The sequence below is a fragment of the Dama dama genome, chromosome 4 (genome assembly GCF_033118175.1).
Source record: "Dama dama isolate Ldn47 chromosome 4, ASM3311817v1, whole genome shotgun sequence".
NCBI lineage: Eukaryota > Metazoa > Chordata > Mammalia > Artiodactyla > Cervidae > Dama > Dama dama.
This window is the reverse complement of record NC_083684.1, coordinates 48,176,818-48,319,572: the sequence shown is the minus strand read 5'-3', so window position 1 is coordinate 48,319,572 and position 142,755 is coordinate 48,176,818. Positions and strand designations below refer to the sequence as shown.

Here is a 142,755-nt window from a genome sequence, read left to right as displayed (position 1 = left end):
CACATGCTCTAGAATGCAGGCTTGGTAATTGTGGTACACCAGCTTAGTTGCTCTGTGGCATGTGGAATCTTCCCAGGTCAGGGATCAAACCCATGTCTTCTGCATTGTCAGGTGGCTTCTTTACCACTGAGCCACCAGGAAAGCCCTCAATTTTTAAAAAATGACGTAGGCAAGAAAGGGAATGCATTTGACTCCTGGAGCTAAGAAGTCCTGAGGAATGGCTTCAGGCCTGGCTTGATCTAGGGCTCCAATGCCGCCCAAGACTCAGTTTCTCAGTCTGCTCCCCCGAGGTTAGCTCTGTTTTGGGGAAGACACTCCCCCACCCGGGTAACGTGGCTGCAGCTGCCCAGTCTCACATCTTCCTAGGTTCAGGGCTGATGGGGGGAAATGAAGGCCCCTCCCTGATGGGCTCTGGTTATCCTATGTCAGGTGCTCGCCTTGAATCAGACTCGAGGTGAGTTTGGTTTTCCAGCTGGCCAGGCATGAGTCAGATGTCCTTCCCCTTGGAAAGGAGGTGCGGGAACATGAATTTACCAGCCTGATTGTTACAGGCTACGAGGTGGGAGAGTGGGAATTGGGTCACTGTGGCCAAAGGGTGTGTGTGTGCGTGATGTCAGGCAGCCCTCAGCCATGAGAGGGATGTCTGGGAATTGGTAGGTGAGCTGTCCCCATATCCCCACACATTCCTGCTGCTCAGGCTTAACTTAAGAGTGGCAGAAAGGACGTGGACTTGAAGTCCCTCTCCCACCCTTACTGTGTCCAGCATGTTTGTTTGTTTGTTTGTTTTAATATTTATTTCATGCAAACTCTTGGTTGGGGCAGGTGGGATCTAGTTCCCTGATCAGGGATCAAACCCACGTCCTCTGCATTGGGAGCATGAAGTCTTAACTAACCCCTGGACCACCAGGGAAGTCCTCTGCCTTTACCATCTTGAGTAGCTCACTCACCCTCCACGCTTCAGAATTGTGGGGTCCAAGATGCTGTACCAGAGCCCACATGGGCTGTTCAACATATGGGAGACCCCACTAAGCTAGTGAGAAAGCTGAACTTTCACTTAGTACTTGCTTTTCTCGTGTGTTGGCAGTTGGACCATCCTTCCGTGTATTGAGACGAATGCGCTTGCCCAAGCCTGAGTCTGGTCAGGAAACTGTATAGTGGACAGACTCAGGTTCACTGTAAGACTTATGGACAGTGATCCGAGAGGCCAGGGCAGTTCATTCGCTTCCCCCACCCCGTCCTCAGTTCCCAGGCCAGGCCAGTCTGACGGGTGCTGCCTAGGTCCTGGGCACAAGCCCTCAGTCCAGTTTGGAGCAGTTCTTCCTCCTGTTGGGATCCAATGAAGAACTAAGGTGTGGCTGAGGGCTGTGGGTCCCCACTAGCAGAGAGCCCCTGTGGCAGGGGCCAGTAGACAGCAAGCAGCCTCTGTGATTCCAAGGTGTCTTTCTGACAGTCTCAACCCAGATTCATCTCTCAGGGCTCTGAGTAGTTTTCAAATAGCCCTGTGGGCGTGTCTGGTGTTTCCAGCAGGCCCAGCATTCCTACCTGTCACTAAGAAGTAATGTGATTTGGGGTCCAGTCACTCAATCAGATCTAATCCTAAGCATTCCTACGTCTTATCTGGAAACTTGACCCCACATCTGTGCGCTGGTTAGGGTGCAGCCATTCCAGGCCTGCCAGACGCTGGGTGAGGTTTGGGAGCAGGAAAAAGTTCTTATCCTTGAGCTGGAAAGGTTGCTTATCAGCCCTGGGAATGTCCATAAAGGAATTAGTTATTAAGGCTTCTCGGTAAAATAGAACACAGCTTTGGTGAACCATGTAATTTTAAGTCAGATCAAGCCACCCCTTCATAGTAATTTTAGGAAGTAGAAACGAAAGAGGCCTGCAATTATTTTAGCCCTTTAATATTGTTAGCTTAATATTAAAGGCATTTTAATCTTAGATCTGATTTTCTGATTTTTATTTTCAATCAAGGATCATTTAATGGTGTGAAAGATGTTAATTTTAAGACTATTCCAAGTCAGATTGTGAATATCTGTGTAATTTGGATTTGGGAAGCTGCATGGGGGACAGGTGGGGGTGGCTACCTGCTGCGTTGTTATTGTTTAGTTGTTAAGTTGTGTCCAACTCTTTGCGACCCCATGGACTGTAGCTCACTAGGCTCTTCTGTCAGTGGGATTTCCCAAGCAAGAATACTGAAGTGAGTTGCCATTTCCTTCTCCAGGGGATCTTCCCAACCCAGGAATTGAACCGGCATCTCTTGCATTGGCAGGCAGATTCTTTACCACTGTGCCACCTGCCACGATGGGAGGAAAGAGAAATCTTTGTGGAAGGAGACATGTAACAACTCCTTTCTGATTCAGTAGTCCAAAGGCGGCTAATATGGGAATCCCTGAGAAGCCTGGGGCTGCAGATAACCCATTTCTTCCTCCTTGTGGTCAAGGCCATGGGTGTGGCTTGGGCAGAGGTGTGGGAGGCTAGGTATGTGCAGAGCTGCTATGACAGTGACCCAGGCAGTGACGCAGAGAGAAAGGGCAGTCGCCTCACCAAATACTGCCCACCAGCCACTCCCAGGGTGTGAGTATGAGCCCAGTCAGTGGGCAGAACTCAAAGATATGCTTTAGAAAGGAAGGGAACCTTCAGGTAGATCCCTGGGCTTCTAGTAATACCTGCTGGAGTGGGAAGAACACTATTAGATTAAAAGGAAACTTTTTGAATCACTTTGGTGTACACCTGAAACTAACACTATATAGTAAATCAACTATAATTTACCAAAAAAAGGGGGGAATTCCTTGGCAGTTCAGTGTTTAGGATGGAGCTTCTCACTGTGGTGGCCCAGGTTTGATCCCTGATGGGGAACTATGAGCCTGAAACCTGCTCAGACAAAAAAAAAAAGGAAACTTTTTTTTTCTGATATTAAACTTTTCACAGTGAAACATTGATTATAACCTACGGACTTTCCTGTTGGTCCAAAGGTTCAGACTCTGTGCTCCCAATACAGGGGGCCTGGGTTGGATCCCTGGTCAGGGAACTAAGATCCTGCATGCTACACAGTGAGGCCAAGAAAGAAAGAAAGAGCAACTGGAGGCTGGATTTGGCACATAGATCTTAAAAAAAAGGGGGAAACTTTTTTCCTGATCTTGAACTTTTCGCAGTGAAACATTGATTGTAAACTAAATACCCCAGGAAATAATGGATAGAGAACACAGACAATTCTCAAAAAAAAAAAGAAAAAAATTTAACTGGTCAATAATATAAGAAAAGTCATTGTTTACCTTCACTAATAACAAATGCAAATTGGGAGGGTAGGATACCTATTTTTCACATATCAATTTGGCAAAGATTAAAAATATGTATCAACTCAACAATAAAAGACAACCTGGTTTAAAAATAGGCAAGGAACCTGAATTGATCTTTCTCCAAAGATATACAAATGGCAAGTAAGCACATGAAAAGATGTTCAACATCATTACCCATTAGGGAAGTGCAAAGCAAAACCACAGGGAGATATCACACATCCTAGGTTGGCTATAGTAAAAAAGGCAATAACAAGTATTGAGGAGGATATGGCTAAATTGGAGTCCTCATCTACTGCTGGTGGGAATGTAAGATATTGTAGCCACTTTGGAAAATAGTTTGACCTCAAATGGTTAAATGTAGAATCAACCATATGATGTATGACTATGACATAGGAGAATTAACCATATAACATAAGAGAAGGGAGTGACAGAGGCTGAAATTGTTTCATAGCATCACCGACTCAATGGACATGACTTTGAGCAAACTCTAGGAGATAGTGAAGGGCAGGGAAGCCTGGTGTGCCGCAGTCCGTGGAGTCACAAAGAGTCGGGCATGACTTAGAGACTGAAGGGCAACAACCACCATATGACACAATAGTTCCACTCTTATAGCCAAGAGCAAGGAAGACATTCATTCACAGAGAAACTTACACGGAAGTAAGCAGCCCTATTCAGAGGAGCCAACAGTGAAAAACATCCCCCAATGTTCTTTAACTGATGAATGGATGATGAATGTGCATATCGACTGGAGTGTTAGGGACAAAAAGAAGTGAAGTACTGATACATGCTGCACTGTGGAGAAACCTTAAACTAAGTGGAAAAAGCCCATTCCAACAGACATTCCATTATATGGAATGTCCAGATTAAGCAAGTCTGTACAGATACAAAGTAGGTTCATGGTTGCCTAAGGCTAGTGGGGAACCTTTAGTTGTGGCATGTGACATCTAGTTCCTCAACCAGGGACTGAACCCATGCTCCTTACAGGAGAAGCCTGGAGTCCCAAATGCTGGACTACCAGGGAAGTCCTGAGTCTTAGTTTTCTGATAGACCAAGGGAGGCCATGGCATTGCATACATGCTGTTCCTGGGGAGAGGAGTGTGCTTTGTATGATCCTTCATAGAAGAGAAAACATAAGGAGGCCTGCCCATGGATTCCTTTCAACTCTGTCTCTTTTTCCCAATGATCTGGCTATGTGTCCTTATTGAACCACTATCATAAATGTCAGCGGTGAGTGCAACTGTATGTTGAGTCCTGTGAAATTCCAGTCGTGTGGCTGCTCTGGAGAACTGACACAGCCACTAATGTGGGAAATAACAATATATATATAAAATAGGTGTGCAGGGGCTTTCCTGGTGGTCCAGTGGTTAAGATTCCATGCTCCTCATGCAGGGGGCCAGGGTTTGATCCCTGGTCAGGGAACTTGATCCTGCATGCCGCAACTAAGAGTTCGCATGCTGCAACTAAAGGTCCCACATGGTGCAATGAAGGTCAAAGGTCCTACATGCCACAACTAAGACTTGGTACAGCCAAATAAACAAATAAATATTAGAAAAAAAATCTTAACTTCTTAAAAAAAAATTGAGTAGGAAAGAAACCAATTCACAGTGACTGTTTTGGTGTTATGTTATGGTGAATGACTTTTATTTTCTTTTTTACACTTTTTGGCATTTTCATATATTTTACATGTTAATGTTACTTTTATTTTCAGAGAAGATGAGTATTTAAAAAAGTTGTTTTCTGTTGTGTTAGACATTTGTCATCAGTTTTAGAATGGCTGACCTTTAAAGGGGCTTCTCTTGTTTTCTTTCCCTTAGGGTTGCAATCCCCTTGCGCAGACTGGCCGGAGCAAACTACAGAATCAGAGGGCTGCCTTGAACCAGCAGATCTTGAAAGCCATGCGGATGAGAACGGGAGCTGAGAACCTTCTGAAGTAAGTGTCTGCTGGCTCCACCACCTCAACTGGGAGCCCAGTCTCTCCTAAGGCCTAACCATCTATTTCCTAAACTCCCCGACCTGCCAGATTTCCCCTCAGCTCTTGTTTTAGCTTTGAGCCTCCTCCTTATTTCTGGCACCTGGAACAGGCCCTGTCTCACCTAGAGGTTGGTTGTGTTAAAGACATGTATTTTATGCAGCCTGTTTGTGTGGTGGGGGTGGGAGGATGATGGGGGAGGTCCAGTTATCCTATTCTTGTTTGTTTTCCCCACTTTCTTGGGACCCATCTGTTTTCTTATGCCTGATCTACTATCACTTCTTGCTGAATATTTGTTGAGTGTATAAAGAAAAGGCAGAGAGAAAGGAAGGAATAGGAACCTTTCTGTTGCCAGCATTCATCTCTCTAATGAGAGGGGCCTCCTAGGCCCGGGGCTCTTGGGACACTCATTATTATGCTCTGGTGGTAACATAGTTAACTTCTCAAGCATAGAACTCAGTGAAGCTTTACCTGTAGGCAGCACTATGGCCTCCCCACCTACTTCAATGCAATACTAGAGGACCTAGCAGCTTCCTCTTGTTTACAGAGTGCAGACTTTCTTCTGCAGAGTTCTGGGGTAGCTCTTGCCAGCCCCATGCCACCTTCTGCACTGTGTACGGGAGGCAGGCACTGTGTATACTACCAGCTTAGTGAGACAGATGCCTCCTAGAGCCCCAGGAAGGGATGGGGAGTGTTTGCTGGGACCTAGAACCTGGAAAGCTGGCAGGATATGGCTAATGGCTGTTTTCAGTGGGTCAAGTTCACTCTTGGAGGCCTTAGGGAGCCCAGGATGCTTGGAGACTGCTGGGCAAAGCCAGATACATTAAACCAGGTTTTGGTAAAAGAGCTACGAGGCGTGTGGTCACAAATATGTTTGAGGAGTATGGTCTGCTCTTCCTTATGGGCCGCTTACCTGAGCACTCAGTGAAGAGAGGAGGAGGGTTTCTTACCATGAACTTAAAAAAAAATTGTTTTTCAATTTTATTGCAATTGAATTGCTATACAATGTTGTGTTAATTTCTGCTGTACGGCAAAGTGAATCAATCATACATATACACATATCCCCTCTTTTTGGAGTTTCCTTCCCATTTGGGTCACTGCAGAACATTGTGTAGCATTCTCCGTGTTATATAACCTATAAAATAGGTTGTTATTATCTCTTTTATATATAGTATCAGTAGTGTATATAGGTCAATCCCAATATCCCATTTCATCCCACTCTCCTCCTTAAATGCATTTCTGAATCAATCTGTTCCTTAGGAAAGATCTCTGAGGTATGAAGTAGGAGAAAAGAAAAGTGCAGGACAGCATGCCCTGCGTATACATTTTAAGGGATGAAGAAAATGCTGTTAGGGGCTCTTGGGAGCCAGGCAGGGTAGAGGTGACTCCTACTTGTCACATTATACTTTCAATGTTTGAAAGTCCTTTTCCAAAGTGTATGGATTATGTTTATGCATTTTTATTGTGAGATATCCAGAAGAATTGTGAGAGGCCCAGAAGAATAGCGTAAGTGACCCACTGCCCCTGGGTCGGAACGACAGCGTGTGCCTATGCTGGTTTCGTGACTCATTGTTCCTGGAGGAGACTGGGGAAAATGCTGTAACACGTCACCTTTTGAAATGTCTGACTGTGTCCTTGTCCCCAGAGAAGTCTGGACCTGGGAGTTGTCAGGTCCATTGTGCAGTGGACCTCATCGGCCAGGGCAGCTCAAGAGAGCCCCCCGATTTTAGGGGGACCTGCTGTGCACTGAGCTTGACATGCTGAGGGCCCCGCTGGTGTGTTTTGTAGCCTTGGGTTTTGGTTGACACCTTGCCAGGCCAGCAGTGCAGTTGAGAGGGGTGGGTGGGGAGCCCTGACCCTGTGCCTGTCTGTTCACCCAACAAATGGATTTGTTGAGCACCTGCTAAGTGGCAGGCAGTGCCTGAAATGCGAGGGGATAAGGCTGTGAGCAATTCAGACGAGGCCCTGCTTTCCTGATGCTTAATCTCTCTTGGGGGAAGCTTAATACCCAAGCAAACAAATCCGATCACGTCAGGAGGTGATGTTTTCCAGGGCACCAATGAAAGAGAAATGTGACAGAGGCTGACACAGCGTGGCGTGGCCTTGGAGACCGAAGGTGGTCAGGGAGGCCCTTTTTGGCCAGGGCACTTGGCGTTGCTAAGGCAGGGACTAGGGCGGTTTTGTCTGTCTTGCTCTGTGAATGGCACCAGCAAACAGCCTCTCTGAGGCTCGTTGTCAAGTCCGGTGTTGAGCTGGCAGGGATGGGGGTGGGGTGCGGGTGGTTAATGATTCTTGCAGTGACCTAAAAGTTCAAAGTGCCCCTCTCTGGAGAATGTTGTCGGAGGAAACCCTAAAGGTATTTATTAATCTGACTTAACCGGCACCAACCGTTTCCCAAAAACAAATAGGGCATTTAGCCAAGTGCAGCTCTGGCCCGTGGGTGTCCCTGGGTGGCCAATTAGGGGGCTGTCCCTGCCAGCAAAGGGTAGTCAGAAAGTGGGCCCTGCTGTCCTGGCTGGCTGTCTATTTTCAGGTTCCCAAATGCCCTGCTACAGTCTCCCGATGAAGGTAGAGCAGATGGAACGTTTGGGGGAGTTTGTGTTTGGGAAACTGACCCCCAAATGCAGAAATGGTAGGGTCCCAGTCCTTATGGGCATCAGTAAGGGAGCTTTGAGGCTGGGTGGGTGCCGTGAGGAGCCAGGTTTTATAGGCTGCAAGCAATTCAGGCGAGACCCTGCTTTCCTGATGCTTAATCTCCGTGGGGAAGACCGACTCTGATCCGTATCGGCCAAGAGTCTGTGAGCTTCCTGGAATTTGATTCGAAAGATATCAGGTATTTTAAATGTGCCTTTTCAGGCTAAGCAAGGACAATATCCTCTCTTTTCCTAGCTACCTTCCCTCCCTTGAGAAAAAGCTGGGGTAGCCATGTGATGATGTTTCTCAATAACAGATGGTCTTTGTGAAATTCAAAGCCAAGTTGTCACACAGCTCAATTTTAACTAACTGGTTCTTTGAACAAGGGCAGACATTTAACATCTTGGGCTTTAGATTCCCTTCTTGGGGCCAGGGGCGCCTGGAAAAGAGTGAAGGGACCAGTGCTGTGAGGCATTAGGGAGTGGCAGGGACTGTGGTGACGAGCAGAGCATATGCTTTCTGGGTGGAAGGGGTGGGGCATCTCCAGTGCGGCCCATATGGAGGGCAAGTGCTAGAGTAGATCTTCAGTTTTGCCTTTTTTTTTTTTTTCCCACGAAAAGCCAGAGATCTGACTCCCCTCCCCCCCACACCCCCTGACTTTTTAAAATCTTCTGATAATTGAATTTTAAAATATTGGCAGCTAGTTCAAGGGGGAGGAAAATACCCTGAGAGTCAAATAAGCAAGTCCCATGGATCTCGAATGTGTGACTTCTGAACCAGAGGGTGATGAAGTCCTGGGACACGGGTGCCCTGGGGTACGTTGGTGTATGAGCGTGATGTGAGGTTCAAGACTGCTCACACTACCAGTTCTGAGGGGGACTGATGTCTGGGCAGGGGGATGTATGAGCCAAGGCCTTGGGGGCACCTGCCTTCCCGCCCTGAGAGGTAGGCTGGTAGCAGATGTCCTCCCAGACCTGCTGATCTGCTGCCTTGGCTGGGTGGCCACACGGGAGCACCGGGCAGTGCTCACTCCAGTCTCCCTGAGTCGCTGGTAGAGCAGGACTTGGGGTCAGATGGATTAAGGCCACACAGCTCCAATAAAGTCTCTGAAGCTGGTACAAGCCTGTATTGCCTGTCAACAAGCCTGTTCCTAGAGGGACATTTTACTAAAAGACTTGGGAGAAAAATATCACACTAAAATAAATGGACATATGTGGGTCAGAATGCAAATTCACGTACACCTTTAAGAGAAAACATGGGGATGTTAGAGAAATTCTGGACTTGGGGCAAAGAAGCCATATATCCCATGGCTCATCTTAATGGTGGAAAAGGTCTCATGGTGGAAAAGGGGCATGTGTGGATGTGGTCAGTAGCCACAGGAAATCATTGAATGTGGCTCTCCTTTCCCCGTTCACACATGGTGGGTTGATCACTCAGAGAGAGTAAGTGGGATACCTTTTAATCCTTCTGCAGTGTGTGTAGGCTCTTTATGAAAAGCCCAAGGGAGTAGGGGCTTCCCTGGTGGCTCAGACGGTAAAGAATCCACCTGCAGTGTGGGAGACCCAGGTTCGATCCCTGGACCAGGAAGATCCCCTGGAGAAGGGAATGATTACCTACTCCAGTTTTCTTGCCTGGAGAATTCCATGGACAGAGGAGCCTGGTGAGCTACAGTCTATGGGGTTGCAAAGAGTCAGACATGACTGAATAACTAACACTTTCACTGTCAAAGGAGTAGGCTTCTCCTTGGTGGTCCAGACCAGAAGGTAGACCCAGGGCAAGAAAGGGCTAAAACATCCTGGTGGGTCTCAGAAACTCTTTTGGCTGTAACTTCAGTTATTAGATAACAGGCATCCCCAGAGGAGGAGTACACACAGGTGAAAGCTGAGAAACCCCATGTTCTTCCAAGAAGATCCCTGGAAAGGATTCATTTTCACCCAGAAAGGCAGCCCCGGTGCAGAATATCAGTGTTGAAGGGACCAAGGTTCTGGTCTTCATTCCTGATTTGGGCCAGCTCCTCCCCCAGCTGGTGCACAAGGGAGCTGGCACACACACCATATTAAACTGGTGGCATCTTATGGAAGAAGCCCCCCCTCCACCAGTGAATTCATGAAAAATCATGATCTGTATTCAGAACCGTACACACTATAGAGTTGATTTCTGAGTCAGCATAGTACCCTGAGGTCAGCATTGTGGAAACGCACCCTGAGGGCCCCTCCTGGCCACCAGCTTTTTCCCAAGTGACCCTTGATCTACGTGAAGAGGCCTGCATCCAAAGAGCAGCTCACCGATTTGCTGTAAATCCTAAATCTCAAGTTGTTGCCAAGTTGAAAAGAAGTGGCAGATCAATATACAGAGGTGGGAAAAGCAAAGCGTCAGCATGTTTGGAGGTTCTTCAGGTATTTGGTTGGGGGTCTTAGGGCCTATATTGTCATATTTAAGTTGGACCCATTCTGTTGCTAAGAACCAGTCTCTCCCCCGCACACACACACACACACCATTGACTCTGAAGAGTAATCTTGACTCTGCCCTTTGTTCTTTCATAACCTGAAATTTGTGAAGCCTCTACCATGTGAAAAAAGGTTGCAGGAGAAAAACAGGGAGATAGTAGGCAAAGAGGTCTTATCCCTCCAGGAATCATAACTGTTTGTCTTGCCTCACTCTAAAATGTATTTGAGGGACTTCCCTGGTGGTCCAGTGGTTAAGAATCCCCCCTCCAACACAGGGGATGTGAGTTTGATTTCTAGTTGGGGAACTAAGATCCCATATGCCTCGGAGCGACAAAGCCCAAGCAAGTTGCAACTAGAGAGCCCATGAGCTCTAGAGCCCATGCGCTGCAACTAGAGAAAGCCTGCATGCTACAATAAAGAGCCTGTACAACCAAATAAAATAAAGATAATAAAAAATTTTAAAAAGATAATAAAAAATGAAATCAAATAAAATGTATTTGAGGCACCCTAACACACTTGATCCCCTAGAGAAGGAAATGGCAACCCACTCCAGTGTTCTTGCCTGGATAATTCCATGTATAGAGGAGCCTGGTGGGCTGTAGTCCATCGGGTTACAAAGAGTTGGACACAACTTTTTGTTGTGTAGTGCGTGACTAACACGCACACACACATACACACAACACACTTGTATAGTGTGTAAGATTAACAGGAACGATGAGGATGTGGGGGCAGGCAGAAGAAGAATAGAAGAGATTTAGTTGGAAGTAAGACTAGTACCCACTACAAGGTCTTATATCCTCTGTTAGACATGGGCCATGTTTTTCTCTGAGTTTTCCAGCAGGCAGTAAGAAAGGAATGTGATCTGGAACACATTTCATACCCATTATTCAAAATCAGACAATTTACTAAGAAGAAGCTGTTCCCAACACCAAGGACTGGGAGAATTTCCTCCTTTGCACCCTCGTGGATGTTATCAGCTAGTGAATCAGTCATGTTCTCAGTAACGTCTCTCTAGTGCAGGTTTTACAAGGGGCAAGTTGTGACCCATGGTGTGTAATGAAATCAATTCAGTGGGTTGCTGTGGTATAATAAAAAAAAAAAGTGTTTGGTTTTTGTGCCTGGTTCCTGGCCCAGAACTCCTAAAACCCTTGGAATTACTTGTGTGTCTTGTATGCTAATGAGATGACGCCCAATGGGGGTTGGGGGCCTTTGGGAGCTAGGGAGGGTGCTGTTTATCAGAAAGAGCAAGCCCGTTGAGCGGGTTGGAACTTTCAGCCTCTCCCCTGGACTTCTGGGAAAGAGAGGCTGGAGACTGAGTTTAATCACCAGTAGCCAATGATTTAGTCAATTATGCCCACGTAATGAAGTAATGAAACCTCCATTAAACTGCTAAGTGATGGGGAACTTGCAGGTTGGAGAACACACCAAGGGTCAGGGAGGGAGGCCTGCCTGGAGAGGGCGTGGAGGCTCCGCACCCTCCTCGGCCTGTGGATCTCTTCCACCTGGCTTCCCTGAGCACTGTTCTTTACCGTAAACCCCAGTAGGGGCTTCCCTGGTGCTCCGGTGGTTAGGGTGCTCACTGCACGCCCTGAGGGGTTCGATCCCTGGTTGAGGAACTAAGATCCCATAGGCCTTGCATTGTGGCCAAACAAGCAAACAAAAAAACCCACAGTAAATGTCAGTAAAAGGTTTTCCTGAATTTTGTGCACCATTCTAGTGAATTGTTGAAGCTGAGAAAGGGGTTGTGGGAACCTCTGATCTGTAGCTGGTTGGTCAGAAATACAGGTATCCTCCCCACCCCCCACCAACTTGCAACTGGTGTCTCAAGTGGGCCAGCCTTGTGGTACTGAGCCCAGAATCTGTGGGATCTCTGCTAACTCTGGGAGTTGGTGACAGAATTGAATTGAATCGTTGGGCACCCAGTTGCTGTCAGAGAATCAGAATTGTAGAGTTTCAAACTTTATTGTTTTTTGAAAAGTTATGAGAATTGCTGTGATGGCACGGCAAGCCTTCAGGATGGCGCTGAAGAAAGATAAGAAGCCTAAGAAGTCAACCTGGAAGTTTAATTTGGATCTTACTCATCCAGTAGAAGATGGAATTTTTGATTCTGGATATTTTGAACAGTTATTGTGGGAGAAAGTTGAAGTGAATGGCAAGACTGGAAATGCTGGGAATGTCATTCACATTGAATGCTTCAAGAATAAAATCATAGTCGTTTTTGAGAAACAGTTCTCTAAAAGATATTTGAAGTGCCTTACCAAGGAATACCTTAAAAAGAACAATCTTCGTGATTGGCTTTGTGTGGTTGCATCAGACAAGGAGACTTATGAGCTTCATTACTTCCAGATTAGTCAAGATGAAGATGAATCTTGAGTCTGAAGGCTAGAGGAAACCATCCTTTATAGAGGTTTGCTTGCTAATAAAACAAATTAAGCATACAAAAGAAACATCTTGAAATGGACCTTTAGCTTGTCAGTGAATAAAAAACAGACTTTTTAACAAATAACAGAACAGAAAATAAATAACAAAACAGAAAATTTATGAGAGTTGAATAAACTATATTGGAGAATATCACATGTATGGCAGAGTCATGGCATATGGGATCTTAGTTTCCCAACCAGGGATGGAACCTCCACCCCTATAGTGGAAGTACAGAGTCTTTACTTCCAGCTTCCCCTGTGGCTCAGACAGTAGAAAGTCTGCCTGCAATGCAGGAGACCCTGGTTCAATTCCTGGGTCAGGAAGATCCCCTGGAGAAGGAAATGGCAACCCACTCCAGTATTCTTGCCTGAAAAAATCCCATGGACAGAGGAGCCTGGCAGGCTACAGTCCATGGGATCCCAAAGAGTCAGATACAACTGAGCCACTTAACCACTGGAGTGCCGTTCTGAGACTCGTTTTTTGGGGCAGGAGGTATATGTGTATGTGTGTAGTGTACTGTGATACAAAACTCATTTCTTACTGGGTGATCATGTCCTTCTCCAAAAAAATTCCCAAACCAGTGATATTCACCAATTGAGCTTCCAATATCTCATTGCCTGGCTGTGGAGTCCAGACTATGCATGAACGAAAACTTACTGGGCAGTGAAACGGCAAGTGCCATCCTATTTGCAGCCAGGTCATGACTGCTCTTTCTTTTCTTTTTTAAAAAATACGTATTTATTTGCCTGTGCTGGGTTTTAGTTGCAGCACACTGGATCTTTGATCTTTGTTGTGGCATGCAGGTTCTTTTGTGGGATCTAGTTCCCCGACCAGGGATCAACCTGGGTCTCCTGTATTGGGAGCGCAGTCTTAACCACTGGACCACTGGGGAATTCCCTACGACTGCTCTTTCTGAGTGGGCGTAAGCTTGTTGGTTGGTCATGGAGAACAAGCTGAGGGAAGGGAGGTAGAGAGAGGGAGAGAGAAAGAGAAGGGAGTATAAAGACACCATGAAGAGAAACTGATGCACCCAAATATGTGCAGGGTGTGGAGAGTCCCCGGGGGAGGTCTGACTCCAGGGGAAGTGGTTTAGTGCTTTGCTGTCTGGAGGAAAGGTGGACAGGTGGTGAACAAAGCAGGTCAGTGACAGGTAGACAGGTTTTCGTCAGCTGAGGATGGGGAGGTGGTCAGTTACTGTTTCTGGCTGGCTGGGCTCTTGCTGGTGACCCTCAGGTGTCCTCATGTGTGACAGGAGGACACTTCTAGTACTTGGCCTGAACCATGACTGAGGACTTGCCAGGATGGTTCAAGGAAATGTATTCAGGAAGACCTGGCTTAGAACTTGGTGGTTACTGTCACGGTTGTTTTTGCAGTGGTTCTGAATCTGTAGAATGAGCTAGCACCTGAAAGATCTTTGAGTAGGTAGCAAAAGCCCTCCTTTGGGGACTTGGGTAAAGTCTGTTCCTCCATCCAGCTTCACACTGTTCTGCTAAATGGATATAGTACATTTTGCTTATCCACTTGCTTGGTGCATATCTGGATTGTTTTCTACTTTTTGGCTGAGGAATAATGCTATTATAAACAGTCACATTCATGTCTTGGTTTGGACATGTGTTTTCATTTCTCTTGTATAGACTCCTAGGACTGCAATTACTTGGTTATACAGTAAGTTATGTTTTAACATTTTCTGAAGCTACCTCGCTGTTTTCCCCAGTGGCTGTGTCATTAACGTTCGGGAATGAGTGAGGTATCTAGTTTCTCTGTACAGCCTCACTAATACTTGTTATTGTCTTTTTTTTAATTACAGCCAGTCTGATAGTTTTGTATTGGTATCTTATTATGTCTTTAACATGCATTTTCCTATTGACTAAAGACACTGAGCATCTTTTCGTGTGCTTTTTAGTCATTTATAGAACTTCTTTAGTAAAATGTCTATTCAAATCTTTTGCCTATTTTATGAATTCAGTAAAGTTACAGGATACAAAATCAATATACAGAAATCAATTGCATTTCTATACACTAATAATGAACTATCAGCAAGATAAATTAAGAAAATATTCCCAACACTTATACACCATTGGTGGCTCTGTATGTTGTATAGCCACCATGGAAAACAGTATTGAGATTCTTCAAAAACTTAAGACTAGAACTGCTATGTGACCTACCTACTCCATTTCTGGGTATTTATGAAGAACACAAAAGCTACTTTGAAAAGATACAAGCACCCCATGTTCATTGCAGCAATATTTATAATAACCAAGATATGGAAGCAACCTAAGTGTCTGTCAGTGGATGACTGGATAAAGAAAATGTGATGAACAGGCGCGCGCATCTGCATGCATGCACACACACACACACACACACACACACACACACTCACACGGAATATTATTTAGTCATAAAAAGGAATAAAATCTTGCCATTTGCAACAACATGGATGGAAATTGAGGGCATTATGCTAAGTGAAACAAGTCAGAGAAAGACAAATACTATGTGATCTCACTTATATGTGGAATCAAAACAAAACAAAATAAACAAAAAACCCCAGATCCTGTATATTGCAACTGAGAGTTCACATGTTGCAACTGAGAGTTCACATGTCGAAACTGAAGATTCCTCATGCTGCAAGAAAGAAACAAAGATTGAAGAGCCTGAGGGCCACAACTAAGACCCAGCACAGTCAAATAAATATATAAATATATATTTTTTAAAACCCAAGCTCACAGATACAGAGAACAGATGGTGGTTGCCAGAGGTAGGGGTTGCAGGATAGATGAAATGAGTACAAATTTCCAGTTACAAAATAAGTCATGGGAATGTGATGTACAGCATGGTGACAACAGTTATTAATACTGTATTGTATGTTTGAAAGTTGCTAAAAGAGAAAAAAAAAAGAAAGTTGCTAAAAGAGTAAATCTTAAAAGTCCTCATCTTAGGAAAATATTCTATAACCATGTATAATGACAGATGGCAAGTAGATTTATTATGGTGATCATTTTGAAGATATTCAGATATTGAATCATTATATTGTACATTTGAAACTAATAGAATATTGTATGTCAGTTATAACTCAATTAAAAAAAATCTTTTGCCCATTAAAAAAATTGAGTGATCTTTTTATTATTTAATTAACAGAACTCTTTATGTTTTCTAGATACAGATTCTTTATCAGATACACAATTTGCAAATATTTTCTCCCAGTCTGTGGCTTTTTTCTTCTTCTTCTTTTTTAGTATTATCTTCTGAAACACTGAAGTTTAAAATTTGACAACTCAAATTAATGTTTCTTCTTTTATGGATTTTTGTGCTTTTGTTGTGTAACTAAGACTACTTTGCTATCACTTCATGGCAGATAGATGAGGAAGCAATGGAAACAGTGACAGACTTTATTTTCTCGGGCTTCAAAGTCACTGCAGATGGTGACTGCAGTCATGAAATTAAAAGATGCTTGCTGCTTGGAAGAAAAGCTATGACCAACCTAGACAGTATATTAAAAAGCAGAGATATTACTTTGCTGACACAGGTCTGTCTAGTCAAAGCTATGGTTTTTCCAGTAGTCATGTGTGGATGTGAGTGTTGGACCATAAAGAAGGCTGAGCACTGAAAAATTGATGCTTTTGAACTGTGGGGTTGGAGAAGACTCTTGAGAGTCCTTTGGACTGCAAGGAGATCAAACCAGTCAATCCTAAAGGAAATTAGTCCTGAATATTCATTGGAAGGACTGAAGCTGAAGACTCCAATATTTTGACCACCTGATGCAAAGAACTGACTCATTAGAAAAAACCCTGATGCTGGGAAAAATTGAAGGCAGGAGAAGGGGATGGCAGAGGATAAAATAGTTGGATGGCATCACCGACTCAATGGATATGAGTTTGAGCAAGCTCTGGGAGATGGTAAAGGATAGGGAAGCCTGGTGTGCTGCAGTCCATGGGGTAGCAAAGAGTTAGACACAACTGAGCTACTGAATAATAACAACAAGAATACTTTGTCCAATTAGAGGTCACGAAGATTTCATTCTAGGAGTTTTGGAGTTTTTGCTCTTTTACTGAGGTCTCTGATCCATTTTTTAAAACTTTACTTTTAATTGGAGGATAATTGCTTTACAATGTTGGTTTCTGTTGTACAACAACCTGAATCAGCTGTAAGTTTTTATATATCCCCTCCTTCTTGGAGTCTCCCTCCCACCCCCAACCCCCATCTGATCCATTTTGACTTGATACTTGGTTTGGTGTAATGCTTAGACTGAGATTTATTTTTTGCATATTGTGCAGAAAAGAGTTATTGTCGCAGGCCTGAGAAGTCTATCTTTAGAAAGCCCTGCTTGCAAAGTTGGCACTTGGCTGGTGTGTGGAAATATAGATTTCGGGAGAGTTCCCCTTATTCCTAGGACTGATAAGAGGAGCTCACTATACTTAAACTATTTGCACAAACCACGTGAAGTGAAGTGAAAGTCGCTCAGTCGTGTCTGACTCTTTGCGACCCCATGGGCTATACAGTCCGTGGAATTCTCTAGGCCAGAATACAGGAGTGGGTAGCCTTTCCCTTTTCCAGGGGATCTTCCCCACCCAGGGATCGAACCCAGGTCTCCCACATTGCAGGCGGACAAACCATGTGATTAATAGCAAATACCTGCTTTCCTTCTTGGAGTCTTAAATTTTGGAACATGCTAGGCAGGGATGTCTACCTGACCAACCCCCAGTAAAAACCCTGGTGATCTTCCTTGGATGACAGCATTTACACACGTGTTGTCACAACCCTTTGCTGGAGGAATTAAGCATGTCCTGTGTGACCCCTCTGGGAAAGAGGACTCTTAGCAGCCTGTGCCTGGTTTCCTCTAGACCTCACCCCATGCGCCTTTCCCTTAGTTGATTTTGCTGGATGTCCTTTTGCTGTAATAAATCCTGAGTCCTGCAAGTCCCAACCCCACCGACTCGAGGGGCGGTCTTGGGGACACTGACATGCCTAGAAATGTCCAATTGCTTCAGCACCATTTATCAGAAGGACTCTTGCTCCTTGAATTTTCTTGTCACCTTTGTCAAAATCAATTTACCATAAATGTAAAAATTTACTTCTGGATTCTGTTCTGTGCCATTGCCTGTCCTTATGCCAGTACCACATTGTCTTGATTACTTAGGCTTTATAGTAAGTTTAAAATCAGATAGCATAAGTCCTCCAACTTTGTTCTTTTTGAAAATTATTTGGCTCTTCTAGGTCCTTTGCATTTCCATATAAATTTTAGGATTGGTTTGGTAGTTTCTCCTAAAAAAGCTTACTATGGTTTAGATTGGAGTTGCTGTTTTCACATTTTTTTAAGTTTATCTTGCTTATTTATTTGACTGCACTGGGTCTTGGTTTCTGGGACTTTCTCTAGTTGTGGTTAGCGGGGGCTCCCCTTGGTTGCGGTGCACGGGCTTCTCATCGCGGTGGCTTCTCTCGCTGCAGATCACAGGCCGTAGGCGCAGGGGCTTCAGCATGTGGGCTCAGTCGTCGAGGTTCACAGGCTGTACAGAGAGAGGGCTCAGTAGTGGTGCTCAGGCTTAGTTCCTCCACGGCATGTGGCATCTTCCCCAACCAGTAGTCAAACTCGTGTCCTCTGCATTGGCATGTGGATTCTTACCCACTCTACCACCAGGAAAGTCTGTAACTGGAATTGATTTGAATCAATTGATGGATCAGTTGGAGAGAACTGACGTCTTGACAATAGTGAGTCCTCCAATCCATAAACATGAAATATCTGTCTGTTTAATATCACAGTAGTGTTTTGAAGTTTTCAGTGTACAAGATTTCTGCTTCTTTTCTTAATTTTATTCCCAAGTATTTTATTCTTTCTGATACTATTATGAGTGAAATTATTTTCTTAATTTCATTATAAGATTTCTTGTCGCTAGTATACAGAAATAAAATTGATGTTTTTATTTTGACCTAGCTAAATTTATTAGTTCTAGTATTCATTTTTTGGGTGCCTGGGAATTTTATACATGCAAGATTATGTCAGCTGTGAGTAAAGTTTTACTTCTTCCTTTCGGTCTAGATGCCTTTCATTTCTTTACCTTATTGCTACTGGCTTGAATCTCTAATATGGTATTGATAAGAAGTAGCATAAATGGACATCTCTGCCTTGCTCCTGATCATAAGGGGGAAAGCATCAATCTTTCATCATTAAATATGATGTTAGCTGTGGGTTTTTGTAGATGTCATTTATCAAGCTTTGTAAATTACCTTTTATTCCTTGTTATGGATTTTTACCATAAATCTGTGTTGGATTTTATCACATGCTTTTTTTTCTTGCATCTATTGAGATGACAGTTTTTCTTTTTTTGTGTCCCTTATTCTGTTGCTATAGTATGTTACATTAGTTGATTTCCAGATATTAAGCCAACCTTGCATTCCTGGGATAAATCCCACTTGGTCCTCTGTATATGTTGCTAGGTTCAGGTTGCTAATGTTTTGTGGAGGATTTTTACATATATATACATGAAAGATACTGATTAGTTTTCTTGTGGTGGTTTCCTCTGGTTTTGAATCAGGGTGATATCAGCCTCATAGGCTGGGCTGGGGAATATTACCCACCCCGTCTCTTTTCTCATCTTTTCCCTTTTAAGGAGATAATTTATGGTCCCTTACGGGTGACTAGGAGCAACTTCTTTTTCCTCTTCTCAAGGCTAATCCTTACAGAATTCAAGTTAAGCAGCTCAGTGTCATTGGCTAAATCCTAGGTCCATGTATGGACAGATGTGGCTCAAAATGGAGCAGGTTCCTGGCCTCCCTGAGACACCTTGTCTGATCACAGCTGGCATCTCCATCTGCAAGCAGGCCCCCAGAGTTCCCTACAGGGACCGGGGTGGGGTGTCTGCTCCACCGGCCACTGGGGGATGCCTGGCTGAAGTTGCTTCTCTCCCCCTTTCTCTTTTAACAGAGCAGCCACGAACCAAAAGGTACGAGAACAGGTGCGCCTGGAGCTGAGCTTCTTGAATTCAGACCTGCAGATGCTCAAGGAAGAGCTGGAGGGGCTCAACATCTCGGTGGGAGTCTATCAGAACACAGAGTAAGTAGGGGCAGTGCTTCTGTCGGATACTTTCTGAGCCTTGGGAAATGTCTACAGCAGGGATGGTGCACAGATAGGCCCCAGGATGTAGCCAACCCCACTTTGATCTGGTTTGGGATTGAGCAAGGTGCAGGAGTTAAACAGAACCTGTATAGGGTTTGTTGGAAATACCTGACCAGTTGGAGAAGAAGGCATTTATTTGTCCTGGGGCCACTTGGGACACAGTTTTACTGGAGAGCCTTGTGGCTGGTTTCAGGCAGGGAGATGGCACCCCTCACGTAGCCTGAGTGATGCCTCTGCCATAAAGAGGCCCTGGAAGGGTAGCTCTGGTCAGCTCTGAGAGTCAGCCAGCCACTTGGGGCCCAGGAAGCCCTGTCTTCTTCCGTCTCCACCTCAGCACCATGCACACGATCTGACTCTGGGTCATTCTGTTGATAAAAGTTGAGAAACATATAACAAGCTGCCTTTTCCAGCAAAGATCATGAGACTTTTGCAAGTTCCCTGAGGGGATAATGTAACTGAGACATGTTGGAAATGTCTCCCATTGAATATTTGAGAAAGAAATATTCTGATTTAGAAGCATCCCTTAGAGAGTCTTTGTGGGAGGCCAAATGTTGAGGTGTGACCTTCAGAAGAGCTTAGAAATTCTCCCTTCCCAAGGTGAGCTACCTTGGAAGGAAAAGTCCATCTTTTTTTTTTTTTTCCTATATGGACCATTTTAAAAGCCTTTATTGAATTTGTTAGAGTATTGCTTCTGCTGATTATGTTCTGCTTTTTGGCTTCGAGGCATGTGGGATCTTAGGCCCCCGACGGGATAGAACTCACACCCCCTGCATTGGAAGGTGAAGTCCCTACCCCTAGACTGCCAGGGAGGTCCCCAAAAGTCCATCTTTAAGATGAAATAACCTTGAGAACTGCTAAAGAACAGTTTATGTACTTTTCTGTCTGGGGAAGTAGGACTTTTCAAAAGGTAAGGGAGCCCCAAGGAAAACTCAGTCAGAAAATAACGCCCTGGATGAACCGAATGAAAATGTTGGGGAGCCTTCCATCACCTTTGAAAGGTGCTTTTCTTGATCGTCTTCTGCACAGTCCTCTGTACTGTCCCCAGGGGGTTTTTCTGAGCCACGGGTGAAACGTTTGCTTCCTTAGTGGCCATCCATGAGCCAGGCTGTGTGTCCTGGCTCACTGACCTGTGAGCTCCCAGCATAGTTCTGACACCTGATCAGTACAGTCAGCGAACAGCTTCCCCCAGCTCATGCTGTATACTCAGTTGTGTCTGACTCTTTGCAACCCCAGGCTTCTCTGTCCATGGGATTTTCCAGGCAAGAATACTGGAGTGGGTTGCCATTCCCTTCTCCATCTATAAGATGAGTCAGGGCCAAGCGATGGTGATAGAAGTAGTATGTTTCTTATTCCACCTCGCTGTACATGAAGCACAGAGCTGTTCATGCATATTCCCCAAAGACACGCAGTCAAGGCCCCTGTGTGACTGCATTACAGATGTAAAGTGGCCGATTGGCCTCTGGGAGTGGGAAAGTTAGTCCCCGGGAGTAGGTAAGAGGGGAAAGAGATGTGCAGATATATAATGACATCTTGCATTTCCATCCGCCCTCTTCCTGTTTTCAAAGCACATCCTTTTTTGCTTGGCACAGTTGATCTTCACACACATCTATGAGGTAGACAGGGAAGACATTATCTCATGCAGATGAGACAACACAGGGAGCCCCAAGGTTATGGGAAAATGTTATATTAGCGCAAGATGGAGGGTGGGGAGTCCTGGCCAGGAGCCTGGGGATGCTGGCCGCTCTTGCACGGTCACAGGAAGAGCAGACCTAGCCGCCAGCCCCGTCAGGGTGAAGCCAGCAGATAGCAGCCCAGCCTGTCCTCATCTCCTTCTAGCAGGATCCAGCTTTCCTGGCAGGCCTTGGGAAGGCTATGCACCCCATTGGGACTTGCCTGCTTTCAGCACAGTCCTGTTGTTTTCTGTCCCCCACAGAGGCAGCTTCAGCTTACAGCCCATTGTCCACTCACCCCGCCTGCATTCCTGGCCTCCTCCCCGGCTGGGCTGAGGGCCCCAGGAGGTCTCCTGTTACAGGTCAGGGAGCGAAATCCCTGTTGGCAAAACACAGCTGAGCCTAGTTCACTTCCCACTGGCCCTGCTCCTGAGACCGCCTAGGGTGACCTTTGGGGTAACCAGGTGGTTGGTTGGGGCAGAGGAGGTGGTGGGGAAGTAGCTGGCCAGGGCCTGACCTAGGGCTGGGAGCCAGGTGCACTTAGGTGTCAGATGGGGCCCCCGCCCTCAAGGCCTTCCCTGTGCTGAGGGTGGGACACCTAGAGGGATACGGCCCATGGGAGGAGGCACGTGAGAGCCCAGGGTTGGAGGGCTGCAGGAGAGGTGGGACCCACTGCAGTGAAGGGAGGAGGAGGAGAAGGGTGGGGGCTGGCTGGAAATGGTGGCGGTGCCCCAGACCGCAGAGCAGTGAGCACGCAAGGCACAGACCCTGGTGTGCAGTAGGTCCTCAGGACAGTTATTCAAAGATGCAGTGTGACTGGAGGGATAAAGCAGGTAGATTTATCAGCTGGTAGATTTACAGATTTACAGCTGGTAGAGACCTCATGTGTTAGGCTTGGTTGTCTAGAAGGGGACAGGGACTCCTTTTGCAGCAAAGACGAGGACATGACCTGAGTGGTCTTTTTTAAAAAAAAAAATTTTATTTATTTTTGGTTGCACGTGGTCTTTGTTGCTTCACTCAGGCTTTCTCCCGTTGCAGTGAGCGGAGCTACTCCTCATTGTGGTGGCTTCCCTTGTTGTGGGACGTGGGCTCTAGGCATCTGGAAACTTCTCAGACCAGGGATCGAACCCATGTCTCCTGCATTGGCAGATGGATTCTTATCCACTGTAGCACCAGGGAAGTCCCCAAGTGGTCTTTATGGAAAATGAACTGATGTGTACTAGCTTGGCGGGAGGAGAGGGGTATGGACCTGAGCTGGATTCTGGTGGGGGAGCAAGCTGGGGGTATGCAAAGTGGCCGAGATGCGGATGTTCATGTAGCTTGCTCTGTTCCTTCTAGGGAAGCATTTACGATTCCCCTGATTCCACTTGGCCTGAAGGAAACCAAGGACGTTGATTTTTCAGTCGCTCTCAAGGTAAATCTCAAAGCAATGGGCAGTGAATTCGCTGTTTGAAAGAGAAATGTGGAAATTGTGAATCCCTTGCAAGTGCTGAGTAAGGCTTGATGGGCCAAGTGTCGCTTGATTTCTTCGGGGTGGCCTTGAGCCCCTTCGGCAGACCACCCAGACAGCCCATGCTAAACTTCCCTATGCTCACTAACATCTGGTCCCTGAGACTCACACGCCTGGGGAAGGGGTTGGGAACCCGGGCTGGTTGGCTCCAGGAATCCAAGGCAAAGAGGATCTGTGGTAGACAGGCTTTGAGTTTTTAAAATTGCATCCTGTTTTAGTATCTTTTTTTTGCCTCAGATTTTATAGTCAATTGAGGCCATGTTTTTGGAAGAATAGCCAAAAGTTTTTGACCCTCAACGTTTTATTTTGGAAATAGTAGAAAATTTGAAAGAATGCCACAGTGAATCCCTGTATACTCACTACCTAGATTCTCCTGTTAACATTTTGCTGTAGTCACCTTATCATGTATTTGTGCATCTATGCATCCCTCTCTCTATACATTAGTACATCTTAGTTTTTATACCTTTCAGAGTAAACCAAGGATACTGGTTCACTGCCCTTAAACACTTGAATAGCTAGAGTTTATGCATCCCCCACCCCCTGATCCCTGGATGTCTGCCTTCTCTTTTTTTTTCTCTCTATCCCCCACTCTCCCCTCCCCCTTTCTCTCCCTCCCTCTTTCCCTCCCTTCCATCTTTTTTTTTTCTTTTAAGTACCAACTTTATTGAGATATTCACACATTGCACAATTCACCTCTTTAAAGTGGAAACAGTACCTGGCCTCCCCTTAGCCAGGTGTGTCTGTGGCAAGCAGTGATATTGTAGGCCCACCTCTGTCAGTCACTGAACAGATGCTGGTGATGTCAGAGGCCCAGCTGTTAGGGCCCCTGTAATTCAGTGGAGGATCTGGGTGGGAAGTGAGAGAGATGCTTTGATGGAGGTACCCAGAGATGGCTTGCCCCCAAGCTGGGGTCGGGAGAGGCCTCCCCAAGTCTGGAATGCTTTCCTCTTCCTCTTCGTCCCAGATCCATCACTCTGAGTTTTACTGAACTGTCTCAAACTTCCATGTAGGAGAAGAAAGTGGTGATGAGGTGGAAGGTGGTGTCTGTCTCCAAGCTTTCCAGCACAGGCAGGGTGTGTAGGGATGAATCCCAGAATCGTGAAAAATGCTTCAAAGAATTCTGTTTCTTATCACAGTAGTCCTATTAGTTGACTCATCTTTTCACTGATTTTATTTTAGAAAAGAAAAAAATGACCATATGGCGTTTTGGGCACTACACAATTTGTCCTTTTAAAAAGCAATTGGTAATAAACAAGTGGGACCTAATTAAACTTAAATTTTAAAATTAAAATTAAAAGCTCTTGCACAGCAAGACTGTGGACTATGCTAAGTCACTCAGTGGTGTCCAACTCTTTGCAACCCTATGGACTGTAGCCTGCCAGGCTTCTCTGTCCATGGGATTCTCCAGGCAAGAATACTGGAGTGGGTTGCCATTTCCTTCTCCAGGGAAACTATAAATAAAGAGAAAAGACAGCTTTCAGAATGGGAGAAAATAATAGCAAGTGAATCAACTGACAAAGGATTAACTTCCAAAATATACAAACAGCTCTTACAGCTCAATACTAGAAAAACAAACAACCTAGTCAAAAGTGAGCAGCAGAGCTAAACAGACATTTCTCCAAAGAAGACATACAGATGGCTAACAAACACATGAAAAGATGCTCAATATCATTCATTATTAGAGAAATGGAAATCAAAACTACAATGAGATATCACCTCATGCCAGTCAGAATGGCCATCATCAAAAAATCTACAAGCAATAAATGCTGGAGAATGTGTGGAAAAAAGGGAACCCTGTTGCAGTGTTAATGGGAATGTAAATTGAAACAGCCACTGTGGAGATTCCTTAAAAACCTAGGAATAAAACTACTATATGACCCAACAATCCTACTACTGGGCATACACCCTGAATAAACCATAATTGAAAAAGATGCATGTACCTCAGTGTTCATTGCAGCGCTATTTACAATAACTAGGGCATAGAAGCAACCTAGATGTCCATCGACAGATGAATGGATAAAAAAGCTATGGTACATATATACAGAGAAATATTTCTCAGCCATAAAAAGGAATGCACTTGCGTCAGTGCTAATGAGGTAAATGAACCTAGAGGCTATTATAGAGAGTGAAGTCAGAAAGAGAAAAATATCATATATTAATGACTTCCCTGGTGGCTCAGATGGTAAAGCGTCTGCCTACAATGCGGGAGACCCGGGTTCAATCCCTGGGTCGGGAAGATCTCCTGGAGAAGGAAATGGCAACCCACTCCAGTATTCTTGCCTGGAAAATCCCATGGACAGAGGAGCCTGGTAGGCTACAGTCCATGGGGTCGCAAAGAGTCGGACCCAATATGGAGCGACTTCACTTTCACTTTCTTTTCGATGCATATGTATGGAATCTAGAAAGAGGATACTGATGAACCTGTTTGCAGGGCAGCGGTGGAGACGCAGACATAGAAAACAGACTTGTGGACACAGTAGGGGAAGGAGAGGAAGGGCCTAATTGGAAAAGTAACATTGAAACATATATATTACCATATGTAGAATAGCCAGTGGGAATTTGCTCTATAATACAGGGAGCTCAAACCCAGTGCTCGGTGACAACCTAGAGGGCTGGGATGGGGAGGAGGCGGGAGGGACGTTCAAGAGGGAGGGGACATATGTACACCTATGACTGATTCATGTTGATGTATGGCAGAAATGAACAAAATCAATTCAGTTCAGTTTAGTCACTCAGTCGTGTCCGACTCTGTGACCCCTGTGGACTGCAGCATGCCAGGCTTCCCTATCCATCACCAGCTCCCGGAGTTTGCTCAGACTCATGTCTGTTGAGTCGGTGATGCCATCTAACCATCTCATCCTCTGTCGTCCCCTTCTCCTCCTGCCTTCAGTCTTTTCCCAACATCAGGGTCTTTTCTAATAAGTCAGTTCTTTGCATCAGGTAGTCAAAGTATTGGATGATGAACAAAATATATATTGTAAAGCAATTATTCTCCAATTAAAAAAAAAATTAAAAAAAAAAAAAAGAGGGGTGGGGTGGCAAAAAAAAAAAAAAAATTGGTTAATGCTTCGAAAGCTTTTGCATTTGTCTTCCAATCTCAAGCAGAGACTGTGTGAGTTCCTTTCCCTCAGGGCCTTGTGGACTGATGTCTTGTTTAAATCCAGGTCCTGGGCCCTGTGAGTTTGGGGTTTATTTTAGAGTTTGAGAAGGGACTTTGGTAGTCTTGCCAGACCCAGGATTACCAAAAATTTTATTTTCTGGGTAGTAGACAGCTATATGCCAGCTTCTCACAGGGCACATGAACTTTTAGTTAGGTGTGACACTTGCCATAGGACTGTGAGACTCCAGACAATGCCTATGTCTGTGGAAATGTTTTAGTTGCTTTTGTAGAATAATTTCTTTTAAGATTTAGTTTGTTGCTTTGTGCCAGAGCTGGAAGAGTGTGGGCATTTTGCAGGGGACAGGAAATAGGTGAAGGGGATTAAGGTTACAAATTTTCATATAATAAATAAGCCATGGGGATAGACTATGAAGCATAAAGAATATATTCAGTAATACTGTAATAACTTTGTATGGCAACAGATGGCTACTAGACTTGCCACGGTGATCATTTCATAAAGTATGCAAATGTCAAGCCAGTATGTCTTACACCTGAAACTAACATAATATTGTAGTCAACTGTATTTCAATTTAAAAAAAAAAAAAGACATACCCAGAAATACAAAATGTGTGAGTTTGGAAGGAATTGTGCAGGTCGCCAAAATTTAAAAAATTTAAAAAGAGTACAGGAGTTCAAAAGGGAGACTCTTGGGGAAAATTGGGAATTTCCTGGGCAACTGTGAGGATCCGAACATGTCATGTGCAGAATTCACATTAAGTCTAGTGGGGAAAAAAAGATCACATGTTGTGGGTATGGCCAAGTGCTATTCAGCTGAGGTTTCCAACCAAGTCATTTTAGCCTAAAAAGAACTCTACATATATCAGTCATACAAAAATGAGGATGTCTGGGGGACAGTCTGTTTTTCCTTCCATGTTTGTGCTTGAGAGTAACAAAGACAGGTGCGCGTAGGTAATCTGGCCTACTAAATCAGGGCAGTTCATGTTGTCTTTCAGATCTGTGTATCCTTGTGATGTTTAATGGTCAGTGAAGCTTCATGGTCTGATTATGTTCTGTTTTAAATAAATGGGCTTTAAAACAACTTCATGAAGAAGCACCATCAAAATAAATTCCCTTTCCAGAGTATTCAAGGTTTTTTTTTCTTTTAAATATAGCTTTATTAATATATATTTCTTATTGAGAACAGTATTGCAAAACGTTCAGAAAATACCAAGACATGTAAGGGTCCCTCACAGCCACACACATCCCCCTACACCTTTATTTGATGCTTAAGTTTTGAGCACCTGGTCTCATCTTCTGATCAGGGGTCTTTAGGAGGATGTGAGACTCCTCCAATCTATTCAGGTTCAGCATGGTATCTACTGGTAGTAAGTGCCAAGTAAGGTAGCTATTAATTTCATTCTTAAGGCATCTTCCAGATTTTATTGTCAGCAGCTCTCCTGTGAGCATCTGTGCACACTTTGCTGAATATTCCCTTTGGATAAATCTCTAGATGTGGATTTGGTAGGTCAAAGATATGTTTACCTAATAACCCACCAGAACTTGTCTTGCCTTACATTCCTATCAAGTGTGTGTGACTGCTTATGAAACCGTTTGTGTCATCTTTTGGGGCTCCAGAGAGCTCCGGTACCACAGTTCTTTATGTCTCAGCAGAGAAGACAATTTAGTGAGCAGTGAAGAGGTAGATAAGAAGTGACTTTTTAGAATAGGACGCTTGTGATCGGGCAAGAAATGGTGCACTCTGAGCACTTCCTGGACTATATAGTTTTATAATCAAAGGAAAAGGAGGGGGCTTCCCTGGTGGCTCGGTGGTGAGGAATCTGCCTGCCAGTGCAGGAGACGTGGATCTGGTCCCTGACCTGGGCAGATCCCACATGCTGTGGAGCGGCTAGGCCTGTGTGCCACTACTTCTGAGCTCTAGAGCCCAGGAGTCTCAACTACTGATACCCATGTGCCCGAGAGCCCATGCTCCAACAAGACAAGCCCCTACAACGAGAAGCTCACACAGCACAACTAAAGAGTGGCTCCCACTCCCCGCAACTAGAGAAAACCCACACAGCAACAGAGAACCAGCACAGCCAAAAATAAATTTAAAAAAAAAAAAAAATTTTTTTTTAAAAGGAAAAGTGGGGAGAGGGAGAAGAACTTCTTTGTCTTTCTTGAGTAGAAATCATGCTTCCATCATCAGCTCTTCCTCCAGGTAGAGAAGGGTAGTTTTCTTGTCCCTACGTAGTCAAGCTAGGTCCACAAATTATTGCTTTTTATGCGGGCAGAGGGCATGTCTTAGGGGTCATTAACTTTCTGAGCTCACTGGGCAGGATGTGGGTCTCATGCCACCATTGTTCTATTGTCTTGGGCGTATGTCTCATGCTTCTCCTGCATGGTTTTGTTTCTAAGCAAGCCTGCCTGGTTTTGTGATTAAGCAAACTTACAGGGTCTCCCATATTTTTTCTACTTACAATCCCCTAGTGGGATTAACTATTTAATCACCTACTTTGTCCCTTTACTCTGTCTGTATCATTCCTCTCTCCCAGTGTTTACCGTTTTATGCTTCAAAAGGGGTAAAGGGCAGTAACTGATCATTAGCTACTTTGGGCTGAGATGAAACATCAGCCTCCCTGGGGAAGGAGTGAAGCACCTGGCTGACTGTCCCTTCTCTGTTCGGAGAACTGCAAGTCAGTGTCACTGTGGTTAGCATCATCCTTTTAGCCTTCTTAGATATTAAGCATTGGAGAATGAATCTACAAAAAGGTATAAATTGAAAGAAATGCAACAGCGAGCTTTGGAAAAGTCATTAAGAAAGATTATAGCCATGATTTTGAAGATCCAGACCGTTTTCCTCAGTTTCCAAATCTAAAAGAGAGTCACTGAAGGCCTCAGTCTCTTTCTGATTATACCTGGAATCTTAATGTTTTATATTTTAGGGTATATTGAGTCTTTTATCTCAGTTATAGATTCAATTTATTCTTTTCTATTTTTTTTTTTTTCTTTTCTATTTTTTGTTAATATCTTTTGATGATGAGAGTGGTTTCCTTGTCCCTCAAGGGACAGAGTGTGGCCCCTAATTTATTTAAAAAGTACCTTCTATTAAAGAAATAGGACAGTCAGGCACAAACAGAAAGGAATGTAGAAATAACCAGCCATTGATGTTGTACAAAAAGGGTCGCAGGAAAATGTGTACCTGTCTCTTGCCTGACCCTCCCATTACATATTTCTCACAGTTGTTAAGGTTTCCGATCCTTTGGGTTAAGACCAAGAAGGTTACGTTAGTCTGTGAGAAATTTTATCAAGTGACCTGACATTTCAGTGACTGCCCAAGGCTCCGCATTAGTTCTATAGATGCCATCTCTGAGCAGAGCCATTTTTGGCCTTGGACCCTGTCAGTCTTTTGATTGTGAAATCATCAAAGAAGGCAGACCCCACCCCCCAACTCTCTGGTGCCTGGGGCATTCCCTCTTTGAATACCTTAGCTGTTTGCAAAGGGTTCATCCATCACAGTCTTACTCTAATGTGTCCCTTCCGTCCACACAGAGCACACTGATTTTGTCTGGGTACCTATGGGCCTTATGGTCTACCATGGCCAGACTGGCCTAAAAAACCTGGCCTTTCCTGTGGTGGTCTCAGAGTGGACACAGCCATTGTCATCATCTGGGCCCTTTGTTTATCTCTCTGGGTGTATTCAGCCTGTTTAGCCATATCCCTATTATTGAAAACCAAATAAGCCAATTAGAGCAAATCACTCTTAGGGGTCTGAGGACCCGCAATTGGCTTTTTTGAATATTATTTCTGATGTCTGGGGAAGACTGGGCTATGAAATGTAGAGCCAAAAAGTCCTGTCCCTCAGGGGAGGAGGGATCCACCTATGTACACTTTTTTTTTTTTTTGGTATTTTTTTTCCCATTTATTTTAATTAGTTGGAGGCTAATCACTTTACAATATTGTAGTGGTTTTTGCCATACATTGACATGAATCAGCCATGGATTTACATGTGTTTCTCATCCCAATCCCTCCTCCCGCCTCCCTCTCTACCCGCTCCCTCTGGGTCTTCCCAGTGCACCAGCCCTGAGCACTTGTCTCATGCATCTGACCTGGGCTGGTGATCTGTTTCACCCTTGATAGTATACTTGTTTCAATGCTATTCTCTCAGAACATCCCACCCTCGCCTTCTCCCACAGAGTCTAAAAGTCTGTTCTGTACATCTGTGTCTCTTTTTCTGTTTTGCATATAGGGTTATCATTACCATCTTTTTAAACTCCATATATATGTGTTAGTATACTGTATTGGTCTTTATCTTTCTGGCTTACTTCACTCTGTATAATGGGCTCCAGTTTCATCCATCTCATTAGAACTGATTCAAATGAATTCTTTTTAATGGCTGAGTAATATTCCATGGTGTATATGTACCATAGCTTCCTTATCCATTCGTCTGCTGATGGGCATCTAGGTTTCTTCCATGTCCTGGCAATTATAAACAGTGCTGTGATGAACATTGGGGTGCACGTGTCTCTTTCAGATCTGGTTTCCTCGGTGTGTATGCCCAGAAGTGGGATTGCTGGGTCGTATGGCAGTTCTATTTCCAGTTTTTTAAGGAGTCTCCACACTGTTCTCCATAGTGGCTGTACTAGTTTGCATTCCCACCAACAGTGTAAGAGGGTTCCCTTTTCTCCACACCCTCTCCAGCGTTTATTGCTTGTAGACTTTTGAATAGCAGCCATTCTGACTGGCGTGTAATGGTACCTCATCGTGGTTTTGATTTGCATTTCTCTGATAATGAGTGATGTTGAGCATCTTTCCATGTGTTTGTTAGCCATCTGTATGTCTTCTTTGGAGAAAGATCTGTTTAGATCTTTGGCCCATTTTTTGATTGGGTCGTTTATTTTTCTGGAATTGAGCTGCAGGAGTTGTGTGTATATTTTTGAGTTAAAACGCTTCTATTAATCTCCCTTGAAAAACCGTAGGATTTTTATCTGGTCCCTATTGGATTTCTTTTCACTTTTTCACAGTTAACAGGTTTCATTATAAGCTTTTTCTTTTTATTTTTTTTTTTTTTTTTTTTTTTTTTTAATTTTTATTATTATTATTTTTTTTTCCAGTGGGTTTTGTCATACATTGATATGAATCAGCCATGGATTTACATGTATTCCCAATCCCGATCCCCCCTCCCACCTCCCTCTCCACCCGATTCCTCTGGGTCTTCCCAGTACACCAGGCCGGAGCACTTGTCTCGTGCATCCCACCTGGGCTGGTGATCTGTTTCACCATAGATAGTATACATGCTGTTCTTTTGAAATATCCCACCCTCACATTCTCCCACAAAGTTCAAAAGTCTGTTCTGTATTTCTGTGTCTCTTTTTCTGTTCTGCATATAAGCTTTTTCTTTTTAAAACAAACTTCTGCCCCCAAGGTGTGACTGTTTTTATTTGTATATTTTATTTTATTGGCTGCAAGCAGGCTTTTTCTAGTTGTGGTGAGCTGGAGGCTACTCTTCGATGTGGTTCAGGGGCTTCTCATTGCGGTGGCTTCTGGTGTGTGGAGCATGGGCTCTAGGGCGTGTGGGCTTCAATAGTTGGGGCTCAGGTGGGCTCAGTAGTCGTAGCACACAGGCTTCGTTGCTCCGTGGCATGTGGTATCTTCCCGGACCAGGGAAGATATCCTGTATCTTCCCTGCATTGCAAGCTGGACCACCAGGGAAGCCCCCATTGTGAGCTGTTTCATACCCTCTATTAAACAATTAACCATATGGTCCCATCTGTCGCTCTCAACATAGTGGATCTGATGATTTCGTTGTGGATTTGGCTCAGGAGCAGCATAGTTCCCCTTGTGGTGTATGGCATGGCCCTCTTGGGCTTGAGCTGCCCTTCGGTCAGCACGGACTCTGGCTGCCAGTATTTTGTGCTGTTCTTTCTCAGGAGTGCAGCAGTGGGATAAGATTTGTAAATCTCTCCAGGTGAGATCAAAAGATTGGATCAACCTGGTCAACTCTTTTGTGAAAAGTTCAGGGATCTCAGAAAAACTTCCCAATTTACCCTCTGCCAGCCTTAGATCGGATGTTGAAAAAAGCACGTGAACTCTTACTGTTTCTTCTTGATTTCTATCAGAAGTTTCTCTCAGAGGCAGTTGGTTGATAACTTATGCTGCTGCGGGTGCTCGCTAGGCTGAAAATGGGCCCCTTGGATAGCTTGGGATACAAAGGAGGTCTTTCCTCACTCTTGGATGCGTTTTGTTGTCGTTTAGTCACTAAGTCATGTCTGGCTCTTTGTGACCCCATGGACTGTAGCTCACCAGGATCCTCTGTCCATGGGATTTTCCAGGCAAAAATACTGGAATGGGTCGCCATTACCTTCTCCAGGAGATCTCCCTGACCCAGGGCAGGAACCCGTGTCTCCTGCGCTGGGCGGTTCTTCACCACTGAGCCACCTCGGAAGCCCTGGGTGTGCTGTCCCCTGGGATAATAGCCTGGCTGGAGCAGCAGCGCCCACCTGTGAGACAGCCCTTGTCGGAGCAGCCATTTTCATGGATATGGCAGGTTTCACCAGAGCAATAGTTAGCTATCCAGAAGTTTCCTTCCTGTGTCAGAGTCTACCTTGTAACTGATTCAGGATTTGTACTTACAACTTTAGATGTTATCCCTCCCAAAGCAGTCTCCCAACCAGGTGTTAATGCCCGAGAAATTGTTTCTAAGGAATACTACAGAAGGTATCCCAGTGGTGTTGACAATGAGCGAGATTTGGTCTAGCTGCAGATGGGAAATAGAGGGTCAGCACTTGTAAGAGTCCGAGGGAGGGGAAGACTGACATCAGGACTCAGGAGGTCCTCTGTTGGGCACTTAGAGTAATTAGGAGCAAACTACCCTTCATCTTGGAAGCTGATTCCCTTCAGTTTTCTTGAGCATAATGTACTTAAGAATACCTGATAAGAAGCCTTTGATCTAGGCGAGATACAATCCTTTAAATGATTTTTTTTTCTAACATATATATCTCCGATTATAAATTATAAGCATTTAGTCTTATCCAAAGATAGATTACAGTGATCAGCTTTAGAAACAAGTTTAGAATACCTTTTTAAGAACTTGGTTAGGCTTCACAGTAATATAACAACAAAGAGTTATTTGAAAAGTGAGTTTTAGATAGTAGATACTGACCTCAGGTAGCAAAACTAAAATTTAATATCTATTAAAACATAATTTTTTTTCTAAAATTACCCTCATCTTTACCAAAGATAGCCAAGTTAAGATTAATTTGTTTATAAAATCACTCTGGTTGATTCATCACATAGGCATATTTAATTTGTCCAATAAAGCAGGTGCCTTGAATACTAAAAACTGTAAAAGGTATACCTTAAATAAAAAAGCTCATTTTAAACCTTTTTATTTTTCATTGTATGGCATCAGCTTTGTAGCCAAGGAAGGCTTTAACCCATTAAGTAAAAGATGGAGTTTGCCAGGGAGCCGGGAAGAGCCAAGCAGCCATCTTGGATTTCCCATATCCCTGACTGTTTAATTTGCAGCTTTTGTATATCTATCTTTTTTTTTTTTTTAATTTAGGAGCAGATTGTTGCCATGCTACAAGGATATCAAGATGGCAAAAGTCTGACAATAAGGGGTTAATTTTTTTGTTGACAAATTGTACAACAAATATAGTATGAACTTACTAACTTTTAGTAAACCCAGATAAAGTATTATACTTAATACTCATGAGTCTAAAAACATATCTATATTAATTAACAAGCTTAAACTACAAACTTTAATACCAAATATTAATATTACATATTTTTTATTACATATTTCTTAAATCATGTGAACCTATAATCCATTTAGCTTAGTTTCTCTTATATTTGGAAGTGTTTTATTTTGCAAGTGCTTACTTTACTTTTTCAAAGCCAATTAAATTGAGCTCATTCACAAATTAACCTCAGCAATATTATCTAAAGACAGAAAGACATGACTTACACATATCCAGAGATCTCAATTTCATTTTTAAACTTATTCATAAAATAGACATTGCAATGCAGATTTATTAGTTTACAAATAACAGTTGGAAAAGTTTATAGACTTGAGTTTTAACAGGGATAGATACAGAATATAGAAGAAAAGTCTCAGACTTTTCTGTCAGAAAAGTAATCCAGACAGTAAAAGCAATCCTGTCAGACGCAATCCAAACAGTAAAATCTCTTTCTTTTTGCATGCTATTTCCATTGTCACCTGATCCCTTCCACATCTCTAAACATCCATACCGCCTTTTTATGGCAACCCATGTTGATTACCACCATTCCTCTAGTTTTTTGTTTGTTTTTCCTTTAGACATCCATAATATCATTCGCTTGACCTGTACCCACTTCCTGATCAGAGCCCCAAAGCATTTGGGGTTGATCAGCCTGTCTAAAACAGACAGCCATCGGTGGAGTGTGCTCCTCCAAACTCTTGGCTCGTGGCATCCCATGAGCCTTCTAGGACCTGACCCCAGACCTTCTTATCTTACTGCAAGCCTGCTGCAGTAGCCATCTGAAACCATTTGTGTCATTTCAGGGGCTCCCAAGAGCTCTAGTACTGCAGTTCTTTGTGTCTCAGCGCAGGAAAGAATTCAGTGAGAAGCAAAGAGGTAGATAAGATGTGATTCATTAGAATAGGATGCTTGTGAGGTTTACAAGCAGGCAGGCAAGACATGCTTTGTCCTGAGAACTTACTGGACCACAGTTCTATAATCAAAGGAGAAGTGGGGAGAGGGAGAAGAACTTTGTCTTTCTCGAGTAGACGTCATGCTTCCATCATCAGCTGCTCCTCCAAGTAGAGCGGGGAGTTTTCTGCTTCCTACATGGTCAGGTTAGGTCCACAAATTATTGTTTTCTTATGTGTTCAGAGAGCACGTCCTGGGAATCATTAACTTACTGAGCTCACTGGGCAGGTATGGGTCTCATGCCACTATTGTTTTATTGTTTTGGGGCATGTCTTGTGTTTCTGTTGCCTGGTTTTGTTGTTAAGCGTCTTCTGAGTAATCATTAACTTACAGGGGTCTCCCATATTTTTTCTACTTACAGTCCCCTAGTGGGATTAACTGTTTAATCACCTACTTTGTCCTTTACTCTGTCCCTGTCACTTAGGCTGGGTATCATTGATCATTTTGATTTTGGGAGGTCAGGCAAAAATGGTATCATTACTGTTTGTATACATTCTAGAGTTGAATACATCCTCACTTCTGTTTATTTGCTCCTTACATGTGTCCTCTTGGAAATACCTATTTCTAGCCTTTGTCTCCTTTACCACACAGAGTTGCTCTTGAGTTCGCTTGTATATGAAGGAGAGTAATTCTTGGTAATGTAGATTGCAAGTATTTCTCCCAGTATGTTCTCGCCTTTAACTTGTTTTGCAAGCCATACCAGTTTAAAAAAATAAAATAAAAATCTTTTTTTCAAACAGATTTTATGTTGTTAAGCTTCACAGTTCTTCCCTTTACAGCCCTGCCTTGAAAGGCATTCTCCACACCAAGAGGAAACATTTATTTTGCTGTAGTTTCTTCCAGTGCTTTGTTTAATTTTTAACATTAAGTCTCTAGTCAATCTGGAGTTTGTTTGGGGGGTGAGTAATGAGAGGTAGGGTGCTAACTTTTTTTGTTTTAGTTTCTTTTTGTCTGTGCTGGGTGTTTGTTGCTGTATACCGGCTTTCTCTAGGTGCAGGGAGCAGGGGCTACTGTCCAGTTGTAATGGGGGGCTTCTCATTGGGATGGCCTCTCTTGTGGAGCACAGGTTCTAAGCGTCATGGGCTTCAGGAGTGGCTGCCTGTGGGCTCAGCAATTGTGGCTCAAGGGCTGCAGAGCGCAGACTCAGGAGTTGTGGCACGGGCTTAGTTGCCTGGCAGCAGGTGGGATCTTCCTGGACCAGGGATCAAACTCGTGGTGTCCCCTGCACTGCAAGGCGGAATCTTAACCACTGGCTTCCCACCAGGGAAACCCCGGGGCTGTTAGTTTTTATTTTCGCCAAAGTGGTGGCCAGTTTCCCCTGAGCTATGTGTACAGAATCCATGTGTCATGTGGGATGCTGTCCTTTCATCCTCTGCCCCTCCTTCCCCCTGGTCCCCTCCCTCCTGTTCTGTGTGGGAGGCAGCCCTGGCTCCTGCTCTCTGACTTCCTGCTGGGTGTGGCTGAGGGGATGAGACGAGGGGAGGAGAGGGAAGGCGGGGCTTTTCGCTCCCCAGTTCCCTCAGCTGGCTACCTTTTGCATTCCCCCCCACCCCACCCTACCAGAGGACCTCCTGGTTTGGATCCTCGCCTCAGGCAGCCGCCTCTCCAAGTTCTCCTAACTCCTTCTCCCCTTCGGCCCTTCAGCTCTGTGGTTCTGATGGCTCTGGAGGCCCCACGCCATCCCTGTGGTTCCCCATAACCCTCCCCACATCCCTGTAAGAGTTCTTCCCTTCAGTTCACATCAGGAACGGCTGTGTGTACCCTCCTTCCTGCCTGGACCTGGTGGATGCTCCCGGCTTTTCCTCTTCTTTGTATGGTGGGCTTATGTTATATACCTGATTCTCGAATCTGCTGCTGTTTCTGCTCCATATTTGGTTTCATTGTCCATTTTTCATGTGTTTTAACGTCAAATAGAACAAGCCTTCTTCTTCATCTTCTTTTTTTTTTTTAATACTTGTTTATTTATTTATTTTGGGCTGCTTTGGGTCTTTGGATCTTTCACTTAGCAGACGAATTCAGTAGTTGGGGCGTGTGGGCTTAGTTGCCCCGAGGCATGTGGGATCTTAGTTCCCTGACCATGGATCAAGTCCACATCCCTCTCATTGGAAGGCAGATTCTTAAGCTCTGGACTACCAGGGAAGTCCCCTGAGTGGTGGCCTTTAATGCTGCTCTCATGGATGCAGTCCTAGAGAAGCCCTAGAGGAACTTTGTCTCCCAGATCATCCTTGCCATAATTATCGTCACTAGTAACATAATTGATCATATCTGAAAACCATTTCAAATATACACAGTGTCGCTTTGTTAGTAGGGGAGCTGATTCCAAACATCAGCCTTAAAGTCATAAAGAAAATCATAGAATCATAAAGCGAACAGAAAAGTTGGCTAAAAATGACACGTGAAAAAACAAAAGGAGCCTTCTGCATATCCTTGGAACTGGCACAACATCTTCTCAGGATTTATTCTGAGGAACTAATCAGAGATGTGCAGAAGGAGGACTGTCATGATTTATGTGTTTAACAAAGGAGGGTTAAGAATATCATGGAACATATTGGCTAGCACATAGTAGGTACTCTATTTGTTGAATAAATGAATGGTATCTTTGTGCCTTTGGAGGATTATATAACCATTGAAAGCTGTGTTATAGAATTATTTGTGGCATAGGAAAACATTTGACACAGTGCCAATTCAAGAAAAACAAGAGGGAAGCCAAGTTGTATATTCGTTCACTACAATCCCATTTCTGTAAGTGGAGGGTGTATGGGTGCATGTGTAAATATTCACTGAACATATAAAAAGCAGAAGGGACTTTAATGTAGAAAATGTGTAAAGAGAACACTCATAGTCACTTGGGAAAATGTAATCAACAATCGCTCCCTTCAGCTTTTTGCAGCCAGGGAGAGCCAGTACTTACGGAGGGTGTTGTGCAAGAACTCATTCTCCACACACATTATACTCCTGTTATTTTTCTCCTGTAATACTTAACCATCTTCTAATATATGTTATGTTGTACCTATTTTTTTTATTTAAATTAAAGAAAAAATTTGGCCATACCACACAGCTTACAGCAGGCAGTGGGGGCCGGGGGCTTCCCAGGTGGCGTTAGTGGTAAAGAACCTACCTGCCAATGCAGGAGATGTCAGAGACGAGGTTTCAGTCCCTAGGTGGGAAAGGTCCCCTGGAGGTGGAAATGGCAACCGACTCTAGCATTCTTGCCTGGGTAATGCCTTGGACAGAGGAGCCTGGCGGACTACAGTCCCTGGGGCTGCAAAGAGTCGGACACGGCTGTGTGACGGAGGAGCCACAGGAGCACAGCCTATGGGCTCAGTTTCCTGACCGTTGAACCTGGGCCGTGGCGGTGAATCCCAGCCTCTAGGCCACCAGGGAGCTCTCTGTTATGCCTGCTACTTACTGTCTGTGCTCGCTTGTGCGATTATAAGGCCCATGGGGCAGGGTCTTTGTTTTGTTGTCTGAAGTAGCCCCAGCACTGTGTACACTGCCTGGCACACTGCCAGTGCTTACCAATGTGTCTCATGACTGAGTGAATTCACAGAGCCAGCATCAAACACTGGACCCAGTTGGGGGGTCTCACTGGGGTGCTTTCTTTGTGGAAGTGCCCTCACAGAGGTTCCCATCACAGACCCTGAGGTCTCATAACAGTCCCCAGACAGGAGTTGCCTTTGCCATGTGTGACGTCCCCACTGAAGATGAAGGTCTGAGCCCCCGAATATCTGTGATGTTTGCCAGCGTGATTGAACTTACAGTCACTTACACAAGTCACTTCACTATGCTGCCAAGACACTTTAATTTTTAAAAAATATTCATTTATTTATTTGGCTGCACCGGGTCTTAGTTGTGGCACGGGGGGAGGGTGGGTTTTCGATCTTCATTGTGTCTTGGCAGATGGTCAGCTGCGACGTGCAGGATCTTTAGTTGTGGCATTCGAATTCTTAGTTGCTGCATGTGGGACCTTTAGTTATAGCATGTGGTGTCTAGTTCCCCAAGCAAGGATGTAACCCCAATCTCTGCATTGGCAGCTGGAAATCTTAGCCACTGGACCACAGGGAAGTCCCCTGCCAGTATGTTTTTAAATAGAAAACAACTTCCCCTTTAACTTGGCTTCCCTGATAGCTTAGTTGGTAAAGAATCCACCTGCAATGCAGGAAACCCCGGGTTCGATTCCTGGGTTGGGAAGATCCCCTGGAGAAGGGATAGGCTACCAACTCCAGTATTCTGGCCTGGAGAATGCCATGGACTATAGTCCATGGGGTTGCAAAGAGTCAAACACGACTCAGCGACTTTCACTTTCACTTTTTTCCCCTTTAACCGAAACAACAAAAGCAAAATAATTTTAAATATATGTAAATAAAACTAAGAAAATAAATCCCACCACTACACTTTACCATAAATTTTTATGAATTTTACCTGTATTTTTATGGGCTTCCCAGGTGGCGCTGGTGGTAAAGAACCCACCAGCCAGTGCAGGAGATTAAAGAGACTTGGGCTCAATCCCTGGGTCAGGAACATCCCCTGGAGGAGGGCATGGCAACCGACTCCAGTATTCTTGCCTGGAGAATCCCTTGGACAGAGGAGCCTGGTAGGCTACAGTCCATAGCGTCTCAAAGAATCAGACATGACTGAATTGACTTAGCATGCACGCATACCTTAGACGTTACTATTTTACTTGTTTCTGGTTTTGAGTCACATCTTACAGTATCTCCTTTTTCTTGCAGGATTTTATTCTGGAACATTACAGTGAAGATAGCTACCTCTACGAAGATGAAATAGCAGATCTCATGGACTTGAGACAAGTATGTTTACATGTGCAGTGGGATGGAGAGGAGACTGGCTATGATTAGAGGTTGTCCAGACTTCTGATGATCCCATTGTTGCACCTGAAGTCTGGGTAGAATCGCTGGTGGTTGGGGGTGAAAGGGAGGGGCTGTCGGAAACATCCATTCATCTTCTTGCCATGAAAGAAGACCACAGAGGAGACAGACATGCATGTCTGGGGCTGGGTTCCAGGACTCATGAGTTCCTCCCAGCCTTTCCCAGCTCTCCTAGAGTTCATGATGCCAGCAGCGGGGCCCAGGCTCCAGAGAAACCGTGTGTGAGCATCTTCCTGGCCCGTCCATCTGCTCTCTGCTCACCCAGTCACCCCTGCGGTGGTTCCTGTCCTTTCAGGCCTGTCGGACGCCCAGCCGAAATGGGGCGGGAGTAGAGCTGCTGATGAGTTACTTCATCCAGCTGGGGTTTGTCGAGAGCCGGTTCTTCCCGCCCACCCGACAGATGGGGATCCTGTTTACTTGGTAGGTGCCTGAGCTGGGGCTTTCTGTCTCCAGCCACACTGGGGAGCCTCAGCCCCACACGGGGCTCTTCTGCACTGCAGCCCCCTCCTAACTGCCCCATGGATGCAGGAGAGCCTGGAGATGTGTGGATAAACCGGGGTTTGTTTATGAAGGGGACCCGCAGGGAGAAGGCTCCAACAGACAGTGGCTTCTTGCTTCTCAGAGCAAGTGAGCCGAGGAGAGGAGGCATTTACGTGTGTGTGTGTGTGTGTGTGTGTGTGTGTGTGTTCATTTTATCTTGAGGGAAACACCAGGGCTCTGAGGTAGAACTGACAAGAAGCAAGATTCTTGTCCCGGATGGGATGGGAGTGGGAATCAAGTTTTCTCCCAGTGACCAGGGCAGCAAACAGAAGTAGATCAGATCTATTAAAAACTGAAGCAGAATCTTTGATTTTTTCCCTTTTTGATACTTTTGATGATTAGTGCTGTTGAAATATCTTGGAGATGCTATACCTCTCCTCTGAGTTGCTTAGCAGTACGTTGCTTAGTCACTTCAGTCTTTTCTGACTCTGTGACCCTATGGACTATAGTCCGCCAGTCTCCTCTGTCCATGAGATTTCCCAGGCAAGAATACTGGAGTGGGTAGCTATTCCTTTCTCCAGGGGATCTTCCTGACCAGGGCATTACAGGTGAATTCTTTACCATCTGAGCCGCCATGGAAGCCCAAGGAGTATGTGAAATGAAAGTAAATCCTAGTAGCTGAGAAGCATATTCAGAGTTAAATTTCACCACAGCAGATGGCTCTTGATGCTTGCTTTTGAAAAGAAGGGCAGATGACTTTTCCTAAAGGTGTGTTAGCTGCCTGCACATGAGTGAAAACTCCAAAAGTGACTTCTTGGTGCTGAATTAGGGAGAAGCTCCATATCTATACCCTGGTCAATGTATGAACTTTAAAACATATCCTGAGTCTTTAAAACATAGCTTCCTGAGGCCTCAGGAAGAATTATGAGGGGTTAGTAATTGCTACATTTCATTTAAGAGAAGCCTTATTTTAAAAAAAAAAAAAAAACATTTTATTTTGTAGAGCAGTTTCAGGTTCATAGTAAAATTGAAGGGAAGGTACAGAGAGTTCTCATATACCCACTGCCCCTGCACACCCACCATCTCCTCCCCTGTCCACCACCAGAGTGTTACATTTGTTACAGTTGATGTACTGACATTGGCTGCCCGTCACCCAGCACCCACTGTTTACAGTTCCTGTTGGTGGTGTACGTTCCATGGGTTTGGACAAAGGATCAATGACACATGGGCTTCCAGGATGGCTCAGTGGTAAAGAATCCCCCTGCCAATGCAGGAGACGTGGGTTCGATCCCCAGGTTGGGAAGATTCCCTGGAGAAGGAAATGACAACCCACTCTAGTATTCTCGCCTGGGAAGTCCCATGGACAGAGGAGCCTATCGGGCTACAGACCATGGGGTCGCAAAAGAGTCAGACATCACTTAGTGACTAAACAACAATGACATGTATCCACGTTATAGTATCATACAGAATAGTTTCATTACCCTGTAATCTTCTGCTCTCCACCTAGGCATCCCCACCCCTTTGCACTCCCCAACCCTGGCAACCACTGATTCTTTTTGTCTCTATTGTTTTGTCTTTTCCAGAATGTCCTGTAGTTGGAATCATACAGTATGTAGCCTTTCCAGATTGGCTTCTTTCACTTAGTTACACGCACTTAAGGTTTCTTGTGTCTTTTCATGCCTTGATGGTTCATTTCTTTTTTTTTTTTTAAGTGTTGCATAGTTTTCCACTGTGTGGCTGTACCACGGTTTGTATGTCCATTCACCGACGGAAGGACATCCTGGTTGAGAAGCCTTGTTTCTGTTTGTGCTTGTGGGCGTCTTAACAGTATGAGCAGGCCCATTGTCTTGCTTGAGATAAAAGCCTCATTGCATGTGCATCTTTGAGTTTTATTCAAGAAATAAGTTTTGTCCATTTTTATCCCCAAATGGCACTCACTAGCCAAAGGATCCATAGTCTCAAAAGATGTTTCTTTTAAATAGGTATGACTCCCTCACCGGGGTTCCGGTCAGCCAACAGAACCTGCTGCTGGAGAAGGCCAGCATCCTGTTTAACATTGGAGCCCTCTATACACAGATCGGCACCCGGTGCAACCGGCAGACAGAAGCTGGGCTGGAGAGCACGGTGGATGCCTTTCAGAGAGCCGCAGGTACGTCTCCAAGGAGGCGCTGCCGCTGAGATAGAGCTCTGGCTCTGCCAGGTGGCCCTGGTACCCGAGCTGAAGGGGGTCTGTGGATCCTTGCCAGGCCCACGCTTGGCCTGAGGAGCCTGAAAGGGCCCGGCCAGCTTCCAGAGCTGGTGGCTCTTCCCATGAGGAAAATTGCTTCCTGGCGCAAAGCCGGTCGTCTCCGTCTGACTGTGGCTCATGTACACAGTGGTTAATGATTAATCTTTTCCGAATGAGTGGCCCCACAGATGGTAGTGGATGAACTGTGTCTTTGAACACAGTTTTGAAGAAGAGAATAAGTTTTCTCAAGCGGTGAGAATGGAGGCTTTTTCTTTTTTCTTTCATCCGGCAGCGTGCCTCATCAGAGTGTTACCATCCAAGCCTTTGTATGTGCATTCTGAGAAACTTGCTCACCCATAGTTGCTCTTCTTGGCTCCCTGCCAAGTGACACTTAGCACCAGCCTATAGAGGAGTCGGGGGTGGTTGGCAGCCCATGGGTGCAGTGGTTAGGCCTGCCTCATGGGCGCTCAAGGGTCCTGGCTGACTCCCCTCTAGCTGTGTCCTGCAGAGTTGGCACAGGGATTGTAGGCAGAAGCGGCCACAACGCTGACCACCGTGCAATGCCCCGAGCTGGCTCCATAATAAGTTTCTTTCTGTGCCGGTCCTTGTCACTCTCCTTTGGGGTGTTACCCCTGGCAGAAAATTTTTGGGGGTATCTCACTTTCCTCTGCAAGGCTGGGAAGAACCGTGGCTTTGCTATTTGGACTGGTCATGATGCTGTTTGGTTAAAGTGATAGATCCCTTGGGAGAAAACACCATGCTGAAATGTCATGTGGGAGTTGAATTCTTTCGCTGTAAATTCTTTTCTGGGCTCATCTTTCTGAAGAATCTGAAGAAGGTATGCCTGTCTCTAAGATTCCAGAGATGTGGACAAAACGAAGCTTGAGAACAGAGTAAGCGTGGACCCCAGAGAGGTGCAAACAGTCTGCAGCCATGGCCTTCCTCCTGCAGGGCAGCTGTGCTTTGCAGCAAAACCAGAGGAACCAGTCAGATGGGATTTTGCCAGGAGGTTTTATTTCAGCTCTAGGTTGATTTGTCAGTTAATGCTGTGACACTTTTCTAACACATAAGAAAGTTAGCTGAGGGCTATACTAGCATGAAAATTTCCCCTAGAGTGACTGAGTTGATCTTTCCTGAGGTCCTGGAGAAAAGCCTTGAATTTCTGAATGACCCCGAGGTTAAGAGTTGAGCATGACCCTCTGCGAGCCCTTTAGTCATTCTGTCTTCCTTCACTTCCCTCAAATGCCTAGTCACGTACGGAATTTCTCACAAGGGTCCAGGCGAGACAGGAATGGACAGGGAGCAGGCTGGTTTTCTTGCTTGACGCAAATGTAAATGTTTTGGAAGAGAACTGGAAAACAAAAGTTTTCTTACTGGTGAAACATACATAACAAAATTACCATTGTAATCATTTTTGGGAGTAGTTTGTTGGTATCAAGTACAGCCACACTGTTGTGCAGCTATCTATCTCCAGAACTTTTTCTTATCGCCCCAAACAGAAACTCTGTCCCATTAAACAATATCCCCATTGCCTCCCCTGTCCAGCCCATGTGTGTCTGTGAATTTGACTCTTCCAGATACCTCATCTTAGTGTAATGGACCAACTTCACGTAGCGTGATGTCTTCATCCGTGTTGTACCATGTGTCAGAATTGACTTTTTTTTTTTTAAGATTGATTTATTTATTTTTGGCTGTGCTGAGTCTTCATTGTTGTGTGAGCTTTTCTCTAGTTGTGGTGAGCAGGGGGGGGGGGTACTCTGGTTGCTAAGCAACACCTTTTCATTGCAGTGGCTTCTCTGATTGCAGAGCATGGGATCTAGAGCATGTGAGCTCAGTAGTTGTGGTTCCTGGGCTCTAGAGCACAGTCTAAGTAGTTGTGGTGAGGGGGCTTAGTTGCTCAGCAGCATGTGGGACCTTCCCAGACCAGAGACCAAACCCACGTCTCTTACATTGGCAGGCAGATGCTTTACCACTGAGCCACCAGGGAAGCCCTTGCCTTTAAAAAAATATATATTTATTTTATTTATTTGGCTGCCCCAGGTCTTAGTTGCAGCACAAGGGATCTTTGATCTTAGTTACGGCGTGTGGGATCTAGTTCCCCGACCAGGGATCAAACTGGGAGTATGAAGTCTTAGCCACTGGGCCACCAGGGAAGTCCCAAGGCTGAAAATATTCCACTGTATGTATATACCACACTTGATTTATCCCCGTATCTCCAATGTCGATGGACAGTTGAGTTGTTTGTACCTTTTGGTTACTAGGAATAATGCCGCCATGATCATTCTTATATAAATATCAGTTTAATTCACTGATTTCACTTCTGTGGGGTTATACCTAAGAGTGGAATTGCTGGCTCTTATAGTAATTGAGAATCAAAGTTTTCTAAAGATTCTTTGGGACACTAGTTTCATATTTTTGCTTCATCATTTTTTATGTTCTTGAGCAGCATGGTGAAATAAATAGGATATAAAAGTAAATAAATAAATAGGATATCCCTAACTAATGCTCAAAACAATTCCGATTGCAGGGGTTTTAAACTACCTGAAGGAGACGTTTACGCACACTCCAAGTTACGACATGAGCCCTGCCATGCTCACTGTGCTGGTCAAAATGTTGCTGGCACAAGCCCAGGAAAGCACGTTTGAGAAGGTCTGCCTCCCTGGGCTCCAGAACGAGTTCTTCCTCCTGGTGAAGGTGGCCCAGGAAGCGGCCAAGGTAAGCCTTGCTGTTTCCCCTGACTTTCGGGGCGAGCGGGATGTGTTGGTGTGGGCCCACTGGAGGCAGCAGGGGCTTCTCACGGCAGCTTGCCCATGACCTGGGCAGCATGCCCGCCCTGGCTGGCCAGAGCGCCGGCTTGCGTTTTGTTGGCAAGTCAGTGTTTCAGATACGGATCACTGATTCCATCTGTAGCTGAGCCTAAAAACCAGCATAATGATGGTGGCCCAGGCTCCCTGTTAACTCTGACATTGACAACACCGGGAGACCTTGGAATCACTCCCAGATTGTGGAGCGGCCTCTGGCAGGGGCTGCCCCAGAGAAGAAAGGGCTCTTTTTCTGCAGCCCGGATACGTGAGCGCCCCTGTGCCAGGCTCCCCACTCCCGGCGTTCCTTCTGTTCTAGGTGGGAGAGGTCTACCGGCAGCTGCACACGGCCATGAACCAGGAGCCGGTGAAGGAGAACATCCCGTACTCCTGGGCCAGCTTGGCCTGCGTGAAGGCCCACCACTATGAAGCCCTGGCCCACTATTTCACAGCCACCCTGCTCATCGACCACCAGCGTAAGGCTGGGCAGCCTTGGGCTCTGGGCTTTGGTCAGGGTTGCAGGCTTGCTGCCTCTGGGTGATATTGAGCTGAGCAAGAGCTTTCTGCTTGCCTGAGAGATGCTCAACAGCTTGGGGGCTGAGGGTGGGGGTTACACGTGGGCCCAGGCAGCTGTCACACAGGGTGGGATTAGGGTTGATGTGGTACTGCTGTGGGAGGGGGAGGGGGGAGCATTTCTTCTGCCTGGGGTGGAGCTGACAGCTTCATGGAGATGATATTTCACCTGGAATCTAGGACCAGGGCTAGATCAGGGAGATACTCACCTCAAACACAAGATCTAAGGGGATGCCTGTGAACTCAGTAATTGAGATAATGTTTTAACTTATAATTGTAGATGAATCAAAACTGAGGCAAAAATCCATGGTGATTAAACTTTATAAATGAAGACACCGTAAAACTTTAAATGAAGACACCGGTTTGGACTTCCTTGGCAGTCCAGTGGCTAAGACTCCGTGCTTCCACTTCAGGAAGCACATGTTTGATCCCTGGTCAGGGAATTAAGATCCCACATGCTGTGTGGCGTGGTCAAAAACAAATTAGTAAAAGAAAATGATGATGCAGATAATAACAGTGGTATGCTGAGCCACATTGGAGCATGAAACAAAGGAAATTTGATGTTCATCATGAATATTTTTGCATTAATTTTGATACTTAGAAAATTATATTAAACTATCATATGTATCTTGGTGGCTGGGTTTAGGGCACCTGCTTAAATTATCAGCCTAGGGTGAATGCCTCACTCTCCTCCCCCTAGTCTTGGCTCTGATCTGAGGTTGTAGGTGGGGAAGGGACTTTTGTTGCAATTCGTGCTCATCAAGGCAGCCCTCCAAGTAATGGAAAGGATATCCTCTGGGGCCAGACTGCCTGGGTTCATATCTCAGCTCTGTCATTTACTAGCTAGGTGATCTTAGGCAAGTTACTTAGCTGCTCTGTGCCTCAGCTTTCTCATCTATAAAACGGGAATATGAAGAGATCCTATCTCACAAACTGTTGTGAAAACTAAGTGCCTCTGTGCAAAGCTGAATAGTGCTTCATATGTGAAGGGCTCTCTGTGTTAGCTGCTCCTGCTGAGATGATTATAGTCTTTTGAGCAGGACAAGTCGGGTAAACCAATAGAAATACAGTGCTTCAGTCATTGAGGTAGGAACAGAAATGGGGCAGAGGTTGGAGTCCTTGGTATAGTCATGGGGGTTCCTCCGAGGCAGGCATTGCCATGTGAGTTAGACTTGGGACTCTGAGGGGGACTTTTCCAGTGAAACAAGGAGGGAGAGGACAGCTAGAGTGAGAACAGGATGTAACTGGGTCCTGGAACGGAAGCTGTTAAGGTAGCGGTGGGTGGTTTGGTGAGGTTAGGAATGGACATGTACCAGGGAGGGTGCAGGCAGGGAGGCCCTCAGAGGTTTAAGGCGGGGCTGTGCTTAGAGGTTCATGAAATGGGTGACTAGGAGGAGGTAGAGATCAGGGGCTCGGAGCCAAATCATAAGCCCCTAAAGTAAGACTGGCCCCCCTGCACAAAGACCTTGGGCTGGATTGCCTGAGTGTGGCCAGGGGTAGAAAGGAGACCTATTATCCCAAGTGCCTTGTTGAGCTGGGGATGTAGTTGGAAGCGAGATTTCTCAGTGGGTCTGTGGAACCATGTATAAAGGCTGTGCCACGGCCATGAGAAAGGGTCTATCTTGCGGTTCCTGTTGCAGTGAAGCCTGGTGAAGATGAGGACCACCAGGAGAAGTGCCTGTCCCAGCTCTACAGCCACATGCCAGAGGGACTGACACCCTTGGCCACCCTGAAGAATGTTCATCAGCGCCAGCTACTGGGTGCGTGTTGGCTCTGCTGCTCCCGCCCCCTGTGTCCCGTCTGACCCATCCAGCCGCTCCCACTCACCAACAACCCCAGACGGGTTGCCAGGACAGGGCCTGAGGAGGAGGTCTTCCGAGTCATTGTAGCCACTCTGGATTCAGAAACCAGGAGGCATAGTCCTCTAGCCTCAGCGGGCGTCCAGAGCTGTGTTCTCATGGGTTCTGTGTGCGCCCAGCCCTCCCACAGTGGAGCCAGAGCTTTGGCAGTCTTCCAGCTGCCTAGTGGTCCAGGGGATGGCCCTTGGTCATCCTATTCTGGAAGCACACGTTTCGTAGGCCACACTTAAGAACTGATAACAGACCTCAGAGCAAGTTTTCTGTGTCCAAATCTGAGTGCTTCCACCGCTCAAACTTGCCCCCCATCCCACACATGCACTTTCCCCATCTCAGTGATGGTGACTCCATCTTTCTAGGTTTGCAGGTCAGAAACCTAGGACTCACTCGTTACCTTCATCTTTCTTTCTCACCCACCTTTGATTAGCAATTCTTGTTGACTCTACTTAGAAAAACATTCCAAATCTGATCACTTCTTACCTACCACCCTGGTCCAAGCCATGCTTACATGGTGCCTGCTTAGTAGACATTGATGTGCTTAAACCTCACCCAAGCCTATGAGGTAGATGTGGTATGATCCCCAGTTTTCATTTGAGGAGAGAGAGGTCCAGAGAGGTCACACAGGTTGCCCAGCTTTTTGCTAGGAGCCCTCATGCTCTCATCCCACCCAGAGAAGGATAGGAGTCTTTACCTGCACTTCTGAGGTTGGACATGGTCATGCCCCTGTTCCTCTCTGGCCTCATTCTCCATCCTTCTCTGCAGCCTTCACTCTCCCCAGCAAAACTTCCAAGCCCCTTGTTGTCCTTAAACATTCAGGCATGCTCCTGTCCCAGGGCCTTTGCACTTGCTGCTCTTCTTCTAGTTCTTAAAAGTTAACCTCCTAAAAGGCCTTTTCTGATCACACATCACAGAAGGGCAACTCCTCATTCCCCATCTTCTCAAGTACTACATCTGCCTATTATTTTTGTTTCTGCTTTATTTTTCTCCAGAACTTTAATGCCACATGACGCACTATACATTTCTTTGCTTGTTAATTTTCTGTCTTCAATCACTATCTTGCAAACTCAATGAAAAGGCAAAAGGCTAGCTTTTGCTTTATCTCTAATGCCTAGAACATTTGGTGAATGTTTGCTGAATGATAGTTCTATAGACACAAGTGAGCACACTGCACACACATTTCAGAGGGACTGAAGCCTTCCAGGCAGATCCTTCAGGAAAGAGAATGTCCACCTTTCTGGGCAGATCCTTGGGCACTCAGGCTCTCCATGAAGTACTCACGTTGCACTTTATTACATGTGACTGGTGGTGTTGATTTTCTGTGGGCAGGGAAATCCCATCTGTGCCGAGCTATTACCCACCACGAGGAGTCCATGAGGGAGGCCAGCCTGTGCAAGAAGCTCCGCAACATCGAGGTGCTGCAGGAGGTGCTGTCTGCGGCACACCAGCGGTCCCAGCTTAAGTACACTCAGCTCCGGGAGGACGATGACCTCCTGAACTTGACCGATGCTCCCGACATCATCTGTGAGTGGCGTGGGTGCCAGTGCAGAGTGCGCTGCGTCAGGGGCAGGGCTGTTCAAGTGCTCATCCTGCAGGGGTCGGGGGCAAACCCTGGCTGTGTGCTGGGCGTTGGTACAGGGCCCTGTGCTCCTCTTGCCCTGGAGTCCTCACCCTCTCATTCTCAGATCTAGGGCCTCCTTTATGGTCTTTGTTGACGCTTTAGTGGCAGCTGACCCCCTCCTGCCCCTCACATCGCCACCTGTGATGTCAGGGCCCTGCCACCTTGGTTGTGCTCCGACTTTCCTTCCCACTCTTCACTGACTGCCTTGCCCAATCCCAGTCTCCCCTCTTGGCATTCTTGAGGGTCTCCTCTCCATGGTTTCCTTCCTGTAGGTTCCTTTCCTTGAAGTCTCATGACCTCCTCTGGGGTTGTAGCCATTACTGATAGTCAGGAGACTCCAGGAACTGCCTTTTACCTTGACATTTTCCCTATGCTCCACACCCAGCCACATACCACCATGTTAATGGAAATCTGTACTTTGCTATCTGTCTGTTACCTCCGACTGCATGATTTGAAAGCCCCCTGCATCCTTATTCCTCCTCCAAGGCTTGATCTTGGAAGGTGTTGTTTCACTGATCTGTGCGTCTGTTTTTGTACCCATGCTATACTGTTTTGATTACGTAACTTCATAGTATAATTGAAATCAGGGAGCATGATTTCATGCTGGAGGTCTAGCTTTGTTCTTTTATCTCAAGATTGTTTTGGTTATTTGGGATCTTTTGTGGTTCTATACAAATTTTAGAATTATTTGTTCTAGTTCTGTTAAATATGCCATTGGATTTTTGATACTGATTGCATTGAATCAGATTGTTTTGGATATTATAACAATCCACATATATATATTATATAAATATATTATATATATATATATAACAATGGGACATTTTAACAATATAACTTCTCTAGTCTACAGACATGGAATATCTTTCCATTTATTTGTGTTTTCTTCAGTTTCTTTTATCAGTGTCTTATAGTTTGCAGTATAGAGATCTTTCACTTCCTTGGGTAAATTTATTCCTATGTATTTTGTTATTTTTGATGTAATTGTAAATTAGATTGTTTTCTTAATTTCTCTTTCTGATAGTTTGTTATTTGTGAATAGATATACTGGATTTCTGCTTATTGATTTTGTATCCTGCAACTTTACTGAGTTCATTCATTAGTTCAAGTATAGTCCATGGGGGTCGCATAGTCAGATATGACTTAGCTACTGAACAACAATTAGGGTTCTCTATTTGTGGTATTATGTCATCTGCACATGGTGACAGTTTTACTCCCTTTCTGATTTGGATGCCTAATTTTCTTTTTTTCCCTTGTCTAATTGCTACAGCTAGGACTTCCAGTACCATGTAAAATAAAAGTTGTAAGAGTGGGCATCCCTGTCTTGTTCCTCGTCTTAGAGGAGAACTTTTCAAGGCTTGTCATATGTGGTCTTTATTATGTTGAGGCTCATTTATGTGTGGAATTCTTAGCCTGCACTCAGCATGCCAGGCTTCCCTGTTCTTCACTATCTCCCTGGGTTTGCTCAAACTCATGTCCATTGAGTCAGTGATGCCATCCAACCATCTCATCCTCTGTCACTCCCTTCTCCTCTTGCCCTCAGTCTTTCCCAGCATCTGGGTCTTTTTCAGTGAGTCATCTCTTCATATCAGATGGCCAAAGTGTTGAAGCTTCAACTTCAGTATCAGTTCTTCCAATGAATATTCAGGATTGATTTTCTTTAGGATTGACTGGTTTGATCCTCTTGCAGTCCGAGGGACTCTCAAGAGTCTTCTCTAGCATCACAGTTCAAAAGCATCAATTCTTCAGTGCTCAGCCTTGGTCCAAGTCTATGGCACTTAGACATCCAAATCTTATGGTCCAACTCTCACATGTGTACATGACTACTGAGAAAACCATAGCTTTGACTGTACAGACCTTTGTCGGCATAGTGATGTCTCTGCTTTTTAATATGCTGTCTAGGTGTCATAGCTTTTCTTTCAACGAGCAAGTGTCTTTTAATATCATGGCTGCAGTGCTATGAATTTGATGGTGGAGCTATTTAGCTATTTATGCACATGATTTGGCAAATCCACTTCTCACTGTGAAATCTTCACATTGCATGTTAATAATGAAAAGAGGAAGCACGTCTTGCCCAAAACTTAGTGTTGAAAGCATGGTATTTCCCTAACAGCCACATCTGAAATGTAAGTTACTTCTCAGTAGGATTTTATGAGTATCAAGAGGATGTCCACTAGAACAGGGGTCCCTAGCCCCTGGGCCACAGACCGGTACCAGGCTATGGCCTGTTAGGAAACAGGCCTCCCAGCAGGAGGTGAGCAGGGGGCGATCCAGCAAAGTCTTACCTGTATTTATAGCCGCTCCCCATTGCTTGCATTGCTGCCTGAGCTCCATCTCCTGTCAGATCAGCTGAAACATTAAATTCTTGTAGGAGCATGAATCCTAACCCTAAGTCAAGGCAGAATATCCTGAGATTGCCATAAAATAGAAATAAAGTGCACAATAAATGTAACACACTTGAATCATCCTGAAACCATCTCTGCCCCCTGATCCCTGGAAAAATTGTCCTCCACAAAATGGGTCCCGAGAGCCAAAAAGGCTGGGGATGCTGCAGTAGAACTCAAATAAGCTCCCTTGAAGGCAGGGAACTTGTCTTATGTCACTATCTGTCCCAGCCCCAGAGCGGGGTATAGCTCATAGTAGATACCCAAGTGGACTTAGGCCTGAGTTTTCAAAAATAACTTTCAATTACAGAATCATTTATGCTTTTACTTTTAACTTTCTTTTCCAGCTAAAACTGAGCGAGAAGTTGAAATTATACTCCCACAGTTCTCTAAAGTGACAGTAACAGACTTCTTCCAAAAGCTGGTATGTTGAACATTTATTTCATAATGACTTGAGGGGAAGGCTGTTTTATAAGTTGCAAGTATGTAGAGATGCTATATGACATGATTTTGTTTTAAATATTATTGATCTTTTAGAGAAAATGGCAATGAACGTTCTTGTATGACTTTGTAGCGCAGACTATTGCAGATGGTATCATGAGTCTCTTGAGCAGAGCTGAATGAAATCTGAAAGGATGACAAGGCATCATTTCCTTTAGCTTTCAAATGCCTGACTCAGCCTTCAGATCCTAACCTAATGATGCTCTCTTCCCAAGGGTCCTTTATCTGTGTTTTCGGCTAACAAGAGATGGACGGCTCCTCGAAGTATTCACTTCACTGCAGAAGAAGGGGACTTGGGGTTCACCCTGAGAGGAAACTCCCCAGTTCAAGTCCACTTCCTGGATCCCTACTGCTCTGCTGCGGTAAGCATGGATCCTTTTAGATTGGAAGCAAAACTCACTGGTACCTTTGCAGACAGTCAGTCTGGTAAAGTACAGAGTTAAGTGTTAAGTGTTAGTTGCTCAGTCGTGTCTGACTCTTTGTGACCTTATGGACTGTAGCCCGCCAGGCTCCCCTGTCATGGGATTCTCCAGGCAAGAATACTGGAGTGGGTAGCCATTCCCTTCACCAGGAGATCTTCCCAACCCAGGGATAGAACCTGGGTCTTCTGCTTTGCAGGCAGATTCTTTACCATCTGAGCTACCAGGGTAAAGAGCGCTGCCCACACAAATATATGGGGTGATTGGATTTAGGGTTCCTCTATGTAAAAGGCCTGGTTTTATGTGAAAGGCCTTTCATACCTTTCTTGCCCAAAGAGAAACAAATTAATATTTGCCTTTTTCTCTTTTAAATTGGAGTATAATTGCTTTACAATGTTGTGTTAGTTCCCGCTGTACAACAAAATATATCAGCTATTTGTATTCATGTATCCATCTGGCTTGGGCCCCCCTCCTACACCCTCCACACCCACCACAATTTTTCCCTTCTTGAAGTTAACTTACGTAGATAACTATTTTGTTAATGAACTTGGGAACTACTTCAGGGATTTCGCTGAACAGAGCATTGACCTGTATTGAAATCATATTTTTTTTTAGGCGGCAGGAACCAAGGAAGGGGATTATATTGTTTCCATTCAAGACGTGGATTGTAAGTGGCTGACGGTGAGTGAGGTTATGAAGATGCTGAAGAGCTTTGGCCAGAACGACATTGAGATGAAGGTCGTGAGCCTCCTGGATGCCACATCGTCCGTGGTGAGTGCTGGTGCCCCCTGGCAGTAAATAGTGATGTGGAGTGAAGTCAAGGTGAGTCCAGCCTCGGAGGTTTTTACCAGGACCCCTGCCTCCTGCCTGCATTTGTAACATGCCATAAATGACTGAGCTCCTAAGTTTGTCATCACTGAGAATGTGTTCAACTTGGGTCAGAGAAATCACTGCAAAGCTTTTTAAAAAAAATCTTATAGATAAAAGAACCAATTCATCTACCTTCCTGATTAAATTCTTTTCCATTGCAAAAGTGATACATACTTATGGTTAAAAAATATACATATTCAAATAGTACAGAAGGTGTGTGGAAGATGCTCTTCTCAGGAGTGTTAGCACTTTTCCTGTGAGATCCTGGGACGTGTCTGAACCTGTGCAAGTTCACATGCACAGTTCTATCCTTTTGTGTCCCCAAGGAGGAGAACTGTCACAGTCATGCTCTTCCGTACTCACTGCATTTAATTTTGTACCTTGGATACTTCTGTTTAGAGCAGTATGCATTTATTCATTCAGCAACTATTGATTGGGCATCAGTTGTATGCCAGGCCCTTCTCAGGTGTTGGAGCGCCAGCTGAAATAAGATAAGGTCCTACCCCACAAAGCTGGCAATAAATAAGTAAAGGAGTAGTTGTGATTTTGGTAAGTGCTGTGAAGGAAATAACATATGTAATGGGCTAGGATGACTGGGGCTGGGAAGGGCTCCTGGGCAGGAGCGCACTGAGGCTTGAGCGTCAGGAGGAACCAGCCATGTGAAGAGGTATAAGCAAAGCATATGGGACTTCCCTAGTGGTCCAGTAGTTAAGACTCGGCACTTCCAATGTAGTGGGTGCAAATTCAATCCCTGGTTGGGGAATTACGATCCCACATACCACACAGCAAACGTGCCCACCCTCCCACCCCAAGAAAAAAGAGCATATAGACAGGGGCACCAACAGGTGCAGTTACCAGACCCCCTGGCAGGGAGCTTCACTTGCTAGAGGAACTAAAAGGCCTTTCAGCTGGAGCATCGTGACAAAGGGCCAGCGTGGTGGGAAATGAGGTGGGAGACAGGCAGCGCTTCCTTGGCAGTGAAGTTTGAAACCTTTTGAGGTGGAGAATGATGTGCTGTGGTGTTTATTGTAGAAGGCTGTCTTGCTGCCTGGAGGCTGGCCATGTGGCTGCAGAGCGAGCTGGCCATGGCAGTCACCCAGGCCAGTGATGTTAGCAGCTTTACCCTAGGGGGAGACAGTGGAGGTGGAGAGAGGTGGATGTGCCTGTGACTTAACCTGGAGGTAGAGCTGACAAATTTGTAGATGAGTTGTGTAGAAAAGATGGCAGACAGAGGGAGGACTCCTCGATTTTTGGCTTGAACAACTGCATCATTTTTCATTATGATGGGAAATTGGGGCCGGGGGTGAGGGGGGCAGAGGAGAGAAAACACACGTGCTGTGCTGTGAGTGTTTCATGTGCATGAGATACCCAAGAGATACATCAAGGTGACACAGGCAGCTGAGTAGTCACGTCTTTAGTTCGCGGAAAATGTCAGAACTAGAAATAAATATTTGAGGATCATCAGCATAGAGATGATGTTTCAAGCTGTAAGACACTAAATGAAATTACCCTTGAGGGGTTGATGGCTGAGGACTAAACCTCGAAGAGACACCACAAGCATCTGGGGGTCAGGAAGATCCAGCCATGTGAAGGGGTACAAACACATATGGGGGACTTCCCTGGTGGTCCAGTGGTTAAGACTCTGCGCTTCCAGTGCAGGGGATGCAGGTTCAATCCCAGGTTGGGGAATTAAGATCCCCAAGTAGGAGCGAAAGGGAGTGCAAAGTAGGTGCGGAGGTGGGATAAAAAGGGGCTTCTGAAACCAAGAGAAGAAAATCCTGCCAGAGAGAGTGGTGCTTTGTGTTGAACACAGCTAAGAGGTGGAGAATGAGGTAAGCAGAGCTGTGTTTGTTGTGCCTGGCAGCAGGGAAAAGGGACACTTCCAGTTTTGGCTGCACCACGTGGCATGTGGGATCTTAGTTCCCCCACGGATCGAACCCATACCCCCTGCAAGCGCAGAGTCCTAACCACTGGACCGCCAGGGAAGTCCCCCAAAGGACACTTTTTCATGGGGAAATGGCAACAGAACTCAGACTAGAGACGGTCAGAGAGTGAATGAGTGTGTGACTCCATTAAGAAATGTTCAGAATAGGCAGATTCATAGAAACAAAATGTAGGTTAGTGCTCGCCAGAGGCTGGGGCACCAGGAAATGAGGAGAAGTTGCTGACGGGTACAGGGTGGGTTTCTTTCCTGATTTTTTTTGGCCACGCTGTGTGGCTTTTGGGATCTTATTTCCCCATGAACCCAGGCCACCACAGTCAAAGTGCCAAGTCATAACAACTGAAGCACCAGGCCAGTCTAATGGGCAGTTTTATATTCATAGAAAAGGGAGAGGCATCTTCATCTAGAGGTGCCAAACTTAGGAGGGACATTTTATTGTGAATTCCCCTCCTTTCTTGCTGCATCACTCAGACCCCTTTCCTGGATTTATATTATGAACAATGTGCCAAACGGCTTCAGATATATATTGTATGTCTGCTTATACATACAACCTGATTTCAGTGCCTGGAACAAGGTAGATGGTCAGTAAACATTCTGTGAGCAAAGTAATCTGAGTATTAGGCAAACCTTAGAAGCACGTGATAACTCGCATGGAAGTCTTTAGAAAACAAATTCCTTCACATTTCTCATTTGAGTCCTTCACAATCCTAAAAAAGTTAATAGTAGCGTTGAGTGGGCATGGAGTTCACTTGGGGAAGGTGGATAAGTTCTGGAGGTGGGTGGTGGTGATGGCTGCATAGCAGTGTGAGTGTACTTAAGGCCACGAGTGGTTAAAATGGTAAATTTTATGTTTATTTAATCAGTTTAAAAAACTGGAAAAATTTAATCATAACCTTGTTACCATGGATTCTGTTCTTTAAAGAGAACGCGCTTAGTCACTCAGCTGTGTTTGATTCTTTGCAATCCCATGAACCATAGCCCACCAGGCTTCTCTGTCCGTGGGGGTTCTCCAGGCAAGAATACTGGAGTGGGTTGCCTTTCCCTTCTCCAGGGGATCTTCCCAACCCAGGGATTGAACCCAAGTCTCCTGTATTGCAGGCGGATTCTTTACCATCTGAGCCGCCGTATCTACTGGTGTGGGCTGAAATCCAGGATACATTAAGTGAAGAAAGCAGGGTGCAAACCCTTGTACATAGTGTATTCTTAAGGAAAGACAAATGGTGCTATATACTTAACACATATCAATACCTGTATATGAATGTTATTTCTAAAAATGTAACAGATAGTGGTTACCTCAGTGGACAGGGCTAAAAGGTGGGAGGGACACCTACTGTCCACCTGATGCATTTTCATATTATTGACCATAAGTGTGTATTACTTTTTCAAATGTAATAACCTTTAAAAGGCAGTAGTGGTCCCCAGCCTAAATGACTACTATTGAGCATATTCCTTAAGAATTGTCCTTGTTCTTAAGAACCTAATCCTGTATCAGCATTAGTCACTGAATCTCAGAAATATATCACTTAAAGAGGATGCCGCCGTGAGTGCAGAATGTGAGTCTCAAAACTTGGCAGTCATTTCTCTGACATCTTGATTTCTAACCATTTTTAACTACACTTTAAAAATGGTTAAATGGGATCTAACCATTCTTTTCATAATTTAAATCATGTATATAAATTACTTCCTATAACAGAAAAATATGTCTGCCTAAAATAGTCATTTCACTATAATCACAGCATATCAAGACAGGTTTTGAGAATAAAAAGAATTCATTATTTGGAAGATGAAATAACCATTTAACTGTTCTTCTTTTTCTGTGTACAGCATAGTAAATGTGCCACATACTCTGTGGGAATGCAGAAGACTTACTCCATGATCTGCTTAGGCATAGATGTTGATGATAAAACTGATAAAACCAAGAAAATCTCAAAAAAGCTCTCGTTTTTGAGCTGGAGCACCAACAAGAACAGACAGAAGTCGGCGAGCACCCTGTGCCTCCCGTCGGTTGGTGTCTCGAGGCCTCCGGTCAAGAAAAAGCTCTCCTCTCCCTTCAGCCTTCTCAACACTGACAGCTCTTTGTACTGACGTGAAGACGCGAGAGCGCTGCTCGTGCGGACTGGGCCTTCGTGTTTGTGCCACAGAGGAAGAGTTCTCAATATTCTCAAATCCCGTTTTCTCGTAGCATAAACATACAATTGATATGTCCTTGAGTGTAAGTAACAAGAAGCCTCTAGAAGCTTGTGGAAAACAAACTTAATTAGGGGAGTCTCACTGTACTGCTGCAAGTTATTTATTATATAAAGTATTGTAAATAGAATAACGTGGAAATATGGCTGTTTTTAAAGACTAGAATTAGGACTCTTAGTTACTTACTGTCAGAGTTCAATTAGGATTTCCTATATGTGTCCTATTAGTAAGTTTTTAGGCTTGGGTGATACATAGATTAATTCCTTAACTCAGAATTCAGATGACCCCAAATTCAGGCAGGGGGAGGGACTATAATGCTAGACTAAGTGTTATTAAAAACTGTTCCAAAGACCTGCTGCCTAAGGGGGAATCATTAACCTAGAACACGATTTTACTATTATTTCTAGATAATATGAATGCTATTTCCAGATAAAGTCTAGTGCCAAATTTGTCATGACTTTAGATTAAAAAAAAAACATTTAGGAGCAGTTTTTCTTCCATTTTATGTCACTTAAAAGTCGCTAACACAGTGGCAGTGTTAGATGAAGATGCCGTCTACAAGGTAGATAATATACTGTTTGATACTCAAAACATTTCTCATTTTGTTTAAAGTAGAAAGTACATAATTGTATATTTTAAGAGTCTTTAGGAAGGGTTAAAAACATTGTACAAGGTCAAGATGTAAATGACTCAAGTTTAGAGCTCTATTTGACTTTGTAAAATGACATTGGTTTGTCTTGCTCTACGTTGGATGACACAGTGATTCTAAGATTCACTGTTGACATAGTATAAGTTATATAGCTTCTACAGATATAGCACTGCCATGTCATTTTGAGAATAAATGAACTTAAAATATTTTGAAGTGTGTAATGTCAAAAGGGAAGCAACCATATTTGGGAAAGTGTATCCACTGTTCTTACTGATATTTTTGTATAAATATTTAAATAAATTCATTTGCCTCAGTTAATGGTTTCCACTTTGATTTCACTTTCATTCTCTCCTCTTTCAAATCAGTTTTGCCCTAATGCACAGAAATTTAAAAGTTTGGACTTTCCCGGTAAAGCACTAGATAGGACTCTCCCTGCCAATGCAAGGGACATGGGTTTGATCCCTAGTCCGAGAAGATTCCACATGCCGCAGGGCAACTCAGCCCCTGCACCACAACTACTAAGCCTATGCCCTAGCGCTGGGTGCCCCAGCTACTGAAGCCCAAGTGCCCTAGAGCCAGGCGGCCACAGCTCCTGCAGCCTGCACGCTCTGGGGCCCTCGAGCCACAACTAATGAGCCCTGCAACCCAGACAGCATATTAAAAAGCAGAGACGTTACTTTGCCAACAAAGGTCCGTCTGGTCAAGGCTATGGTTTTCCCAGTAGTCATGTATGGATGTGAGAGTTGGACTATAGAGAAAGCTGAGCGCTGAAGAATTGATGGTTTTGAACTGTGGTGTTGGAGAAGACCCTTGAGAGTCCCTTGGACTGCAGGGAGATCCAACCAGTCCATCCTAAAGGAGGTCAGTCCTGGGTGTTCATTGGAAGGTCTCATGTTGAAGCTAAAACTCCAATACTTTGGCCACGTGATGTGAAGAGCTGACTCATTTGAAAAGACCCTTATGCTGGGAAAGATTGAGGGCAGGAGGAGAAGGGGACGACAGAGGATGAGGTGGTTGGATGGCATCACCGACTCAATGGACATGAGTTTGGGTGGGCTCCGGGAGTTGGTGATGGACAGGGAGGCCTGGCGTGGTGCAGCTCATGGGGTCCCAAAGAGTCAGATACAACTTAGTGACAACTGAACTGATGCCAGAACTATGGAAGCCTGAGCGCCCTAGGGCCATCAAATCACAACTACGGAGTCCGTGCGCTGCAACTCCTGAAGCCTGCGCACCCAGAGACTGTGCGCCACAAGAGAAGCCACCACAATGAGAAGCCTGAGCACCAAAACTAGAGAGCAGCCCCTGCTGTCTGCAGCTAGAGAAAGCCTGTGTGCAACAACAAAGTCCCAGTGCAGCCAAAGATAGAAAGAAAGATATAAAGAAAGATAGATAGAAAGAAAGAAATATGCAGTGTGTGTGTAAAAAAAAAGTAATAAAAAAAAATCACTGGGACTTCCCTGGTGGCCCAGTGGCTAAGACTCTGCTCTCCCAATACAGTGGGCCCAGGTTCGTCCCCTGGTCAGGGAACTAGATCCCACATGCTGCAACTTAAGAGTTTGCATGCCACAGGTAGAGATCTAGTGTGCCATAACTAAGGCCTGGTGCAACCAAATAAATATATAAATATATATATTTTTTAAAATCACTAGTATTTCACAAAATAGGACTTTGAGAGCTTTCAAGGTGTCTTAGTGTCCTTGAAAATGTACGGCCTCTTTAATTGTATTTTTTTTGTCTTTTTTAAAAAAAATTGGAGTATAATTGCTTTACAATGTTATGTTAGTTGCTTGTGTACAATGAAGCAAATCAGCTACATACATGTATACATATATCCTCTCCCTCTTGGATCTCCTCCCCTCAACCCCATACAATCTATCTACGTCACCACACAGCATGAAGTCAAGCCCCATTCGCTACAGTCAATTCCCACTAGCTATCTACTTTACACATGACGTGCATTTTGTCAATCACAGTCTCCCAATTTATCCCATCTCCACCTCTCTGTGTCTACCTGTCCATTGTCTACATTTGCATCTCTGTTCCTGCCATGCGAATAGGTTCTTCTGTAACATTCTTCTGAATTCCACACATGCGTTAATATATGATATTTGTTTTTCTCTTTTGACTTACTTCGCTCTGCGTGAAAGACTCTAGGTCCATCCACATCTTTACAAATGACCCAACATCATTCTTTTTGATGGCCGAGTATATTCCAATGTGTGTGTGTGTGTGTGTGTGTGTAGTTGTTGTATGGCCGAGTATATTCCAATGTGTGTGTGTGCAGTTGTTGTTGTTCAGTGTATTTATTCTTCGGATGAGCAATTATACATTTTGGTCTCTAGCCCCAGGCTCTCCTCAGCTGGCCCTGCCACTTTCCTGCGCATCTTTTGGTTGTTGGGCTATCCATTTACAAACACAATCTTCCGTCCCTCACACACGCTGGCTTTTTATCTTACAGTGGGAACTCCAGACTCCAGCCCTTGTGTGTTCAGAAGATGTGCTCAGGGATTATAAACAAACTGCAACTACCAGGAAGGGAGATAGGAAGGAAGAAAAAAGGCAATACAATTGTCTGTTGACACTGGCAGCTGCCCTCAAAGCACAGGTATATTAAGATCAGACCTGAAGAACAGTGGTTCTGCCAGCAGGAACAAGGAGCTTATGGGAACAGTGCTTCACTGTAGGTTTGTTTCCTTTAAACAGTCATATCCGCCACCTTCCATGATAGATAAGGTCAAGGTCACACATTAAAATCCTCCCAAGCTGGCTTTCTGCTGAATCTGAGGTTCCCTTAGGAAAGTGCCCACCAGCCCACTTCATGCTAGCAGGATGCAGGCAGGGCCCTCTGGGGCAGGCCCACTAATCCAAGTACATGCCTGAGGCCAGAGAACAGGGCAGGACAATTGGCAGGTTCCATTCAGGCCTCTTCTCGTCTTTCCCTAATTGTAGTAAAAGGAACTCTTCTTAGTTTAAATATTTGCTTGCAGTTTATTTTGGTTTTTCTAAATGGACATTCACATCTGTAAACAATAGGATTTTGGCTTCAGCCCCAACCCCCAATTCCTTACAAGTTTTTCTCATACATTGGCTAGAACTGCCATTTGTTGTTGTTTAGTCACTAAGCCGTGTCCAGCCCTTTTGTACTCCATGGGCCGTTGCACACCAGACTCCCCTCGGGATTTCCCAAGCAAGGATACTGGAGTGGGTTCCCATTTCCTTCTCCAAGGAACTCTTTTCTTAGTGTGAAAAGAAAACAAGATCCTGCAGTCCCGTGATGAGATGCCCGTGAAAGGAGCCCTCACCTGGGCTGGGTGAAGAATGCATGAATGTGCTGGGCTGCGGCTGGTCCTACTACCGCCTCCAGTTCTCGGATAGACGCGTTGCTTAGTTGTTGAATACTTGGAAACCTCTGAAGCAGGAGTGGGGCTTTCACCTTCCCGACTCCTGGGATCTGCTGCACACTTCGGAGGAGCGCCGGCTCAGAGACCTGAGTCCGTTTCTTCCTGAGAAAAGGGTTTTTACTGGGCTCTCTGGTTTGCTCTTGAACCTGAGTGGAAATGAAAGAAGCACATGAGCGCCCTCTGGAGGACCTGTGGTTTTCTTAACATTTTGTTTTGAGGAAATCTAGTTTCAGTTTTTCCATGTGGTTCAGCATGATTTACCACTATAAACGTTCTCATATATACCATGAATATAATTTTTCAGGCATCAGTAAAATTATTAAAAGATGAACAATATGACTACACAAATGAGTGAGGGGTAAAAATTAATCTACAAAAACTTGAATTTTTAGAAAGCTTAGGATAAAACCAATGAAAACCTACAGTAAAGAATTCAAACATGGTCCCATGGTCCACTAAGAAACATTTCACTGGTATAGGATTACATGATGGCTCCACCTGCCTGATACAGGACTTGGAAGAAGCTTGCCTATCAAAGGAGAAACCCAGTCTTCAGTTAGTGGTGGATACAGGAAGGCACATAATAAGAAGGTTAAATCAAAGTGAGTCAGGAAGAGTGAAGCAAGAGAAAAGAGCAGTGTCTGGAGAAGGGTTTGTGAACTATACAGGGCTGTTTGCATTTCCAGTGTGGTTCTCAACCCCAGCTGCACATCAGAGGGGGAGACTTAGAAACAGCACAACAAAAATTGATGCATAAGCCTGACGCCTATGTTCGGATTCTTAATTGGTCTCAAATAAGGCTCATATATCACTTTTTTTAAAAGTTCCCCAGGAAATTCTAATCTCATATGATATCACTTCTGTGTGGAATCTAATTTTTTTTTTTTTGGAATCTAATTTTTTAAATAGATGATACAAAGGAACTTATTTGCAAAAACAGAAACAGACTTACAGATATTAAAAACAAAGTTTTGGTTACCAAAGGGGAAATGGGGCTGGGGGAGGTGTGGCTGGGAAGAGGGATAAAACAGGATCTTAAGATTAACATACACACACCACTATATAGTGTGTGTATAACCAACAAGGAACTACTGTATAGTATGGGAACTCTACTCAATATTCTATGATAATCTATATGAGAAAAAATATCTCAAAAAGAATGAATATATGTGTAATTGAATCACTCTGCTGTATACCTGAAATACAACACTGTAAACCAACCATATTCCAATAAAATTTTTTTTAAAAGTTCCCCAGGAAATTCTAATGTACAACCATGCTGAATAACCAATGAGGACAATGGAAAGCCACTAGGTTAAAAGAAACAACACATGAACTTGCAGACAATTTCTGGTGCTTAACAGAAGATACGCAGGGATGAGGCTAAGTAGCCACTAGCTGACAATGTCACCAGCTTAAATGCAGAATAGTGCACAAAGGAGTCATCATAGCCGGAGAGGCTAAAATCAGGTCTCCAACTTGTTCACCTTGTTATATGCTTGCCTAGACAGGGCGGCAAGCTCAGCTACCTGCAGGGGGAGCTTCTGAACTTAAATTCATCAAAAAGATTTTAGAAACCAATCCAGAGATGGATGAAGACTGGCTTCATGGATTGTACAGATAATAAGGGCAGGTGCCAGAAAAGGATCCAGGAAGATCAGTCAAAAGTCCTAAACCAGGGCTATTGTGGAGGAGTAGGAATGGGTACTTACCAACTGAATAATGAGGCAGGATGCTTCCATCTGGCTGGCTACTGGAAGCAACACCATCCCAAGATCCAGAACAGTAAACTTCTGTACAGCTGGAAAATACTGTTCACTCATCTGCGTTTTTTCAACAACCACAATCCCTTGAAGTTTATTGGACTTCAAAAAAGAAAAGAAACAGGAAACTATTCAGTAACAAAATTCCATTCAAGATTAAGCAGCTATCCAAGGGTGCAATGGCCAATGGTTTTATACAGATTATTCCAAGGGAGGGGGAAGAAGTCCATTTCTTTAACTCAGTACTTACATTTCTAACCCGAACAAGTCTCTTTCTGTAGCCATTTCCTGCCACCAACTCAGCTTCGGTGATGTAAATAATGCAGGATTTGCTAGATAAGTAAAAATCTACCAGTGTCAGGCCATCCTCAAAAACGAGTTTAATTTTCCCTTAAAACACAGACAAGAAAATAAGTTCCGTGTTCATTAGCTGAAAACACGGCAATATATGGAACTTTTTTAAAAAGTGGGGTGAGGTGAGAGAGGGAGCCCACCGACCTTGCATTCCCTGTGCCAGCTGCGAACCGCGCCATTTCTCATTGGCCACAATGTGCCCAAATGGTACATGCATGGGGCCAGTGCCATCAGGGGGGTTGCCTTCCATCGGCGGCCTCGATCTAATGAGGGGAATGCAAGACGGCACTTAAGCAGATTCTCCAGCACACAGCCCATTTCACTCGAAGCCCGGGCCTCTTTGGCAGGCGCGCGACTGCAGAGTGTTCTTTAAAAGGCTGGATTACAGACCAAAATCTAAGAACCTGGAGAGTCCTGTCCTGGAAGAAGCGTCCTTTATTTCCGTCCCCTGTCTTGCCCCTGAAACCCTGGCTCGGTCCGCACCGTGGCTCCTTAGTCCAGTTCAAGGCGGGGGCCGAGCTGGCCACCTCGGTACCAGTTCTGGGTCTCCCGCGACATTACCTGCTTAACAACACTTCCGGGTTGCCTCCTGAGCGCCCCGCTACTCTCTCCTCTTGCCCGCCCTCCGCCTCCCCCGGCGCCGGATAGGCTACGGCCTCAGAGAGCGACATCTGATCTGACCAATAAGAGAATGGACAGCGACGCCCTGGAGAGGATTTGAGTGGTACCCGCTGGTTGCCAAGAGCGACGGACGTGAAGTAACCTTCGCTCTGATTGGTCGGAGCAAAAGCGGAGCCAATGGCAGACGTGGTTGTTGCGAAGTCCGTAGCTGAGAAAAGGCGTCTGGGGCTAGGCCAACTCAAAGAGTCGGCAGACTTTGGGGAGTGGTCCTCAGCTCCGATCTTCTGTACAGTCCAGTAAGGGTCTGGCCGTCAACCACAGCAAGGATGCTCCTGGGGTTTCGGAGTGGACGCAAGAAGCAGTATGTAAGTATATCTGCACCCAGCCTGCGTTCTGGCCCGTGGGGCCGGGAGTTGAGTGGGGAGGGGTTGGGATTTGGGATGGAGGCAAGATAGCGGCCCAACAGGAAGTGGTTTTCCTTTCGAGAAGCCCAGCTGTTTAGTGTTTAGAACATTAATTTTCTATTCTAGTGTTGGTCTCAGTTGATAGGACTCGCCCTGTCTCGCCTGTAACTTTCGCTCGGGCGTCGGGGAGTTCACTCCTGCCGACACACTACTTTCTGATCGCCGGTGGGGTGTCATTCTGGATTCCTCCCTCCGCCACGCACCACGTACACTCCACCATGCGCATCTACTAGCCATCCCGGCTCCTACCCCGTCCTCCAGCGTCTGCCTGGACTGCTGCAGCAGCTCCTCCCTGTTTCTCGGTTCCACTCCTTCCTTTTCCCTATGTCCATTCTTCACAAAACACCCAAAGGGATTCTTTTAAAATGCAATTCTGATTCGTGCCCAATGCCCTCAAGTCACACACATGGACGCTCCAGCTCTTCCCACCTTGCTGTTCCTTCAGCCTTTACTTTTTTCTTCTACCTGGAATGCTTCCCTCCAAAACTTCCATGGCAATTCTGCCACTGCCAGCACACACTCCCAGGCTCATTCGTTGACCCCTCCTCCTACTTGTAAGCGTGATACCGACAATTCTTTGACACCCTTCCCCACAACCCCCCTCCCTGCCCCGGTCTATTTATCCTACCAGTGTCCTCATTGCTATCTTTCCCAGTCCTAATTTCTCATTCCGTGGGTCATCATTATAACCACTACCCTCCACCCAAGTCGCCTTCCTCCTGTTTTCTTTTTCATACTTGTCTGATGAACCCCCAAACCTGCTTACATCCAGTTCTCCATAAACTCAGTACTTTAAATGCAGAGAAAGCATTTTGATAAGGGTACTCCTGAACTCCCTTTCAAATTGGAATTCCTAAAGCATGTCTAACTCAGCCTCCTGTTCTCAGCTCTATGACTTGCTGAAGTCATTTTTTTTTTTTTTTTGGCTGTGCTGGGTCTTCTCTGCAATGGGTGAGGACTTCTCTGGTTGTGGTGTGTGGACTTAGTTGCCCTGAGGCATGTGGGACCTTAGTTTCCTACCAGGAATTGAAACTGCTTCCCCCTCATTGGAAGGAGGACTCTTTACCACTGGACCACCAGGGAAGTCATTTTAGACAGGTGGATGTTGAGAAGCAGTGAAGGCATAGTTGAAGCATATTTTGCTGTTGTGATTTTGCTAATTCAGCGTGTTTATTGATGTTTTTATTGTGTTACTGAATTCCTACTGTGTCTGTGTGCCAGATACCCCATAATTGTTTGAGAGCCTATGGCCACGTTGGCTAAAGGGTAGACACACCCATAAGTCATTCAGCACAAAATGGTAAGGCAAAAAGTGCTCTCACGGTGGGTACCAGGGAAGGGGCAGCAAAGTCAGCCAAGAGAGTTGACCTGGGCCTGGGGAGAAATAAGGTAGGAGACTTCCAGGTGGAGAAAACAGCATATACAAAAGCCCAACAAAGGATGAATCGTTTGCTGTGTGGAAATGGGAAGGCAGTTTTGAGTGTTGCGGCATAGAGATACCCTTACAGTAGTGATGAGGAGGGCCGGCCATTGCTAGGAACCAGCAGACAGCAGCCGTAGCAGCCGTCTGGGCCACGAGAGGACATTTCTCTGTCAACAAGAGAGGGGGGCTGCCCACGGGAGTTTTCGTGCTGGGTTGAGATAGGACCATCCTGTGTTTTGGAGACTGAGGCAGGAGAACCATAGTTAGAAAGTGGTTATCGTGGTACAGGGGAGAAACACTCAGCCTACTATAGGAGATTCACTCCATCAAAAAAATAAACAAAGCTCACAAGGCCTTTTTGGAGGACCTACTGGATGCTATCCCCTGGGGATTCAAAGGTGAAGAAAAGGCTTTTTTGTCCCTCAGCCTCTGCCAGGCAGTGAAGGGTAGGAGAGGCGGCAGACAAATATATATTCTGGAGAATGGCTGCTCCAGCAGCCGTGGCTCTGGAGCACCTGCTCTTGGAGTTGGCCGTGCGCGTGGAACTGGGAGAGTCGGGATGGGAAGGCTAGGAGACATTTGGAAGGTCTGCTCATCCCTCACTCCTGAAGGATTTCCAGTCCCCTGGCTCCTCCCCTTGGTTGTGCCTCCCATTCCTTGGTACCTGTGCCCATCCCAGCCTGACTAGTCTTTCCCAGAGCCAGTTTCAGTGGGCGCTTGTCACTAAGTCACAAGATTTCCTTAGTCTGGTATCAGAACTCTTAAATGGAAACAGTCCTCACTGTGCCCGCAGCCAGTCGTTCTAGCTGCTTCATCTCAGATGCCTGTGTAGTCCAGTGAACTGGAGTATTTATTTTCACCACACTGTCACTAATGTCTTGCTTCATCCCTTCGTTCATGTTGCTCCCTCCTCCTGGAATGTCTTTCTACCCCGTTTCCTAAGTGTGAAAGCAGTGGGCATCTTCAAAGACCCCGTCTAAATGCTCTGAGATTTTCTCCAACAGGACATCAGTGGTCCCCTTGCTGGCCTCAGACCTGAAGGAGCCCTTCTCTCCCTGGGTCACCTCAGCACATTGTCTTTACCTCTCCCATGCTGCTGTCCATAATTCTGTGTCGTATTATAAACAGTTGGGTGTTCTTCCTCTGGACTCTCCCTCCTTGAGGGTGAGGACCAGGTTTCTTCAATGCTGTCATGGCATTTTGCCTTTAGTAGGTTCACACGAATGGCTGGTGCACGGAAAATGAAGATTGGACTACACTCACAGACAGCCCTGCCTAAAGCTGGGTTGTCTGACTTTCATTGTGTGTAAGAACCATTGTTTGTTACTCTGTTTATCTTCAAGATAAATGACCTAAAATCCTTGTTAAGCCCTTGCCAGGTGTTAGGCATTGTGCTAAGTGCCAGAGTTCCAGGGTTGATAAAGACAAGTAGGTTGCCTGCTCTCAGGAAGCTTCTGTTCTGCGGGAGGAGGCGGGCGGGAAGCAAGTGAGTAGGGTCAGCAGGGGCAGTGCTGGGAGCCAAGTGGGGTGCTGGAGGGTGACTCAGGGTCATCGTCGGGGAAGCCGTTCTGAGGAAGGAAGGATGAGAGGACCCCTTCGAAGGACAGAGGGCAGCTCCCTGGGTGGGTACTCTTGTCTTGCCAGATAGGGTGGAGGATAGTGGGGGGAGGATTGGGCCTTCTGATGACACTAGATCCTGAGGTGAGCAGGGCAGGTGTCCCCTCCCAGACCCAGGGAGGTCTGGTCGCAGGACCTAGAGATGATCCTGCTGACCTCTGCCGGGTTTCATTTCCACAGAAATACATCATCCATGGCCTTCTCCCTGCAGCCAGCATCGCACCGAAGCCCGCTGTGCCCCGCACACCCCCTCCGCGCAGCCCCAACCCCTCTCCAGAGAGACCAAGGTGAGTCAGGTGAGCCCGCAGCAAGGTCGCCCCCTAAGCTCAGCCACCAAGTGCTGGGTCCCGGAGCTGTTAAACAGGTAAGAAAATCAAAAGTAAAGTGATTAGGATCATGTCCTTTGAAATGCCATCCTGGTTCCATAATGAAGCGCTTCATATGGTTTCTCCATGGGCTCATGATCTGGACCATCAGGTCTGTGGAGTTCTCACATTTCATGGTGGTTTAGTCACTCAGTCTTGCAACCCCATGGACTGTAGCCTGCCAGGCTCCTCTGTCCATGGGATTCTCCAGGCAGGAATACTGGAGTGGGTTGTCATCTCCTCCTCCAAAGCAAATTTTCAAAATAGAAAACATTAAAGCCCAAACATTTAGGTGGATAGTATATTAAAAAGTATTTAAACTATGCACATAATTTTCTTTTTAAACTCAAGTCTGCCTTTCAGAAGAACTGCTTTGCAGGAAGGAAGGAGAAGCAAATTCACTTCCCAAAGCCTGTGATTTCCCCCTCCTCCCATGCTCCTGTCACACCAGAGAATGGACTTTCTTTTGTACTTAAGGCCCCTGCCTGTGTCCTCTTTAAGATTTTGGACACAGAGAAGAGTTTTAGATTATTCTTTATTCATAAAATACGTGGATGCATGCCTTAACTCTTAACAATGAAAGATAAGTTTATTCAAGAGTAGTACCTTCTTTTTGGTGTTCTTTGAAACTGGAAATATTGTATGCCTCCTGATAAACACTTTGAAGTATTTTTGTGCTAAATGTGTGCTAAATTGCGTCAGTCGTGTCCGACTCTTTTGTGAACCCATGGACTGTAGCTTGCCAGGTTCCTCTGTCCAGGGATTTTCCAGGCAAGAATACTGGAGTGGGTTGCCATTTCCTTCTCCAGGGGATCTTCTCAACCCAGGGATCAACCTTCATCTCTTCCATCTCCTGTATTGGCAGGTTCTTTACCACTAGCGTCACCTGGGAAGCGAAGTATTTTTAGTGTTTGTTTTTTCCTTCAGTGCAATCTTGATAACAAGAATAGCCGTTTATTAGTGTTTATTTTGTGCCAAGGACTCTGGTTAGTGCTTAAGAAGCATTGTTTCATATCATCCTCTCAACAAACCTGGGAGAGAGGTCCTATTGGCGGCTCTGTTTTGATTCAGGTGTTAGTCATTGACCCAGAGTCTCATGGTTGGTGGGTGGTGTCATCGCTGCGATGGATTGTAGGTCTGCCTGGTTCTTCAGTTTTTGTGTGAACAACCCTTAAGTTGTGTCCTTAGAACCTAAATGTTTTGGGGGACTTCCTGTTGGTCCAGTAGCTAAGACCATGCTCCCAACACAGGGGGCCCAGGTTCAATCCCTAGTCAGAGAACGAGATCCTACATTTTGTAACTAAGACCTGGCACAGCCAAATAAACGCAAAAAAAAAAACGAACTTAAATGTTTATGTAGCAGCCGTATTGTGGCCAGTGTGCTGTAGACTCATTAGAAAATCTCTATAGTCTCCTGTGTTTTCCAAAAATATTTTTCTGGACTGTAATTTTTTATAAGTCCCAAATAATCAACATTGTTTTGGTAAATTTGGCCTATTTCTAGGAAATTTTTTTTCTGAAAACTAACATTCGAATTAATGTTTTTCCACTGGCATTATTCCAGTTTGCGCCTTGTGTAACAGTGTAAGAATTTTCTATTTCCTCCTTCCCGTCCTTTGCTACTGTTGTTACACATTTTAATTCTATATGTTATAAATCCCAACGTATATTGTTCTTATTTCTGCTTTAGACAGTCTTTTATCTTTTTTAAAGCAGTTTTATGATACAATGGACACATAATCTTAGATATTTAAAATGAATACTTTGATAAGTTTTGATGTGTGTTTACACCCGTGAGACCATCACCATCACTGTCAAGATAATTACTGTATCTGTCTTCCCCTCCAGTTTCCCTCTGCCCCTCTGTAATTCCTCCCTCCCGCTCTCTCACTTCCCACGTGTCAGCCCCACCCTCCCAGGCAGCCCTCCATCTGCTTTCTGTCTCCATAGATTAGTCTACATTTTCTAGTATTTTATAGAATCAGAATTACACAAAACAATTATGCTGATTTCTTACACTCGGCATAATTATTTTGAGATTCATCCATATTGTGAAAATCAGTAATTCATCCTTTTAACTGCTGAATGGCATTCCATTATGTGAATATGCAATTGTCTGTCCATTCACCTGTCTATTCAGCAACTGGTGGGCTGATTCTCCATTTCTGGCTACTAGAAATAAAGCTGCTATGAATATTTGTGCATAAATCTTTGGCCCTGTGCTTTCATTTCTCTTGTGAAAATATCTAGGAGTGGAATGACTGAATCACGTAGTTGTTGTTGTTGAGTCGCTAAGTCGTGTCTGACTCTTTACAACCCCATTGACTGCAGCACACCGGGCTCCTCTGCCCTCCACTATCTCTCGGAATTTTCTCAAATTCATGTCCACTGAGTCAGTAATGCTATCTAACCATCTCATCCTCTGCCATCCTCTTCTGCTTTTGCCTTCCTTTTTCCCCAACAGGGTCTTTTCCAATGAGTCAGCTCTTCATGTCAGGTGGCCAAAATATTGGAGCTTCAGCTTCAGCATTAGGCCTTCCAGTGAATATTCAGGGTTGATTTCCTTTAGGATTGCCTGGTTTGATCTCTTTGCAGTCCAAAGGCCTATCGAGTCTTCTCCAACAGCACAATTCAAAAATATCCCTTCTTTACTACTCAGCCTTCTTTATGATCCAGCTCTCACATCCGTACATGACTACTGGAAAGACCATAGCTTTGACTATACAGACCTTTGTCAGCAAAGTGATGTCTCTGTTTTTTAATAGGCTGACTAGGTTTGTAATAGCTTTCTTTCCAAGGAGACAGTGTCTTTTAATTTCATAGCTGCAGTCACCATCTGCAGTGATTTTAGAGCCCAAGAAAATAAAATCTGCCACTACTTCCGCTTTTCCCCCTTCTATTTGCCATGAAGTGATGGGACTGGATGCCATGATCTTCATTTTTTGAATGTTGACTTTCAAGCCAGCTCTTTCACTTTCATCTTTCACACTCATAAGGAGGCTCTTTAGTTCCTCTTCACTTTCTGCCATTAGAGTGGTATCATCTGCATATCTGAGGTTGTTGATATTTCTGCCAGCAATCTTGATTCCAGCTTGTGATTCATCCTGCCTGGCATTTCACGTCATCAACTCTGCATATAAGTTAAATAAGCAGGGTGACAATACACAGCCTTGACGTACTCCTTTCCCAATTTGGAACCAGTCTGTTGTTCCATGTCCAGTTCTAACTGTTCCTTCTTGACCTGCACACAGGTTTCTCAGGAGACAGGTAAGGTCTGGGATTCTCATCTCTTGAAAAATTTTTCACAGTTTGTTGTGATTCACACAGCCAAAAGCTTTAGCGTAGTCAGGATAATATTTAACCTATTAAGAAACTGCCAAACTGTTTCCCAAATTATTACTCTATGTATGGTCCTACCAGCTCGGTGTGAGTTTCCATTTCTTCATATCCTTACCAACACTTGGTTTGGTCAGGTGTGTGTGTGTGTGTGTGGTTTTATAACTTGATTTGACGGTTAGGTGTTAGTTCTCGTTTATGTTGATTGTATAGAGACTTTCTGTAATCTTTTTAAAAAGTGTTTATTTATTTGGCTGCACAGGGCCTTCACTGCATCCTAGGGGATCTTTTGTTGTGGTGCATGGACTCTGTAGTTGCGGCAGTCGGCACGTGGGCGTAGTTGCCCTGTGGCGTGTGGGATCTTCATGGCCTAACCAAGGATGGAACCTGTGTCCCCTGCGTGGCACGGCGGATGCTTAACTACTGGACCACCGGGAAAGTCCCCTGTCCGTAGGGATTTGAAGGTGGTGACCGGTGCATAGGTAACAATGTCCAGAGCTTATTTGGTGAATCTTTATCTTCATTATGCCTTCTGGACAACCGCACTGATAAGGAATAGGACATTCCTTATCCCTTTGGTGCACAGTTCTGTTGAGTCTGGAGTCAATGTGCACATCTGTATAGTTCCTGTCAACTTCCTGGCAGATTCCTGGATCTCTTCAAGGGTTCCCAGGGCCACCTTTCTTGAAGCTTGTTTCCTGGATGTGCTTGTGCATGCTGGTGGGGTACTCTCTGGCCACCACCTTGTTGATGGCAGACTGGCCTCCTCTTCTCGCCGTCTCGCTTTGTGGGAGCCGTTGTGCCAGGTCCGGGTTGAAGGGATTATCTTGGCTGATCTTTTAACTTTTGGACACTCTAATAGGTGTGTAGTGGTATCCTTATGGTTTTATTTTGCATTTCTCTACTAACTAATGGTGTTGAGCATCTTTTGATATGCTCATTTGCCCTTGTATATCTTTCTTGGTAAAGTATCTGTTAACATCTTTTGCCCACTTGAAAAAATTGAATTGTTTTCCTATTCAGTTCCATTCAGTCACTCAGTTGTGTCCAACTCTGCGACCCCATGGACTGTAGCACGCCAGGCTTCCCTGTCCATCACCAACTCCCAGAGCTTGCTCAAACTCGTGTCCATCGAGTCGGTAATGCCATCCAAGCATCTCATCCTCTTTCATCCCCTTCTTCTCCTGCCTTCAATCTTTCCCAGCATTCGGGTCTTTTCCAGTCAGTCAGCTCTTCTCATCAGGTGGCCAAACTGTTGGCTCTTCAGCTTCAGCATCAGTCCTTCCAATGAATATTTAGGATTGAGTTCCTTTAGGATTGACTGTTACTGAATATAAAATAGGTTTTTTATCAAATACGTGATTTGCAAATATTTTCTTCTCATCCATTTCTTGTCTCTTCATTTTCTTAACAGTTTTGCAGAGAGCAGAAATTCTTAATGTTTATAAAGTTCAACTTGCAAACTTTTTCTTTTATAGATCATGATTTCAGTGCCATATCTAAGAAATATTTGCCTACCCAAGGTCATAAAGCATTTTCTCCTATAGTTTCTTCTAGAGGTTTTATACTTTTAGCCTTTACATTTAGGTCTGTGATGCATTTTGAGTTAATTTTTGTATATGGTGTGCAAGGTATGGATTCAAGTTCACTTTTTAAAAAAATATAATTCCATCGTGTTTATTTATTTTTAAAAATGTTTTTATTTACTTATTTTTGGCTGCATTGGGTCTTCATTGCAGCAGACAGGATCTTTTTTGTTGCAGCGTGCAGGCTCCTCTCTAGCTGTGGCACGCGTCAGGGCACGTGCGCTCAGTAGTTGCAGTTCAAGGGCTTAGATGCCTGGGGGCATGTGGAATCTCAGTTCCCCAACCAGGGATTGAACCTTCATCCCCTGCATTGGACGATGGATTCTTAACCACTGGACCGCCAGGGAAGTCTTTTTTGCATGTGGGTAGCCAGTTGTTCCAGCACCATTTGATGAAAATTATTTATTGGGCATGTAACTAATTACACCAAAACTTAATGGCTTTTTTTTTTTTTCCTGCCATGCCGAGTAGCTTGTGGGATCTTAGTTCCCTGAACAGGGATTGAACCCAAGCCCTTAGCAGTGAATGCAAGGAGTCCTAACCACTGAACTGCCAGGGAATTCCCAAAATGTAGTGGCTTAAAACATGAACCAATACCTTTTTTAATCTCAGATCTTACTATTCTCTTTTTTTTTGCTCTGTTTCATTTTGGTTATTTTCTATTGTTTTACCTTCAAGTTTCACTAATTTTTCTGCAATATGTAACCTAACTATTGATCCCATCTGGTGTAATTTCCATCTCCTGAAGTTCAGGTCTTTTAAATAATGTTCCATGTTCCTGCTTAGCTTTTTGAACATATGAAACACAATTATAATAACTGTCTTAACGTCTGTCTCTGCTGCTTCTAATGTGATTTCAGTTCTGGATGGGTTTTGATTGATTATTCTCTTCATTTTAGGTCATGTTTTTCTGTCTCTTTGCATGTCTGGTTATCTTTGATTGCATGCTAAACACTGTTGTGAGTTTCACCTTGCTGAGTGCTGGGTATTTTTGTGTTCCTATAAGTCTAGTTGAATTTTGTTCTGGGATACAGTTAAATTACGTGGAACTGATCTTTTGGGTCTTGCTTTCATGCTTTGTGAGGCAGGGTCAGAGCAGTTTTCAATCTAGGGCTGTTCATTCTCCACTACTTTCGGAGTGCTATGCCCAATGTCCCCCGAATTACCACGGTTTCCCATCTGCCTGGCCGGGAACAGGCACTGTCCGCAGCCGTGTGTAAGTGCCTGGCACTGCTGCTGCAATCCTCCTGGATGGGTCTGCCCCGCCTTGGGCAGTGTCTTTGCACCCATGCACTGAGGAGCGTTCTGCGAGCTCTCGGTGGGGCCTCCTGCAGGTTTCCGGAGTTCTCTCAGCTCAGCTCTCTCCTCTCTGCTGCAGACTCTATCTGCCCTGGTGTTCGCCGACTCTCCACTCCATCCCCACAACTCGAGAGAGTCTGTCCGGCTCCACCTCATTTCCTCCTCTCTCTGCTGTAACCTGGACACTCACTCAGGCAGTAAGCTGGGACAGTTAATTGTTTGTTTTGATTTTTCAGGTGGGAGGGTAAACCTGTTATCCTGTCTTTCCTTTATTATAAGGCTTCAGTGGTGACTCAGATGGTAAAGAATCTGCCTGCAGTGCAGGAGATTCAGGTTCGATCCCTGGGTTGGAAAGATCCCCTGGAGAAAGGAACGGCTGCCCACTCCTGTGTTTTTGCCTGGAGAATTGCATGGGCAGAGGAGCCTGGCGGGCTGCAGTCCACAGGGTTGCAAAGAGTCAGACACGACTGAGCAACTAACATTTTCACACTTTCCTGTATTGTAGTTTTGAATAGTTTGCAAGACTTTCAAATTCCTTTTCATTTCTTTGATATCTTTTTATTTCTCTCTCTCTCTCTTTTTTTCCCCCATTCCGATCTTTCATTCTAATAGGAACACTACCTGAATATAGACTGCTTGGATCACAAACCTGGTTTCATCTTCCATTAACTAGGAAAGCTTAGACAAGTCATTTAATGTCTGTGAAAAATGGAGATGACAGTATTATCTATTCATGCAGTTGCTGTGAGAATGAAGCAGTGGCACATAGCCGGCTGACGGCAGGCGTATAGTCAGTAGATACGCTCTGAACACAGTAGAGCTGAAAGTAAACCCTGATTAATTCACGTGTCCTGTTGTTCAACCTTCACCTTGAGGGTTCATGTCTCACTGACTCACCGCGGTGATTTTGTCCACAGATCTGCTCTGGCCGCAGCCATTCTAGCGACGACACTGACTGGCCGGACCGTTGCCATTCCTCAGCCGCGCCGGAGATCCCACTCTGAGAGCGACATGACCTACATGGAAAAGGACAGTTTGATCGAGCCCTACGCCACTACCTCAGAGCTGAGGCATCAGTAAGGACCGTGTCCCGGGCTCGGCGTCCTCTCCGGGCAGAGGGGGAGCAGCTCTGTGCGCGCGTGTGTGTGTGTGCTTGTGACTAGAGCTTAGCACGCAGGTTTTCATCACCAATGTCAAAGAAATAGTGTCCTGGAACATTAATCAGTCTTGAATTGTATCCAGATTTTCTCCAGAGTGGATCTTGTTAATTTATAGGTTATGAAGACACTGGTTGCTTTCATGGCAGCACCGAGCCGGTGAGTTCAGTGCTGCTTTTAGCCATAACCTTTGATGGCGAGTTGTCGGTCACAGCTTCTCATGAGCGTCCTCTCTGAACGGTCACACTGTTGAATTTACCTTTGTTGATGCCTGTACTGTAACCTTTCTTCTTTAACATCATTTTCTCTATTGCTTGAGCTGGGTTAGCGCTGACAAACAGCTAAGGATCAGGAAGGTTTCCTCCCGAGGGAGGAGGCATTGGGGAAGAGCTGTGGGATGTGCAGGAACCAGCTGGGAATGGCCTGAGGGCTGGGAGGTGGTCAGCATGGCAGGGATGAGCTTTTTAGACGCAGAAGAGGGAGTATGACACGTGTGAGCATCTGAAGGGGAGGATATTTGTGGCTGGGAGGAGTCAAGTGAGGTGGGGAGTCATCTGAGATGGTGCTGGAGGAGTGGGCAGGCTAGGGGACCTTTGGCATCCTGTTCCAAGGTTTGGTGTCTCCCCAAGGAGCAGTAAGAAGACAATTTAAGGGCTCGTGGGTTTGGGGTGGGGAATACATTACCAGATTTGACTTTTATCTGCCATATTTATTCAATTTTTATATTTGAGGTTTTTTTTTTTTAAACATACCAAAAAATTCTGTATTTTTATGTAGTAAGAAGTATCAGTGTTTGTAGTTCTGACATTATTGTCAAATCTATAAAGATTTTCCTTATTGCAGCGTTATACAAATGCTCACATATTTCCTTCTAGGATGTTGGTGGTTTAGTTGCTAAGTCGTGTCCGACTCTTTCAACCCCATGGACTGTAGCCCGCTAGACTCCTCTGTCCATGGGATTTTCCTGGCAAGAATACTGGAGTGGGTTGCCATTTCCTTCTCCAGGGCATCTTCCAGACCCAGGAATTGAATCTGGGTCTCCTGCATCACAGGTGGATTTTAGTATTGCAGGTGGATTCTTTACTGACTGAGCTACACTAGGATGTGTTTATACTTTTGGTTTTTGCATTTTAATCTTGATTCCATTTTTGAGATGTTTGAATATAGCCTGTTTTTCTCCTGCTGAGAATTTATACTTTGGCTGAATAAAAGCTGAAGATGAGGAAGTGATTTTGAAATTCACTGGAAATGATAATCTGTATTCTTATCTGTATACAGATAAGACTGTAAAAGCGTATCTGGAAGGGAAGAATATTGACTCGGGGAGGGCTGCATTAGCCCCATCATATTTTAAGACATATTGAAGTAGTTAAAGGAGTGTTGGATCAGCGATAAGAGGTGCACAAGAATGCCCTGAGGTGAGCCTAGTGTTTGCAGGCATATTGAATCTCTAATAAAAGCAGCCCCACAGATCAAAGGGAAAAGATGGTATTCAACAGTTTATTCATTAGCAGCATTAGAAAAAAATCAGGTTTCAGCCTTGCATAATTCATGCACCAAAACAAATTCCTATTGAATGAAAGGCTTAGTTTGTATATACATAGAAATATGATAACAAAGTCCTATATCCAGTCTAATCAAACCTCTCAGAGGGAGATGACTACTGTTTACTTCTGAGCTAAGAATTTGGAAGGTTAAAAAAAAAATTTTTTTTTATATTATCTGTATGTTTAAAAAAATTTACATAGCCAAAATAAAGTCAACAGAATTGGGAAAATATTTCTAGTAAATACACAGTCAGAGTTTTAATTTTTGTAGGTGGAAAAGTTCATTTCAAATTGGAATGGAGTGCTAGAATCAGAAGGGACAAAGGACATGAGCAGACAATTCACAATAGAAGAACCAAGACTCACACACAAGTATATGGAAAAACACCCAGTCTCAGTAAGAAATGCACATTTTTGTAGTGAGGTTTACATTCTTTGGGTTTCCCTTGTGGCTTAGCTGGTAACCAATCTGCCTGCAATGTGGGAGACCTGGGTTCGATCCCTGGGTTGGGAAGATCCCCTGGAGAAGGGAAAGGCTACCCGCTCCAGTATTCTGGCGTGGAGAATTCCGTGGACTATGCAGTCCATGGGGTTGCAAAGAGTCAGATACAGTTGAGCGAGTTTCACTTCACTTACATTCTTTTGGCAAGTTTTAGACAATTATTACTGACATAGTCACAGGTTGGGGAAGTGATTCTGTGTGGAAGGATATGGACCTATGAAATGTTAATACTGCTTGACTCAGCCTTTCTCCATACAGTTGTTTTATGGGTTGAGTCCTCAGTCCAGAAGAGATTGCACATTAATGTTCATTGCAGAGCTGTTTGTGTCGGTAAAATCTAGGGGGAGGGGAACCTAAGTAAGGGGAATAGCTGACTGAACTGATGTATCTACTCAAGTCTGACTCTAAAGACTTACTAACAAGGAGGCAAGTTGTATATGTACACAGTGATTACAACTATAAAAATCTAGGTGAAAAACTGGAAAGAAATTCTACCAGTATACAAAGAGATGGAACAGTGGATGGTTTCACCCTTTAGCTTCTGCCTATCTTGTCCTGTGGTCATAGTACGTCACAGTGGGACTTGGAGGCAGTGATTTACTACATGTATATAAGCCAGTGTGAGCTGTTAAGTGGCTTGTTCTTTTATCTTGATCTTGCATGTTCTAATACAGACCGCACTGGCAGAATGAAGCGGGAAGAAGATCTTCTCTGCCATCCTTTGAAATGGTGGGCTATGAGGAGGACGAGGACACTGACTCGCGCCTGTCATCCAGCCGCAGGCAGTCTGGAGACGCCAGCGCTCGCAAGGAAGAGGGAAGTCTGAGCGACGCCGTGTATGCCGCGCCACACAGAAACCAGGTGCATGTCGCGTTCCCCCGTTTCTTCTGCACCTTGACATTAACTCACAGGAAAGTGTGTCTAGTGCGTTAGAAAATAGGTCCCTTTTCTCTCTTCGGCTGTTAATGGCTTTTGTTTGGGGGCCTATTTTTTATTTTTTTTATCATTGGTTCAGTCTCATTTTCTACGTTATTAGGCTAAAATTTAAAACTCTTTCCTTTATCTTTCAAGACACGTCCTTCAGAAACAGAGAGAAACATCTTCACATCTTTCACATAGGTTTCTATCTGATGCTAGTCATCCTGCTCTTTGCTTTGTGATCCCATGACTGTAGCCCGCCAGGCTCCTCTGTCCATGGGGATTCTCCAGGCAAGAATACTGGAGTGGGTTGCCATGTCCTCCTCCAGGAAATCTTCCCAACCCAGGGGTCAAACCCAGGTCTCCTGCACTACAGACAGATTCTTTACCACCAGGGAAGCCCAAGAATACTGGAGAGGGTAGCCTGTCCCTTCTACAGGGGAACTTCCTGACCCAGGATTTGAACCAGAGTCTCCTGTATTGCTGGTGGATTCTTTACCAGCTGATCTACCCAGGAAACCCAAAATTTAAAACTCCTTCCTTTATCTTTCAAGACAAATCCTACAAAAACAGAGAGAAACATCTTCACGTCTTTAACATAGGTTTCCATCCAGTGCTTGTCATCCTGCTCTTTCCTTTGACTCCCCCCTCCCTGAGCTAATTTTCCTATCACTTTTCCGTATGTGTATGTTGCAGTGTTTCTTCAGACTCATGCCTGACAAGGAGCATCATCACATGTGTCTCCACAGTAGCTGACATTCATAGGGTGCATGTGTGAGTGTCTAGTTCAACATCTTACATGCACTCATCTCCGGCTGTCTTGGTGACATAGGTTCTGTTTCAGCCCTGTAGGGGGCTTCCCTGGTGGCTCAAATGGTAAAGAGTCTGCCTGCATTGAGGGAGACCCGGGTTCGATCCCCAGGTTGGGAAGATCCCCTGGAGAAGGAAATGGCAACCCACTCCAGTATTCTTGCCTGGAAAATTCCGTGGACAGAGAAGCCTGACGGGCTACAGTCCACGGGTTGCACAGAGTCAGACATGACTGAGTGATTTCACTTCACATGTGGGGGAGCCGAGATACCTCTCTGGTTGAAGGAGCCTGGTTCTTCACCATTGCCCACATGCCCTGGTTTAAACTCTTTTGTTCCCCGGGTTTTGAAAGCTGGATAGCACCATTTCTTTAATGGCAAAAGACAGCACCGTAATTTCTTTTTCCTTTCTCTTTTTTTTCTTTTTCACCATCACTATAACACATTACTTGTAGTGACTCTACTTAAAGCCTTGCAGTGTCAAACTATGTTCATACTGATTTTATTTCCATTATCCTCCACTACTCTGAATTACATTTTAGATGGTCTTAGGGAAATTATTTTGTGGAATCCTTACGTATTTCAGAAACTAGCCACCACTTTCTAGCATATACAGACTTTAACATGCAGAGTTAGGTTTCTCCACAGCAAAGAGCCCTGGACAGGCAGACAGGTGCCGATAGCCCAAAAAGGTCTCCCGCAGGGCTCTGAAAGGTCTGTGTGAGCACCCACCGCCCCACCGCACACTTCCTGGCTGGTATTTTGGACCGAGGTTATAGGTGGAACTGTAGCACTCAACTGTTTGGGATGTGTGATAGGAAGATTGCAAGTGAAGCTCGCTACCACATCTCCCTGAATGGAGAGAGATGACGATGACCTCCACAAGCTCCTTTGTCGTTAATCAAACATACAGTTTTATTTTTCAGGCCAGTGTGTCTTGGTGGCTAGAGGACCCATGTACAGTACAGAAATTTGTTTTAAAAATTTGAAAAGTAGAGCAAGGCAACTAACAGTGTCAAGGATTGGGGAGGATGCAGAGGGGCTATGGGAGTGGGAGTTGGCACCACCATTGTTGGGGGGACTGTTTGACGCCGTCTATTAAAGCTGAACACGTGCATTTTCCATAGCCGGGCACCCCCACAGTTGAGATACAAACCATAATGTAACACGTTAGTGTTCTCATTCTCCAGGACGAGCAAGTACTGACATCTTATCTTTTTTATTTTTTTGCTTCCAATTTTTAGTAAAAGAAAATTATGGTTAGGGTTGAAATCTTTGTCTCCCATCTGCTTCATCTCTGGAAGGCCATCTCCTCCTGGATTTGGGATGTGTTCTGGAAGTCTGTTTTTATTCTTTTGCTGCAAATAAGTATCAGGAAACAAATGTGTTACTATATGTGTATATATATTTAATTGTACAGAGGTCACCACACAGGAACCCATCTTTCCTCCTCTCAGCTTGGTAGTTTTTTGAGTTGCATACAGGTTAGTTTATTTATCCGCTCACCTACTGGTGAGTATTTAGATTATTCCATTGCACACTTGATACGTGTACCTCACTGGTTGTTGCCAAATTGTTCTCCAAAGCAGTAGTTCCCATTTGCCTTCCCAGCAGCAGTGTGGATGCAGGTCTCCACCTTTCTGCACATGCCAGCCAAGAGGAAAGCCTTTCCTCGTACAGCCCAGGAGCGGAGCCAGAGGTGGAGTGTTAATAAGTGACTGCAGTTGAAAGGTCTCATCATAACCTGCAGAGGAACGAATGAAAGGGCCTTGAAGCTGGAAAGGGATTTCAGTTTCCCACAGTCTCAGCATCAGTACCTCACGGGGAAGAAGACACATTGACTTTTTCTGAGCATTTGATATCTTCCTTGGTGGCTCAGTCGGTGAAGAGTCAGCCTGTAACACAGGAGACCTGGGTTCGATCCCTGGGTTGGGAAGATTCCCCTGGAGAAGGGAATGACTACCCACTCCAGTATTCTTACTTGGGGAATTCCATGGACAGAGGAGTCTAGTGGGCTACAGCCCTTGGAGTCACAGAGAGTTGGACATGGCTGAGTGGCTGACACACGCACACACACACACACACACACACACACACACGCAGCTCACACATGCCATTTCATTTACTTCACACTTGTGGGGGTACACGTGTGAGAGAACAGGATAAATGACTTGCTCAGGATCATCCAGCTACCACCCAGTGGCAGAGGCAGGATTCGGGTCAGGACAACCTGTTTCTCCTGTTTAGAATCCGAATTTGTGTTGACAGTCCTTGTGCCTCTCAAGACTGTTAGCTAGACGTAAAGATTTTTGTTTGTTTTTGAGGATTAATATACATATCTTTGAAACGAATCAGTATGTGGTGCATATAAAACTACTGTTTAATCACTAGATGGAGCTAGCAGTGAAGGAGATTGCCTATGGAATATGGTTTAGTTTATTTTTTTTAAGTATTATTTTTACTGTAGACACTTACTCCTTGTTTGCTCCTTAGTTTTACTATAAGCATTTTGTAATCTCAGGTAAATAATTTATGCCTTTATTCTTTTTAATCAAAACTAGTAAGATAAGGACACAGACCAGCCCACATCAGGCAGTTTGGGTATAAGTCTCTGCCTCATGCCTCTCTCTGTGTTTCAGGGTAGTTTGGGCAAACATCTTCGTGCGAAGTGTGCACCCACCCAGAAATGGCCTAGCAAATGGAAAGCAAGTCTTGTTTTCAGCAGTTTTCTTGTTGGTGCCACAAAAAGTAAGGCTGGAGGGGAAGTGGGCTGTATGAATGTGTGGTCAGTTTGCACGATACGTGAGCCCAGCAACAAGAGCAATGCTGGGGGCATTCAGAAACCCGAGTCCAAGTCCCGGCTTCTCTGCTTCCCAGGTATTTGACTTGGGAAGTCAGATAACCTCCCTGTGCCTCAGCGTCTCGATCCTGTAAAGGACTGTCGGTGTGGACACTGCCTTTGGGTCAGTAAATAATTTGACACCTATTTGTCCAGCATTTGATGAGTACCAGGCATGTGCTAGGTGCTGGAGAATCAGTACAAGGGTCCCTGGTCCCACAATTAAGTTAATCCATTAGAATTATGATGAATGCAAAGGAAGGGTACTTGGTCGTGTGGGACCACATATAACCTTTCTGAGAGGACGGCCTAGAGTGGCAGCAGAGAAGGGGCTACAGCCTTTCTTCTCTCCTTTGAGGTCACTTGGTTTTTCTGCCTGATAACTTTCTTAGGTTCATCTTTATCTTTTGAAGTTCAGTAATTTCACTAGGATTAACAGTGGTGTTTATTATTTTCTGTCCTTTTTTCCTGAAATTTAGTTTACATAGTTCTGAAGACACAGATTTTTCAGTCCCTTTTTTATTCTCTGGGAAATAGTTCCTCCCCTCTTTTATTTTATCTTTGTTCATTCCGTTCTCCTCTGGGAACACAAGATATGCATTTGTTGGATCTCCTTTATTTGTCCTCCATGTCTGATAACTTTTCTCTGATCCCTTGTCCCTCCATTTTCTTCTCAACATCACTTTGTGTGATTTCCTGTGTGTTCCCTTATCTCTCTCAGCGCTTTGTCACTATGTTTTATGGCTTCTTGCCACCCTCTCCAGTATCCTTGCCTAGAAAACTTCATGGACAGAGGAACCTGGCAGACTACAGTCCATGGGGTTGTAAAGGGACAGACATGACTGAGCAGCTGAGCATGCATACAGGATAACTTTTGCCTCTGTATTTATTTCATTTTGCCTTTTGCTTTTTTGAGTTCCGCTGATTTATGTCACATTTTTCTGTGGCCTCATCACTTTTTTTTTCCTGTAAAAATATTTTTGTTTATTTATTGGGCTGCACTGGGTCTTCGTTGTGGCACAAGGGATCTTTAGTTGGGGCATGTGGACTCTAGTTCCCTGACCAGGGATTGAACCCGGGCCCCCTGCTTGGAAGTGTGGAGTCTGAGCCACTGGGCCACCAGGGAAGTCCTGCATTATCACTTTTCTTGATCTTCTGGATCTCTTCTTTTATTCCTCATGTCAGTCTGTGCTGTTTCTAGCTTGTTTGAGAGCACAGAGTTGGGTTCTGGAGAGTAAAGGTGGGCTCTCTCAGCATTTCCCTTCAGCCTCGCCCACGCTCCCATCTGCCCCGTGGGAATGACTGTATGTCTCCTGGGACCGTCACATCCTTGGCAGCGCACCCGTTGGAGGATCACTCTGAACCTTTGTACCTGTGACACTTTGTAACTGTCAGAGCATCCGTATTCCTGAAGTCTGAGGAGGTTTGGCGGCTTCTGACTTCTCCCTCTCTTCCAAATTTCATAGGTTTGGTATCTGTTTTCTGGCCATTGGCTAAGCTTTCTTTCTTTCTTTTCATTCCTTTAACTGATTTCAGTAGGTTTTAAGTGAGGAGAGTATAGTTTGAATACCTGCTGAAATGAAGTGAAAGTCGCTCAGTCGTGTCTGACTCTTTGTGACCCCGTGGGCTTATATAGTCGATGGAATTCTCCAGGCCAGAATACTGCAGTGGGTAGCCTTTCCTTTCTCCAGGGGATCCTCCCAATCTAGGGATCGAACCCAGGAATCCCACACTGCAGGTGATTTCTTTACCAGCTGAGCCACAAGGGAAGCCCAGAATACCTGCTACCACTTTCAAATAGAAATCACTGATAAGATGTTATTAGAGCTCCTCTGTCAGACATTCTTGCTATTGGTGCATTTGTGGATTTGCAGAGCATTTTGTCATAAAATGCCATATATTCATTCATTTGTTCATTTATTCATCCAACCAACTGCCCACAGACAGGTATTTGAGTATCTGCCATATGCTTGGGTCCAGAGAGGAATCATTCATGCAAGTGTGAGAAGCAGTTCTGTCTGGAAACTTCTGGAGACCTGGAATAGTGGGGACTCTTGGCTGCTGCAGTTGAGGATTGGAAGTGTCCCCTTTCTGTCTACAGTTTTTAACTTTTAGTTTCTTTAAGATTTTCTTTCTGTTACCCAAGTATACATGAATTTCCATGTCTTATAAAAACGTTTGATGCTGCATTTAAGCAAACACCACCCCGAAGCCTACCGTTCCATCCCTCCTCTTCTCTCCAGGACAGGCCTCTGTGGTCACTTTGTGTCCGTATCATCTTCTTGCCTACAAATAATCAGATAGAAGGTTTAAATAATGGACATTTTAACTCTCACATAACAAAGTGAAAAGGTAGGCAATTCCAAAATTGTTTCAGCTGCCTATTGAACACAGGAGCCTGAAATTCCCTTGGCCTGCTCTTTGTGATCACCAGAGGCAGCCAATTCTTCCCGCAGAAGAAGGAAGTGGGGCATGGTCCTTCAGGCAATGCTGTGTTGATGACGCGGAATGTTTTTTTCCGGAAGCCTGCCAGCAGGACGCTCATTGGTCACATGCCCATCCCTTGACCGGTTACTGGCTAAGTAGAGAAGGATTACTGTGATTCGAGCCTGCTTGCACCAGACAAAATCAGGATTCTCTCAGCAAGGTAGACAGAGGGGCCCTGACTGTTGAGTGGGCGGGGCTGAGTGCCTGCAGCCTCCCTGTCTGCATTTACACGAACACATCCCCGCGGTTAGCGTGTATGCATGTAGATCACTGACTCTGCTCTAGCAATGTGAGCACCTCTGTGTGAGCTTGACCCCGATTGGTGGCAGGAGAAGGCCAGGGGAGCAGATCAGGCACCAAGCTGTCATTCCTGCGGATTTCCAAAAGCCACTCAGAAAGCACCCTGCCACCTTCTAGCAGTGAGGCCTCCTCCATACAGCAGTAAGGAAGCATGGATCCACAAATGTTTTGTTTCCTTCACTGTAACGTACCACACCAGGGGAGGTCCAGCATGTTGTGAACCCTACAAAGGTCCCACTGCAGGTCGGCAAGGCCCTCCGCCTTACAAATCAGAGCTGCCTGTGGCCCCACCCCCACCCCCGAGTTACCTTGGTTCTCTGCGCAGTCTGACCACACTCTTGCCTGGACTGCACCCCGAGGTGGAGCCAGCTGGACCCCTCTGTTGCTCCACCAGTCGTGTCTGTTTATTGTGTCTTTGTGGGTGGGGCTCCGACTTTGGCATCACTGATCTGAGGAGAGGCTCCTGGGAAGGTGCCAGCACCATTTGGGGCTGGACCCTCTGCATCCCCAGGGTTCACCAGCGCTGGCTCTTATAGTCAGCTCGCCCCACGGTCACAGGAATCTAGACACTGAAGCGTGCTTGCGGTCCCCGGGTTATCCAAAACTACTTTCACCTCCAAGGAAGAAAAGATACCACAGGTTAACTGTTGAACTGTGTAAGTGTGAAATCATGGAAGATGTGTTATTTTACATCTGATTACATTTTTAGATGTGTACAAATTTAGAATCATATCCTCCTGGTAAATTGAACAGTTTGTCACTATAAAGTGACCCTCTCTATCTCTGAAAGTGTGATCTGCCTTAAGGTCTTTTTCATCCGATGTTCTCCGTCTTTCTTTGATATTTGCACTGTCTATTTCTTTCTATCCTTTAATTTTAACCTTCCTACATCATTATGTTTAGCTATGTTTTATAAACAGCATCTAGTTGTTTTTTCTTTAAGTTTACCAAGAAATAAGTTACATATTAATATCATACTGTTCATCCATTTAAAGTGTTCAATTTGGGACTTCTCTGGTGGTCCAGTGGTTAAGACTTTGCACTTCCAATGCAGGAACGAGGGTTTGATCCCTGATCGGGGAACCAAGATCCCACATGCTGCACAACCCTCCCCCCCCCAAAAAAAAAGTTTATAATTCAATGCAGTATATAGTTTTTGTTAACCAAATTTGACAAAATTTTCCTTTGTCTTTTTACTAGAGCTTTTGGCTCTTTTATGTTTAATGTATTCATGGGTATATTTGAGTTTAAACCTGTCGTTTCTGTTTTGCTTGCTTGTCCTATTACTCTGTATCTTTTTTCTTCTTTCATTCTTTTGGATTGATGGATTTTTTAGTTCTATTTCTTTCCCTCAACTAGCTTAAAGTTATATTCGCTGGTTTTTTTTTTCCCTTAATAATCACCCTGTAAATTCTAGCATGTACATTTTACTCTTTATAATTGGAGTTAGTGTCCTCCCCAGGAGGAGGATGAAGGAGCTTAGGCCAGGGCTGCAGATGGACGCAGGAAAGTCACTCCTGGCCACTGGGATGGCAGCACTGTGGCTGGGGTGCCTGGCTTCCACCTCTCTCCCTTCAGTACCCAGACAGTTTTTGTTTTAGTTACCCAGGTGATTTTCACACTTAGAAGTATTTGGTAGTTTTAACAATGCTTTGCATTAAAACTTTAGAGTGTTTCTAGAATGTTGTCACAAATTCTTGAGGCTTATTTATCAACATATTACGTATACACAAAAGATAAAAGCTATAACTGTACAGCTCAGTGAATTTTTGCAAAGTAGCCTCCACCCAGATTAAAAGAACAATACTGCTAGCCTGCAAAAGTCCTCTGTGACTGAGAAGAGCCACTGCTCCCCCCAGAGTTAACCGCTGCCCTGACTCCAGGAGCAGATTAGATCTTAGAAAAATCACCTGAGATTAGTTTTGTCCTTCCCTGGTGGCTCAGATGGTAAAGAATCTGCCAGCAATACAGGAGACCTGGGTTTGATCCCTGGGTTGGGAAGATCCCCTGGAGGAGGGCATGGCAACCCACTCCAGTATTCTTGCCTGGCGAATCCCATGGACACAGGAACCTGGTGGTCCATGGGGTCACAAAGAATTTGGACACAACTGAGTGACTAAGCACACAGCACATCCTAAAGATTCTATGACTTTAATCATACATTATGTCTGCTTTGGAGTTTTTGAGAGTCTTCTGTCATTTTGTGCGGTAGTTGTTGGTTCTTATTGCTGTGTGATATCCCATGGGACAGCTATAACATCCAGTAACTTATTTACTCTACTAAGGGTGGATATTTGGTTGTTTCCAGTTTGGAGCTTTTAGGAAGAGTGCTCTGTGAACATTCATATGTGGTGGGTATGTACCACTCATATATACTGATGAGTGATGTATGTATAATCATAAGGCATAATCAGCCATAAGGTACGATCAGCTTTCTTACTAGTAGATACTAACAAGCAGTTTTCCATAATAGGGTATTGTTATGATGGTATTTGGGCTTCCCTTGGTGGCTCAGCTGGTAAAGAATCAGCCTGCAGTGTGGGAGACCTGGGTTCAAACCCTGGGTTGGGAAGATCCTCTTGAGAAGGGAACAGCCTCCCACTGTAGTATTCTGGCCTGGAGAATTCCATGGACTGTATAGTCCATGGGATGGCAAAGAGTCAGACATGACTGAGCGACTTTCACTTTCACTTTTCAAGTATTTGAGTTGCCTTAGTATTTCATTCTTCCTAAATAAAAGTGAGTAGCTTAATATACCTTTAACAGGGTAAACAAGGCAGATAGTTCCTAGGAGCTAAAAACTTAAGAGGTTCATTTCTTTTTAATTTCTTCAATGATGAGTAGAGTGGGAGACCTTTCTGTTGCTCTGAGCCGCGTCACCCCGGAGCCCTCTGCCCCCAGCCTGGTGGGCCTGTGAGCCTTAGCTTTTGGCCCTGAAATGCCCCTTCTTGTGGGCATCTTGCTGGTCAGTGCTGCCTGGTTCCCAGCCACGGGGATGGCCCATCCATGGCCTGCGGCACAGCACAGCTAAGCCAGGCTGATCACATAAGCAGGATTTTACAAAGAGTCAGGATAGTGGAAGGGAAGCCACGCAGGGAGCACCAGCCTCAGCTTATCCTACAAGACCTGGTTCACTGCCCTTCGTCGAGGGCAGCCTCTGTCCTCACACCCCGCCCCATCCCAGAGCCCTGCCAGTGAGGCAGCCTCCTGCTCATCAGGGTGGTCCCAGACCCGGCTCTCAGGTCTGTGAGGGGCAGCTCTACCATTCGTGACCCCGCAAGGGAGTTTTTCACAGACAGTGGTGGGGGGAGAGTCCCATTCCATCAGGAAACACTCAGAGTGGACTCCTAGCCAGCAGGCATAGTGGGCCCCGGTCCCCAACAGTTGCCCTGGTGAGCGTTCTCACAGGGCAGGTCGGCCGCTCTTGCCCCACGTAGAGGTGAACTGTGCAGCCTCGTACCAGGGCACGGTGGTGCTGGCGCTGCACGGAGCAGGCTGGGGGCAGCGCCTGGTCCTGACTTGGTCCCTGGCAGGAATGGGAAGGCGGGCTGCCTGGGTAGCGTGCAGTGGGATGTGGTGCAGCACAGCTCTGAAGGTCTCGATGGATCAGGCCAGGAGTCCCCAACTCCCGGGCTGCCGACCGTCCTGTTAGGAACTGGGCTGTGCAGCAGGTGAGCGGTGGGTGGGCAAGCGAAACCTCACCTGCTGCTCCGTGGCTTGCACTACTGCCCGAACCACCTCCATCTGTGGAAAGACTGTCTTCCATGAAATCGGTCCCTGGTGCCGAAAAGGTTGGGGGCCGCTGGCCTGAGCATAAGTTGGATGGCACTGCCTTTGCCATTGAGCTTTTCCTGAGGGACCCACAGGTGTAGTCCTTTTATGTCTTGGAGGGGAGGTAGCGGTGGAGAGGGTATGGAATAAGACAGCTGAGTTTGTTGGGAGGAGGTTTTATAGAGAAGTACTTACCATGTATTGTTCTTTGTCTTCTGTAACGAAAAGGTTCCATCATCACATGGTGTGGACGCTGAAGATGAGCAAAGTATTTCTGAACAAGATGGGTTTCCAAGCTCACCTATTCCACCAGAGAATACACAAGAAAAAGGTAAAAAAAAAAGTTTTAAAGAAATTTCATGTAAAAGCATTTTATGGTCATAAATAATTTGGAGGAATGTATAACCACTGCACCTCCATACCGTGGTTCCATGATTTTAAGTGGGAATATCCCTGGGCTTTGTTTTTCCTGGGATACAGTGAAAATGATTGCCTGGGTGTTTGGTTGCCTTTAATGTATAAGGCCTTCACATTGGAGTCCACTTTGTCATTCTCTCAGTTGTGAGGTTCCCTGGGGGAGCATCAGGGCTCAGACTCTGAAGCTCCATGCGCGCCTTCCTCTCTGCACCCACGACCAGTGCCATGAGGGATGGGCGCACAGTGGTCTCCTCGGGATGGCTGAGTGAGCTTGTCTATCTTGTTCACCAGGCTGGCTCTAGGGCCTGGAGCAGGGCTTGGCCCACGGCTGGCTGTCACTTCAGGTGATTTGGATGAATGAATGCATGGATGTGTTTATAATACAACTTTGGAATGGCATACCTTTGTATATTTCATTTGGCACAGTGAGAGAGTTCAGCTCATTAATAGCAAAGGCCGTTTTCCATTTCCTAAGATGTGGCCTGTGTTTGAGAAGTGAGAAGGAGAGCCTGGCATGTAGTGGGCACCGATAACTTCTTTATCAGGACACTCAGGGAATTGCTTGGGCCCATGGAGATAGGTAAGTCAGATAAGTGTTAGTCGCTCTGTCATGTCCAGCTCTTTACGACCCCATGGACTGTAGCCCGCCAGGCTCATCTGTCCATGGGATTCTCCAGGCAAGAATACTGGAGTGGGTAGCCATTCCCTTCTCCAGGGGATCTTCCTGACCCAGGGATTTAACCTGGGTCTCCCTCATTGCAGACATATTCTTCACGGTCTGAGCCACCATGGAAGCCCAGGGCTCAAGGAGACTCTCATATAAGTCAGCACAAGGGGACTGATTGGAAGACAGAATGCCAGCTACTAATACCTGTGCCAGAAAATGCCACTTGGTTAGACAGCATATTTTATCTTTGTGGGAAAATCCATGTGTGTGTTAAGTTCAAGTAGAAAGTATGTCTCTTTTAGAATTAATACTTTCTCACTGTAAAGAATACAGAAATACATGAAGTTAAATATACATAATCATACTTCCATCAAGTATAATTTTAACAGCTTAGAATGTGTATGTAAATACATGATATTTTACTACCTTTTAAAAAAAATCTTATAACATCCTGAATATATACATATCCATCCACTTTCCAATGTCTGCATTATTTTTCTAGTGCCTGATGCATCATACTATCAGTCAGAACTAATCAGGAGACAGAAAGTATCTGTACAAGGTGAGGGGATTCCCTGGTGAACTTCCTAGGTTTGAGCCCTGATTGGGGAACTGTGTGGCCAAATCAAAGAAGAAAAGGAAAGAAAGTCCATGGTGATTTGAACAGGGAAAGGTTAATATCAAGAATTATTAACTGTAACAGGATTGCCTATTAAGGGGTAGAAATAAATTAAAGAATATGGGAATGACAGAGGGAACAGCTGCTTCCTATGCAGTTAACATAGGGCCTCCGAGGGAAGGACCATTTGGAGAATCTGCTACGGAGACACTGGGGAGGGTGCAGCTCTGGCCCGTGGGCAGGTGGAGAAGTTAGGTGTGATGCTAACAGAATTCACTGAAAGGCTGCCATCTGTAGGGGAGTTCCAGGAGGAGCCGCCTGTGGGGAAGTGCTGCTGGTCGTCTAGAAAGGCGGGGAGGGAGGAGAGGAGGGAAAAAGAGGGACCCAGGACAGGAGACGTCACCCATGGAATGAGGAACCCAAGCCCTTTCCTCCTCCAGTGTCTCTTCTGCACCCTCTACTGGTGAAGTTTATTATTGCACCACCAGACAAAGGAGCGCCCCTGCAGTAACAGGAGCAGGCAATAAAGGTGGGGTTGGAAGTCAAAGGTTGTGATAACTGGCATGCTTGGCAACATGAACTTGGAGCACAGGTGGTGGCTGGGAGAGAGTGAAGCTCCTTCAGTGGTTTTTGGCTTGTGGTGGGGGCATTAAAAGCCCCTGGACATTGTCACTTTCAGGTGGCGTGAGACTTGGCCAGTTCCTTAACCGCACTTCTAAGTTTGAGTGCACCTCTCCTAAGAGTCTTACAAGGACTAAGTTCAGTCGTATGAGTGAAGCACAGCAGGGCTTCCCTGGTGGCTCAGCCGGTAAAGAATCTGCCTGCCAATGCGGGAGACCCAGGTTCAATCCCTGGGTTGGGAAGATCCCCTGGACAAGGGCATGGCAACCCACTTCAGTATTCTTGCCTAGAGGAGTGTAACAGGCTGCAGTCCACAGGATCACAGAGAGTCAGACACAACTGAACAATTAAGCACGCACGCAAACACATGAAGCAAAACATGCTCCGTAAATGCTAGCTGATAATTATTGTCTGAGGGCTACCAGCCTGAGGGGCCACCCTGTACCCTAGCAGTACCCAGCCAAGAAGCTTGGACACTGCCATCCTTTGGTCGAGGTACCAGCATCTGACCGAGTGGACTGCTGCTGGAGGCAGAGGAGGCAGGGCGGAGTGGCCCCTTAGCCCATGCGGGGACTGGCAGGTGGGATGGTGGAGGGCACAGGGCAAGGGTGCTGGGAAGGCGGGGAGGGCCCACAGTCACACCGAGGGGTTTGGCCTCAGCTCTGCAGTCATGTGCGCCACGGAGGGCGGTCAGGAACAGCAAGGGGTGAGATGGGCAGTTCAGCTCTGGGCTGGCTCGTGGGCTGGTTCAGCTCACGTGCAGAAGGTGAGTTCCTACGATTGTACTCTTCAGAGCTGTCAGATGTCTTTCTCCACTTTACAAAGTTCTCTCTCTCTGTTTTGATCAGATGGAAGACATTCTGTTCTGAAATTAAAGGTAAGAATTGTTTTTTTAAAATGGATTTGCTTTTTAAATAGAATTTCTACCATAATTTCAAAACAACTTTTGTGATTTGTGGGAGAAAAAGCTTCTGTTAAGAGTTCTTTTTCCATGGACTGGTTTTTTTTTTTTTTCTTTTCTGGTTTGGTTTTTGTTTTTTCTGTCTTTGTACACTTTAGAATGTTTTTTTAAAAAATAGTTTTAAAACATGAAGAAACTCATGTGTTGCATAGTTTGAAATGAATGTAATGTATTGAGGGGTTAGAAAGCACTTATGTTTGCTTTCTACTTTGTAAAATGAATAGACAGTAACCAGCTTGCAGACATGGAAATAGTTCTATTTAACTTTGTAATTCTGTGATGTCAAAGGAGTTTAAAAATGAAAAACTTCTCAATAGAGCTAATTTCTAACCTTAACTACTTTTCAGCAGAAATTAGAAACTTAATATCAGGCTGATGTGTAGTAGAAAAAATTCAAAGACTTCCCTTTCCTCTAAGTTTCAAGTTGAAAAGGAAGGTCTTGTATTCTTTTCTCAAGGCTTTAAAAACGTGGTTCTGTGCAGCTTGTGGGGTCTTTTTGCCTGTCCCAAGGAGAGAAGACCAGTTAGAGTTTTCTTTGTCTATCTCTGCTCAGCACCTGCAGTCACATCATGTGTTTTAGAATGTGAACTGGTGGCCTGTCACTCATAGGACCTGCATGTGACCACAGTGACTGATTACAAATAATAAACACTGGAGAGGGTGTGGAGAAAAGGGAACCCTGCTAGTGGAAATGTAAATTGGTGTAGCCACTGTAGAAAATGGTATGGAGGTTCCTTAAAAGAACCTAAAAACTAGTTATTATGTCATCCAGCAATCCCACACCTGGGCGTATATTTAGAAGAGATGAAAACTCTTAATTCAAAAAGATCCATATATCCCAGTGTTCATAGCAGCACTATTCATAATAGCCAAGACATGGAAGCCACCTAAGTGTCCATCAGCAGATGAGTACATGAAGAAGATGTGTATATTCTCTCTCTCTCACACACACACATATACACACACAACAGAATATTACTCAGCCATAAAAAAGAATAAAATGACATGTGCAGCAACATGGATGGTCAGAGATGGTTGTACTGAGTGAAGTAAGCTGGACAGAGAAAGACGAATATTACATGATATCATTTATATGTGGACTCTAAAAATATAATACAAATGATCTTATTTACAAAACAGAAGTAGACTCATAGATACAGAAAACAAACTTAGAGTCACAGAGGGGAAGGCAGGAGGGACAAATTAGGAGTATGAAATTAACACACACTACTACGTATAAAATAGATAAGCAACGTGGATGGTCTCTATAGCATGGGGAATTATATTCAGTATCTTGTAATAACCTATAATGGAAAAGAATTGGAAAAGTATATATGTGTAACCAAATCACTTTACTATACAATGAAACTAATACATTATTATAAATCACCTATATTTCAATTAAAAGACGCAGAACTCATGGACAGAAAGGTGGGAAGAGAGCAGGAGTTGCCCTGCCGCTCAGAGAACTTGCCAAGAGGGGAAGACTGTTAAGGTTTGGCTTCCCTTTAAAAGAAGCAGTGAATGTTGAAGTTTCTAAAGCTAAAACTAGCAACTACAAGAGCCCAGATGAAGACGGGGGAAGTGCTTAAATATTTGATACATGATGACCTAGTGCTGTGCCGGTCCACTTTTAGAAGATGCTAAGACTCAATTCATTACTGTCAGGTTTTTTTTCTCCCCTAGGATGAAAAACCACCATTATGCGAAAAACCTCCGCTCTGCCCAGGTATTTGCCTTTTGAATTTCACTGTGATTGAAAAACTTATATTTCAGAGAACACCCAGTACAGTCTCATGTAAAATAAAGATCACTTTTTTTTTTTTTACTGTAAAGGTTGTTGCTTCTGTCCCATTTTTGAAACTGGAAAGAGATCGCAGTTTGTTGAACTTGTTTTAAGTTTGCCTTAAAAGAGAGAGTTCATGGGACTTCCCTGGTGGGTCCAGTAATTAAAAGTCCGCCTTCCAATGCAGGGGGCACGGGTTCGATCTCTGATCAAGGAACTACGCTTCCACATGCCAAGAGGTGTGACCCCCCCCCCCCAAAAAAAAAAGAGAGAGTCCAAACATTCAAACGTTGGATGGTGGCTGTATGTCCACGTGGGATGTGTTCAAGCCTGGGGTTGGTGGAGGGGGAATACATGGACAGACCCTGGAAGGGCGAGGCTTCCCAAGTGGTGCCAGTAGGGTAAGCCTTGAGAATCCCGTGCACAGAGGAGCCTGGTGGGCTACAGTCCATAGGTGGGACAAATGTGCTTATCGATGTGCTCGCCTGTCCCAAAGATGGGACACAACTGAAGTGACTCAGCACTCAGGCAACACATGCACTGGTAGAGGGGGCGTAGGAAAATGGGGGCTCTGCTCAGGGGCTCGAGGCGGAGCTGAGAGGCCTAGAGATGCTTCATGGCGTGCTCTCCCGTCCGCAGTTTGGGGAGCCTCATGAGCTTCCAGAGTGGACTTTTAAATTCTTTCCTGTATGCTTCGCATCAGTAGTCTGACAGTCCTGGCAAGTACCAAGGCTTTTGTCTGTCCTCCGTGTCGGATTGGCTTTGTTTTCACCACTTCTGTCTCGGTGTTTTGGGTGCTGCGTTCTGGGATGTTGCTGGGGCTCTGACATCTGGCCCACAGGTTCATTCTTCACTGTATGTCTTCTGCGGCTCAGCCCATCCTTTGAATCTGTGTTGTTAGTGAAGCTCTTTATTTGCGTGATTTCTATTAAGTGTTGACAAGCATCTCTCTGGAATCTTAGCCACACTCATTCTCAAATCTTGTAGCTTGTGCTGCAGCCAACTCCGTCCTCTGTTTTCTGGTTTTGGTGCTTCCCTTAGTCCCCGTGGCTCTTGGTGATGTGCTCGCCTGGTCCTCGGGAGTCCCTGTTTGGCTCTCTGGGGATGCCATATCTGGTTACTGTAGGCTGCTCAGAAGGGGAAGCCAGTGGGCTGTCAGATGTACGGTCTGTCTCCAGTGACTGTCGGGGATAGACAGGGTGTTTTGTCACCCGGGGGTTTGGGAGCTCCTCTTCCTCCTAGGTTTCTCCAGCCCTGGGGCCTGCCTGCCTCTCTGTCCTCAGGGCTTATGTGTACTGCTTGGCCCAGGGGGACCTGAGCCCTGCTGCTTCTGTCTGGCACTCTAGACAGATAACTCGCCAGCCCTTTCTAGGCCACTTTGTGTCCCCACCACCTGCCAGGGCAAGGCGCATCCCTGGAAGCGCCCCCCACCCCCTCGTAGCTGACCTCTCCTTCCATCTTCAGTCTAATCTCAAATGTCTTCTTTCATGGATTCCTGGTAGATTGCATCTTGTTTTCGGTGTACTTGTGAAGTTACTCATTTCTTTCATGTTCTAGGGCTTGGATATGTCTGTGTCAGGGGTCGGGGGAGGCTGTCTGGAGCTTCCAGTATCCCTCCCTCCATCTGCACACAGAAGCTCTGCCCAGGCCAGGAGCCCATCGTAGTTCTCACTTCCTTTGATCTCCCTATGGAATATCACTCTCTGCTTTCCTCCAATTTTTCTACTCCTTCCTAAATTCCTTTGTAGCCTCTGGTTTTCTCACCCTGGTGCCTTCAAGTACACCTACATGCTGGTGGCTCCTCCGCCTCTCCAGCTGAGGCTGTCTTCAGAGCTTTGGACCCGTGTCCTAACCTGAGCTTCCCTCCCCCTGCCAGGCTTGTGTTTCTTGTCTGGCTCCATATCTTCTAAACTATAGACCTTGTTGCTCATTCTTGACTTTCCCTGCCCTCACTGCCCACACCCAATCAGCTGCTGAGCCCTGCCATATTTTTGCCCCAAATTCTCTCGTGTCCTTTTGTTGCAGGAAGGGGGACCCCTTCCAGGGCCCAAAACTGGGCTCTTGTCTAACACTTGGAAATGAATTGTCCGAGGAGACACATGCTGACAAAGCAAGAGATTTTATTGGGAAAGGGCACCCGGGTGGAGAGCAGGAGGGTAAGGGAACCCGGGAGCACTGCTCTGCCGCCTGGCTCGCAGTCTTGGGTTTTATGGTGATGGGATTAGTTTCCAGGTGGTCTTTGGCCAATCATTCTAATTCAGAGTCTTTCCTGGTGGCGCACGCATCGCTCAGCAAGATGGATGCTAGTGAGAGGGATTCTGGGAAGTGGACAGACACGCGGTGTCTCCTTTTGACCTTTCCCAAACTCGTCCGGCTGGTGGTGGCTTATTAGTTCTGTATTCCTTATCAGGATCTCCTGTCATAAAACAACTCATGCAAATGGTTACTATGGTGCCTGGCCAGGGCGGGCGGTTTCAATCAGTTTGCTTCCCCTAACACTTTCCTCTTCGTCCCCACTCTAGGAGCCTTCAGACTGATCTACCTGCCTCTGGGCTAGGCCTCCTTCCTGTTCACTTTCTTCACTGCAGGCCTCGGCAATTCATCTGAGAGTAGATCCCCTTCTTTCCATACTTCTGCTGAAAGGCTTTCTGACTCCTGGTGGCCTGCAGGATACAACCTCCACTCTGCATATTATGATAAGCAAAGGCCTCCACTGGCTTCTGTCTCCCGCTGTGTTATCCTTCTTCTTATTGCTCACTGTAGTCTTAACAGGTCACAGTCTTTGCTGTATAGGCCAGTCTTTTTTGCAGGCACTGACATAATGAAGTTGCTCCTTTGGTTTTTGAAATAGTCTCCTGTAATTCTGATGTAAAATTGTTAACATCAATTAGTATTTTAAAACTTTTTTCCTGTCCCTTTTTAGATATAACTGGTAGAACACGTCAAAGATGTATAGAAATAACCAAAGAAAAGTTAGAGGAATTAAAAGAAGAAAATATGCATCTAAACAATGCAAATCAAACCCTTACACATGAACTTAACATAATAAAAAAAACAATGAAAGAACTACAGTTAAAACTTGAAAGGATGAAAAAAGAAAATGGAAAGCCAAAAGAGGTTGAGAAAACATCCTCTCAGGAAGGTGAGGACAACTATCTAGTTCTTTTGTTACAGGAAGGAACAGGAATTCAAATTTTTGTACTTATTTTGGAAGTTAACATCTTATGTTATAATATTTGTTGATATTAATGTTCTTGATATTTTGTTTTGATATTTATGGTCTTTCATTAATATCCTTATACTTGTTGAAATTTGATTTCATCTGTTGTATCATTTTTATTATGCTGAAAAAATTCTAGTTACTTCTTTTGGCTCTTAGCATAATACTTTACATATGTTTTGTATCAGTTTTTATCCCCATGAGCACCATATAAAAGTCTCTTTCACCACATACTTACCAATGTTGAAGATTATATATCCTTGCTAATTTGATTGGTTAAAAAAAAAAAAAGAATCCCGTTTTAATTTAATTTCTATTTGTTATTAATGAAGTTGAATATTTGTTTCATTATCTTTGCAGGTCATTTTCTTTCTCTTTCATAAATATTCCCACTTTGGATTGAGATGCTTTGATCTTTTTTGTTGATTTGTAGGAGCTCTTTATATATTAAGAATTTTAGCCCTATGTCACATATGTTTGATTTTGTTTCTCAGTTTGTTAATAATTCAGCTATGTGTAAAGGATATTTTTCTGTTATGATCTATGCCTTTGGTTTCCAGTGGTTAAGAATCCACGATTCCACTCTGAGGAGTGCAGGTTTGATCCCTGGTCAGGAACTAGGATCCCACATGCTGTGTGATATGGCCAAAATTAATAACAATAATGCTAAGGTCATACAAGTATTCAGTAATGTTTTCTCTGTTTATTTAAGTCTATTATTATGGCTTTAAGAAAGATAATGTGGTTTTCCCTATACAGACCCTGTATATTTCTTGTCTTAGGCACATTTCTAGATACTTGATATTATTTGTGCTATTACTTTGTGGGATCTGTTTTTTATTATGTTTTCTAGTAGAGCATTACTATTGTGTGGGAAGGTTATTAGTTCTAGTAAATTCTCCATTTATACTGTATAATTTTCAGAGCACATGTTTGTATATCATCTGAAACAATGACATTTTTTCCAATCTAAAATTTTAATTTTACCTTTATCGTATATATAGATCAACTTTCACAAACTTCTAAAATATTGTTGACTATTCATTGTTAAAAAAACTTATTAACTTTTATTCATTTATATCTATATAACTGTCATTTGCTGCCTTTGTGAGCCTAAAGGGAAAGAAGGACAGACAATTGACAATTTATATAAAATCATGATGAATATGATTTAAGTTCTTATGGTATAATATTAAATTTATTTTTTTCAGTAGTTGCTGCACCTGAATTACATTATCTAAGAAAACAAGCTCAAGAACTGGTGGATGAAAATGATGGATTGAAAATGACTGTTCATCGTTTGAATGTAGAGCTGAGTAGATATCAAACAAAATTCAGGCATTTATCCAAGAAAGAGGTAATGTTTCCTATTAAGAAAAATCAGTGTTACTGGTATGTTAGCCTTGAATTGATTTCCAGTTCCAAAGAGTTTATTATAATTTGGTATAAGATACATCCAAAGTACAGTCTTCCTGGGCACCTTTCTATTTTCTCCGTCTATCTCTCCTTTTCTCAAAACTAAAGCAATGAAAGCTCTTAGTGAAAAATTAGGACAGTATAAACATACGTAAAGTAAAGGAGTAAAAGTCCTTGTCTGCTCCGTTCCCAGCCGGCTCCTCAGGGTTATAGCTGTTGTTTGTTAGTGCACAGACTTTGAAAAGAAAGCAGACAAGTGTTCACAGCCTCCCAAATGAGCTAGCTCTCACAGTCAATGGAACTTACATTCATGATAAGCATAAGAGCATCCCCTGTAACTATATAGTTGGACTTAGTGTAGAGAGAGCAGACAAAAACACCCTTCTCCCACTTTTTCTCTGGAATGGGTTTAACTGCATACTTTCCCAGATGCTGCCTGAATTTCTGGCTTCTAATCAGCGTAGATCTGAATACTGACTGCAGTCCTCCCCTTTGGGAAGCTGATAGGATTTGGTACATCCCCAACTACTGGGAACCACTTAAAAATAAAGACAGCAGCTTGGACAATCACAGAGGTTTGAGAGGCTACCAAGAACATGGGCTAGGCTGATTGATGAGGCTCAATACCTATACAAGACCCTCTGTCAAGATGAGAGAGCTGGCTGTTATTTCTAATGCACAGAAACCAACATAGAGAGTAAAGGAAGATGAATAAAAAAAGGAATATGTTCTAAAGAAGAGAACAAGATAAATCTTCAGAAACTGATCTTAATGAAATGTAAATAAGTGAGGAAGGTGTAGAGAGAAAGGATCCTTGGTTCAGTACTGGAGGGATTGCAGCTACTGTAGAAAACAGAATGGAGGTTCCCAAAGAAATAACAGAACTATCATACCACTCAGAAATCCCGCTTCTGGGTGTATATCTAAAGGAAAGAAAATCAAAATCTTGAAGAGAGAGCTATACTCCCATGTTCATTGCAGCATTATTTATTGACAGCCAAGGTCTGAAAGCAACGTCAGGATGAATGGAGAAAGAAAATGTGATACATGTCACATGTTTACACACACACACACACACACACACAAGTATTTCCCAGGTAGCTCAGTGGTAAAGAATCTGCCTGCCAACGCAGGAGACACAAGAGAATGCGGGTTCAATCCCAGGGTTGGGAAGATCCCCTGGAGAAGGAAATGGCAGCCCACTCTAATATTCTTGCCTGGAAAATTCCATGGACAGAGGAGCCTGGTGGGCTACAGAGTCCGTGGGGTCACAAAGAGTCAGACGCAACTGAGCCACGCACACAGACTTGATACATACACATATGCATGTGTATGTTATTCAACCTTAAAGAACAAGGCAGTTCTGTCACTTGCAACAGTATGGATGAACATGGAGGGTATTATACTCAGAGAAATAAGCCAGATAAAGATGGATAAAGTGCTTGGTGTCACTTATATGTGGAATTAAAAAAAAGAAGTTGAACTCATGGAAAGTGAGAGCAGGGTGGTGAATGCCATGAGCTGAGGGCTGGGGGAAATAGGGAGAGGCAAGTGGAAGGGCACAAGCCTTCAGTTACACGAGGGATAGGGTCTGAGAATCTAAGATATATATATATAGGGTTGGCTAGAAAGCATTCAAGTTTTTTTTAACATCCTACAGAGAAACCAGAACACAGTTTTTGGCCAACCCAATATAACACGGTGACTATAATTAAGATTACTGTATTTTATAATTGAAGCTTGCTAAGAGAGTAAAGTTGTGTTTTCTCTTCCCCACCCCCCAGCAATAAATGGTAAATATGTAAGGTGATGGGTATGTAATTAGAGAAGAAAGACTAGGTTTTACCTTAGAAGGATTGCAGAATTTGACACTCACTCAGCATGCAGATGCTGTGGGGAATGGCAGGAGGAGCCACTTGCTCCCTGGAGTCTCGTGTGTGTGAAGGACATGTGGGGGCTGGTGGTGGGGTGGGGTCTTCGGAGTGTACAGCTGTCCAGCCCCCTGGGGATCGGTGGTGAGGGGCGAGCCAGGTATGCAGAGAGTTCTCATGTGGCTCCTGGGAGTTGAGGGCACCTTTATGGGTTGTTTCCTTTCTGTTTGAAGTAAGACTTAGATTTAAATGTTTTAAATAATGGCTTTGAGATAGAATTCACCCATTTTAAGTGTACAGTTCAGTGACCTTTTTTAGTGTATTCACAGAACGGTTCAACCTTTACCACAATTTTGGAATGTTTTCTTCATAACAAGAAATCTCACACCTGTTAGCAGGCCCTCCCTGTTTCTTCCCACCTCCCACATTGGCCCTGGCAACCACTCATCTACCTTCTGTCTCTGTGGATTTGCCTGTTCTGAATACTTTATATAAACAGAATCTTACAGGGACTTCCCCGGTGATCCAGTGGTTGACTTAGCACTCCCATTGCATGGGGGGCATGGGTTAGATCCCTGGTTGGGGAAGTAAGATCCTGCATGCTGTATGGTGTGGCCAAAAGTAAATAAATAAATACAGGAAAACATGTATAGGAAAAAAAAATAAATGGAATCGTTCAATAGGTGGTCTTTGTGACTAACTTCTTTCACTTAACATAACGTTAACCTTTTTTAAACAAAAATATGGAAGCTCCTGGAGTCCTGTGAGCCTGTTCCCTTTCAAAAGGCTGTGAGCAGGCAGGCCCAGTGACTGGCCGCTGGCCACTGCCCCCGCCAAGCGTGCACAGTGCTGTCCTCTGCAGCCGCCAGGCTCTCTGTGACAGGCTCCCCGATCCCTCCAGCCGGGGCTGATCTGTCTCTCCGACCACGCAGACTTCCGTTTGTGTCCCTCTTACGGCACCTTCTACCCGTACTGCGTTTGTGTGTGATGTTAACCCTGTGAGAAGACCTGTTTCTGAGTTGAACCATAAAATCCTTAAAAACGACGATTGTGCGGTAATGTCCATAATGACTTAGTGAACTTGCAGTGTTTGCTGAATGAATCACGAGATGATAAACACATAAGAAAGTTTTTGTTGAATAAGGAGTTATTCCATCAGGGCCATTGCTTCCAGCCCCGATGGAATTACTCATACCAGGTTTGCCCTCTCACTGTAAACAACTAGAAAACCAAACAGGACACACAATACAGCTATTTACAGACATCAGACGGCAGGCTGCACTGTGGTCATGGGGAGAATGAAGAGAATGGATGAGCCTCATGATCACCGTGCTTTCTTTTTTATTATTTATTTATTTGGCTGTGTTGGGTGTTGATTGCGGCGTGTAGGATCTTTGGTTACAGCGTGGACTGGAGTTGTTGGCACGGGCTCAGTAGTTGGATGGCACAGGCTCCAGAGCGCATAGGCTTCAGTAATTTAATTTGTCTTCACTCTGTGTTTTATTCTTAGAGTTTAAATATTGAAGGCCTCCCATCAAAGGGCCCTACACCACCCTGGTTGGTAAGTGAAAGTTATTTAATTTCAGGCCCATATTTTCTGGACTGTGTTTGAATAAGCTGTTACAAGTCGTTCTGAATTATACCGAACCAATTTTCTTTCCTTTTTAAAGATGTGCCGGTTGTGTTGAGTTGTAAGAAAGGTATTAACCTTCTTTATTTGATTATGTTCAGGTGGATATAAAATACCTGTCCCCCTTGTTGCTGGCCTACGAAGACAGGATGAAAGAGAAGGACGAGCTCCTTGCCAGCCTTCAGGTAGGTTGGCAAACATCTTAGAAGGACAAGGTTTGTAAAAGAGAAGCCCAATTCAAATTTTGAAGATAGGTATACCCACTTCCTGGCAGGTACTCAAGTGTTTGTTACAGGAAGGAAAGGAAGAGGAGGGAGTGGAGCAGAGTGGGGGTGGGAGAGGAAGAGGGAGGGACGGAAGAGGGGAGGCAGGAGGAGTGGCAGGCCGAGCGGGAGGGCTGGGTCGGGGTTGATGGGAGGGCCTGCAGGGACGGGAGCCTCCCAGACAGGCAGCCCAGCGTGGACCGGGATGCTGGGGGGCAGAGAAGGCAGCCGTGGGAGGCGCTCCTTCCCTGGTCCCGTGCAGCTGCCAACAGCACTGGTAAAAGGGACGTTTGGGCAGACGGGGAAGGTAGGAGACCAGGGATCTTTCAGGCAAACTTAATGTTCCTTCATTTCATGAAGAGCCGACCCCAGGAAGTCCAGTTACCGAGCTGCTGATAGCAGTGGGGAAGTGAGGTTTTTACTCCTTTCTGCCTTGCTCCCTCTCTTTCACGGGAATGGCTGCCGGAGCCGAGCTCATCTAAGTGTAAGGAAACCAGGCTGTGCCGGTGTTGTAGATGCGTCCTGTGCCTTGCTCTGCCGCGTCACCTCTGTTCCCTGTCTCAGTGGCCCAAGTGAAGGGATCCAGGGAGGAAAGAGGTGGTTCTGCTGGGCTCCTTGGCTGGAAGGGTCTGTTAAGAGTCACCTAGCCCCGCGAATTCCCTTCTGGACCCGCTTCCTCTGTAGGAGGCATGGTGTCCATTCCTGGTCTCATGGGAAGATCCCACATGCTGTGCACCTTGGCCAAAAAAGTAAATAAAAGTAAAAACTTTAAAATTTTTTTAAAGTTTAAACAAAATCTTTTTAAAAACTCAAAAAAAAGCCTTTTTTTTTTAAAAAAAAGCATCACCCAGCCTGTTTTTGTTCCGCTATCCTGTTTACATGGCTCATGTAATGCGGTTTTTGAGCCTTTCCTCCTAGATTTTCTATTGGACACTTAATTTTTTAAGAGGGTGAATTGATCTTATGCTAATTGGTTAAATATCAATCCACATAATAAAAGTACTTATTTAGTGCTCCTTCTAAAACAGGGTTCAGGGGATATTTTCTGCAAACATCTGCTTAGTGACAGTTCTAGGCCTTGGGGGCCCTTGGAGTTTCTGTTTGCAGCCACTCAGCCCTGCTGCTGTAGCATGAAGTAGCCACAGACCAGGTGTGAACAAACGGGCATGACTGTGTTCCAGTAAAACTTTATTGACGGCATAGGCACCTGGCCTGCCGGCTGTACTTTGGCCAGTGGACTGGCAGTAAGTGGGGAGTGCATCTGGGCAGAGAGAAAAGTTGCTTGGCATTATTGCTTTTTGTAAGCATAAATGTCTGCTCGCTGAGAGACGAATACTTAAAAGCGTCCCAGGATAAGTACTGACACCTAAGATTCTCACCAGAAGACAGCCCAAGATACCGAAGCTGGCCAAGGCTAGCCAAGCAAAGCCTGGATGGAGGCCAGCCAGCACGAGGGCCACAAACAGACCGAGCCGCAGTCGTGAAGTGGCAGCCAGTGAGCGGGGAAGCGGGACTGACCGCTGGCTTTATGGAAGGGAGGCTCTCTCGTCATTGTCAAGGAACAAAATTAGGTGACTCCTGCCCCCCACGCTAACTAAGGCCTTCCACACCAAAATGGACTTTAGTTAGGATGAACAGTTCTTATTTTTACCTAAAAAGCTCCAATTTATCCTACAGTCTTTAAACAAAGAAAAAATTATAATATTTATAGACATCTGTTGCCTTTTTATCCCCTTTTTATCTTTTCACATATTTGGCAGTACAGAAAAGGTTTATCAGAATTGAGGATTGAGTATTTAAAACCTGAGGTGCTTTGGTCTGTGTCCTCAGCATGGTAGCTGTCTGTTGGGTTTTCTCGCTAGACTGAGTAGGTGCTGGTACAGAGTCTAAGGCCGCTGGTACCCTGAGACTTTGCTTATAAGTTATATTAACATTTGATTTTAGCTAGAGCAGTAGCATTGGAGCTAAGAAGTACCTGTGTGTGTGTTACAGTTTATTTAAATTTTGTTTCAGGAGGAAATGAGAATGTTTAGAATTCGAGTCCAAGAAGTGGTGAAAGAAAACGAGAAACTGCATCAAGAGCTGAATAAGAGTAGTCCTGTCACCAGTGAAGAATGGCACGTGGTGGTATCTCTGGTATTTTGCTAATTAGAAGAAACGATGATAGGAGTAAAGTTTATTAAGTTGTCAAATCTATATGTAAATTTTAACTTACATATTTTAACTAAAACATTTAATTTCTCAGAAATTAATAAGGTACAGCTGAAAATCTAGAAAATTATTCTAAACTTGTATTTTAAAGGTTACTTTCAAAATTCTAAGTAGGTTAAACCTGAAAAATGTTGGCTGTCCGCGTTTTTATCCTCTGAGGTTGTGTTTTTTTAATTTTTTTAAATTCTGCTGCACCAGTTGTCAGTTGGAGGACATGAGATCTTCAGTCTTCATTGAGCCATGTGGGGTCTTTAAGTTGTGGCATGGGAACTGTGGTTATGGCATGCGGGATCTAGTTCCCTAACCAGGGATTGAACCCGCACCCCCTACTTTGGGAGCACGGAGTCTTAGCCACTGGACCATGAAGGTGGTATTTTTCTAGGGTACTTTTCCTGAACCCAGACTGCCGAGTCAAGTCCTTTCTTAGACCTCTCTGATGGCTTGCAGGGCTTTAGGACAGACAGTCTAGGGTGGGGCCTTGCACTCCCAGACCCCACCTGCCCTGTGCCTTCCATACCTGACAGCTGCTGTCCTGTTGCTGACGTTCTCCGCTCCCCGCACCAGAACGCCCCCTTCTGCGCTCAAATGGTGCTGAAAGGTAGCTCTCCCTGAAGGCGCTCTCCCTAAATGCACGCTCTGTCCTGGGCCCTGCCGCACTGTGCCTCGCTGTGTGTGTCCTTCTTCTCCTTCGTGAGCATCTCAGGGCAGGGCCAGGTCCTATTCATCGAGCTCAGCAACAAATGTTTTGTCAGCACGTCTGAGAAAGTAAATGTCTTCAAACATCTAAAGGCAATACCCAAGCAGGACCAAGCAAGCAGAAACTATTCAGATAGATCTTTTTTGCCTTGGGTAGGTATGTTATATTTAGCTTTTTTTTTTTTTTTAATGTCTTAACATCCCTGAAAAAATTAAATATTTTCTATATGTGATGACTAGAAATTTGGAATCCAGTCCACAGCATTCTTACCTTTAGGTGGGTTCTCCCTCTTTGTATGGGCACTGCTGTGTCAGCTGGGACTGGCTGGACGCCTGCTGGACCCTGCCTGGTGTATTGTGACTGCCGCTGGTGAACTTGGATTTTTTCTGTCAGGGTTTCAGGCTCCTAGGGTGTCTCCCCTCGAACCCTCCTTGAATAGTGCCCTGGAAAGCAGGTCTGTTGGGCTGCTTCCAGGAGTCTCACAAGAACTCAGACCCTCAGATTCTTTCTCCAGCCTTCTATATGGCTTCAAGTCAGACCTGTTTGCTTCTTGAAATGTAAATAAATAAATAAAGGCAGGCTCCACTTTGAAATCCGCATGCCCACCGTGTTCCCCAGTCCTGTTCATAAGAGTTTGAAGTTTGCATCCTGCTCTAGGGTGGTGGCCTGTGCCACAGGGTGGAGGTGAGTGGGCGCTGTTAGGTCTGAGCAGGGCCTGCTGAAGCCCCCGGCCAGCCCCCACCCCATACTCTGAGTTCACTGTCTTCCTGCGAGAGTGTGGGGAGGGCTCCCAGGGCTTCGGGGCACTCTGTAGGCAGAGCTCGTGCCACCTCCAAACCCCCTCCCTGTCGTGCCCTGGTCTGCCCCCCTTGGCGGCTGCTCCCTGCCCCTGCACTCCTCTTACTGCAACTGCGCAGCAACGAAGACCCAGCACAACCGAAGATAAATAAATGCAATTGTTTTTAAAACAAAACAAGAAGTTACCAAAGCAGTTTAATATCAAGCTTCTGTCTGTCTTTCTCCCCAATTTGATGGAAATTAAAAACTGGCTGTGTTAATAACATGTTTAGTACTATAATATGTCCAGATATTCATTGCCTGCAGCCTAGCAGTTGCTTTCTTTTAGACTCAAGAGTGTCTCCACGGGCATTCTGCACCTGAATGGCAGTATTTAATTTTGTAAATCAATTGTAGGCAGCAGCTTCAGACTCAAGCCGAACTGGTTTTAGAAGAAAACAAGTTGTTGATAGAGCAGTTGGAGATTCAGCAAAGAAAAGCCAAGGACACCCACCAGGAGCGCCGCCAGGAAGGTGAGCCGTCTTTCCTGCACGCAGGCCACGGTGATGCTGTGACACTGCCATTGTGTCATTTGACAGTGGCATCCCCCCTCCCCCACTTGAAAATGGTGGGAGGTCATGTTTTTTAGAATATATTCTTTTTTACTGAAATGCAGCTGTTACAGCATATCCAGTCATCACCCATGATGCAGCAACCGCTTTCTCAGGAGTCTGTAATTATTCTGTCTTTTGTAAATCAGTTATAGATAACAACTTTAGTGTCAGCAGAACTGGGTTTGGGGGGAACAGTGTGCAACATAAGCAGGAAAAGTCATGTGAGATGGATATTTGAAAGAACCTATGGATGTATCCCCCAGAATTTGTTGAACGAGTAGATAAGTAGGAACCACTGGCTCTCTCAGCAGTGTCTCTGTGCTCTCAGCCTTCCTGCAGTGTCGCAGGTGCTGCTTAGATTAAATCTCCCTCAGATCCTTTCCTCCTCTCCCCATGTGTCCCACCCTGTCCCAGGGGACTAAGTTCTACTTCTCTAAGTAGTGGCGTCAGATGCCCAGGACACATCTTAATATTATATGCTTCCATGTCACTTAGGATGAAAATATTTATGATTTACTTTAAATATAGGACAGTAAACAAAAAAATCAATGAGGAAAGGGAAGAAAAACAAATCTGTCCTTAGTTGGGTCATACTAAAAATATCCTTAAAAATCTTGCAGTTTTAGAGTCAACATCATGATGTATCTTTGCACATCTGTGTGTGACTTAAGGCTTCAGTCTTTGAAAGGTAAGGGCCTTGAAGCCTGGAATCATGTCCTGTTAAGTATTCTGTATTTAACAATAATATCAATATATTGATCTCCAGTAAGAAAGTGTATATTTAGTGATTACTTAATATAGGGACCATAATTTCTATGAACAAAGACTTGATATTAATTTCTAAGTCTCCAATGGATTTTTTAAAGATCCGTTTTTTTAAGCTCTCACTAGTATTAGTAATCTGTAATCATGCTTTATTAAGTCTTTTGTACCAAGTCTTTTATCCATCTCTTTTGTGTTTCAGTTTCTAAACTGACTAAACAGCTAGTGCTTCTAGAGACTAAAACACAGAGCCAAGAGAAGGAGCTAACTGAAAGTAAGGAGCAATTAGCAGTTTTACGTACGGAGTGCCAGGAACTAAAAATACAGTTGGACAGCAAAGTTGCCATGGATGTTCACACTTCAATTGTGAATGAGTTTAAAAGGTAAGGATTTAATATCTTTTGAAGTATTAATGCATCACTGTGCATGTGTTACAGGCAGGTGGAGAGAGAGTACTCCCATCTTTTTCTGCATCATTTCACTGTACCAGCCGTGGTGTCCAAGACTGAGAGTGGTAAATGTTTTATTAAAGTGGAACCTGGCCATCCTTGGGGGCTGCAGTCTGCACTTTATCTGTGTGTATGTGTGTGTATATATATATACACACACACAAACATATATATATATATGTATGTATTTTTACCCCCCTACAGTTCCAACCTCTCTCATGCGCACTTTTTTTTTTTTTTAAAGATTTATTTATTTTTTGCTTCTCTGGGTCTTTGTTGCTGCCAGGCTTTCTGTAGTTGTGACGAGTGGGGGCTACTCTTCATTGCAGTGTGTAGACTTCTCATTGCGGTGATTTCTCATGTGGAGCACAGGCTCTAGAGTGCTCAAGCTCAGTAGTTGCAGCTCACGGGCTTAGTTGCTCCATGGCATGTGGGATCTTCCCAGACCAGGGATCAAACCCGTGTCCCCTGCATTGGCAGACAGATTCTTAACCACTAGACCACCAGGGAAACCCCTCTCATTTTTAGAACCAAAGATAATTTAAAGTAATATAACTGGAGATCTAGACATCCACTAATGAGGAATTGCTGAAATGAAAAGATAGAACCAGAAAATGAAATATGGTGCAGCCATTAAACATGTCACAAAAGAATGTTTTTGACTTTGGAAGATAGCCACAGTATATTTGTAAGTGAAGAGATTAGGTTACATAATAGTACGTACAGAATGATTACAATTTTATTTAAAAAGAAAAAAGATGTGTGTCATGTGTGTGTGATTAAGCTGGCCCACCATCCCAGTTTGTCTTGGACCTGAGGGGTTTTTTCAGGATGTGAGAATCTTCATGTTAATGGAGACGAATAGGATGAGTTGATCACTTCCATGTGTATATGTCTGTCTGTGTCTGTCTGTGTATAATTACATATATATGTATAAAATTACTTATATACCATAAATATGTAGAAAATGAAAGGATGGAAAAATAAGACTAGCAGTTCTCTTTGGCAGGTGAAATTATCCAAAGAAACAACCAATAGAATATATAAAAGATATGTATGTGTGTGTATGTGTGTGTGTGTGTGTGTATGTATATATATATATATGTATATTTGGAGAGAGAAAGAGAGGCTTATTTTAAGGAATTGGCTCATACAGTTGTGGGGGCTAGCAAATCCAGACTCCATAGTGCAGGCCAGCTGGCTGGAAACTCAGACAAGAAACTGAAACTGTGTCTTGAGGCAGAATTCTTTCTTTTTGGGAAGCCTAAGTTTTTACTCATAAGGTCTTCAACTAATGGTATTAGGTAATCTCCCTTACTTAAAAGTCAGCTGATTGAGATGTTAATCACATCTACAGAATACCTTCACAGTAACGTCTAACTGGTATTTGACCGAACAACTGGGCCCCATAGACTAGCCAAGTCGACACATAAAACTAACCATCATAATGAGTAAAGTAAATTTGTGTGTGTGTGTTTTCTATTTTCCAGGTGTTCTAACGCATAGGACTTTCCAGTCAGGAAAGCTGGTGGTCAGGCCTTTACGCTACAGGAGGGAAAGCTTTGTGCTGAGAGGCCTTGGGCAGGGGATGGAGATGGGGAGGGGTCCGCCTGTTGGCACTGTTGGGAAGGCTGGTGTTTGATTGGAGAGGGAATCTGACACAGGAGAGGGGCATGGACTCATCAGAGACAGAAGATGTGAACTCATTGAAGCCTCTGAGGCGTCAGGCCACGTGTCCTCTGGTTGCCTCAGTTCGGGGTACCCTTTCCAGGCTCCTGTCATGATAGAGAGGGACCACAGATGAAAGAGGAATTAGTAATTAGCAGCAGAGCAGCTGTTGAGCTCGCTCCTACAGTGAGGCTGAGTCTGAGAAGTTGGGAAGGGTTCCACCTAAGGCAAAGGTGAGATCATGAAGAAAAGATTTTAATTTTTATAGAAAAGGGTTTTAAGTTGGACCTTGCCTGGTGAGCTTCTAGGTCAGGTGCCTGTGTGTTGTTCTGTCCTGCTGAAGGCAGTGCAGTTCATTAACCTGAAGTGACTTGCCACATTGTCTTGTTCTACCTATTGGCAGCCGTGCCTGGAAAGAACCATGACATAGGGAACAGCAGAAGCTTATTTTCCTAGTGAACTATCCTGTTGACTTAGAGCTAGACAGCTGGTTACACCCTGAAGCTTAGATTACTCTGTGCTTTTATTGTTGCTTAGAAAGCTTGAGCCTACTCAGCAGGGGCGATGAGAAATCAGATGTCAACCCACCTGGCTAAAGAAATTTAGCAAACTCTTTGGGGGAGAGCTGAGGTTTGCGATGACTAGTGGTGTCTGTAAAAGGCAAGTCTTTTTTTTTTTTTTTTTTTTTTACCTTTGTAGGCAAAGTGATGTCTCTGCTTTTTATTTTATTTTATTTATTTATTTATTTATTTTTTTATTAGTTGGAGGCTAATTACTTCACAACATTTCAGTGGGTTTTGTCATACACTGATATGAATCAGCCATAGATTTACACGTATTCCCCATCCCGATCCCCCCTCCCAACAGGCAAGTCTTATAAAGGGCATGGGGGCCCTGGATCCTAAAGTGAAGCTGACTATTCACATAACCCACCTACAGAGACAGAGTCCTGGCCAGCAGTCAGTGAGTAATATGCCTGCTCAGGGAGGCCCCAGAAGGACAATCTCCTTGTATAACACATACCAAATACTCACTTTTTCATCCTAAAGTAAGAACAGATTACTAGGTGTGTTGAAGCATTGGATATAAGAGGAAGAAATTACAGTGGAGAGAGACCTAGATAAGCAGAGAGACTCACAGCAAAGGGAACTGAGATAATACAGAGAACTAAGAGTTTTTTGGCTGCATTGTGCAGCTTGTGGGATCTTAGCTCCCAGACCAGGGATTGAACCTGGGCCACAGCAGTGAAAGCCCAGAATCCCAACCACTAGGCCACCAAGGAACTCCCAAGGAGAGTTTAAAAGGATAAAATGCCATGGCAAAAAAGTGTAATCATTAAATAAGAAAAATTTTTAATGATTACCAGAATTTTTTTTTTTTTAAATCAGTAGAAGGACTGAAAGATAAATTTGTGTATTCACTCAGAACAGCAGGAAACAAACAGTTGGGAGTGGAGAGAAAACGTAATAGACGGAAGACCTATCTAAGAGGCCCAGCCTCAGATCATCAGGAATCTCAAAGAGATTAAAGAAAATAGAAAGGGAGGTATTAATAGTTGAAAGGCATCTCCAGATCTCTGAAGCCCTTGATTGAAAGGACCCACAGAACCCAGCATGTGAATGAAAAAGACTCAGGACGAGACACGTCCATCATCCACAAGTGAATAGTAAGCTGGGACCCTAAGGGCTACATCCCCAGGTCAGGTAAACAAGAAGTAACCAGCCGTCAGTCCTCTCTGAAGGAAGGCCTCTTCTAAAAATGTTTCAAGGGAAGTATCCAGGACGTAGAGAAAGCCAGACAGACAGTGACTCGGAACCAGTAGAAAAAAATAACAAATAACGATATGAAGTCCAGATATTAGAATTATCAAAGACTCTAAAGCAGCTATTGTGCTTTAAGAAAGAAAGACAAGCTCCAAATAGTCTTCAGAGAACTATAAAACGTGACAATAGTGGGATTGAAAAGGAAGGAATAGAATTTTTAGAACTGAAAAATACAATGAATTACAAAGTCAGTGGATGGGCATACCTACCATAGGGAACTGAAATATGTTCAGGTGAAACATAGTTCAGGGTGGACTTCCCTGGTGGTCCAGTGGTTAAGACTTCACGCCCCCCAGTGGAGGGAGCCTGGATTCAATCCCTGGTCAGGAAACTAGATCCCACATGCCTCAACAAAGAGTTTGCATGCCGCAACTAAAGATCTCCCATGTCACAACTAAGACCTGGAGCAGCCAAATTAATAAAAAATTAATTTAAATTGGTTTAAATCCTCCAGAAAATTTTTTTAAAAACTCAGGAGGACATAAGAGTGTTCAGAGGTTGAGGTACCACTAGATTGGAGACAGGAGGCAGTATGGGGGGATATATTTAATCAGAAGTAGTAGTTGGAGATAGGATATCTGAGAATCTTCCCCAACTGAAGACAATACCTGGGTTATGCCAGGATGGTTTCCTTCAGAGGACTTCAGTGGCAGCAGGTGTTAACAGGGATGTTGCACTCAGAAAAAAGTTCATTCACATCAACACATTTGGAAATTTAGATGAAATGGTCACATTCCTTGAGAAATATAGCTTGTCAAAACTGACTTATAAAGAAAAAGAATACCTGAATATTCCTTTGGTCATTAAAGAAATTGAATCCAAAGATCTTCCCTTGAAGAAAACTACAGACTTTAAACACCTTCATGAGAGAACTCTGTAAATATTCAAGGAGGAAATAATTCCAGTCTCATAAAAACCCTTCTTCAAGAACAAAAGAAGAGTTAATGCTCTATAATTCATTTTCTGAGATAAATACAATCTTGATGCCAAAAGCCAACAGTGATGGTTTAAGAAAGGAAAGTTACATTTCATTTTCACTCATGCATCTAGATGTAAAAACTCTAAAATGAAAGTGAAAATCACTCACTCATGTCCTACTCTTTGCGACCCCATAGAGTCCATGGGATTCTCCAGGCCAGAATTCTGGAGTGGGTAGCCGTTCCCTTCTCCAGGGGATCTTCCCAACCCAGGATCAAACCCAGGTCTCCCTCGTTGCAGGCAGATTCTTTACCAGCTGAGCCACAAAGGAAGCCCTTAAAACAAGAAAAAAAAAAAAAGCCTCTAAAAACAGTATTAGTAATAGATATGAACTTCCTTAATGGTTCTATTAAAAAATAAAACTATAGTAAATGTCACTGTTAGTGGTGAAATGTTGTACGCTTTCCTGTTGAGACTGGAGACAAGACGAAGATGCCCTCTGATAACCATTTCTAAACAACAACAACATTGGTTATGAAATGGAAACTAGTGCACATGGCAAGAAAAAAGTTACAAAGTTTGGGAAGAAGGAGATCATAGTGTCATTATTCATAGATGATATAATTCCATATATAGAAAACAAATTACAAATATATCATTAGAAATAATCATGGATTTTTGCACTGCAGTAATCAAAACAGCATGGTAGAGACTTCCCTGGTGGTCTGTTGGTTACGAATCCACCGCCAATGCCGGGGATATGGTTTCGACCCCTGGTCTTGGAAGATCTCACATGCCATGGGGCAATTAAGACCATGTGCCACAACTACTGAGCCTGCATTCTAGGGCTGCAAGTGCTGAAGCCTGCGCACCCATATTCTGCAATAAGAAGCCACTGCAATGAGAAGCCTACTCACCACAACTAGAGAAAGCCCGCACACAGCAACAAAGACCTGGCACAGCCAAAAATAAATAAATACAGCGTGGTACTGGCAGAGAAAAAGACATGAATCGGTGGAAAAGAACAGAGACCCCAGAAATAAACCCACACACCTACAGTTCACTTCACACACCTTCGACAGAGGAGGCAAGAATATGCAGTAGAGAAAACATGGGCTCTTCAGCAAGTGGTGGTGATAAGGTGGACAGCCACACATAAATCAATGAAGTTAGAACACACTCTCTCACCATATACAAACTGTGAACCTATGGCTGATTCATGTTGAGGTTTGACAGAAAACAATAAAATTCTGTAAAGCAATTACCTTCCAATTAAAAATAAATTTTTTTTTAAAAAGAAAAACTCAAAATGGCTTAAGGACTTAAACATAAGATGTGACACCATAAAACTCCTGGATGAGAATTTAGGTAAAACATTCTCCAACATAAATCGTTCCAGTGTTTTCTTAGATCAGTCTCCCAAAGGCAATAGAAATCAAAACAAAAATAAATAAGACCTAATCAAACTTTCAGGCTTTACCACAACAAAGGAAACCATGCATGCATGCTCAGTTGCTTCAGTCCTGTCCAACTCTTTGCAACCCCACGGACTGTAGCCTGCCAGGCTTCTCTGTCCATGGGATTCTCCAGACAATACTGGAGTGGGTTGCCATGCCCTCCTTCAGGGGATCTTCGGACCCAGGAATCAAACCTGCATCTCCTGCATTGCAGGGGGATTTGTTACTACTGAGCCACCGAGGCAGACCCATAAGCAAAATGAAAAGACAGTCTACAGAATGGGAGAAAATATTTGCAAATGATGTGACCAACAAAGGTTTAATTTCCAGAATAAATGAATAGCTGATACATCTCAATAGCAAAAACAACAACAACGAAAACCAATTGAAAAAACAGGCAGAAGACCTAAAGAGACGTTTCTCAAGAAGACATACAGATAGCCAATATTCACATGAGACCTTGTTCAACATTGCTAATTTTGAGAAGTACAAATCGAAACTACAGTGAGGTATCACCTCATGCTGGTCAGAATGGCTGTCATCAAAAATTCTACAAGTGACAAATGCTGGAGAGGGTGTGGAGAAAGGGAAACCTTCTACCCTGTTGGTGGCAATGTAAGTTGGTTTAGCCACTGTGGAAAACATGGAAGTTCCTCAGAAAACTAAAAATAGAATTACCATATGATCCAGCTATCCCACTCCTGGGCATGTATCCAGACAAAACTATAATTCAAAAAGATACATGCACCCCTATGTTCAGAGCAGCACTATTCACAACATCCAAGACATTGAAACAACCTAAATGTCCATCAACAGGTGAATGGATAAAAATGAGGCAGTACATATGTATTAGGTTGGTGCAAACATAATTGTGGTTTCAGATTGTGAATTTTAAATCATCATAACTAGGCTCAAACACATCTTTATTTATCAAAAATAGGAACCATTAAAATCAACACATTTTTGCCAATGAGAAATAAGTTTTTTCCTGTAGCATAAAAATCCGTGCAGAATGCAACGAACTCCTGGAAAGCATTTCCTGCTAGTTGTGGAAGCGTTTTCCTTCCAAAAAGTTGTCAAGATACTTGAAGAAGTGGTAATCGGTTGGCAAGAGAGGTCAGGTGAATATGGCAGATGAATCAAAACTTTGTAGTCCAATTCGTTCAGCTTTTGAGGTGTCAGTTGTGTGACGTGTGGTTAGACATTGTTGTGGAGGAGAATTAGGCTGTTTCTTTTGACCAGTGCTGGCTGCAGGCATTGCAGTTTTCAGTGCATTGCAGAGTCGGACATGACTGAGCGACTTCACTTTCACTTTTCACTTTCATACATTGGAGAAGGAAGTGGCAATCCACTTCAGTGTTCTTGCCTGGAGAGTCCCAGGGACGGCGGAGCCTGGTGGGCTGCTGTCTATGGGGTCGCACAGAGTCAGACGTGACTGAAGTGACTTAGCAGCAGCAGCAGCATCGATTTGCTGAGCGTAGTTCTCAGATGTAATGATTTCGCTGGGATTCAGAAAGCTGTAGTGGATCAGACAGGTAGCAGACCACCAGACAGTAGCCGTGAGCTGTTTTTGGTGCAAGTTTGGCTTTGGGAAGTGCTTTGGAGTTTCTTCTCAGTCCAACCACTGAGCTGGTCATCACTGGTTGCCTGTAAAATCCACTTTTCATCACAGTCCAATCGAGAAATAGTTCATTGTTGTTGCGTGGAGTAAAAGACGATGACACTTCAAAACAACCATTTTTTAAAATTTTCGGTCAGCTCACAAGACACCCACTTACCAGGTTTTTTCACCTTTCTAATATGCTTCAAATGCTGAATAGCTGCAGAATGGTCGATGTTGAGTTCTTCAGCAACTCCTTGTGTAGTTGTAAGAGGATCAGCTTTGATGACGCTTTCTGTTGTTTGTTGTCAACTTCCGATGGCTGGCCACTGCACTCCTCATCTTCAAGGCCATTGTCTCCTTTGCAAAACTTCTTGAACCACTACTGCATTGTACTTTCGTTAGCAGCTCCTGGGCCAAATGCATTGTTGATGTTGTGAGTTGTCTCTCTTGCTTTTTGTGACCCATTTTGAATGCAAATGAGAAAATAGCTCGAATTTGCTTTTTTTCTAATGTCACTTCTGTGGTCTATAATAAATTTAAAACAAACAGCAAGTAATAAGTCATTAGCAAAAAACGTAAAGCAAGAAATGCACATCAAAATGATGTAGAACATAACCACATTTAAGAATGTATTTCGATATCAAATGGCAAAATTCAGCAATACAAAGCCACAATTACTTTTGTGCCAACCTAATGCAGGGGACTACTATTCAGTCATAAAAATGAACAAAATAACTCCATTTGCAGCAACATGGATGCAACTGGATAAGTGAAGTAGAAAGAAAGATACATACCATATGATATCACTTATACGTGGAATCTAAAACATAGCATGAACCTCTCACATGAAACCAAAACAGAATCACAGACGTAGAAAGCAGACTGGTGGTTGCCGAGGGGGAAGGGAGTGGAAGAGGGGTGGATTTAAGTTTGGGGTTTCAGATGCATCTTCTATTTACAGAATGGATAAACAAGGTCCTGCTGCATAGCACAGGGAACTGTACTCAATATCCTGTCATAAGGCATAACGGAAAGAATGTGAAAAAGAATGTGTGTGTGTACACACACACACACACACACACACACACACATATGTCTGAGTCATTTTGCTGTAGAGCAACAATTAACATGTTACGAATCAACTATACTTCAGTTAAAAATAAATAATAGTGAACTCTTGCAAAGTTGGTAGAAACAATTTATAAAAAGTTAATTACAGGGGACTTCCCTGATGGTCCAGTGACTAAGACTGCACTCCCAATGCAGGGGGCCCAGGTTCAATCCCTGGTCAGGGAACTAGATCCCACATGCCTCAACTAAAGATCCTGCATGCCACAACTAAGACTCCTGTGCAGCCAAATAAAAAATATTTTCTAAAAATTTTGATCATATTTCTTTGCAGGAATAAATATATAGAAAATGACATTTTGAAGAAGAACCCCTCCCCGCCCTCCCCCCTGAAAAAAAAAAGAAAAGGAGGAAGGGAGGTACTATTAACAAAGCCTTACTTACAAATAGGAATAGAAAGATTCACAGTACTTTTATTGGAAAAATCATTAAGCGTTATTGATAATTTCACTGGGTAAAGAATGCCAAGTTCATTTTTTTTTTTGGCTTTTGGAGTTTTTTCCCATTCAGTTTACAGATGTTCTCCATATGAAATGCTACATTTTACTTGTTTCTAAGTTTGTTCCATTAAACAATGCCCCCAGTAAACTTTCTTGTGCGGATTAATCAGTTTTCCTAAATATATAGGTAGAGATGGCATTGTTTGGCCATAGAGTAAATGCATGTTTTAGATTTTGACATATTGTTCTCTGAGGTAGCTGTGTACGCCCACCAGCACTTTCTCAGCATTTCCTGTTGTCTTTGGTTGCTTTTCATTATGAACTTTTTTATTGATTTTGTGAATTTATTGATTTTGCTACCAAGTGAGCAAAATAAAATAAATAAATTTCTAAAATCCAAACAAAAAACAGCAAAGAACCAAGAGGGAAAGATGGAAGGAAGGGGTAGTTAGGAAGTTTGGAATCAACATGTACACACTGCTGTGTTTAGGATGGATAGCAAACAAGGGCCTACTTTATAGCACAGGGAACTCTAACCCTGCTCCGTGTTATATGGCAGCCTGGATAGGACGGGAGTCTGGGGGAGAATGGATACATGTCTATGTATGGCTGTGTCCCTTTGCTGTCTACCTGAATCTATCCCATTGTTAATCTTCTTTGCTCCAATTTAAAATAAAAAGTTTATTTAAAAAAAATAGCAAAGAAAAAGATAAAAGGTGAGTTTAATTCAAACCTCAGTTCTGTGGCTTTTGTCCAGGTGTGTCCTCTGCTCTTTGACTAACTAAAATTAGTCAACTAGAAAACAGTGGAAAAGTGGAAACTATTTAGAAAATTACTGACTGTTTAGGGAGCCAACTCAGGCTGAAGTCATTGAACTTGTGTGGCAAGTGAGGCAGACCCCAAACATGCAGTGTGAGGCTTGTTCACTAACCAGCCAGCCAGGCAGTAAGCCCCACGTGGTACCCAAAGAGACTCCGTGGTACCCAGAGAGACCCCATCTCTCAGCATGCTGGGCAGCCTCTGGGTGTGTGGCCATCCCTATTCGTTCTCGGTTATTTCAGGAAAATTGAGCCAGGAAACCAGTGAAGGAACAACTCTTCTCTCAAGCATCATTGTGCCAGAATTATATACTATTTGTATGCCCTCCTTGTTTTATTGTTTGTTTGTTTTATCAGAAAAACAATTATTTTAGTCTGAAATAAAATTTGTTTTAGCCTTAGGATTTGAGGGAGGGGCAGTTATAACTATGTTAAAAAAAGAGCTGTGTTAAATTCTTTCTGAAAGGAGTGGAGTATTTGTTGTTGTTGTTCAGTTGCTGAATTGTGTCTTTTGTGACCCCATGGACTGTTAGCACGCCAGGCTTCTGGAGTTTGCTCAAACTCACGTCCGTTAAGTCGGTGATGCCATCCAACCGTCTCATCCTCTGTCATCCCCTTCTCGTCCTGCCTTCAGTCTTTCCCAGCATCAGGGTCTTTTCCAATGAGTTGGCTCTTCGTTCACATCAGGTGGCCAAAGTATTGGAGCTTCAACTTCAGCATCAGTCCTTCCAGTGAATATTCCGGATTGATTTCCTTTAAGTATATTTATATACATACACAGAGACATGAACAAAAATTGTGAGCAGAAAAAGGGATGAGATCATTACCATCACATGGGTGTGTCCACAGGCAGGCCCTCTCTGCTGCCCTCCAGGAGCTCCCCACCAACTCCCCCAGGGGCTGCCTGAGGCTGTTCCCACAGAGGCCTCCCAAGGACCCACCGAGGCTGCCTGGCAGTGGCTACCTCATTTAACCTCACTGTATTGGGTGCAAGCTTGTGATATTTTTGTCCATCAGCCAGTTGCAGAAAGAAGAAGAGAAAGAAAATGCTGAGATGGAAGAGTTGATGGAAAAGCTGGCAGCCCTGCAAGTGCAGAAAAAGAGCCTGCTCTTAGAGAAGAAAAATCTGACAGCTAAAAACAAGGCACTGGAAGCTGAGCTCGAAAAGGCACAGAAAATAAATAGGTGGGTTTAAGTTAAAAAAAGACCATTGAATATTCCATTTCATATTCTTTATCTTTTTTTCTCATATTGGCAATGAAATGGAAGGGGATAAATGAGGTTATTAAATATCAAAATATAAAATATGACCAACGTTATAATGATGACTCTTAAGAATCTGAAATTTCTTTAAGTTCTTTATTGTTTCCCAAAAGTCTAATCCAGGGATTACGGGATTTCTTCTTCACAAATACCTTTTAAAGAACACAAGTCAAAAAACTAATATAATATTATGTATTAGCCTGTTACTTGTGTTAAACATTTTGCAATTTCTGTTGGCTTGAAATCAATAGTTATGCTTCCTTTAAAATTAAATTCAGGTATCTATTCTCACGTTGAAACTTCATGGAAGATTTAGGTTGATGAAGAATACACTTAAATGCTCACATACTTGCTGTTTTTATAATACAGATATTCACTGTGCCCTGGCCATGCAGGCTAATAAATTTTTTTATTCCACCATTTGGGGGAACTCTCTAGGAGGTCTCAAAAGAAAATTGATGTCCTCAAAAAGCAGGTGGAAAAAGCCATGGAGAATGAAATGTCTGCTAACCAATACCTGGCAAATCTTGTTGGCCTAGCAGAGAATGTAACCCAGGAACGTGACAATCTTATGTTTTTGGTAAGTTTCCTCGCATGTACCACAACTGAGAACCTGGCACAGTCAAATAAATACTTTAAAAATCAGGTTTAAAAAAAAAGAATTCTATATGTGTTCAATAGAGTTCCTCCCAGTGACACAGTTTAAAGGGGCACAAGGAGGCAGCTACAACAGGAGTACTCAGCCCTACTCTACCCTGAACTGGGCCTTGTGAGAGCCCCTTATATCTTCCTTTATTGATACTGGCATCTTCATTTCCAATCCTACCTTTAGGATGGGTTTTCCATGTGACTTGTGGCAAGTTTTACTACCTGGGTCTTAGTTTAACTTTCTAGAAAATCAGTTGACACTATTATACTACCTTAGAAGGAATGCTCACCTTTACTTAAAAATTTTTTTTTACCATTTGAAACAGTTAATTTATAATATGTAGAAGTTTATGTCCCATCTGGGTATTCATCTATATCATCCCACTTTAGTGACATCCCTCTTGGATCTACTGCCTGTCACATTTGGTTTGGAGAATGGCATTGTGCTTTCATCTTGTTATCCTTAATTTTGTTAATTACTCAGATAGTCAAGTGAGAAGTTTATTTGCATCTTGGCACTTACTCCTTGGATGTGATGGAAGGAATGGTATATTCCCCGGGAATAGAAAAGATGCTGAAAGTTTACATGCCCCTTGTTTGAGGGATTTGGATTTTCCATTGGGTCCAGGAGGGGCGCCCAGCATGCCATTCTTGGCTCTTCCCCTCCTCAGCTATTGGTCCAAGTTCTGCCCATAGCCTTCACACAGGGGTTAGGAATCTGGAGATGGGAAGTGGCAGGATGGTAATACTCTTTGTAACAATACTCTTAGCAGAAGAATGTTTTAATATTTTAAATTTTCTATTAAACTAAGAACCCTTTGTTGTTTTTCATTTTGCTTTACTCCATAGACTAAATGTTTGGAAAGTGAGAACCACGGAGCTCTCAACAGAATCACAGAATGCAGTATTCGCTTGGGAAGATTGAAAGAGAAAATGAAGGTATGCAGGCATTTAGGCAGTTTCACGTGGGAACTGGCTACCTGGGGTCAGATTTCCGTGTTTAAGAAAATGACCCATTTTGCATACTTGTATCACTAATTGTCCACAGAGTAAAGCAGTTTTGGTTTCTCGGGCAGAAACAGTAATTCTTAAAAGTTTTTTAAGAATTCCTAAACTTTAAAAAATTTTTATACTTTTACTACTGTATAACATTTCAGTGAATATCCTCTTATACAACTAACTTTATTTTAAAATCTGCTCAGTAGTTTCCTTTGTAAAGGACTGGGAGTTTAGGATCTCATGGGATGAACATTTGGACTTCTAAAATCAATTTGTGCGCATTTTTCAGCCACTCTCCAGTGCTAACAGCCTAATGGCTGTAGTTTCGGAGTTTACCATCATCTAGACCTGCAAAATAATCTGGCTAATGGGTTCTGTACCATTTCTCATCAGAACCTAACCCACCAGCTCAATTTATTTTTCCACCATTGCTGTAACAATAATCTGCTCTGGCCATCTGTTTTCAATAGCGCCATCATTCCTCAGGTACGCCTACATCCTTAATACAAGCCCCACCTTTGTCCCTGACCTCTCCACCATCCCACATTGGTCCACCATGCCCCCGAGTGCTGATGTTTCAGAACCAGTAAATCCTCTGCATCTTCGGCTCTCCTCTGGCATTTTCTTGATCTGTTTGTTTTTTTCTTTTTTAACTTTTTATTCTGTGTCGGGCTATAGCCAATTAATAATGTGATAGTTTCAGTTGAGCAGTGAAGGGACTCAGCCACACATATCCATGTATCCATTCTCCCCCACACTCCCCTCCCACCCCGGCTGCCACATAACATCGAGGAGAGTTCCATGTGCTTGCTGTAAGTAGGTCCTTATTGGTTATCCATTTCACGTCTAGCAGTGTGTCCAGGCAACCGTGAGTTCGTCCCTAAGTCTGGGAGCCTCTTTCCATTTTTTAAGTTAATTTGTACCATTTCTTTTTAGATTCCACATATAAGGCATGTCATACGATATTTCTCCTTCTCTGTCTGACGTACTTGATTCCATATGATACTCTCTAGGTCCATCCATGTTGCTGCAAATGACATTATTTCATTCTGAGTAATATTCTATTGTATATATGTACCACTTTCTTTATCCACACCTCTGTCGATGGACATTTAGGTTGCTTACATATCTTGGCTGTTGTAAACGGTGCTGCAATGAACATTGGGGTGCATATATCCTTTTGGATCATGTTTTTCTCCAGATATGGGCCCAGGAGTGGGATTGCAGGGTCACATGGTAGCTCTAATTTTAGTTTTTTAAGGAACCTCCATACTATTCTCCATAGTGTCTATACCAATTTACATTCCCACCAACAGTGCAGGAGGGTTCCATTCTCTCCACACCCGTTCCCAGCGTTTGTTATTTGTGGATTTTTTGATGATAGCCATTCTGGTTGGTGTGAGGTGGTATTTCATTTTAGTTTTGACTTGCATTTTTCTAACGATTAGTAGTGTTGAACATCTTTTCCTGTGCTTCTTGGCCATCTATATGCCTTCTTTGGAGAAATATCTATTTAGGTCTTCTGGCCATTTGTTGGTTGGGTTGTCTGTTTTGATGATGTTAAGCATCATGAGCTGTTTGTAGATTTTGGAGGCTAATCCCTTGGTGGTCACATCATTTGTGAATATTTTCTCCCAATTTGTGGGTTGTCTTCATTTTATTGCTTCCTTTGCTGTGCAAAACCTTTTGAGTTAAAATAGGTCCCATTTGTTTGTTTTTTTATTTCCATAATTCTGGGAGATGGATTGAAAAAGACATTGCTGCAATTTTTGTAAACTTTTCTGACATAAATCAAGAGTTGAATCTATGTCTTGAAAGGAAAACTGACCCAGGATGGACCTAGAAAATTGAAACCAAGACCTGTGACTTCAAGATAAAGAAAAATTCCCTGGCTGCCCAGTGGTTAGGACTCTGCATTTCCACTTCAGGGGGCTCAGGTTCAATCCCTGCTTGGGAAAGTAAGATCCAAAGCTGCTTGACATGACCAAAAAAAAAAAGAAAAAAAAAAGAAGGAGAAAAAAAAATACCTTGGACACCCAGGCAGAAGATCAAGACATAAAAAAAGTCATGTTGACTTCATACTTCTCAACAGCAACACTGTATGCCAGAGAGCAGTGGAATTCTATCTATGAATACTCAAGGATGTTACACTCAGCCAGGCTGCTCACAGATAGTTTTGACCATGTAAGAATTCTGGGGACATTTTTTTTTTTTTTTCTCATAAACCTTTCCTAAGGATCAATCAACTTGAGTTCAGCCAAGAAATAATTGGGCAAATTTCAGAAAAGTACTGCTCATGAGGAAAGAATATATTTAACCGTGAATTAAGACTTTTAGAAAGCAGGCATAAGGCTGATGCAATAAAATGTAGACGTAATACAACCTGACAATGTAGAAATAATACAAGCAAGGAAAAAGTGATAGGTGAATGGGGAAGAAAGAGAGAAAATAGAATGAACTTGCTGGTTGCTTTATCTGTAATAACTAAGAGGTCAAAGTATATGGTTTAAAGATGAAAAATCAAGGACTTCCCTGGTGGTCCAGTGGTTAAGAATCCACCCGCCTATGCAGGGGACACAAGTTTCCCTGGTCCCGGAAGACTCCACATGCTACGGGGCAACTAAGCCAGGCTGCAAGTACCCACGCTCTGGAGCCCTCGTGCCACAACAAGAGAAGCACCCCAGTGAGAGGCCTGAGCGCTGTAACTAGAGAGTTTGCCGCTTGCCGCAACTGGAGAGAGCCCAGATGCAGCAGTGAAGACCCACACAGCCAAAACTAGGTAAACAGCATGAATGGCCCTAGAGAGTGTCATACTGAGTGAAGCAAGTCGGGCAGAGGAGGATTAATATCCTGTGACATCCCTTATATGTGGAATCTTAAGAGGAAACGATCAGACGCACTTACAAAACAGAGACTCACAGAGAAAAACCAGTTGCCTGCACACACTGCTGTGTGTAAATTGGGTCCCCAGAAAGGGCCTCCTGTGTGACACAGGGACTCTGCTCAGTGCTGTGTGACAGCCTGGGTGGGAGCGAAATCTGGGGAGAGTGGATACATGTGTGTGTGTGGCTGAGGCCCTTCTGCTAGTCACCTGAAATTATCACAACATTGTTAATAGGCTATACCCCAATACAAAATAAAAAGTCTGAAAAATAAATAGTGTGAGGAGCGTAATGGAAAAAATAAGCAAAAGTAGAAAATAATGTCTTTACAAAAATAAAGATAAAAATCAAGTAGGAAGAGCTTAGCATATGTAAATAGGGGAAGAGTGAAGAAAAAATTGTTCGGAGCCAACATTATGTTACTTTCAATAAGTGAGAGGACTAAGGACGTGTAATATAAAGACATGAAAATAAAAGTAACTACAAGAATCAAAAGAGGTTCATACCTAAATACCAAATTACAACAGCAAAAAAGAGCAGAGAAAATAGAAACTACATTAAAGTCTTTAAAAATGTGTGTAGATAAAACAATAAAACATAAAACTAAGACCAAATAAATCTGCCGTATAAGAAAATATAAATGAGCTTAATTTACCTATTAAAGTAAGCAAAACACTATTTACATGCTAGAGCCAAGAGACAATAAGGAACAGTACTTCAGAAAGATTAAAAGGATGAGTGAAGATAATACAGATTTATGCAAACAAGAAAAAAGCCAAGCTGTGATCTTTACATCTGCTAAGAGAAAATTTGAGCCAAAGCACTAAATGAAACCAAACAAAGGGAAAAAAGTGGGGGGGGGGAGGTCTTAATAATGCTAAAGACTATAATTAATAATAGTAGTTATTGGGACTTCCCTGTTGTCCGGTAGAAAAGACTTTCCCTTTCCAATGAAGGGGGTTCGGGTTCCCCTGGTTGGAAAGCTAAAATCTTACGTGCTTTAGGGCTAAAAAACCAAACAGAAGCTATATTGTAACAAATTCAATAAAAGACTTTAAAAATGGTCCCCATCAAAAAAAATTTAAGATATGTAGATATAGATAGTAGTTATGAATGTTTATGTACTAAATAACACCAAAACTTATAAACTACAGGAGGTACAAGGGGAAATGGAAGCTTAGTGGAGCTTTAATCCACGTCTCTCAGTCCAAGACAGATCACAATGTTATATGAGAGTAAACGTATAGAATTTTACAGCATAATCTATAAGGTATATTTATGTGTATATACCTATGTGCATGTGTGCTAAGTCACTTCAGTTGTGTCTGACTCTGCAACCCTATGGACTGTAGTCTGCCAGGCTCTTCTGTCCATGGGATTCTGCAGGCAAGAATACTGGAGTGGGTTGCCATGCCATCCTCCAAGGGATCTTCCTGACCCAGGGGTCAAACCCACATTTCTTATGTCTCCTGCATTGGCAGGCAGGTTCTTTACCATTGGAACCACTTGGGAAGCCCGTATATATAGATATATATAGAACAGTCACAAAAATTGATTATAGATTGGCTACCAAAAATTAGTTTCAGTAAGCTTCCAAAGTAGAAATAAGATAGATATCTGTTGACCAAAAAAATGAATACCAGAAATTAATAAATAAAATGAGAGTGAAAAATCTTCTTTTACCTGGACATGTAAAAACTGCAGTAAACTAATGACTCTTGGGTCAGAGAAGATGTATAAATTGAATGTCATAATTTCTTTTTTTTAGAATTTTGTTATTGGAGTGTAGTTGATTTACAGTGTTGTGTTAGTTTCAGGTATACACCAAAGTGAGTCAGTTATATACACACACACACACACACACACACACACACACACACACACACACACACACACACCCTCTTTTAGATTCTTTTCCTATATCGGTCATTACTGAGTATTAAATAGAGTTCCCTGTGCTATACAGTAGGTTCTTTTTTTTTTAAGTTATTTTTTAATTGAAGGATAATTGCTTTACAGAATTTTGTTGTTTTCTGCTGGATTTAAACATGAATCAGCCACAGGTGTACATATGTCCCCTCCCGCTTGAACCCCGCTCCCACCTCCCTCCCCATCCCACCCTTCTAGATTGTCACAGAGCCCCTGTTTGAGTTTCTTGCGTCATACTATAGTAGGTTCTTGGATGTCATAATTTCTAATGAGAACTGAATCTTCTGTGAATCTAACTACAAAATTAAATCTTCGTAGTTGAACTACAAAGTTAAAATCTATGTGGCAGCAGTTTTGGAAATGCTCAGTGGAAAATCTATTAACCTTAAATACTAAACAATAAATATGTAAGAAGGAAAATAAGTGAATCAGGCTTTTATCTCAGTCATCTGTTTACCAGCAGAGTATGACAGTCCTTGCCAGGCCTTTCTGTTTTAATTTTTATTTGTAGCATGTAAAAAACTAGGCATGGTACAAGTCAGAAATTCTTTTTAATATAGTTGAAATTCTTTTATTACTTTGTGATGACTTTTGTGATCCACCTTGCCCTCCCAGGTGAGACCTGCCCAGGGGTTACTCAGTTCAGGGGCTCTGCTAGGCCCAGCAGTGGGGAGGGGGCATGTCCACAAATCCAGCCCCCTGGGCCCCAGGCAGCACCCCCTCACTGCGTCCACCCTCCTCCCCAGGGGTACAAGAAGCAGATGGCGCTGCAGCTGGGTGACATGAGTCATCATCTGACAGAGCAGCAGGAGGACTTTGCTAGCAAGTCAGCTCAGTACCAGCAGGAGATGAGGCACCTCCATCGGATTCTCCTGGACAAGCAGGATGTCCTGGACAAGGCGCTGCAGCAGAAAAGGTCTGGCCACCCCAGCCCCCGGGTGATGTTTGTGATTTCTGAATGTTTGGTAAGATTTTCCAGTAAAATGCTCTGGGCTTGTTTTTTTTTTGTTCATTTGATTGCTTATTTTTGTTTTTACATTTTAGTTTTACCTGATTTTAATGTTGGTCTTGCTTTAGTGAAATATTTTTTTCTTCTTGGCGGCTCTGGGTCTTGGTTGCGGTGCGTGGGCTTCTCGCCCTTGCTGTGGAGCATGGGCTTTAGGGCTCAGTAGTTGTGGCTCACAGGCCCAGTTGCCTTGCAGCAGGTGGGGTCTTTCCAGACCAGGCATCAAACCTGTGTGTCTCCTTCATTGACAGGAGGAATGTTAACCACTCAGCCACTAGGGAAATCCTGACCTTGTTGTTTATTTGCTCCTCCATTTTCTTTTTTTTTTTTTCTTTTAAAAGATTTCCTCTAGTAATTGACATATAACCTTGTATAAGTTTAAGGTATACAGTGTGATGGTTTGATATACATATATACTGTAAAATGATTATCATAATAAGGTTAACATAGCCTTCACATCACATAATTATCATTTTTTGTGGTGGTGGTGAGAACATTTAAGATCTACTCTCTTAGCAACTTTCAGATACACAAAACTGTTAACTATAGTGTCCATGCTGTATGTTAGATCCCAGGTCTTCACTTTCTTTTATCCCGCCTTTAAAAATTCTTGCTAATCTGAATACTGGACTTCCTAAATCAATCCAGTCCTGTCATTGTCCTTCCCCTCTCCCCCTCTTTTCCATCTCTTTAATATTTTTATTTTATTCCACCTTCTTGGGAGACTTTAAATTTTTTCGATTAAATATTTTATTTCTGCTATTACATTCTCATTTTTGAGAACCTTGAAATTTCAGATTCTTCCCTTTTTGTAAGATCACAGTCGGAAGATTATGGGCATATCATATTCTGTCTGGCTCCTCATGTGACAGAGGAGGTATTGCCCGTGTGTTGAAAACCAACCCTGGGAAATAGCGCACGTTTTGTGAAGGTGAACGTGGCAGTCCCCTCAAGTAGTTTGGGTTCACATTTAAGTTGGCCTTTTCAGAATGGCTGTGTTGTCTTTGACAGACTGGAACATAAACTGATGCATGGAGAGAAAGCATGACACTCAGACGTGACTTCAAGTTATGATAGAATCTGTGTATTAGATAGATACCAAGCAGAATGCAGACAGCTGTTTATTTTCTGTCAACCAGATGCTTTTTAATGCCAGGCAGAGTAAACTGTTATCTAACAGGTTTTCTATAGTCACAGAAGTTCTTACCACCATGAATGGTCATTTTGTAAAAGTTGGATTGATACCATGTTTCTTGCCAGACAAGTGGTTTAGAATTGCATTAATAAAATGGAACTTTGTTTTATACCTTTTCCCTTATTCTATTTTTTTGCCCTTTAATGGTTCAAAAATTAGATATTCTATTTTTATTCTTTTAGTGGTTTCCTTTGAAATTTCACTATGGGTACTTAACATTAAAAAAAATCTAAAATTAATCAGCGCCTCTACATTTCTACCACCAAATGCAAGATCTAACACTCTAATTATTTCCCCACTCAGTGTATATGCTATTTTTTATTTTTATCTCTTGTCATTACATGTAAGTACAGATATATGAAGGTGAAAAGAAAAGACCTATTTTATATCATTTTACCCCCAGAAACTGCATATTACTAGTTTTAATAGAGTTGTTTATTTTGTTCCACCCACAGTTTATCAGTTTCTTTACTTATTATTCTTTTCTGCATCAAAAACCCTGTTTCTTAGAGTATTTTTCTCCTTCCTAAAGTACATACTTTAGAAGTTTCTTTAGTGTGACAGTAAGCTTTCTTAGTTTTTGTTTATCTGACAGTGTCTGCATTTTGGCCTCATTGTTCTGAGCTGATGTTTGCTGGAAGCTGGATTCTACCTCAACAGTCTTTTCTCTCAGCATGTTTCACTGTCTCCTCTGTTTCATTATTACTGCTGAAAAGTCTTTTTTGTCATTGTTAAAACTAGATGATCATTGTATCTCTTGCCTCCTTTAAGAATTCCTCTTGACTCTTATAGTCTGCAGCTCCACTGTGTTGAGTTTTTAGAATATTTATTTATTTATATGGCTGCACCGAGTCCTAGCTGTGGCATGGAGGATCTTCGATCTTTGTTGTGGCATGCAGGGTCTAGTTCCCTGACCGGGGATCAAATGGGTCCCCTGCGTTAGGAACACAGAGTCTCAGCCAATGGACCACCAGTGAAGTCCCCTCCATTGTGTTTAACTATGAGTTTGTTTTACTCAACTACTTGGTATAAGTTATTCTCTATATCTGTGATTTTGTGCCTTTCATTACTTCTTGAAATTTTTCAGTCATTATTTCTTGAAATAAGTCTTTTTCCCCGTATTGTTTCTAGATTTCCTTCTGGAACTCAGATTAAATGTATGTTATACCTCCTTATTGAGTCTTCCATGTGTCTTATCTTTTACATTTTCTATCTCCTTGGGGTATTTTGGAGGGGGGTCTACACTCTGGGTAATTCTCCACAATATTTCTATTTACTAGTTTTTTCTTTAGTTTTGTTCAGTGTGTGTTTAACCCAGACTGAGAATTTTTATTTCAACAACTGTATATTTCAATTTCAGAAGTCCTGTTTGGTTCCTTTGAAAATCTCCCTAGGGATTTTTAAAATAAATCCTTGATCTTTGCTTATCTTTAGTACATCTTCTATTTCATTTAACATTTTATTCATAGTTATTTTATATTCTGTGCCAGCTTCTTTATCTGGAATTTGGGGGTCTTGTTGACTCTTGCCCTATGTGGCTTATTTCATTCTCTGTACTGTAATTTTTTTTACTATGAACCCATGAATGGTTGAATTTACTCTGTGGAGTCCTGGGGATCTGGATTGAGGATGTTTTTCTCCAGAAAAGGTTTGCATTTGCTTCTCTTGGTGCCAGAGAGTCCTTTCAAACCTGCAGTCACTTTAAGTTTATTATTTTAAAAAAATCTACTGTAGTGCTTTTTTCTTTTTTTAATACAAAAAGATTTTTAAGATATTCACAGAGAATTTCCTGACGGTCTAATGGTTAGGACTTCGTCATTCACTGTGGCTTCAGTCCCTAGTTGTGGAACTAAGATCCTGCAAGCCATGCGACTCAGCCAAAAAAAAAAAATTCTCAATACCATTATTACATTTATAATTAATGTTTAACTTCTTAACGTATATTTTTCTGAGCTGCATTCTGGGTGATTTCCTCTGCTCAATATTCCACTTCATTAATTCTGCCTCTGGTTTTATCTAATGTACTTTTAACTCTTCCATTGAGTTTTTTCCCTGATTGCCTCAAAAATGCCTTTTTACTTTTGGTTCACTCCAGTCAGGGTCTGGGAATGCTTTACAGTGGGGAGCAATGTAGATTCGAAGCCCACGTTCATTTGAGAACAAATCAGTGACTACAGCCCCCAAGGAGCCTCTCAGAGCAGCTTTCTTTTGAAGACTGGCAGATTTTTCCACCCAACCATCCTTCCTCTGAGGGTGCTTCACCTATCTCCACTTACCTGCATAATTCTGGGTTACACAGTTGAGTGTCACTAGGAAGAAGAGGAGAGAAACGTGGATGTGAGTCAGCCCTGGGATTTTCTGTTGCACCCAGTTTGCATGGGCCCAAGACTCGTCTCCTTTCTTTGGAATTGGGGTTTCTATAGAGCATGGGCTTTTGTCCTCAAAGCAATATCAGCATTTTGTTTGCCTGCCTCTGCTTCAGTTTAATCTTCATATTTTTTTTTCTGCCCTTAGAAATTTCCTTCTCACTTTATTTTGAGTTTAGCTGTACATTATCATGATGTAGCAAACATTTGGGTGTTTTGTCTGAAAACAGAAGCCTCGGAATTTTTATACATAGTTTAATTAAATAGTACCCAGCACTCACCATCATGGGCTTTGGAAGGAGCAACAGTTCACAAGGAAAATGACCTTGAGTGGGCGTGTCACTGGCCTCCCTGAATCTTCGTGCCCTCCTCTTCTTATTTTTATTTTTTTTGTTTGTTGTTTGGCTGTGCATGTGAGATCTTAGCTCCCCAACCAGGAGTCAAACCCATGCCCCCTCTACTGGAAGTTGGTGTCCTCCTCTCTAGACAGCAGAGCTAAGTCCACCCGACAACCCAGTTTGTAGCATTTTGCATAACCAGCTGGCAGTGTCTGTGAAGGAGCCACCTCCCCAGCCGTGCTGTCCTCCCCGAGGTCTGCTCCTCCTCCAAGGCCAAGGCTTGCTTTTCCCTCCCCGAGGGGCTCCCGGGAGATGGTGGCTGCTGTCTGGCCTGCCCCCTCGGTGGGCCGCAGCCCTCTGAGGACATGTGTGCCCTGTGTGCCCCCCACACGGGGCCCGTCACAGAGCCCTGGCTCAGGATTTCCCATTTTTCAGCAGCCTTGGATCCCTCTGGACACTCGCCCTCCTGGCACACAGTCTGGGCCGGTCTTCACTGTGTCCTGGGCCGTGATCCCCGCTCCCCATAGTCCCCTCCTTGCTCCCCGCTCACTCTCTGTCCGGGCCCATCAGTGGCTCTGTGGATGGAGCTATGGAAGGCACCTGAGTGCTGGCCGGGTCACAGTGGGGACAGGCAGAGGGGACACAGAAGAGGCCTGCAGGCCCATGCTGATAGGTCAGCCTCTGGAGTTGTTACGTGTTATTGTTGTACATTAATGCCACAGAGAACAGAGGGTGTGTGCCCTGGTGCCAAAATAAAGGAAAACAGGAGAGGGCAAAACAGAAGAGAGCTAAGACGTCATTTTCAGCCTGCGCCTTTGTATTTTGTTTGGTTTGCAGAGCACTTCTGGTTTCTTTCAACACTGGGAGTCTCTGCTTCAGAACCCACACACAATGGGCTCTGTTCTCTGACATTAATCATTCTTGCATTTGGGTTCTTGTGACTTTTTCTTATGGGCTCTGTAAGTATTTATTAAATTGTGTTATTTTAAACATTTTCATTGTATTGCTTATTTCTCTCAGAGAAGTGGAAGGTGAGCTGGAGGTTGTGTGGGAGTCCACGTCCAAGGAAAACCAGAGGATCCGAGAACTTCTCCAGGCCACGCTGGAGAGGACAGGCCCCAGGGAGAACACCAGAGCTTCCGAGGACCGCTGCCTGGATGTTACCTCTCAGCACGACCTGCTGGATGCCTGCTGCTTCAGCTACTGTGACATGAAGCCACCGCCCACCACCCTGCAGGGCCTGCGGGAGCCCCCGGGCTAGGGCCCCTGGGGGAGGGCTCCGCCTTACCCAGGACAGGGGGAGGGGTGCAGATCCCACCCACCCCCGCAGGTCTCTCCTCCTCAGGGTCCAGAAGAAATAAATGGTCTCAGAAATTTAACCCAGGTTTTTACATTTTTCTCTATTTTAAAAATGTGCTGCTGAGCTATATTTAGCCAGTACACACCCTCTGACTCTATTGCCACTGAGCTGGACTCCACTGCTCCGCTGAGACCCACTGCTCAGGCTCACAGGCAACCTGGCAAAGCTGGCTGGTCTCCAGGGGAAGGGCAGGCAGGCCCAGCGCTCAGCCGGCCCTCGATGGGTCAGTTTAACTGACTGAGCCTTGGATGGAAGCAGCAGCGATGAGACCTGTGCATTCACGCTGGGTGGTATTTTATTATTTGGCAAAAGACAGGGCTGGTCTGCATGCCCCATGAAGTTGTACAAAATCTGTGCTGCTGTCTCCCCACCAGCCCTTCTCTATCCTCCTGGGAAGGTCATTTTCCTGGGGCCATGTCGCCTCCCTCCTCGTTTGACAGCCTTGACTTTGAGCACGATGTGGGGGCGGGGGGTCCCTGCCCCACCGTCACCTCCGAGAAGGATGCTGGGCCCTGCTCCCACCCTGCCCTGTGCCGCCTCCTCAGCTGGATCACCCCGGCCTCTCGGACCGTTCCCAGGACATCCTGGTGGTAATGCCAGCCGTCTGGGGCTGCTGGTCCCCGGCATGCTGGTCAAAGGCTGCAGGAGATCCTAAACAGTGTATGAGGGTAGAGTCCTGTCACATCCTTTTACTAAACCCCTGACAGCTAAGGCCTGTGTGGTTTCAGGTGGGCAGACAGACACCCCGCCCCCGCAGTTGGCCCCTGGTCCTGTATAAATTGCGCCTGCGCTCTTTGGTTGCTCAGTGGGAAGTTGAAATAGAAAATCATTTTTCTTTTACACTTAAAAATTTTTTCAAATTGGAGGATAATTGCTTTACAGTGTTGTGTTGGTTTTTGCTCTACAACAGCAAGAATCGGCCATGATTACATATATATATATCCCCTGTCTCTCTTGAGCCTCCTGCCCCTTCCCGGCCCTCCCCACCCCTCTAGGTCATCACAGAGCGCGAGGCGGAGCCCCTGGGGTTACCCCGCAGCTTCCCACGAGCTCTCTGTCTTACACCTGCTAGTGTATGTATATCAGCGCTACTTTCTCAATCCATCCCACCCTCTCCTTCCCCGACTGTGTCCACAAGTCCGTTCTCTATGCCCGCGTCTCCATTCCTTCCCTGCAAATAAGCTCATCAATGCTATTTTTCTAGATTCCATATATATGCATTAATATACAATGTTTGTTTTTCTTTTTCTGACTTCACTCTGTATAACAGGCTCTATTCTCTCATGTACCCCAGCGTTCATAGCAGCGCTGTTTAGCCAGGACATGGAAGCAACCTGGATGTCCATCAACAGATGAATGGATAAAGATGTGGTACATTTAGACAATGGAACATTATTACTCAACTACAAAAAAAGAGTGAATTTGAGTCAGTTGTAGTGAGGTTCTTTTACATTTTATTAAGCTTGTTCAACAGTATAAAAGAATTCTAATTTATTTTCATTTTATAGGTGATAGAAAGACTCACCAGGATATAAAACTATGTATCGTCTCCTAGGAGATGACCTAGCACATAATTTTGCTGTTATTTCAAGGGGATTTGTGCCAACCATCCAGTAATCTGTAGATAGGCTGACAGGCAGCAGCAGCCCCAAGAGCCTCCAGATCAATGCTCAGGAGGTAGATTGTCTGTGGGACAATGCTGTTGTCCTGTCACCTAGAGGACCATGTTTGTATCCCTGTCTTCTTCCTGCCTTCAGGGAGAACATTTTATTCCCTAAGTGAATTTTTTTATATTTCTGCTTTATCACATGTTACAAATATACTTTGCAAGTTCAGTGACCTCTGGATCTCATCACTGTCCAGCAGCGGCGGCACTTGGGCTCTGCCAGCCTCCCACTGGGTGCCGTATCAAATGAGCAGGTGAACTCGGAGTCTGGGATGCAAAGGAGGGCAAAGCAGGCAAGGTGGTGAAAGACAATGCAGCTGAGAGGCAGAAAGCCCAGCCTTGAGCTGGAACACCCCAGCCTTGCAGGATGAATGGGGTCTCAGGAGGTGGAGAGGGGCAGATGGGCTGGGGTTGGAGCTTGGGGTGGCCAGTGAGGCCTGACTGAGCAGGAAGTGGTCCCATTCTCTCTTGGTCCTGGTGAGTCTTTATGGGGCGCTAGAAAGGTCCTGTTCAGGGTGAAAGTAACCCACGGCAAACAGAAAACATGACCCAGGGACCCAAGTGAGCCCTGCCACCTTTGGCGCTATTTTAAAGCAGCCCTGGGGAAGCCAGGACTGAGTGGAGAGGGGGCAAGCGTGGGTGTGGGTGTGAGTTTGGTGTGACAGCAGGTCGGGATGCGGGGGGCTGTCCTGTTTCCCAGTTGTTCTGTGCAGAGGGGCGATGGGATCAAAAGCCTTTGCCCCTCAACCACTGAGAAGCATGGGAAAGACCCACTCTTTTCCAACAGCTTACGTCTTTGTAGACCAGTGCATCATCTAAGGAGAGAGGGAGATTCTGGGTTTTTTAAATTTTGATGTAAATATATTTATTCAGCAAATATGCTGTGGGTACTTAACTATGTGCACTTTGTTGAGGACAGTAGCAGTGACAAAGGCAGACATCATTACAGAGTGGGCTAGGTGCTCAGAAAAGCTCCAGGACAGAGCCCAGAGCCACGGGCTTCCAGACCAGCAGGGTCTCAGACCATCACAGGGAAACTGATGTTGTGTGCTGGAGCCCGTGGGTATGTGAACCTGCCTTTTCAAATGTAAATTTTATGAAATTGAGATATAGGCCAAGTATTTCTGATGAAAATCTAGTACCTGAATTGAGATATTCTATTATACAACCATAAAATATACACAGGATTTTGAAGTCTTACTATGAAAAAAAATGTAAAATTATCTAATTTTTATATTGGTTTTATGTCAAGATAACATTTTGTATATATTGGGTTAAATAAAATGTTACTAAAATTGACTTCACCTGTGATTTTTTTTTTTTTTTTTTTTTTTGGCTGTGCTGGGTCTTAGTTGGGGTGTGCAGGTTTCTCTTTGCGGTGGTCTCTCCCCGTTGCAGGCTTAATTGCTCTGAGGCGTGTAGAATCTTCCCGGACCAGGGATTGAATCTGTGTCCCCTTGCATTGGGAGGCTGCTTCTCAACCACCCAACCACCAGGGAAGTCCTTGTTTGGGTTTTTGCTTGTTTTACTTTTTAAAAAATACAACCGCTAGAGAACTGTAAATCCCATAGGTGGCTCCGTTATATTTCCCTTGGACAGTGCTGTCTAGATGTTAATGTGAAAAGCAAAACTAAGCTAGCAGGCAATTTGTGACTTCGGGTCAGAGAAAGGGAAAGGGAGAGAAGGAGAGAGGCAGGGAGAAAAGGGAAGAGTGGGGGGAGCCTCAGGCCAGCTCCCCAGGGCTCCCAGGCTCCCAGCCCTGCTCCCACCAGCCAGGGAGCTGTCCAGGACAGACCCGCTTGCCCGCGCCAGCTGGGTGACTGTCACCTCCTTCACTCCTCAGGCAGCTGGGCTTAGTGGGTGGGGGGTCAGCTCCATCCGGGAAGACTGTCCACTCCTAGGTGCGGACCTTTAGGTCACTCTGGGCAACTTTTCTGTCTCTCCAAGGCTTTCCCATCAGCAGTAAAGACTCCTCAGGTGTCCTCCATCCGCACAAGAAACTCCTCCTGGACCCCACGTTCTCCCGCCTCGAGGGCAGCGCAGCCCCTGACGCTCTGCCCCGCTCCAGCAGTTACGGCCTCAGCTGCTGAAGCCCCCCATCTGGCCCCACACACCCTGGCATCTCCCGCCGGACACCGCCACTGCCCGTGGATTCGGGGACGCTGGGCTCACCCTTACATGCTGCGTCCTCAGCCCTGTCTCCTCTCTCCCCACTCTCCCCTTGGCTGCATCTGCCCAAGAGTCACACACCCATGGTGCCCTTCACAGCCCCAGTGAGCTTCAGTCCTGGGAACCCAAGGCGTCTTTTGTGTCTCTTCCTCTCCCTCTCTCACGCTCCTTCTCTCTGTCCCACATGGGACCCTCCACTGTGCCTTTTTCTTCCACTTCCCTAACACAACCAGGTTTCTTTCTCACCTCAGATCTCTGCACCCTTTAAGGAAAGCGTTTCCTGGATAACATTCCTACACTGCGACCCTACCACCGTCAACCCCAGCGCTGCCCGTGTCAGACAGAACTGTCAGATGGTACCCACTTCTGTCTTAGCTGCGAGACAGGGCAAAGGATTTTGGATTTTTCTGCTGTCTAGTTTCCCACCTCACTCAATGCCCAGAAATCTACTATGAGGATTTTCCCACTCTTGGCCCTCAAGCCCGGAACCCCATGCCATTTTCTGATCGTCCAACTCCAGTTTCTGCAAGCGTTTCTCTTTGCATCTATCAGAACACACCCCTCCCTTACTCCAGGCCTTGGCAACCTCCATACTGCTATGGACAGCCTATTGGGCTGGCCACCCCCAAAGGCCCAAATTATGAATGTCATAGATGCTCAGTCTCAAGGAATACACCCCAATGTAGGGAGACTTATCACAGGACATAAACTCTATAAACAAAGTGTATGTGTGTGCATGCACAGTTGTGTCTGAGTCTGTGACCCATGGACTGTATGTAGCCTGCCAGGTTACTCTGTCCTTGGGATTTTCCGGGCAAGGGATTCCTTCCTAAGCCAAGCCCTGGCAACCAGTCTATACTGGCTCAAAAGTCCTTCAGCGGTGCTGAGTTGGGCACCTTGCACAGGGTATCAAGGGGGCCAGAGAAACGTCTGACCATGATTCAATGGGGGAGCAGAAGATGCTCAACACCCCGTCAAGCAATAAGATCGAAGAGAACCGCAGGGATGCTCTGAACCCCTTCCGATGCCTCCTAAAGGTATCTAGGACGCTGGATTACACTTCTAGGAGCACTCTGTTCTCGGTTGCAGGTTACTCGACATGGGACGGTCCCCTTCAAAGCCAGAAGAAACACCCCTGGAGTGTGTTCTTAGGAACTGGATATTTTTTAACACAGAAAGGCCAAGAAAGGAGAAACTTAAATCTTACTGTAGCAGTGCCTGACCTTTGTATTAGCTGGGAAATGGAGAAAAATGGCCTGAAAAATGGGCCCCTAAATTATAATAATATCTCACAATTCGATCTTTACTATCACAAAATGGGAAATGGACTGAGGTTCCCTATGTTCAAGCTTTTGGTTTGTTTCTTTACCAGAATCCTGCCCTATACGGCTCTTACCATTTAAAGCCTGGGGAATCAGAAAGATTTCCTGGCACTTTAGATGATTCCCATTCTGTCAGGATGCTAACCCAGCTCCTCTCACTCCTAACAGGGTCTCTACTTCTCAGAGCAACTTGATTCTCCAAAGCCAACAACTTCTCCTGGTCCCTCTGACCAATCCCCAATTCTGCCTCCCTATGTCCCCCTATATCCCACAATCTGATAACCCCAGATTCGAGAGAATAGTCCTGCAGGGTGACCCATGGTGGGACTTCTTATCTCCGAGGAGTGGAAAAATCATGCCCTCTTAGGGAAGAGGCAAATGGTGAAAGAACAATCAGAGTATACATGTGCTATTCTCTTTAACTGACTCAGCCCAGTGCAAACAGAAACTGGGCCAATTTTCTGAAGACCCTACTAAGTTTGTTGAAGGGTTTCATGACCTAGCCCTGATCTATGACTTAACTTAGAAAGATGTCCAAGCAGTTCTATCCACCTGCTGTACTCCTGGGGAAAAACAGTGAATCTGGACAACAGCCCAGGGGCATGCTGACCAGCTTGCCGGAGACCAATCCTAACAACATGCAATGTATGGAGACGCAGTCCCAAGTCAGGAACCCCCAGATTATAATTCCCAGGTGGGAACAACAGCCAGGAAACATGATCCAATGTGTGTCATGAGAAAGTGTGTCTAAACACCAGTCATTATTGAAAGGGTTAAAGAGGTAACCCAATAAGAGAAAGAAAACCCAGCCATCTTTCACAGGCAGCTAGCAGAGGTATTTAGAAAGTATACCAACATAAATCCCTCCACTTCTGGTCAGTCCCTGCAGGAACAACACTTCATCATCTGGTCCACCCCGATATGAGGCAAAAACCCCCAAAGTTACAATTTGGCCCTGAGACCCCCATGCCCCAACTCCTAGAGGTGATTTTTGGGGTATTTAACAATCAAGATCAGGCTGAGGAGGGAAAAAAGGACTCAACGTGAGAAAAGACAGGCTAGGGCTCATGTAAACCTGAGATCCATTGCAGTCAGCCATGCCTTTGCAACCTCAGAACAACCCAAGGGGGCCAAGAAAGTCGACTATCTGTCTGGAGGTGAAATCAACAAGTGAAGTGAAAGTCGCTCAGTCGTGTCTGACTCTTTGTGACCCCATGGACTATACAGTCCCTGGAAATATCCAGGCCAGAATACTGGAGTGGGTAGCCTTTCCCTTCTTCTCCAGGGGATCTTCCCAACCCAGGGATCCAACCCAGGTCTCCCGCGTTCCAGGAAGATTCTTAACCAGCTGAGCCACAAGGGACAAGGGGAAGGCTAAAAATACAAGTCAACCGGCTACTGGGCCTGAGATTTGCCAGAAAGAGCCCCTCAGGCGATGCCCAGCATGCAAACAGGCCATTGGAAGAGGGGAAGTCCTCAAGGGGAAGGGGGAAACCTACTCCCAAGATGGCCATGCTGGGTAACTGATACAGCCCGGGGATTCTAGTCTATCTCCACTGAGGAGCCCCAGGCAGTCCTTGATGTGGCAGGTGAGAAAATTTATTTTTCAGTTGATACAGGAACTACTCACTCCGTCTTAATTTCTCACGCAAGACCTCTTTCCTCCAAAAGCTGTGCTATGACTGGTGTTGACGGAAAGCCTCACACCTATTACTTCGCTTTTCTCACTTGCCCATTCGAGCAGTGGTTGATTTCACAATGCCTTTTTAGTTATGCATGAGTGTCCCAACCCCCTGGGGGGGCGGGACCTCCTGAGTGCCCTAACCAGGCCATACTCTGGTTAGGAGACCCCAAGCAGCCCCCTCATCTTGACTCTGATGATGAAGACAAGCCAGAAGAACAAAGTCCTATTCCAAATCACATTCTGCAGGTAGTGAGCTCTCCCGGGTGGGACCAAGGGGTCCGTGGGAAAGCCAGAAATGCCCAACCCATAAAAATGAGCCTTAAGCCAGAAGTAACTTACCCTAACAAGAGACAGTGCCCCATCAACCTAGAAGCAAAAAGGGGGTTATAACCCCTCCTAGATAAATTCTTAATGCGTGGACTCTTGGTACCCTGCCAGCCTCCATACCATACTTCCGTTCTGCCGGTTGTTAAGCCAAACAAGGAATACAGGATGATACGAGACCTGAAGGTAGCAAACGATGCTGTGATCCCTATACATCCCCTCCTGGCCAATCCTTTTGACGTACCTTCTCAGGTCCCTGAAAATGCTCAATGGTTTACCATGCTCGACCTCAAGGATGCCTTCTTCTGCATCCCCCGTTCAGCCCTCCTCAGAGTATCTGTTTGCATTCGAGAAGATTAACCCTGATTTAGGCAAAATGCAACAATCTTTGTGGACGGTATTGCCTCAGGGGTTTCGGGACAGCCCACACTTGTTCACTGAGGCCCTAGGAAAGGAACTAAGGGAAGCATACATAAAAGGAGGTGCTATTCTACAGTATATAGATGACATACTAACATGTAGCCCCACAAGAGAGGCCTCAGATCAAAGCACCATTGAGGTCCTTAATTTCCTTAAAACCCAGGATTACAGAGTCTCTCAGAGAAGAGCACAAATTTCAAAACAACAGGTTAAATACCTGGGATATACTATAAACCCTGGGAGTAGACAGCTATCTCCAGACAGAAAACTAGTTATACCGGGCCTAAGTACCCCAAAGACTAAGAAACATCTCTGTACTTTTGGGGCATGTCAGGATTTTGCAGAATTTGGATTCTAGGACTTGAGCTAATGGCCACACCCCTACATGAAGCCACTAAAGGCCCTGATACCAAGTCTTTGCTTTGGAACAGGGAACAGAAAAAGGTTTTTAACGATATCAAGCAGGCCCTCCCTCACCAGAGCCCCTGCTCTGGGTCCCCCCAGTTTAAACAAGCCATTCATCTTGTACATAGCTGAAAAACAAGGGATATCTCTGGGAGTTCCCAGTACAAAAGCTAGTGGAAGTTCCCCAGCCCATAGGCTATTTCTCCAAGCAAATAGGTTCCGTGGCTGAGGCTGGCCTGGCTTCCTCCGGACAGTAGATGCCACCACTCTGTTAGTAGAAGGAGCAACCAAGCTTACCTTTGGACAGCCACTACAAGTCCAGGCCCCCCCACCCCCCTTCAAGTGCAAAGCTTGATTCTGGAGATCAAAGGCCACCACTGACTAACAGGGGGTTGAATACTAAGTACCAAGCTTTACCTCTTGGTTCTCCAGCAGTGACTCTCAAAACTTGTCAGATCCTGAACCCAGCTACACCAATGCCTGCTGAAGACCCAGAACTATACATTCTTGCCTCAAAACCCTGGAGCAGGTCTATTCCTGCAGGTCTGCTCTAACAGGTCAAGCCATAGAAAACCCTGAGGAAGGACAGTTTACTGATGACAGTAGTTTTATTAAAGATGGTGTCAGTGAAACTGTTTGGTGTCATCTGGGGGGATCTGATGAGGCCTGGTACACAGCTCTTTATGTCTCAGTGCAGAAAAGAATTCAGCAAGAGGCGAAGTGACAGATAAGAAGTGATTTGTCAGAATAGGATGCATGTGAGGCTTACAGGCATGTAGGCAAGAGATGCTGTGCCCTGAGAACCTTCTGAGCTACAGTTTTATAATCAAAGGAAACGTGGGGAGAGGGAGAAGAACTCCTTTGCCTTTCTTGAGTAGACGTCACGCTTCCATCATCATTTCCTCCTCCAGATTGAGCAGGGGAGTTTTCTTGTCCCTACCTGGTCAAGCTAGGTCTACAAATTATCCTTTCTTATGAGTGCAGAGAGCATGTCCTAGGGATCATTAACTTACTGAGCTCACTGGGCAGGATGTGGGTCTTACGTCACATGTTTTATTGTTTTGGGGCATGTCTCCAGCTTCTGTTGCATGGTTTTGTTGCTAAGCAAGCCTACCTGATTTTGTGGTTAAGCAAACCTTCTCTCTTGCGCTATCATTAACAAATAGGGGTCTCCCATGTTTTTTCTATTTATCATCCCCTAGTGGGATTAACTATTTAATTATTTACTTTGTCCCTTTACTCTGTCCCTGTCATCAGGAGGGCAGAGTATGCTATTGTGAGCACCCACAGTGTCACGGAAGCAAAACCTTTGCTACTCAACACTTCAGCCTCAAAGGCTGAACTGATAGCTCTAATCTGAGTCCTAATTCTAAGGGAAGGAAAAGTTATAAATAGATTTACAGACTCAAAATATGCCTTCCTTATTTTATATGCCTATGCCGCTTTCTGGAAAGGGGGACTTTTAAATGCAAGAAATTCCTCTATAAAATATGGGGCTGAGGTTTGCGCCTTATACAAGTAGTCCAAAAGCCAAAACAAGAGGCAGTCATCCACTGCCACAGGCACCAAAGGGAAATTCCCAAATTATCCAGGGAAAAACAGAGCAGATCAGGAAGCTAAGAAAGCTGCCCTATTGTCTAAAAGAGAAATGGCATTAACCCCATCCCTTATCACTTCTAACGTTGTACCCAGGTACTCGACTCCTGAAGTGACCTGGGCACAGCACCAAAGGGGAACTAAGGGAGAGGATGGTTGGTGGCACATAGATCAGAAATTACTTATAACTCTTTCGGAACAATGGAAAATTGCTAAAGGGTTGCATGACTCTCTCTACCTGGGGAGAAATGCAATGTCTTCAATTGTTTTCTGGCTTTTACAGAAAAGGCCTCTCGGATGCAATAACGAGGGTTACTCAAGCCTGCGCCCTTTGTGCCACTCATAATCCAGGAAGCAACCTCAAGCCTCCTCACCTTCTTGTTAGCCCAGTCCAGCAATGTGGGACTCAGCCAGGGGAGGAGTGGAAAATAGATTTTACCCAAATGCCTTCTTTCCAGGGTTTCAAATACTTACTAGTCTTTTTAACAATATATATTTATGTGTTTAATTTTTCAGCTGCATTGAGTGTTAGTTGCAGCACTCGGGATCTTTGTTGCAGCACACAGGCTTCTCTCTAGTTGTGACATGCGGACTCAGTAGTTGTGCTCAGGCTCCAGAGCACTGGGCTCTGGAGTTCACAACACACAGGCTTAGTTGCCCCATGGCATGTGGGATCTTGGTTCCCTGACCGGGGAGCGAACCTGTGTCCCCTGCATCAGAAGGCAGATTTTTAACCACTGGACCACCAGGGAAGTCCCCTTACTAGTCTTTATAGATACTTTTGCTGGATGGATAGAGGCCTTTCCCACTAGGGCAGAAAAGCCAATTGAAGTGGCCACAGTGCTTTTAAGAGAAATCATTTCTAGGTTCGGGTCGCCCCGCCATCTCCAGAGTGACAATGTCCGTTCATCTGTAGCAAAGGTTACCCAACAGTTATCATAGGTCTTAGGTATGAAATACCACCTGCACTCACCCTGGAGACCTCGGTCCTCCAGAAAAGTAGAGCAGGCTCATCAGACTCTAAAGAAAACCTTAAGGAAATTCTGTCAGGAAACATCTGAGCGGTGACATCACCTGCTGCCAATACCTCTCTTAATGGTCAGGATACTCCTAAGACAACTACCAAGGTAAGCCCTTTTGAAATGACTTATAGAAGACCATTTCGCACTCTAAACATGTTAACTGACCCAGAAACCCAAGCCCATCTCCAGTGTTATTAACTCAGGCCAGGTTCAGTAGGTCATACATGAAAATGAAAACAGAGGCCAGCCCACTGCAGGTCACAGCCCCAGTTTACTCCACTGTAAACTCAGGAGACTGGGTATTTATAAAGTCCTGGAAAAACCAACCCCTACAAGCTACTTCCAAAATGAAAGAATCCTCATCAAGTCCCTCTGAGCACTCCTATAGCGGTCAAACGCCAGGGAGCCATTAGTTGGGCCCCCCTGTGCAGAATTAAGCCTGTCTCCGGGAGCTGCCCTGGTGGCTCAGGGGTAAAGAATCTGCCTGCCAATGCAGGAGACACAGGTTCAGTCCCCGGCCTGAGA

At 44.4% G+C, this 142,755-nt stretch overlaps 4 protein-coding genes across 11 annotated transcripts in view; 3 read left to right on the top strand and 1 right to left on the bottom strand.

Moving 5' to 3' along the window:
* The window catches only part of RHPN2 (rhophilin Rho GTPase binding protein 2), a 67,988-nt gene extending 9,454 nt beyond the window's left edge, over positions 1-58,534 (top strand). The window contains exons 2-15 of the mRNA XM_061138952.1: positions 5,111-5,226; positions 19,684-19,812; positions 22,884-22,959; positions 39,576-39,653; positions 40,027-40,151; positions 42,194-42,360; positions 44,966-45,153; positions 45,559-45,715; positions 47,453-47,572; positions 48,995-49,189; positions 52,018-52,094; positions 52,387-52,533; positions 53,206-53,361; positions 57,227-58,534. Of these exons, the coding sequence (XP_060994935.1) occupies positions 5,111-5,226; positions 19,684-19,812; positions 22,884-22,959; positions 39,576-39,653; positions 40,027-40,151; positions 42,194-42,360; positions 44,966-45,153; positions 45,559-45,715; positions 47,453-47,572; positions 48,995-49,189; positions 52,018-52,094; positions 52,387-52,533; positions 53,206-53,361; positions 57,227-57,487 (1,992 nt within the window). The 3' untranslated portion in view covers positions 57,488-58,534. The remainder of the gene's footprint in view (positions 1-5,110; positions 5,227-19,683; positions 19,813-22,883; positions 22,960-39,575; positions 39,654-40,026; positions 40,152-42,193; positions 42,361-44,965; positions 45,154-45,558; positions 45,716-47,452; positions 47,573-48,994; positions 49,190-52,017; positions 52,095-52,386; positions 52,534-53,205; positions 53,362-57,226) is intronic.
* Positions 10,777-13,699, top strand: LOC133050860 (ribosomal protein eL22-like). Its single transcript, XM_061135148.1, has one exon. It carries the CDS (start codon positions 12,327-12,329, stop codon positions 12,717-12,719), a length of 393 nt encoding a protein of 130 aa, XP_060991131.1. The 5' UTR covers positions 10,777-12,326; the 3' UTR covers positions 12,720-13,699.
* Positions 58,535-61,209: 2,675 nt separating the features above from the next.
* FAAP24 (FA core complex associated protein 24) lies at positions 61,210-64,379 on the bottom strand. 4 transcript variants are annotated; one of them, XM_061138955.1, is made up of 5 exons: positions 64,321-64,379; positions 63,904-64,022; positions 63,656-63,795; positions 63,355-63,507; positions 61,210-61,788 (listed from the first exon to the last, which is right to left on the bottom strand). In XM_061138955.1, exons 2-5 carry the CDS (start codon positions 64,007-64,009, stop codon positions 61,540-61,542), a joined length of 648 nt encoding a protein of 215 aa, XP_060994938.1. In that variant the 5' UTR covers positions 64,010-64,022; positions 64,321-64,379; the 3' UTR covers positions 61,210-61,539. The 4 variants fall into 4 exon arrangements, with proteins under 4 accessions (XP_060994938.1, XP_060994937.1, XP_060994936.1 ...); XM_061138954.1 differs by having other exon boundaries at positions 64,150-64,353; XM_061138953.1 differs by having other exon boundaries at positions 64,164-64,353.
* Positions 64,380-64,575: 196 nt separating this feature from the next.
* CEP89 (centrosomal protein 89) lies at positions 64,576-134,587 on the top strand. Of its 5 annotated transcripts, XM_061138950.1 has the most exons (20): positions 64,638-64,745; positions 67,478-67,573; positions 68,065-68,171; positions 75,388-75,546; positions 78,351-78,537; positions 89,029-89,131; positions 91,973-92,001; positions 93,772-93,814; positions 96,795-97,013; positions 98,303-98,448; positions 101,889-101,939; positions 102,110-102,193; positions 104,285-104,392; positions 106,378-106,489; positions 107,535-107,715; positions 118,654-118,821; positions 119,338-119,479; positions 120,397-120,486; positions 126,104-126,273; positions 131,283-134,587. In XM_061138950.1, exons 4-20 carry the CDS (start codon positions 75,482-75,484, stop codon positions 131,521-131,523), a joined length of 2,139 nt encoding a protein of 712 aa, XP_060994933.1. In that variant the 5' UTR covers positions 64,638-64,745; positions 67,478-67,573; positions 68,065-68,171; positions 75,388-75,481; the 3' UTR covers positions 131,524-134,587. The 5 variants fall into 5 exon arrangements, with proteins under 5 accessions (XP_060994931.1, XP_060994930.1, XP_060994932.1 ...); XM_061138948.1 differs by lacking the exon at positions 67,478-67,573 and having other exon boundaries at positions 64,576-64,745; positions 98,306-98,448; XM_061138947.1 differs by lacking the exon at positions 67,478-67,573 and having other exon boundaries at positions 64,577-64,745.
* Positions 134,588-142,755: the final 8,168 nt, after the last annotated feature.

What these genes read in the sequence shown, in the direction of transcription:
- FAAP24 (XM_061138955.1), bottom strand. Translation starts at nt 64,009, where the DNA reads ATGGAAGGCAACCCCCCTGATGGCACTGGCCCCATGCATGTACCATTT. An exon ending in GCTGGCACAGGGAATGCAAG is followed by an intron (nt 63,796 to 63,903) that starts GTCGGTGGGCTC and finishes CTGTGTTTTAAG; the next exon opens with GGAAAATTAAACTCGTTTTT. An exon ending in GACTTGTTCGGGTTAGAAAT is followed by an intron (nt 63,508 to 63,655) that starts GTAAGTACTGAG and finishes TCTTTTTTGAAG; the next exon opens with TCCAATAAACTTCAAGGGAT.
- LOC133050860 (XM_061135148.1), top strand. Translation starts at nt 12,327, where the DNA reads ATGAGAATTGCTGTGATGGCACGGCAAGCCTTCAGGATGGCGCTGAAG.
- CEP89 (XM_061138947.1), top strand. Translation starts at nt 64,707, where the DNA reads ATGCTCCTGGGGTTTCGGAGTGGACGCAAGAAGCAGTAT. An exon ending in AGAGAATACACAAGAAAAAG is followed by an intron (nt 89,132 to 91,972) that starts GTAAAAAAAAAA and finishes TGTTTTGATCAG; the next exon opens with ATGGAAGACATTCTGTTCTG. An exon ending in TCACCAGTGAAGAATGGCAC is followed by an intron (nt 104,393 to 106,377) that starts GTGGTGGTATCT and finishes AATTGTAGGCAG; the next exon opens with CAGCTTCAGACTCAAGCCGA.